General features: G+C 51.7%; 6 protein-coding genes across 12 annotated transcripts; 3 read left to right on the top strand and 3 right to left on the bottom strand.

The window, feature by feature from the left end:
* The first annotated feature begins 19,530 nt into the window (after positions 1-19,530).
* Positions 19,531-43,842, top strand: SHMT1 (serine hydroxymethyltransferase 1). Its single transcript, XM_004612834.2, has 12 exons — positions 19,531-19,649; positions 29,448-29,549; positions 32,484-32,629; positions 35,402-35,517; positions 35,890-36,050; positions 37,547-37,628; positions 37,996-38,208; positions 38,997-39,113; positions 40,031-40,153; positions 42,050-42,166; positions 43,120-43,230; positions 43,655-43,842. The coding sequence occupies exons 2-12, from the start codon at positions 29,454-29,456 to the stop codon at positions 43,825-43,827; spliced, it is 1,455 nt and encodes a 484-aa protein (XP_004612891.1). The 5' UTR covers positions 19,531-19,649; positions 29,448-29,453; the 3' UTR covers positions 43,828-43,842.
* A 4,934-nt stretch (positions 43,843-48,776) lies between these two features.
* SMCR8 (SMCR8-C9orf72 complex subunit) lies at positions 48,777-56,962 on the bottom strand. The gene is made up of 2 exons (XM_004612833.2): positions 54,100-56,962; positions 48,777-49,238 (listed from the first exon to the last, which is right to left on the bottom strand). The coding sequence occupies exons 1-2, from the start codon at positions 56,454-56,456 to the stop codon at positions 48,785-48,787; spliced, it is 2,811 nt and encodes a 936-aa protein (XP_004612890.2). The 5' UTR covers positions 56,457-56,962; the 3' UTR covers positions 48,777-48,784.
* Positions 56,963-57,151: 189 nt separating this feature from the next.
* Positions 57,152-89,263, top strand: TOP3A (DNA topoisomerase III alpha). 2 transcript variants are annotated; one of them, XM_055134105.1, is made up of 19 exons: positions 57,152-57,636; positions 60,388-60,447; positions 63,022-63,095; positions 67,299-67,374; positions 69,134-69,242; positions 71,760-71,903; positions 72,044-72,214; positions 72,678-72,778; positions 75,933-76,007; positions 77,435-77,517; positions 79,482-79,689; positions 81,918-82,103; positions 82,288-82,417; positions 83,870-83,983; positions 84,083-84,248; positions 85,256-85,399; positions 86,430-86,552; positions 86,707-87,392; positions 88,617-89,263. In XM_055134105.1, exons 1-19 carry the CDS (start codon positions 57,460-57,462, stop codon positions 88,793-88,795), a joined length of 3,006 nt encoding a protein of 1,001 aa, XP_054990080.1. In that variant the 5' UTR covers positions 57,152-57,459; the 3' UTR covers positions 88,796-89,263. The 2 variants fall into 2 exon arrangements, with proteins under 2 accessions (XP_054990080.1, XP_054990081.1); XM_055134106.1 differs by lacking the exon at positions 85,256-85,399.
* Positions 89,264-98,475: 9,212 nt separating this feature from the next.
* Positions 98,476-103,536, bottom strand: MIEF2 (mitochondrial elongation factor 2). 4 transcript variants are annotated; one of them, XM_055136858.1, is made up of 5 exons: positions 103,392-103,536; positions 101,639-101,719; positions 101,150-101,300; positions 100,811-100,991; positions 98,476-100,364 (listed from the first exon to the last, which is right to left on the bottom strand). In XM_055136858.1, the coding sequence occupies exons 3-5, from the start codon at positions 101,291-101,293 to the stop codon at positions 99,310-99,312; spliced, it is 1,380 nt and encodes a 459-aa protein (XP_054992833.1). In that variant the 5' UTR covers positions 101,294-101,300; positions 101,639-101,719; positions 103,392-103,536; the 3' UTR covers positions 98,476-99,309. The 4 variants fall into 4 exon arrangements, with proteins under 4 accessions (XP_054992833.1, XP_054992834.1, XP_054992832.1 ...); XM_055136859.1 differs by lacking the exon at positions 101,639-101,719 and adding an exon at positions 102,479-102,539 and having other exon boundaries at positions 103,392-103,522; XM_055136857.1 differs by lacking the exon at positions 101,639-101,719.
* Positions 103,537-104,357: 821 nt separating this feature from the next.
* FLII (FLII actin remodeling protein) lies at positions 104,358-115,821 on the top strand. 2 transcript variants are annotated; one of them, XM_055136659.1, is made up of 30 exons: positions 104,358-104,515; positions 105,731-105,841; positions 106,068-106,139; positions 107,559-107,639; positions 107,882-107,967; positions 108,053-108,214; positions 108,314-108,417; positions 108,732-108,907; positions 108,997-109,154; positions 109,662-109,746; positions 110,049-110,196; positions 110,286-110,419; positions 110,506-110,718; positions 110,812-110,991; positions 112,070-112,152; positions 112,259-112,333; positions 112,509-112,592; positions 112,679-112,850; positions 113,234-113,338; positions 113,422-113,613; positions 113,778-113,966; positions 114,059-114,198; positions 114,271-114,505; positions 114,577-114,731; positions 114,816-114,876; positions 114,960-115,088; positions 115,160-115,266; positions 115,348-115,453; positions 115,537-115,602; positions 115,679-115,821. In XM_055136659.1, exons 1-30 carry the CDS (start codon positions 104,453-104,455, stop codon positions 115,811-115,813), a joined length of 3,807 nt encoding a protein of 1,268 aa, XP_054992634.1. In that variant the 5' UTR covers positions 104,358-104,452; the 3' UTR covers positions 115,814-115,821. The 2 variants fall into 2 exon arrangements, with proteins under 2 accessions (XP_054992634.1, XP_054992635.1); XM_055136660.1 differs by lacking the exons at positions 104,358-104,515; positions 105,731-105,841; positions 106,068-106,139 and adding an exon at positions 106,337-106,378.
* Positions 115,822-116,386: 565 nt separating this feature from the next.
* LLGL1 (LLGL scribble cell polarity complex component 1) lies at positions 116,387-131,844 on the bottom strand. Of its 2 annotated transcripts, none has more exons than XM_055136662.1 (23): positions 131,660-131,844; positions 128,234-128,331; positions 126,438-126,519; positions 126,226-126,356; positions 124,966-125,124; positions 124,725-124,887; positions 124,517-124,646; positions 124,147-124,201; positions 123,843-123,997; positions 123,546-123,769; positions 123,287-123,354; positions 121,998-122,151; positions 121,821-121,925; positions 121,069-121,361; positions 120,694-120,841; positions 120,346-120,499; positions 118,739-119,034; positions 118,047-118,311; positions 117,834-117,948; positions 117,622-117,716; positions 117,180-117,300; positions 116,976-117,055; positions 116,387-116,524 (listed from the first exon to the last, which is right to left on the bottom strand). In XM_055136662.1, the coding sequence occupies exons 1-22, from the start codon at positions 131,738-131,740 to the stop codon at positions 116,977-116,979; spliced, it is 3,171 nt and encodes a 1,056-aa protein (XP_054992637.1). In that variant the 5' UTR covers positions 131,741-131,844; the 3' UTR covers positions 116,387-116,524; position 116,976. The 2 variants fall into 2 exon arrangements, with proteins under 2 accessions (XP_054992637.1, XP_054992636.1); XM_055136661.1 differs by having other exon boundaries at positions 124,517-124,649; positions 131,660-131,843.
* Between the last annotated feature and the right edge of the window lie 6,303 nt (positions 131,845-138,147).

Genomic DNA, 138,147 nt, shown 5'->3' with positions numbered 1-138,147 from the left:
GTGGTGTTTTGATAAATGCACAATCCACATCGCAGTACCACAAAGAACAACAAAAAATATTTTTTGTTGTTGGGGAGCCACATCTGGGGATGCTCAGAGGTGACTCTTGACTCTGCACTCAGTAATCACTCCTAGCAGTGCTCAGGTCCATTCAAACCCAGGTTGGCTGCATGCAAGGCAAGTACCCTACCCACTACTCTCTGGCCCCCTCAACTGTATTTTAAATCCCTTTTTCAGTAAGCTACATAAGTACAATTTTAATTTAATTTTTTTTTTGTTTTTAGGGTCATGCCTGGTGGTGTTCCAGACTTACTTCTGGCTCTGTGCTCAGGGATCACTCCTGGTGGGACTCAAGGGATAATGCATTTTTTATTTTTTATAAAGTTGTTCGTAATTGAGTTGCTTCAGGCATACAATGTTTCAACACCAATCCCACCATCAATGTGCCCTTCCTCCACCAACATTTCCGGGTTCCCTCCCACACCCCAGCCTGTTCCTTGGCAGACATATAACAATCCTATTTCATATTATTTGCTCCAACAGAAGTCAAATCCATCGCAAATGGAAAACAAATCAAGATAAGTCAAGTTGTGATTAATTGCTATGTATTTTTAACCTTGCTTTATCTAGGGGAGAACAACTATCTGCACCATTAATGAGTGCCATACTCAACACCACATGATGGAAGTTTCACCTGTCCTGTAAAGGGGCTCTTTTCATGCCTCTTGCAAAACTGATGTTATGAATTTCCTGAGCTGTTGCCTGTCCATGAACAGTTCTGTAAAGTTCCTTCAAATCTGAATGATAATCTGGATGGATAGTGTATTCTTGATGAAGTGTGCATATTTTTGAGGTTTTGAGTTCAATCCTACCGTACTCTTCCAGCTCACAGTCTCATTTGATAGATCTGCTGTAAATCTTATGGGCTTCCTTTTGTATATAAGTTCCTTTTTGATCTTGCTGCTTTTAATATTCTGTAGTCATCTTTAGCCTTTATCATCTTAAGAGTATAAAGTGTCTTGGAGTTTTCTCAGTTGGGTCTGTTTTCTCTGGGATGCTTTGAGCTTCTTGGATCTCAGTGCCTATACTTCTCAACTGTGGGAAATCATTATTGATGAATTTCTTTAACTATTGTTTCTCGTCACTTTTGTCTTCCTCTTCTTCAGGGATTCTGATAATTCTTACACTGTTTTTCTTGAACTCATCCCGCAGTTCTCTAGTATGCTGTTTTCTTGGCACACTATTTTCCACGTTCTTCTTTTTCCAGGCAGTTTTCGCCTTCTCATCTTGGAGTCCCTTGATCTTTCACTCAGCGACTGTTATTCTGCTATTTAGAACTTCTGCTTAGTGTTTTTATATCACCTGCCATGCTCTTTTCTTGCATGCATTTTCATGCATTTCTGTCATTTCTGATTGTGATAGTTTCATTCATTTCAACACTCATAGTTTCTTGTGCTTTGCTGACCACCTGTGCCATCATTTCTTTGAGCTCATTGATTCTCCTCATTATGGTATCACTAAAGACTTTGTCTAGGATATCCTGAGCTGGCTAGCATTGTTTGTCCTCACTGATATTGCTCTTTTCTCCTTGAACTCAGTGACTTCTGCATGGCTTCCCCATTGGTATCTGTGTTATTGCTGTGCTGAGGGTGAGTCTGCAGTTACCCCCACTGGAAGAGGCCGAGGGATTAGGCCTGTCTGCTCCGACCCTCCTCACTGAATGACAGGAAGCATAACTGTGAGCTGCCTACAATTCATTGTGGACAGTTATCACTTCAGGAGCCGTGGTGTGGGCCCTTACTATGGTGCAGGTCAAGTGTGGAGGCTGCTGGGAGCCACCAGAGAGGGTGGGCTCTGGCACTGCCCCCCACACACACACCAGCAGGCCGATGATGTCAGCCTGAGGCAGCCTCACCTGGGATGGTCAGCCCCAGAATGGAATTTTTAATGTATCACATTTTGCATCTGGCTTTTTGTACACAGTAAAGTGTATTTGAAATGCATCTGTGAGCCGGGAAGATAGCTCTTGTGAAGAGCACACAACGAGTATATCTTCTGAAATTAGGGGCATCACTCACAGAGGAGAATACTGTTCATGATTTGGAGACACCAGACTCAAAGATAGGCAATAGGAAGAAAACATGCTTTCTCTGAAGGAACTGACTTATTTTGCACCAGAGTGGAGAGACATCAAAGCCTTCAAGTACTCTGAAAAATTGTGGATATTCCATGAAAGTCAGTTAGGAGGAGGCTGATAGACTCACTGGAAGAAGACTCACTCACCCCATTGTTAGCCTGGTTAGGAGCCTGGTTAGGAGGAGCCTGGTTAGTGGGGGAAGTAGGAGGAGCCTGCCTTGAAGGACTGTAAGGAAGGCTGGATGCTGGAGGCCCTGGTTCCCCCAGCACTGTAGTTAAGTTCCTCCTTCCCTTCCCCTTCCGCCAAAAAAAAAAGTAACTTGATTGGATCCTTTGGGAAATATCTATGTTCCGGGCCATTGTTCAAAACAAAACAAAACAAAATCAGGGGATAATTGTCTTTTTTGTGGGGCCATGGATGAACCCAGAGGTGAAGCTCCATGGTAGCTAAACCTACAGACAGCTCCAGTTTATCTCTCTGTTTGGGGATTTGTGCGCGTGAGTGTGGGGGGGTGCGGTGGGGGTACTCTGGATCTGCTTAGGGCTTAAACCTGGCTCTGCACTCAGGGATCACTTCTGGCGGGATCAGAGGAACATACCAGGTGCCGGGGCTTGGGCCTGGGTCAGCTGTGTGCAAGGCAAGCACACTACCAGCTGTAGCCATGTGTGTGTTGTTGTTATGTGTGTGTGTTTGTGTGCACCAGAAACGATGATATTCAGTGCTCCAGTGCTCCGTTCTGTGCTTGGGGTCACTCCAAGTGGCTCCCTGGTGATGCTATGTTGCCAGGGATCAAGCCCAGACCTCCCACATATAAACAGTGGTCCCTCAAACCTGGCTGGCCTCTTCAGGTTATCGTTTGATGTGTGTGTAGGTGGGGAGTGTTGGGCCACTGAAGGAGCCATAAGAAACGACTTACGCAGAAAACCACGGCCTGGCAGGAAAACCACCAGGTGGTTAAGCAGAAAGCAGCTTGGGCTGAAAACCACCCATCAGCAGAATGCTGGTCAAGGACTATCTGGCGACCTCTTGGGAGCTATGAGAACCAGCAAACAGACACGTTTCCGGAATGCATGGACCTTTATCTTGTCATAACATTGCAGATTAATGCTTGCTTGCGTATGTCTTTGATGCCATGTGCCTTAAAGGAGCCCTGCTTTCAATAAACCAGCTTTCAATAATCCACTCCTGTGAAGGATCTAAGGCTCCTTGCGCATGTGCTTCATTCCCTTCATCACAAGGTCTGGGTGAGAACCCCCCCCCAGGCCACGCCCAGGGGCTCCCTGGCTTGGTGCTCTGGGATTTCTCCTGATGGTACTTGGAAGACCATAAGCTGTTCTGGGTGCAAGGCAAGCACCCTGCCCATGTACTAACTTTCTGCCCACCACCCCCCTTCAACTTATATTTTAAAACAAATTTAAAATGGGCTGTAACTTAGGAGGTGAGACTAGAATATTGTTAATCTAGTCAGTCAAAATAAACAATAAGCCCCAGAAGAGTTAAGGAGACCAGAAAACCAGAATTGCTACCGTATAGTTTTTAAAATGTTCAATTTTTACCAAATAAATTACAAGGTATGCAAAGTCAAAAAATTACAAGCTAGGCAAAGAAGCAGAAAAAAATAACTTAAATACCAGGGAAAAGGGTCCAGCAACAGAAATCACTTCAAAGGAGCCAGGTCAGAGCCAGAAGGCTAGTTACAGCAGGCAGGTGCTGGCCTCGTGTGCACAACCCAAACTCAATCCCTGGCACCGCACATGGTCTTCTGAGCACCGCCAGGAGAGAGCCCTAGACACAAGGCAAAGAGTAAGTCCTGAAAACCACCATATGTTGCCCCTAAACCAAATCAAAACCAACTAAACCCAAAGTAGGCAATATCCATATGAGTGAGGAACCAAAGAAAACCATTAAGAAATGAATGTGTGGGGCCGGAGCGATAGCACAGCGGGTAGGGCGTTTGCCTTGCACGCGGCCGACCTGGGTTCGATCCCCGGCATCCCATATGGTCCCCCAAGCACCGCCAGGAGTAGTTCCTGAGTGCAAAGCCAGGAGTAACCCCTGAGCATCGCTGGGTGTGACCCAAAAAGCAAAAAAAAAAAAAAAAAAAAAAAAAGAAATGAATGTGTGATGACAATGTCAATGTTACATACAGAAGTTAATTTTAAAAGGTGAGAAATAAGATGGCACGGTGGGGTTGGAATAAAAAAAAAGAGAGAGATGAAGGAGCTAGAGTGATAATACAGTGGGAGGGCGTGTGCTTTTTATGTGACTGACCGGGGTTCAATCCCCGGCATCCCATATGGTCCCCCGAGCACTGCCAAGAGTAATTCCTGAGTGCAGAGCCAGGAGTAGTCCCTGAGCATCACCAGATGTGACCCAAAAATCGAGAGAGAGAGAGAGAGAGAGAGAGAGAGAGAGAGAGAGAGAGAGAGATGAAAATCATGTAAGAATCAGCTAGAAGTTCTGGAGTTTAAAAATACAAAGACAAGGGCAGGGGCTGGAATGATAGCACAGTGGGTAGGGTGTTTGCCTTGCACGGCACGTAGCCGACCTGAGTTGGAATCCCAGCATCCCATATGGTCCCCTGAGCACTGCCAGGAGTAATTCCTGAGTGCAGAGCCAGGAGTAATCCCTGTGCATTGCTGGGTGTGGCCCAAAAAGAAAAAAAAAGGGGGGCTGGAGTGATAGCACAGCGGGCATTTGCCTTGCACGTGGCCCACCCAGGTTCGATTCCCAGCATTCCATATGGTCCCCCAGCACTGGTGTGACCCAAAAAGAAAAAAAAACACAAAGACTGATGAGAAATTCACTGTTATACAAATGGAGGAAGAAATAAAAACACAATGAGTGTGAACTTAGGTTAACTTGAACAGAAACATCTAGTAATGCAAAGAACAGTTTGGGGAAATTTTAAGAAAAATGAAAAAGCCTCAGAGAAATTTTGGGGTGCCATTTCGTGAAAGGCATAATGAGAAGGAGAGGAGAAAGAGAAAGAAAACATGTGAAGCGATAATAGCCCAAATAAATGTATCCGATAACTTAGATGAAGCAGAGGAATTCCCAGAAACTCAACAAGAAATAGAGAGAGACAGACACTCTGTAACACTTGGCGGGTGCTAAGGTTTAACGTGAGAGCGCCAGGACTGGGGCTGCAGAGACAGCGCAGGGCATGGGGTGCATACTCTGCATGCCAGGAGCCCAGACCAGTTCCTAGCACCAGACGGTGAGACACCCTCTTTGTGTGTTCAATAAGTGTGTTGATTCTCTCGCCACGTGCGTTTGCTGCCCATGAGCCGCTTCCTCACCCTGGCCTCATCTGCTGCCAACAGACACATGAAGGAGGGAACCGTGTCCCCTTTGGATTTTGAACAACATCAAGTGGTGCTCAGGCTTAGTTCTGACTCTGTAATCAGGGGTCACTCCCATAGGTGTCAGGAAGCAACCCAGGGTCAGACAGCTGCATGCAAGGCGTGTGCCTTAACCTCTGTCCTATCTCTAGCTCTGCAATACGGTTAATGATCAGGTTTCACACAGACAATATTCCAGTTCCACACCCTCCTACCCCATCTCAACACGGTAAACTCATATTGTAGAGCAGTTCTCAGGTGAAAATAAAATGTTAGGCCAATATCTCTTATGAATATAGAAACAGAGATCCTCAAGAAAACTCTGACAAAAAGTATACCAACAGATAAAAGAGTTAGAGACTGGGCAAGAGAAACAGTACAGCAGGTAAGGTGCTCGCTTTGCACAAGTCCAACCCAGGTTCCATCCCTGACAGCCCAAGCCCCACCAGAAGAGATCCCTGAGCATAGACAGATGTGCTCTCCACGCCTCCTCAAAGAAACAAACAAACAAACAAACAAACTATAATCCTCAACAAAGTGGAATTTATCCCAGGAATGCAAAGTTGGTTCACCATTCAAAAATAAATTAATGTACAGTATAATGATTATAAAACCCCTACATAATCATCTCAGGCTCAAAAAAAAGAAAACAACTGACAAAATCTAATGTGACATCACACTAGTGGCTCAATCTAGAGAAGTTAGACAAGAAAATAAAAGGTCCTGAGTTTCGGCACCAAAAAAAAAAAAAGAAAGAAAAGAAAAGGCATTCAGGTTAAGTAACAAGAGAGAGTGGGGCTGGAGCAATAGCACAGCGGATAGGACGTTTGCCTTGCACGCGGCCGACCAGGGTTCGATTCCCAGCATTCCATATGGTCCTCCGAGCACCACCAGGGGTGATTCCTGAGTGCAGAGCCAGGAGTAACCCATGTGCATCGCCAGTGTGACCCAAAAAGCAAAAAAAGAAAAAAAAAGTAACAAGAGAGATAGTACAGGGAGTAAGTCACTTGCCTTGCACGCGACTGACCCCCGTTTGTTCCCAGCACTACATATACTACTTCACAGCCACTGAGCATGACTAAGAGCGATCCCTAAGCACAGAGGCAGCAGTAAACCTGGAGCATTGTCAGGGGTGATCCCAAAACAAGACAAGTAAAACAGCAACAAGAAAAATGACTTCCATTCATTAATGACATCCTCTTGAATATAGAAAACCCTAAGGTAACCACCAAATGCAAGTCAACTAGTTAGTTCAACAAGGAAACAGAATACAAGTATTGATCAATATACAAAACCCAATGATAATTCTGTGACTTGCTGTGAACAGCCCAAAAGTGAAAAGAATTCTATCACATTTAAGAACATAAAATATTTAGGGGCCGGAGAGATAGTACAGAGGGTAAAACATCTCCTTACATGTGGCTGACCCAGCTTTGATCCCCACATCTCAGATGGTCTCCAGAGCACACGAGAGAAATCCCCAAGCACAGAGCTAGTAGTAACCCTGAACATCACTGGGCATAACCCCAAACCGAAAATAAATAAAAATAAAAACATAAATGATTTAGAGTGATATTTAATAGAAGAAGAACAAAATTTATACCCCAGAAATTACAAAATGTTGAAGTAAATGGAAACTGGTTCATTGGCCTCACTCAGAGGTTTCTGGAACTTCATGTGTATGAAAGAAATGAAAAGCAATTGAGCCATATGTTTACTAAGCTTTCTATAATTACATCAGTGACAAAAAAAATCCAGAAAACTAGCAAAAAAAGTCAGAAAGATAGTACAGGGGTTAAGGCACTTGGCTTGCATGGGCCAACCTTGGCTCGCACATCATATAGTCCCTCAAGCACAGCCAGGGGTCCCTCCTGAGCACAGAGCCAGGAATAGCCCCTGAGCCCCACAGGCCCTAGCTCAAACCTCCCACTGTCCCCCTAGTCTACTCTTGTCCATCTGAACTCAATGCAGCTTTCAGAGTGGTCAGCACAGCTGCGGCCACAAGCAAGTGCTTGGTAAGTGTTTGCTGGATTGCTGACGCTGTGCGGCTATCCTGTCTGTTTTTCCGTGTTAGTTTCTGTCAGTAGTCTCTTTTCTTCCTTGCTCTGTGAGTGTCATTTGGTTCCTAAGCATTTGAAGCTCTTCCTGTGCGTGTGTGGTGGGGGGGTTACCCCCGGCAGTGCTCAGGACTTAATCCTGAATCTGTGCTCAGGAATCACTCCAGGTGATGCTCAGGGAATTGTATGGGATGCGGGGAGGGGGGCGTTAAACCCAGGTCAGCCTCCTGCAAGGCAAGAGCCCTACCCACTGTACTGTCACTCCAGCCCCTGAAACTATTCTTATCATATCAAATCATACTTTATACTGCTTTCTAGCTTGATTCCACTATGGTCAGAGAATATACTCTGTCTGATTTTATTACTTTAAGTCTATTGAGATTTGTTTTCAGGCCCAGGATATGGCCATTTGGCATCTGTCCTGGTTTCTGGGTGACTGTTCTCCACTGCTACTGACCACAGGTGCTATGTGTCAGTTAGGTCCAGCTGGTTGATGGTGGTGTTGGATTTTGCAGTATCCTTGCAGATTTCTGTCTGAGGCTTGTTTCAAAGTTTTGTTGGAGCAGAGGTAGATAGTGTAGGCTGATTCCAGATGCAGGTCCTTTGGCCTTCCCACCACGCACCACAGTCCTATCTGAGGAATCGACCTGAGCTGTGAGAGCTTGAACATCTTCCCCTGTGAACTCTGGAATTTTCTTTCCCTTCCCTCCCCTCCCCTCCCCTCCCCTCCCCTTCCCTCCCCTCCTCTCCCTTTCCTTCCCTCCCCTCCTCTCCCTTCCCTTCCCTTCCCTTCCCTTCCCTTCCCTTCCCTTCCCTTCCCTTCCCTTCCCTTCCCTTCCCTTTCCTTCCCTTCCTTCCCTTCCCTTCCCTTCCCTTCCATCCTCCGCCCTCCTTTTCCTTTCTTTTCTTTTCATGTTTTGGTTTTGAGACCTACCCAACATTGCTCAGGAGCTATTTGTGACTGTGCTCTGAGATCATTCCTGGTGGTGCTTGAGGGGATTCCAAATGGGGTCAGCAGGATGCAAAGGAAGATGATATTTAGTTTGAAATCAGCATTATCCCTCCAGGCCCAATTCTGTGAATTTTATTTTATAATCCCCAGATTGTTCTTCATTTTCGGAGAAGTTAGTCACCTCTTCACTTGGACCACAGCTGTCAGTGCTCAGGGGTTGGTCTCAGCAGCACTGGTGGCGGGGGTGGGGGTAGGAGATGGGAGGGGAGGCATTCTCACATGCAAAGCACATGCTCCAGCCGGCCCTTGAGCTACTACTCTGACTCCTTTTGGTGGGCAAGTGCTTGTTTTGGGTCACACCTATTTCGGAGGCTATTTCTGGCTCTATTTCAGGGAATCACCTCTGGTAGTATTCAGGGAGGGAACCATATGCAGGGCAGAAAATGAAAACCAGGATCCCCTGCTCTCAGGCCCCTTCTTGAGAGTTTTTCAGTCTACACATGCATCATATTCTTGGCAAAGGAATTTGTTCCAATTTCTAGAAGTCTTCGACAGTCCCTTTCCAGAGGCAGATCATTTGACTTCCAGCTATCACTGATGCCCCAGTTCTGATATCTCCTTCACCAGGGTGTGCGGGCACCAGAGTCCACAGATACTGCGTTGCATCGGACCAAGAAAGTTCAAGGACTCACGGCTTCAATTACCTTTCCTTACAAGTTGTAGCTCTCTGTCACCTATCCAAAGTCTGCAAAGAACCATTTTCTAGCTCTTGGGCTACAGAGATAGTATAGTGTGGAAGGCACTTGCCTCATATGCAGCTGACAGGAGTTTGATCTATAGTATAAGGTCCCTGAGCACAGAACCAGGAGTAAGCCTTGAGCACCACCACCAGATGTGGTCCAAGCAACAACAACAAGAGCTATTTTATAGGTTTTTTCCTAGTCTTCTAGATGTTTGTCAATGAAGGTTAAGTCTAGTTCTTTCTAGTATATTGCTACAGGAAGTTGAGGTATATTTTCTATTTTTCTCTTTCTGTGAAGAACATTTATGTGTAATAACATGGAAAGTTGATGACAGTGAAGTGTTTTTTTTTTAAGAGGGGGCTATTCCTAGCAATTTCCAGTTTAGTGCTCAGGGGTCACTTCCACCAACACTTGGGGAACCATTAGGTAACAGAATCCAGGGCTCATACATGCAACTCCTGTGCTCTAGCCCTTTGAATTACCTCCTCAAAGCAGAATTTTATAATTTGTTTTGCTTGTTTGGTAGTGCTGGGGCTGAGGGGATAGAACCCAGAGTTTCACATGTGCAAGTCTAGTATTCTGCTGTTGAGCTACCTCCTTGGTCCCAACAATGAAATTTTAAGGGGGTTTTATTTCTTTTTTAAAGTTTTTCAAAGTAGTAGACACATCCTAGCATCAGAAATGAGCCCTTGCACAGAAAGAACTCCAACCACACTGCCTTTTCCTGCCCCCTCCCGTTCAATTTCATTTTTCTTCTTGTTCTGGAGAAAAAAGACCTTTGATTTACTGCCCGACTCACATGATCTTGACTTCATGCAGGAACCCTGCACCCGTGAGTCTCTTCTCTGCTCCCACTTCTTCCATCTTTTCTCTGCACCCCCATCCATCCCCACCCCAGAACAAACCCAGAGCTTTCTCTAGCCCTTGGGGCTATCTCCCTGGACCACTTATTCTAGACACTTTAATCATTTGGGTATCTCTTCACCAAGCATATGGATTGAGAGTAAAAAGATTCTGAGTTACAAAAGTGGAGGTATTTAGTGTTACGAAGACCTCGTCCTCAGGACATCAGGGTAGAGAGGCTGATGAGTCAGGTGACTTCCCACCCAAACTCAGTCTCCACACCAAGAGAGAAGGAACCCCATCCTTTCGGGTGTAACTTCTCAAATCCAATCCCTGGTGCTGCCATATGTGCTATGCGTGACCCTGGCAGCTCTACCACCCACAATCCCCAATACCACAAGTGATTTCTGGCCACACCACAGCGAGGTATGTGTGCGGCTCCTAGTTGGGAGCACTACAAATAAAGGAGTGTGTTCCGCAGGGAGCACCACCAAAAGATGTGTGCATATCACAGCCAGGAAGTGAACCCCTGATGAGTACCTGTGTGAGCACCACAACCAGAATGTATGTGAGCTCCAAATTAGGAGTGTAGCCCCCAACAAGAACGTGTGCAAGTGCCAGAATGAAGGGAGTGCAGCCCTTGCAAACACTGTGATCAACTGTAGGTGCAGTACTAATGGGCAACCCCCTGCTGAACCCACAGCTAAATGTGGGAGCACCACAGCCAGGCCTGTGTGTGATCCTGGTCTTCCTAACAAAGGGAAGGGAAGGGCATGACATTCATTAATTTTGTTTTATTTTGTTTTTTGGGTCACACCTGGTGATGCTCAGGCATTATTCCTGGCTCTGCACTCAGGAGTTACTCCTGGCAGTCCTCAAGGGACCATATAGGACACCAGGATCAAACCCAGCTTGGCCATGTGCAAGGTAAGCACCCTATCTTCTGTGCTATCACCCTCATCCCCAGTTATTAAATTTTAAAAAATCAATTGGGCCAACTCTTTATTTTTTTTCTTTCTTTCTTTATTTTTTTAATTTTAATTTTTTAAAAAATTTTATCACAATGTGGAAAGTTAGAGTTCTCAGGTTTATGTCTCAGTTATACCATATTCAAACACCATCCCTTCACCAGTGCCCATATTCCACCACCAAAATCCCCGGTATACCCCCCACCCCACCCCAACTGTATAACTGATGAATTTCACTTTATTTTCTCTTCACCTTGATTACGTTTCATATTTCAACACAAAACTCACTATTGTTGTGGGAGTTATATCCCCAAACAAGATAACCCTAATAAGGAGGCATTTGATAATTAGTTTTCCATTAAAAGATTGTATGTTTTCAGGTTTTAGAAAAGGTCGGCTTGGATGTGTCCCAGTCCCGAATCCTGGAGCCGTGTTAGTTGCTGCTCAGTGTCGCCAGGGTTCCATCTGGAGAAGGTGTGCTGGCGGCACCTCCTCCTTCTGGCCCCCCGGTGTTGCTGGCCCCGATTCGGGTCCGGAGCATTGTCCGGGCCGCGTTGCTCACCAGAACGCCTGCCGCTTCTCTGTGGATTGTGGCAGCAAGATGGCGCCGAGGGTGGGTCGAGGGCGTGACTTCCGGCGGCCGGGACCACTTAGAGTTTTGGGCTGGCGCCGCCCCACTCCAGTGCCCCCCCCCCCCGCCCCCCGCGGCTTGGATGTGTCCCAGTCCCAAATCCTGGAGCCGTGTTAGTTGCTGCTCAGTGTCGCCAGGGTTCCATCTGGAGAAGGTGTGCTGGCGGCACCTCCTCCTTCTGCCCCCACCCCCCACCCCGGTGTTGCTGGGCCAACTCTTTAAACAGGAGGAACATCTTAGGCAATCGCGATGTTAACTAATGTAATTCAGTTAGTAAATCTCTGAAACTATTAGTTTTTTTTTCTTTTTGGGTCACACCCAGCAATGCACAGGGGTCATTCTTGGCTCATGCACTCAGGAATTACTCCTGGCGGTGCTCAGAGGACCGTATGGGATTCTGGGATTCAAACCCGGGTCGACCTCATGCAAGGCAAACACCATACTCACTGTGCTATTGCTCCAACCCCATGAAACTATTAGTTTACTAGCATCATACAGAACTCTGATATTCAGTATTTCTCCTGAAATCACATAAACAAATGCAATGGAAAGAATCCAAGTCAAATTTTTATAAAAAGAAAAAACACTGTCGGGGCTGGAGCGATAGCACAGCGGGTAGGGCGTTTGCCTTGCATGAGGTCGACCCGGGTTCGATTCCCAGCATCCCATATGGTCCCCTGAGCACTGCCAGGGGTGATTCCTGAGTGCAGAGCCAGGAGTAACCCCTGTGCATCGCCACGTGTGATCCAAAAAAGCAAAAAAAAAAAAAAACACTCTCACAAAAGCGTGTAAAATTACCAGAATGCTTTCTTAAAATACTGGCACTTTCAGAGAACTCTAATTTTAAAAACTACAATTATCAAATCGTTCCTGAAACTTTAAAGCAGATAAACATATAATCCTAGTGGATGATTTTTGTGTTTTACGAAGAAAGATCAAGCTACACTGAATGAGTCACATTAAGTTTAAATATCTTCTTTTCTCAAATCTACTTGATAATAAAGAGGCAAACCATAATATAAGAAATATATACCTGATTTATTTATTCCATTTGTTTATTGTTTGGGGGCTACCCCCAGCAGTTCTCAGGAGTTACTCCTGGCTCTGCACTCAGAAATTACTCCTGGTGGTGCTCAGGGAATCAAATCTGGTTTGGCCACATTCAAGGAAGGCACCCTACCCGCTGTACCATCTCTCAGCCCCCAAATATACCTGACTTAAAAGGTGGCTTCACAATTTTTGGAGTTGGCCCAATTGATTGAAAATCCCAATGGAGACTCATGTGTTCAATTAAACAGAAGACATTTACAGCCGGCACTTTCAGAGCCTTTGCTCAGACTAAAACTTCAAAAATAAAATGTGGCAATCTTATGTTTGCATCTCACATTTTTGAGGTAAATTCAAGTATTCTTTCACATGGGGTTTGTAAATATAACTGCCATTACATGGTAATTGGAATTAGAGAATGTAGAGTCCTCATGTAAAGAGTGGAACATTATTTTCTGGGCTGGAACGATAGTACAACAGGCACAGTGCTTGTCTTGCATATGGTCAACTCAACTTTGATTCCTGACTCCCTATCTGGTCCCCAGAGCCCTGTCAGGAGAGATACTTGAGCATAAAGCCAGGAGCAAGCCCTGAGCACTGCTGGGTGTTACGGAATTTCTATTGCTACGTTGCATGCATTATTTCCAACATTGCTTTTATCTTATTTTTGAAGAACAGTTTGTGTGTATTTAAATTCGCTCAATTTTGTTTTCCACTCGACAAATTTCAATACATTTTTTCAACTGTGTGACACTCCCACCAAATAGAACAAGTCCATGATTCCAAAATTCTCCAAGACCCCTTTCATTTTAAGTGTTTATTTGGAGGGGGATTCTTTTCCCCCCCTTTTATTTAAACACCATAGTTTACAAATTTTCTCATGATTAATTTGTTACGGGTATTCAAATTTCCATGCCAGTACCACCACCCATGTGATCTTCCCTTCACCATTGTCCCCATTTTCCTAACTATCCCCAAGCCTGCCCCCTTAGCTGGCACAAAATAATTTATTTTATATTGCTTATTACAACTAAATGACTAATAGAATTATTTAAAAAAATATTCCAGTTAAAAAAAACTTGTAAAAATTGTTATATCTCACTGTGGGGTCATTACATTCTTGTCTGGAGGTTTACTAAGCTGTTATTGCTAGTTGAGCCTTCTGTGTTAATTTTTTTAAATTGAGCTTACTTGGCTTCTGTGTTATTTTCCCATCGAATATGGTGTGTTCCTAATGGGTTGTCAGAAATTGTAGGATTTGGAGGTGTCGAACAAATATGGCCATGTACACAGTCATGTGCTCCAGTAACTTTAGGATCTGTAGAACAGGGTCAAGGAGTTTACACAGTGGGTGGTGGTTGTGGGATGTGGGAGGTCTTCCTGGGGTTCTGGAAGTACTGGGTCAGGGAAGGTTGCCTGCTCCCACTCAGAGAAGACCTCAGAATTCTAGCCTGAAAACTGGTGTACCTGGAATTTTTGGCAGTTTGGTGTCTCTACTGACCTTACTCATGAGACACTGGAGTTGGGCAGTTGGCATGGCATAGGGCTATAAATACAGCTGCCAAACCCAGAGCCCCTTTTAGTCTCACTCCCAGTCTTAGTTTCTAGAAATCTCTGATAAATTTTTGGCCTCTATGGATTTTGTTCTTTGCAGAATGTCACATTAAGATATTTAGTCTTGGGGCCGGAGCGATAGCACAGAGGGTAGGGTGTTTGCCTTGCACGCGGCCGACCCGGGTTCGATCCCCGGCATCCCATATGGTCCCCCAAGCACTGCCAGGCGTAATTCCTGAGTGCAAAGCCAGGCGTAACCCCTGAGCATTGCCGGGTGTGACCCAAAAAGCAAAAAAAAAAAAAGATATTTAGTCTTTACTTCTGACTTCTTTCACCTACCACACTACATTTGAGATTAAACCATATTGCTATATCATTAATTTGTTCCTTTTTTGTTGCTGGGGTCTTATTCCATTGTGATTGTACCATTGGTTCTTTATCTGTTTCATGTTTGAAAACCATTTAGTTGTTTTCAATCTTGCAGGAAAGTAATTATTTACAAAACTGTTATATATATACACATATATACATATATTCATGTACAGATTTTATATGAACTCTAGTTTTCACATATCAAGGTAGAGATCCAAATTTATTATAGCTGCATCATACAACATGTGTATTTTCAATTTATTTATTTTTTTTTGCTTTTTGGGTCACACCTGGAGATGCACAAGGGTTACTCCTGGCTCTGCACTCAGGAATTACCCTTGGCCGTGCTCAGGGGACCATATGAGATGCTGGGATTTGAACCCGGGTCGGCCGCGTGCAAGGCAAACGCCCTACCCGCTGTGCTATCTCTCCAGCCCCATATTTTCAATTTATTATACATTGACAAATCAATTTTTCCATTCCTCCAGCTATGCATTCCTTGTTCCACTTGTTTTCAGCAATTGGTATTAAGAGAATATTCACTTTTGCACAAACAAATAGGTGTGTAATTATGCTATTAACTTACATTTTCTAATGACTAATAATATCGAACATCACTTCTCTGTTAGTCATCTGTTTGTTTAAATCCTTTTTCTCACTAAACATGGATGTGTTGGGGCTGAAGAGATAGTACATCACATAGGGTGCTTCCCTGCATGTGTTTGACCCAGGTCCAATCTGCATGGTCCACAGAATCTTGCCAGAAGTGGTTCCTGAGTGCAGAACCAGGAGTAAATCCTGAGAACCTCTAGGTGTGGCCCTAAAGCACACACCACATGGTCCACCAAAGCACCACTGGGAGTAGTGCACTGAGTCAGGAGTAGCCCCTGGCATGCGCGTGCACACACACATACAGACACACACATGTACACACACAAAAGACAAAAACAAACCACAGACTTTATTATTAAAAATATGCTAACCGGGGCTGGAGAGATAGCACAGCGGGTAGGGCATTTGCCTTGCACGCGGCCGACCCGGGTTCAAATCCCAGCATCCCATATGGTCCCCTGAGCACCGCCAGGAATAATTCCTGAGTGCAGAGCCAGGACTAACCCCTGTGCATCGCCAGGTGTGACCCAAAAAGAAAAAAAAAATATGCTAACCATTGGGGCCTTAGAGACTGCTTAAAGAGCTAGTGTGCACACTTTGCGTGAGGGAGTCCCAAGTTCAATTTCCCAAGCAACTCATCATTCTAGTTGCTGACCACCACTGGTGTGGACTAAAAGATAGTGTGGACTGCTATCAGCTGAGTTTTTAGTATGTTTAATTTTTTTTGTTGGTGTAATCTTGTAAAAGAAAACAGTAAAATGAGGCATAATAAAACAAAGTGTGTCCGTATTTATATTATATTTCTTCTACCTTTTACCCCAGGGTGGCCTCCTCTGCCATTGTACATGAACACAGTCTAGCTGCAGAAACAGATCTCAGTTTGAGTCCAGTTTCCATTACACAAGTTAAGTGTACGTGAGTTGTCAGAAATTCATTTTTCTCATCTGAAAATAGAGTTAATGATCTATCTTAGTGGGAATTTATTAACTGAAAACAAAACCTACCAGCATAGGAATCCCCACACAGGTAGCAGAGAAAGAAAACACTTTTGTTATGGAGCATGCATTACCCCAGAGTGTGATATCCATCTGAGGCATACACTAAGACTCTGCACAGTCAGAAGGTGTTCTCAAGGCTTTCCACAGCCAAGCAGTTTGAACCATTACAGAGATGTTCTCCAGGAACTAGTAAAGGAACTTGTAGCTTCATTATCATATGCAATTCATCCTAATTTTATCTGTGTAATGCTGTGTTAGCTAATTGGATTTACTTAGAAGAAAATCTGGAGGTAGTTTCACAACATTAAAATGAGGTACCTCAGGGCTGGAGTGATAGCACGGCGGGTAGGGCGTTTGCCTTGCACGCAGCTGACCCGGGTTCGATTCCCAGCATCCCATGTGTTCCTCCGAGCACCTCCAGGAGTAATTTCTGAGTGCATGAGCCAGGAGTAACCCCTGTGTATCACCAGGTGTGACCCAAAAACCAATAAATAAACAAATAAATAAAAATGAGGTAACTCCAGGGGCCAGAGACATAGTTTATAGCCGATAGGGCATTTGCCTTGCACACAACTGACCCAGCTTTGATTCCTGGCATCTCATCTGGTCTCCCGAGCACCACCATGAGTAATTCTTGAGTGGAGGGTCAGGAGTCGACCCTTAGCATCACTGGGTATGCCCCATACCTAAAAAAGGAGACACCTCCAAGACTCCCACAGAAGTAGGAACATAGTATGTGAGCTCCCTTGTTGTGTACATCCCAAAAAAAGGGCCCCAGGGTCCTTGAAAAGAAGTTCCTGGGTCAGAAAGTTAACCAGATACCAAAAGAATCATTTACAAGAAGTGAAAATATGTACAAGTTTCCACTAAGCAGAATGAAGAGAAATACTGTAGTTTGCTATTATTCCCCCTGCCTGTCCCTTTTCGTTGCTGTTGTTACTCTTGGCTTCACACCTGTGCAGATACTCTAACACTAAACTATCCCTGAGCCCCAAAATAACTTATATTGTTTTTTGTTTGTCTGTTTGGGGGCCACACCTGACCATCCTCAGGGGTTACGCCTGTTTTTGAACTCAGGAATCACTCCTGGTAGGCTCAGGGGACTTTGTGGGATGCCAAGGATTGACCCGGGCCAGTCATGTACAAGGCTAATGCCCTATCTGTGGTACTCTCGCTTCATCTCCTAAAATTTTTTTTGCAGGGGAGGCCAAACCTCACTTACTCCTCCCTCTGAGCTCAGGGACCACATCCAGTGCAGCTTTGGTGGCTGGCAATCTGTGGCCCTGGGGGTGGAACTCAGGGATAGAACCCAGGGAAGCCACATGCAAAGTAAGTGCCCTATCCATTGTCCCTTGACTTTTTTAACTGTCCTACTAATTTTTTTTTAAAATTTTTAACTGTCAGACTAGTCAAAGTTGTCACATTTTGGAAACAGCTTGATATTGTGATAGCTTCCTGTAGTCTGAGACTCCAAGATTAAGGTTGTTAAGTAAAATATTCATCTGAAGAGAAAACACCAAGGTTAAGGTGCTTTCCTGGAACATACAGTGACCTGGACCTTGGTTTGGACCAGGAACCTGATGCAAAATCACTGCACTGCTTATGGTCCCCAGAGATCTGCCAGCTATGGCTCCTGAGTAGAGTAAGAAGTGATGCATGAACATCACTGGGTGTGGCCCAAAAGGGAAGAAAGGAGAAAGAAAGAAGAAAGAAAGAAAGAAAGAAAGAAAGAAAGAAAGAAAGAAAGAAAGAAAGAAAGAAAGAAAGAAAGAAAGAAAGAAAGAAAGAGAGAGAGAGAAAGAGAGAAAGAAAGAAAGAAAGAAAGAAAGAGAAAGAGAGAAGAAATAAAAGAAAGAAAGGAAGGAAAGAGAAAGAGAGAAAGAGAAAGAAAAGAGAATGAGAAAAAGAAAGAAAGAAAGAAAGAAAAAAGAGAAAGAGAGAAAGAAAGAGAGAGAGAGAGAAAGAAAGAAAGAAAGAAAGAAAGAAAGAAAGAAAGAAAGAAAGAAAGAAAGAAAGAAAGAAAGAAAGAGAAAAGATTATTTAACGAAACAATATTTCACTTCATCCAAGGGGGGGAGTGACTATTTCTTTCCTTATAAGCAAAAGATTGGGTTCAATTTCAAATACTTCACTGGCAACTGGGAATTTGTAGCCAAGGAGCAGGGTGAAGGTTAGAGGTCAGAAAATCATCAGATTCCTGAACAGAGCCAGGAGTAAGCCCTGAGCACCAAAACAAAAATAAAACAAAACAAAAGGAGTCATCAGGAATGAAAGGAGAGTCTAGTTAAATAGACCTGGTCAGAGTGATTAGACATTTGAGCTGAACTGTGAGGAATTCAGTTAGTTCTGGAGGTTGGGAGGTTCTGATTAAATTGACATGGCTGTTTGATTACTAAAACTGGAAAATGCAGAAACAAAGTCCAAAAGTCAATCTGGTTGGAAGAGTTCAGGGCAGCCTGAATAGGTCAGTGAGAGAACCTTTGTCAGTTTTCTTCTCTATTGCTCAGTCCCTTTGTTTTCATTAGCAACTGTGAATATTCTCTGAGCTCTTGTTACATGCAAGGCACACAATGTTATGTATTTTAGACTATCTAATATCCTTTCAACAGCCGTGCCGGGCAGACCTGATTTTCTCCAATTCAAAGATGATGTACACTGGTGAAGGATGGATATTGGAACATTGTATGACTGAAACCCAGTCATGAACAACCTTGTAACTATATCTCATGGTGATTCAATTTAAAAAAGAACTTTCAAAAATAATTAAAAATTAAAAAACAAAAATATGAGAAACATTAAAAACAAAAACTGAAATGAAGCCTAGGAGTTACATATGCCCAGAGAAATCGCATCAGAGTTCAAAACCACGTTTTTTGGATTTAAATGCTCACTCTGTTCAACTCTAAACAGGGCAACAAAAGACAACGCTGTGCCCCAAAACCTACACAAGTTTAGGCATGCTTTCAGCCATCTTCTCAATACCCGCCAGACGACCAGGGCCCGCCCCTCCCTCACCCTCCCCCGCCCCAGACCCAGTGCCCAGGTGAGCCCCAGCTCTGGCAGTCTGCCCCTCCTTCCCCTCGCTCCTCCAGTGAGGCAGCTCCGCCCAACGCTCAGCAGTAACCAATAGGGGAGCTTCTTGCGCGCTAGTTCCGCCCACCACGCCCCGCTCCGCCTGCTGATTGGGAGCCCCGGGGGGCGGGACCCGGGGCGGAGCACGCGGGGCTCCGGAGAGTAGAGCCGCGTCCGCGCGCCAACAGCTGGGTTCCGGGCGCTCTGGCGCGTCACGTGGCGGCGGGCTGTAAGGCGCGGGTCCGCTAGTGCGCGTGGGTCTGCGGGCTGCAGCCGGGCGCTGAGCTGTAAGTCGACTGGTGCTCCGGACCACATTCCGGTAGGTGCGAGGTCCCAGGCTCTCGGTCCCCCGCGGCGCAGAAGCTCTTCGTTAGTGCCTGGGGTGGGGGTTCGGAGGTCGTGGCCTCCGTCTTTGGCGCAGATGCAGGGCTTATTGCAGCTGTCTCCTGAGCATTTTTTGAAAAATGACTGAGCCCTTAAAATTGAGTGCAGCCTTTCACCCTTTCACCTTCCTATACTATCCTCACAACGAAGTGCAGTTATATGCCTCCTTCCCATTTCACAGCTGCGGGTAAGGCGCCGGGAGAAGAGCCAATTTAGGTATTCGTGACCCAGCAGCCAGCAAAGCGGGGTGGAACTCAGACCCGGAAGCCTCCGGAGCCTGTAACCTCTAAGACCCGGTCGTTCAGCTTTTGGAGAGTAGCACCGGCGTCCTGCAGGGGGAGGGAGTAGGGGGAGGAGGCTGAGACTGTCATCTGCCCACCCGCGCTTCCAAAAACAGACATTGCACTGTACGGTTCTTGGCTTAGTGCCCTTGTTTCAAGGTCCTGGAAATTGTGGCCCCAGCATAAACGCGTCTTCAGACAGGCGCCTGGACCGGAAACGGCAGTTTCCGTGCTTATGTGAGTGGCCTTGCTGGGGAGGGGGGCGATTGCTTCTATTAGGTGCTTTGGAATGAGAGCTAAGTGAGAGTTCAGATTCTGACTTCTCTGACCCTCGATGACCCTCCGCCACTGAGCTCTGGGTCCCCTCCCCCTCTGCAGAGCAGAGGACACAGGATCTGTGTGTGTGGCACCCATGGTGTTCACTGGGGTAGTTCCCTTGCAGACTTCAGACGGGTTCCACTTGTGTGACCAGGGTCCAGGCAAGATGTGGAGGTCCCGGAGGATGGGGTGCTGACAACTTGTGTAAATGGATTCACCCTCCAGACTTCGTTGCTTGGGGTCGGGATAAGGATCATGCCACACATGGGTTACTGATGTGACCAGCAGTGAGCTGTGGCTCTTTCAGCACCTGTGGTGGGTGCAGCAGACACCCTGAGGTGCCCAGCAGTATTTACAGAGTACCATAGTTAAGATAATCTTAAGGCCTCTGTTTTTTTTTTAAAATAATAATAGTAGCTGATAATTTTTTAAAATAACTTTATTAGTTTAGTTTCAGTCATTCAGGATTCCAGCAGCCTGCCACCATCATTATTTCCAATTTTCCTAACTACCGTTGAGCCTGCCCCCATAGCAAACCTTTAATAATTTATTTTGCATTGTTGGAGCGATAGCACAGCGGTAGAACGTTTCCTTGCACGTGGCCAACCCGGGTTCGATTCCTCCGCCCCTCTCAGAGAGCCCAGCAAGCTACCGAGAGTATCTCGCCCGCACGGCAGAGCCTGACAAGCTACCCGTAGTGTATTCGATATACCAAAACCAGTAACAGCAAGTCTCACAATGGAGACGTTACTGGTGCCCGCTCGAGCAAAATCGATGCGCAATGGGATGGCAGTGATAGTGACTGACCAGTCTAGATGCGATGTTGTGAATGCGAGGCATTGCTTGTTATAATTTGCTAAAAGAATGATCAAAAATAAAATACAAACAACGGCAGGTAGGAGTAGGCATTCAGAAAGTTGTCAGCTACTTAGAAGGTTTTTGTGCAGTTACCACTATGCTGAGGGGCAGGGGCGGGGACAGAGCCACTCCCAGTGGAGGGTTCGGGGTCTCCTGCATACGAAGCATGTAATCCAGCCCTTGACTGTGATGGGCTCTGCTCTTTCCTCTTGGTGATGCTGGGGGCCCAGCTCAGGGCCACACTCGTGCAGAGTTCTCTGCCCAGCAGCACTGCCTGGCGATGCTCTTCGGGGCACTCTGGCAGCTCGCTCCCCACACAGTCAGCTTTGGGACTGTTGTCATCCTGTTTACTCGTGAGGGGCCTGCGACACAGCAGTGTCAGTATGTCAGTGGCTGGACCACAATACTCTGCCTCTCTCTGAAGGGCCTCAGGCCTGGCCTTCACTCTTGGGAAGGAAGCAGGGGTTCCGACTCTTAGTTATCACAGAGCTGGCAGCCACGAGTTTCCTCCTCCACAGAGAACACAAATCAGATACCCAGCTGCTCGCTTTTTACAAAAGAAACCCTTGTCTTCTCCCTTTGGGTTTCTCTGATTTTGAGTTTCAGGTTTCGCAGGTGGATTGAGAAAACCTTTGCTCAAAGCCAAGGCTTCTGGGAAACAACTTGGAGTTCCACACGTGTAAGCTTCAAACTTTCCTGGTCAGGGCTGGAGCGATAGTGCAGCGGGGAGGGTGCTTGGCTTTCACGCAGCTGACCTGGGTTTGATCTCCAGCATCCTACATAGCCCCCTGGGCCCGCCAGGAGGAAGCCCTAAGACAAATGGCTCTGACCCCAAACAAAACAAACCCGAGAAACTGTTTAGTTTTGGTGCCTGGATTCAAACCTTATTATAGCCTCAGATGTGCAAGTCAAACTAAAGCTGAGTTACAAGTCACTGGGCCCCGTCTCTGGTGGGCCTGGTTTCTTCAAATGGCAAACTTTCTTTCACTTTTGAACCTTTGCACCTGGGCTGTATTCTGCCTGGAACACTTGTACATGTCACAACCTTGCTGCCTTTCCCACTGTTCACAGCTCAGCTCAGAAACCTTCCACGGCCTGGTCTAGATACTCCCTCCCTCCACCCCCCAACCCTTATATTGGCCTCATAGCAATTATCACTGATTTTGTGTCTTTGCTTACTGGCCAGTGGTAAGCTGAGAGCCTCTGTCCTGTTGACCCTTGGTTCTTACTGTCTACCTCAGCGCTGGGACACAGCTCAGTATTTGTTGAAAGAATTAATGTTTCCATTGCAGATTAATAGCAGTGGATTACAGGTATTGAATATCCGAAGTTTCTTTTGAATTAAATAGAGAATCCTTATGATTTCGCACTTCTACTTCTGGATCTATTCCAAAAAAGATAGAAAACAAGGGCTTGATGCTTGCACATCCAAGTTCATGGTTGTGCTTTGTTCACAAGAGCCAAAAAGTCAGAAGAACCTGAACATATGCAGATAGGTGAATGAATCAACAAAACGCGGTTGATGCACATATTGAAATGTCATTCAGTCTTTTATTTATTTATTTATTTTTATTTTTTTGCTTTTTGGGTCACACCCGGCGATGCACAGGGTTACTCCTGGCTCTGCACTCAGGAATTACTCCTGGCAGTGCTCGGGGAACCATATGGGATGCTGGGAATCAAACCCGGGTTGGTCGCATGCAAGGCAAATGCCCTACCTGCTGTACTATCACTCCAGCCCCATATCATTCAGTCTTAAAAGGAAAACAGTCCTGCATAGAAAGATTGCACTCATCTATGGTATATAGAATAACAGAGTGGGAGACTAACACCCAAGAACTGTAGAAATAAGTACCAGGAGGTTGACTCCATGGCTTCGAGGCTGGCCTCACGTTCCGGGGAAAGGTCAACTCAGAGAAGCGATCACCAACTACATTGTAGTCGAAGGCCATGTGGGGGAAGGGAGTTGCGGGCTGAATGAGGGCTAGAGACTGAGCACAGCGGCCACTCAACACCTTTATTGCAAACCACAACAGCTAATTAGAGAGAGAAAACAGAAGGGAATGCCTTGCCACAGTGGCAGGGTGGGGTGGGGGGGAGATGGGATTGGGGAGGGTGGGAGGGACACTGGGTTTACGGGTGGTGGAGAACGGGCACTGGTGAAGGGATGGGTTCCAAACTTTGTATGAGGGAAGTATAAGCACAAAAGTGTATAAATCTGTAACTGTACCCTCACGGTGATTCTCTAATTAAAAATAAATAAATTAAAAAAAAAAAGAAAAAAAAAGAATAAATGGCACAATAAACAAATAAATAAATAAAATAAGACAAAAAAAAAAAAAAAGGAAAACAGTCCTGGCACCTGTACCAGCATAGTGAATTTTGAAAGCATTGTGCTGAGAGAAATTAGCCCGACATAAAAGGACAATTTTTTTTCTTTTTTGGCTCTAAACTCAGGAATCACTCCTGGCAGTGCCGGGGAACCATATGGGATGCTGGGAATCAAACCCAGGTCGGCTGTGTGCGAGGCAAAAACCCTACCCACTGTACTATTGCTCTGGCCCCTAAGGGACAATTATTGAACGAATTCTTTCCCATGGTGTCGAGGTAATCTAATTTTCAGAAATAGAATGTAGAATCTTTTTCCATGGACTTACAGAGAAGGGAATGGAGAGTTTATTAGCTGTATAGTTCCAGTTTGGAATGGTGGGAAACTTCTGAAGCTGGATAGGAGATTGTTGTACAACTGTGTGAATGTATCTAATGCCAATTTAAAAAATGGCTAAATGGGGCTCAAGAGATAGTACAGTGGGTAAGGTGCCTGCTCTGTGGGTAGCTGACTCTGGATCAGTCCCTGGCATGGCATATGGTCCCCCAGGCACTGTCAAGTGTGATCCCTGAGCACAGTGCCAGGAGTAAGTTGGGTGTACCAAAACTCAAAATAGGTAAATTGTTAAAGGGTAAGGGATGTAGGTCAGTGGCAGAGCATGTGCCTCGCATGTGTGAGGCCCTGATTTCCATCCCTGGCACAGCAAAAAACAAAGACAAATGGTAATTTTTTTTTCTTTTTGGGTCACACCCAGAGATGCTCAGGGGTTACTCCTGGCTTTGCACTCAGGAATCACTCCTGGTGGTGCTCAGGGGACCATATGGGATGCCGGGGATCGAACCCGGGTCCACCGAGTGCAAGGCAAACGCCCTACCCGTTGTGCTATCGCTCCAGCCCCACAAATGGTAATTTTTTAATGATGTCTATTATGGTGTTAGGAAAAAGAGAAAAGGTCAAGGTATGTTATTTTTTCATACATATTTCTCCTGAGAAGATGCTGTGGAGCCAGAGAGACAGTAGCCAGAATAGGATCGGGCCCAGACGTGACCAGCTCAGCGCTGGCGGCCCACCGGCACCACAGAACCCAGCCACTTCACATCCTCCAGGCCTAGCTGGGCGAGGGTCACCAGGAGGGGCCCTGGCTCCTGACACTGCTTGGGAGACCCCACATCTTCCCTGTCCCCCAGAAGAGTAAAGCTGCTGTGTATGTGTTCCCTAAATGTAGCATAATATTATCATAGTGCCTATTGTAAGTGTGGTTTCTTCCTTTGGTGTATAAGAAGGTATAGGAAGTTTTGGGTTTTTAATCAACTACTAAGCATCCCTAGGCCTGGTCAGGTTGGCACAGAATGAGCTGAAGTACTTCAGATGTAATGGAAAAAGACAGAAAATTTTGTTTGAGTTTGGCACCGAACCAAGCAGTGCTCAGGGACCACTCTGGCTTCGCTCAGGGAAACTTTCAGTGTCTTGATCAAGTCTCAGCTTCCCGCCTGTTGACCTGTCTCTCTGGGCGGGACAGGAATCTTGAATGCTTTGTTTGCATGGGGAGGGGCGGCAGGGGAAGCTCTAACAGTGTGATGGATTGGATTGGATACGACTACAGCTCCGAGCTCTTGCTTTGTCCCAAATATTCCAATATTTTCATGATTAAAAAAAAAAAAAGTTGGGGCTGGAGGACAGTACAGTTGATAGGGTGCTTGCCTTGCATGTGGCTGACCCGGATTCAATCCCTGGTATCCTATATAGTCCCCTGAGCACCACCAGGAGTAATTTCTAAGTGCAGAGCCAGGAGTAACCTCTAAGAATGGCCAAGTGTGGCCCAACAACTAGAAACAAAAGAAGAAAAAGCATCTTTTGGGTTCAAGTTGTAATTTAATAAGGGCAGGATGAAGCGTTTGGGGTGACATGGATCCTAAATGTTCAAGGATACCGGGTAGAAAACCCCAGTGAGCGAGCAGGATGACAGTGCTGGTCTGAGGTGGGGAAGGTGCAGGGGTGAGGAGATACCTGCCTGGCATCTTGGATACGCTGTGCTGGGGCTGGAGTGATAGTTCACTGAGTAGGATGCTTGCAGCTGACCTGGGTTTGATTCCTGGCACCACATATGGTCCCCCAGACCCCACTTGGAGTGATCCCTGAGCACAGAGCCAGGCTTAAGCCCAGGTCTGGGATACACACACACACACACAAAAACGGCTGTGCCGGGGTGAGGTGAGGGAAGGAGCCTAGTAGAACTGAGATGATTTCTACTTGTCTCACTGTTCTTGGAGAAGGAGGGTATTTTGCATTAAAGAATGTCTTCTCTGCAAGACTTGTTACCTTTGAGTTCCTGTTACCATTGATTAGTCAATGTTTAAAAGAAACTTTTCTCTTCACAGTCTAGAAGCAGAGGGTTTAGTTTGACTCCACTTGTGGGGAAACGGGTGGTGGGGGGGGTCGGGAATGTGTTTGCTGCCTGGAGGGTTGCCTTGGGTTGCACTGGCTGTTCCGGAATGTGGACATTGGTGCAGAGCTGCTAGTGGTGTTGCACCCCAGCAGTTGGCTTAACCACCACATTCCTGTCTGCTTGCCCTCCACATGTGGTACAAAAGTTGCCGCAGAAGTGGCTTTTAAGTCCACATGCCTCCTTACTGCTTTACATTTTGTAAACATGGCTATTTCTCCCTTCCTTCCTTCCTTCCTCCCTTCCTTCCTTCCTTCCTTCCTTCCTTCCTTCCTTCCTTCCTTCCTTCCTTCCTTCCTTCCTTCCTTCCTTCCTTCCTTCCTTCCTTCCTCCCTCCCTCCCTCCCTCCCTCCCTCCTTTCCTTCCTTACTTCCTTGTCTTGCGGGGGTGGGGTATTCACATTCCTTTAGTTGTGGTAGGGAGCTTGCCTTGCATACATCTGAACCTGGCTTGATCTCTAGCACCCCATATGGTCTTCCTCAAGCACTGACAGATGTAAGCCCAGAGCACTGCTGGGTGTGATCCCAAAACAGAAAACAGATGCCACAATCACCGGGAGTAGGTCCCTAGGTACTTCACAGCTTCTGTTCAAGTTGGCCACAAGCAGGAGATTCCCGTGACCTTGGGCACCTTCTTCCCCTTGGGTTTGACTCTTTGCTGGAGTGGCTCACAGACCTCAAGCCAGAACACTGGTTAACCAGGTCACCAAGGGATTAATCGAGGACACAGACAAGCAGACAGGAGATATGTGGGGTGTGACCTTTGAGATCCCCAGTACAGGGACTTCCCAAGTGAAATTGCCTGCAGTTTGTCCCCTTCTAGATACAGGGATTTCCTTCCCGGAGCCTGAGTGCCAGATACAGTGGAGACTGGTGAGGATTTGCGTGTGGCCGGGCCTGGGTGGCACTCCATTCCACAGATGGGGCTGTGACTGATGGCTTCTTGCCATGCTTTCGTCCTTCGGGTAACCAGGCCACAGCCTGGACCCAGCAAGTGACCCCTGTCAGAATAGAAGACGCTGCTGTCCCCTGGAAATCTCTCAGGGCTCTAGGACCCCTGTGTCAGAGACAGGGTAGGGCGGCCCGTGTTTGAACACAGCTGTCCCCCGGTGCTCGTCCTGCTCAGGAGTGATAAGCGTTTTCAGCACAGAGACCAGTGCTGGAGAATGGACTCGCCCCGCGTGGTTGTGAGTCCAGTCCTCCATGGCACTTTCTTTACTTTATTTTCGTATTTTTCACTAATGCTGGGAATTCGGCCCAGGGCCTTGCAAACGCATGGTGTGTGCCCTCTGCCTCGCAGCCCGGCCCCTCTCACCTGTTCTTCTGTTTGGACCCCTCTGTCTTCCCAGCACCAACTCCATGGCTGCCATGGGAAGGGCCTCGATAAATAATTTTGAAATTCTTGTGATGCCCTAGGATTCAATCACTGGCACCTCAAAAACAGAAACAAGTCCCCCTCATCCCCCAAAAATCAATGAATAGTTGCAGAATTTTGAATGAAAGCTTACCAAGTTGGGGGACCAGAGAACCAGCTCAGGGGTTAAGGCGTGTGCCTTGCATTGATGCCTGCACTCTCCACTGCACGGCCTGGTGCCCCAGACACTGTCGCTTGCAGCCCTGAGAGGGCCCCCAGTACCCTCAGGGTCTCCTCGGCACTGTTAGCCCTGAGCAGAACCACACTGTTGACCCTTGCCCCAGTTGGCCAAGAATTAATGTGGGGGCCCCTGGCCCCCTAAGCACCTCCTGGGGTAAGAGCCTTAAACACCTACTTTATTACACTTGCATTTCTGCACCACATCTGTCCGGCTCGTGCCGTGGAGCAGAGCATCTTTGGGACGGACCCCCGCCCTTCCCCCCAGCTCATCTTCTGCCAGTGCTGGGCATACCCCTTTGAAAACTCGAGGCATATATTTTGCAGACAGCTGTTTATTTATTTATTTATTTATTTTTTATTAATAGTTTATTTTTAATTAGTGAGTCAACGTGAGGGTACAGTTACAGATTTATACATTTTTGTGCTCATGTTTCTCCCTTACAAAGTTTGATAACCCATCCCTTCACCAGTGCCCATGCAGACAGCTGTTTAGTGGGATTGGGTTTCCGGATGAACCGAGCCTGGCAGGCACATCCTGTCATTCTCACTGCGGGGCTATGTTCCAGCACGAACACGCTTTAGCACACGGCATGGAAGGAAACACGAGTGTTCTTAGAAGGAGCTAAGACACTTTCTTTTTCTGAATATTTAAATTTTTGTTTTGAAGGGGGGGCCTGGGCACACCCGCCAGTGCTCAGGGATTATTCCTGGCTCTGTGCTCAGGAATCATTCCTGGCCATGCTTGGGGGACCATATGGGATGCTGGGGATTGAACCCGGGTCGGCTGCAAGGCAAACACCCTGCTGGCTCTACTATCCAGCCTCTCGTTTTGATTTTTATCCTGATTGAGATTCTGTGATTGACAATATTGTTAATAGTTTCTCATGCATATAATTCTGACACTGCATCCCATCACCAGTGTACCCACCACCTTCAACCAAGACCCCAGCAATCCTCCCTCTCAAGACCCTCCCCCCAGCAACCCACTTGTGTGGGGTCAGTTTCCCCATTATGTTGCCTTTGGCCCCTTGTTGCTCCCTTCTCTGTCACTTTAAGTCCCACTTACGAGAGAGATTGTTCTGTATCTACCGCTTTCCTTATGACTGACTTCACGCAGCGTGATAGCCTCTAGTTTTGTCCATGTTGCCGCGAATTGCATGATTTTGTTCTTTCTTAGAGCTGCATAGTATTCCATTGTCTATCTATGCCCCAGTGTCTTGACCCATTCACCCTTAACTGGGCATTTGGGTTGTTTCTATATCTTGGCAGTTGTGTAGAAGTACAGTGATGAGCACAGGCCTGCATAGATCCTTTAGAATTAATGGTTTTGTGTTTGGGGGATATATTGAATCTTCGTTTATATTGTTTGGAAGAATGAAAAGAGAATTTTGATCAGTTCATTTGTTCAGTCACTTGGCAAATATCACTCCTATAAACAAACTAAAGCAGTTTGGGTTTGGCCTTGAGTGGTGGTGCTCGGGGGCTCCTCTAGCTCTGTGCCAGGTGTTGAACCCAGGCTTTCTGCATAAAAGTCACATGCTCCAACCCACTGAGCAGTTGCTGCAGCCATGTAGGAGGTTTGTAAAGGAAGGGAGCGTGCAGTCCTTGGTCCCAGGGAGTTAGTGCAGGTGGGGGGATGGGCTGTGACCAGGAGAGTTCAGCTGAGAGGAGATGGCGCAGGGTTTGGGCCTGATGGGGGCCTCACAGCAGGAGGGAGGTTCTCCCTCCTCCCTAAGCAGCCCCCCTCTGAGGTCAGAAAGGAACCCGAGGTTCCACATAACAGTTTTGCAAGAGAATGTCATCATGTTTACCAAACAGGTCTGAGAGAACGTCGAAAGCCAGTGTCAGTACTTTAGCAGCTCAGGACATAAGCTCTGCCTGGCAGTTAACAGAAAATTTTCCCATTTTCAGGCAACGATGGCGACCCCAGTCAATGGAGCGCCCAGAGATGCTGAGCTGTGGGCCTCACACGAGCGAATGCTGGCCCAGCCCCTGAGAGACAATGATGCTGAGGTGAGGTCTGCTGGGTCTCCCCAGGGTCACCGAGCAGAGGGTGCTGCCTAACTCTGCAGGCTTAGTCCCAAGGCAGCGTCACCGCGTCAAGAACAGGAGTAGGGGCCTGGAGCGATAGCACAGTGGGTAGGACGTTTGCCTGGCACTCGGCCGACTCAGGTTCGAATCCCAGCATCCCATATGGTCCCCTGAGCACCGCCAGGGGTAATTCCTGAGTGCATGAGCCACGAGTGACCTCTGTGCATCGCCGGGTGTGACCCAAAAGGCAAAAAAAAAAACAGGAGTAGGAGCAGTATGGGCACAGGGCTGCCATGTCCTCAGGGACAGAGCCGGGCCACTGTTCAGGGGCTCTGGAAGGGGGTCGCTGAAATTTGACCCTTCCTTACCATTCCTGAAGGCTATTCCAGACACTGAGAGCACTTTTTCTTTATTTTTAAACTTCGGCCCCTCCCAGCTGTGCTTGGAGGCCGTGCGGTGCCGAGCATTGGCCCAGGGCCTCAAATATACCTTTGAGCTCTCACAGCTCTGTGTATTTTTTCCCCTACCTTATTCTAAAACCGGCGTTTACGAAGTTGTTCATGATGATCTGTTCCAGGCATTCAGTATTCCAACCTCCATCCCTCCACCACTGTCACCTTCCCTCCACCATTGTCTCCATTTTCCCAACCACCCCTCAAGCCTGCCCCCGTAGCAGGCCCACAATAATTTATTTTATATTGCTTATTATTAAATAGAATGATCAAAAAATATTTCCGTAGAAGAAAACTTGTGAAAATTGTTGAATCTCACCATGGGGACTTTTAAGTCCTTCTCTGAAGTTTTCTAAACTGTTGCAGGTTAAGCTTCTGTGTTCATGTTTTTGTTAGTCGATATTGGTTGGCTTCTGCCTTACATCCCATCTAGTTTGGTGTGCTACTCATGGAATGTCAGTGGTGTAGAGTTCAGATATGCCGTGCTGCCTTAGGCCATACCACCCGGAATGCTCCTGATCTCGTCTGGACATGTTGTGCCGTGGCAGATGCGGCAGTGTGCTCCCATCCCATATCTAACTGGGCTTAGCTGTTGCGTCTTCTGGAATACGGGGAGGGAGGGAGAAGTCTCCCACCCCAACTCTGAGGAGGGCTGGAGTTTCCAGCCACAAAGACCTGTGTACCTGGGCTTTCCACCAGATCAGATTCTCTATGGCCCTCAGTCCCAGACCTGGTGGGATCTGGAGGCACGACAGTGGCCTTGGGGTATAAGAGCAGCCGCCAGGGCTTTGTTTGGGAGGAGCTGACCCTCCCTGCTCCAGAGATCTCAGCGGGAAATGGGTGAGAAATTTTTGCAGCTAGTTATCTCTATCTCTCTCAAGATTTATTTATGAGTCTGGAACAAGGCTGGTAGGTAAGCTTACATGGAGGTGGTGATGGTTCATCTTTGCGCATTTCTTTATCAGCCTTATACATCAGATATTACTTGTCATGCAGGCCACCATTTAAAATGCACAATTAAGAATTTTATTGTTGTGGGGCTGGAGCGATAGCACAGCGGGTAGGGCGTTTGCCTTGCACGCGGCCGACCCAGGTTCTAATCCCAGCATCCCATATGGTCCCCTGAGCACCGCCAGGGGTAATTCCTGAGTGAAGAGCCAGGAGTAACTCCTGTGCATCGCCGGGTGTGACCCAAAAACCAAAAAAAAAAAAAGAATTTTATTGTTGTATATTCAGTCAACTATAACATGTTTATGTTTCCTCTTAGAAACATACATTTTAGATCTTGGACCCATTACCAGTCACCCCCAAGCTTCCAAACTATTCTGTCTTAGGCAACCACTTTCCTACCTTCTGTCTCTGATTACTTGAGCATCTTTTATGTTAAGGAGGAAGCAGAAAGACAAGGATCCAGGCAGGAGAAACTTGGTAAAGTTTAGGGAAAGAAATAACAGGAAAGTGAAGAATTAAAAATTAGACTGGGTGGGCCTGAGCGAGAGCACAGCAGGTAGGGCATTTGCCTTGCAAGAGGCCAACCCGGGTTTGATTCCCAGCATCCCATATGGTTCCCTGAGCACTGCCAGGAGTAAGAGTGTACAGCTAGGAGTAACCCCTGTGAATTGCCGGGTGTGACCCGAAAAGAAAAAAAAATTTAGACTGGGTACTGTTAGGTAAATATTTTAAATTTTGGTTTATTTCTTTATTCTTTAGCCATGGCCAGCTGTGCTCGGGCCTCCTTTTGGCTCTGCTCTCCAGGGTCACTCCAAGTGATGCTGGGGATGGGGAACCATATGTGCCAGGGATCCAGCTGGTGTCAGCTGTGTACAGGTTATGCACCGTTACACCTGCACTATCTCTCCGGTCCTTGTTATTTATTTATCTACTTTCTAAGTTTTATTTTAGAGCCACACCTGGCAGCACTCGGGCTCTTCTAGACTCAGTGCTCCACGGTCACCACAGGTGGTGCCTGGGGACATTTGCCATGTGGTATTGGGATCAGACTCAAGCCTCCTCCATGCAGAGCATGTGCCTGGCCTCTTGAGATTCTCTCTGGCCCACGAGACTACTTTTAAAGATCATTTTCTTTCAGTCATGTCATTTTCTATAATTCATTGTCTTCTACCAATTCCTTCCCTGGTTCCCTCTAGTCTTTGTGTGCTCTGAGTTTCTTAATTTGAGTATGGGGGGCGAGAGTGATGAGGTGGGTAGGGCACTCATCTGCACTTACATGCAGCTGACTCCGGTTCCATCCCTGGCATTCCATATGGTCCCCTGAGCACAGCCAGGTGTGACCCCAAAAACACAAACAAAAAGCATGAGTATTGGGATTATGATATCATGATCCTTGGCCAAGGCAAAATGTGAATCTATATTAGTGGCTTTTCTTCTTACTAGATTATCGTTAACAAAGTCCAAATGCAAATGTTAAGTATTTTGTGGTTTTTTTTTTTTTTCTTCTCATCAGGTTTACAACATAATCAAGAAGGAGAGTCACCGGCAGAGGGTGGGGTTGGAGCTCATCGCCTCAGAGAATTTCGCCAGCCGAGCAGTCTTGGAGGCTCTAGGCTCTTGCTTAAATAACAAATACTCTGAAGGGTACCCAGGCCAGAGGTACGTGGGTGTTGCCAAAGCCTGCTGCTGAGCCTCTGGCATGAGCTGTGGATGAATGTGGGACTGAAACAGTGGCCACTTAAACAGCAGCATTCTCCTCAGGGCGGATTCTGTCCAGAGGCCATCTCGCCCCTAACAGCCCATTTACAGTCCCAGCATGTGACACCAGTGTCCTTGGACCAGACCAGGGCTACCTGGGCTTTCTAGATGAATGGGCCAGTCCACAGGGGGCCTGGTGTTGTTCAGCCTCTAGAAAGGAACTCAGGGTTCCTGACCGACCCATGGAAGGTGGTTTTGGCTTTGTGAGCAATGACCTGGAAGTAAAACTTGAATCTGTGGTGCTTGACCCCAGTGTCACATTTATGTTGTGCAGAGATTTCTGTCAGCTGCTTCACCCTGAGAACCATATGAAGTTCTGTTCTAAGTTCAACAGGGAAGAGCCTCCCTGTTGTGCAGACGAAGTCGATTTGAAGAGCGTGGCTAGGGTCCCAGGTCAAAGCTAGGTGGTTTTTTGTTGTTGTTTTTGGTTTAAGGGCCATACCTGGCAGTGCTCAGGGGTTACTTCTGGCTCTGCACTCAGAAACTCCTGGCAGTGCTTGGGGACCATATGAGATGTGAGTCTGCAAAGTGATCTTCTGGAGCTTTTAAGTGAAGAGCTTCTAGATTGCTTGATTTGTAATTTTTTGTTAATTAATTTTTTTTTTTTTTTTAGCTCATGGGTCAGGCGTAAACTCTGAGCAAAAAAAAAAACTGACAAAAATGTCAAGTAAAAGTTATACTTCTGTATGCCATGATGACTTTATAGCATAAACTTTATAGCATAACGTTTACTGTATTTTTTTTTTCTTTTTTGGAGCATACCCAGTGGTACTCAGGGCTTATTCCTGGCTCTGTGCTCAGAGGTTTCTCCTATCAATGCTCAGGGGGCCATATAGGATGCCAGAGATCAAACTGGGTCAGCCTCATGCAAGAGAAGTGCCCTTCCCACTGTGCTACTGCTCTGGCCCCAGAGTACACTGTTTGAAATGTCCTGCAGCACAGTGATACCAGCCCACTTACAGTGTTTCTTAGTTGTCAGCATTTTCCCTCTCCAGAGCTTTCTTGGTTTGTTTTGGGGGCCACACCCAGGGTGCTAAGGGCTTATTCCTGGCAGTGCTGGGGATTACATGTGGTGGCAGGGATTGAACCCAGGTAAGCTGCATGCAAGGCAAGCACCCTACCCACTATGCTGTCTCTCTGGCCCCCAGAAGCTTTTCACATAGCAGAAGCAGAGATCCATCTGTCATCCCCAGCACAAGCTCACAAGAAGATGCTCATCTCACAAGTCATTAGGGAAATTCAGGTCCAGACCAGGACCTTCCACCCCTGATGGTGAGCTCTTTTAGGAGAAACAGAAAATAATAAGTGTCGACAGGGTTGGGGAGACTTCAGAGCCCTAGTCGGTGGGAGGGTTAATGGTGTCAGTGCCAGAAAGTAGAATCAGAGGCTCTTCCCAAGGCTAGAATTAGAATTACTATCTGATGAATGCAGTGAGTGATCCAACTTCTGGGTAAGATTGTCAGCAGAACTTAACCATCAGGCTCTGAAGCAAAATTTGCTCATCTCTGTTGGTTGCTACCATCGTTCCACAATAGCCAAGATCGAGGGGCCAATTGCTCATGAATGGAAAAGCAAAACAGGGCAGACACATAGAATAGACTGTCTTCCAACTTTGAAGCAAGGACAGGGGCCAGAGCAGTGGGACAGCTAGGAGAGGAGGGTGCTTGTCCGCACGCAGCTGATGCAGGTTTTATTCCCAGTGCAAAATAAAGTTCCATAGATCTGTGGCACAACGGTGTGTATATAAGTAACTAACACTGCTGAAGAGTGTGTTTAATGAACATGACTAAATAGTGCTGCTTTGAAGCAGTTGAGATGGTGCATTTTGTTAGGTGTGGATTTGCTTGTGGGTGTGTCATTCTGGGGATGGAACCCGAGCCCTTACATATCTAGTGCTTGTGCTTTACTACAGTTACATCCTCCCCACCTGATACATATTTCTTTACTGTAATAAGAAAGCATTATACATTTAATTAAGAAATTGAAAGTTGTGACCACAGGCCTTAGTGTTAAAAATTTCTAGATTGAGTTATTACGTTGATCAGTTTACAAATAATTCAAAACATAAATATGTTATATGTGATTATTAAGTGTCAAGCAAAATTTGACTAGCAATACACGAAAAGCAGTAATTCTCCTATCTGGGGGCCGGAGTGTTAGTACAGTGGGTAAAGTGTTTGCCTTACATGCAGCTGACCTGGGTTCAATCCCCAGCATTATGGATGTTCCCCCGAGCACTTCGAGGAGTGATTCCTGAGTGCAGAGCCAGGAGTAGCCCTTGAGCATTGCTGGGTGTTACTCAAAAAAATTGTTTAAAAAAAGTTCTCCATCTGTCTCTTCCTGGAGTTCCAGCAACCCCATTCTAATTTGTCTCCATGTACCTGACGTGGTGTTGTATAAGGGGAATGAGACAGTTGTAACTGGCTTGTTTTATGCCATGTCCCTTCCTCACAGTCCCTCCCCATAGCTTGTGTCAGAATTTCTGTGAGACAGACCTGGCTCACTCACAGCCGCGTGGTCTCCTGACTGTACGTGCCAGGGGCTGATGGGCGATTGGGTTCAGGGTGCACCTTCTAACCCTTCTCTGTTCTCTGGTGCTGAGCTGCTTTTTCATCTCTGAACTAGAACAGAAGCCCAGGTCACCATGGGCTCAGCCTCCTGCTTTCTCCCCAGGTACTATGGTGGCACCGAGTTCGTCGATGAGCTGGAGATCCTTTGTCAGAAGCGAGCGTTGCAGGTCTATTGTCTGGACCCCCAGTGCTGGGGGGTCAACGTCCAGCCCTACTCTGGTAACTGCCAAAGGCAGACAACCCTGTGTCTGTGTGACCTCTGCCCCCGCCCCTCCGAGAGGAGACTTAGAACGCCATCCCCAAAGTAGCTTCAAGGCCTGAAGCGGCCTCCTTACTCCACCTTCCTGCATTGCCCTTCCAGGGCAGTGCCCTGCCTCCCTGCCTCTAACTGTCCCTCTCTTGCTTTCTTTCAAAGGGGGTGACCACCTGGGGACTCAGGGAGTCCCTTATTCCTATCATGCCTGGCTAGGTGGCACAGTGAGGAGCACATTCGACTTTGAGGCATGATGATGGCCAAGTCTGCTCTGGTCACCCCTGAGTGGCTGCGCTCTGGGTTGAGGTGCATGCACCCCTTTCATCTGCCCTTTCCAGGCTCCCCTGCAAACTTCGCTGTGTACACGGCGCTGGTGGAACCTCACGGGCGCATCATGGGCTTGGACTTGCCCGACGGGGGTCATCTCACCCACGGCTTCATGACGGACAAGAAGAAAATCTCTGCCACATCCATCTTCTTCGAATCCATGCCCTATAAGGTGCGGATGCGTTTCTCTGAGCGCACACCCCGCCCTCCCCCCCCCCCCCCCCGGTGTCCTCAGGCCTCCATGGACCTGTGTGGTGGTGCCATTGTGGTTTTTGCCCTCTGCACGGGGCTCGTCCAGCTTTTCCTGGGCATCACTGTCCTGTGACGGGGCTTCTGGGTAAAGAGCAGCAGGGCCGAGCGGAGGCGCCGTGGGCGTCTGGGAGACTCCCCTGCAGTGGGAGAGCAAGGTGGCCAATCTAGCACTGGGGCAGTACCTGCTGGGGTGTCGAGCCCCAGTCCTGGCACCATCTGGGGACACACACCCCTCTACCACCTTAGTCACAGCCTGTTCCTCTGCTCCAGGAGGGGCCCCTCCCTGGCACAGACCTGTTTGCTGACAGCAGCCTGCACAAGCCAAACCTTCAGCGTGGACCAGGCGGGCACCCACAAGCTTCAGGCGGGGCCGGTCCCAGCCAGGCCACACATTGGCTGCTCTGGGCCAGTTTCTCCATCATTGGCTTTCCCCCCTGACGGGTAACCCGGAGCAGACTGAGGGGTGTCTTGGCCTTGCAAGACTGGTGCTGCACCCCTTTCTCCCCATCATCCTGTTTCTGGTTTTGGTTATTTTTTGTGTTTTTGGGGGGCTATACCTGGCGGTGCTCAGGGGTTACTCCAGGCTCTGCACTCAGGAATCATTCCTGGTAGTGCACAGGGAACCATATGGGATGCTGGAGATTGAACTTGAGTCAGCCACATGCAAGGTAGAGAGACGCCCTACCCGCTGTACTATCGCTCCAGCCCCAGCACCCCCTTTTTGACGCACTTGCAGGCCATAACCCTGTGGCCCAGTGGTGGCCTGAGGGTGGGAGAGTGGGGCCCAGGACTTTGGCACTGTGAGCAGCAGGGGGCAGCTCAGCCCCTGGACGGGCATCTCTGGACATCTGATTGGGCAGGGAGAGGGGCCAGACCTGACTGCCTTCCACCTGTCTTCAGGTGCTTGGGGAGCCATGTGGTAGAGGGGATGGACGCCAGGCCTCCCGTATGCAGATCTGGGCTCATCCCCTTGAGCCGTCTTGGCACCCGAAGCCTGAGTTTCTGTCTGCTGCACTGTACCTGGACTAGATGTGTGTTAGCAGGGTGGCAGTATCGCAGCACCTGCATGGTGGGTTGCCTTTATCCTCACTCTCGTCATTCTGGGCTGGCTCTGGTTCCTCTCATTGGGGAGTTGAGCCCTGAAGCAGCTCTCAGAGCAGCCCTCGGCATCCAACTGAGACCAGTTGGTCATCTACTAACCCATTTGAGCTAGCCAGAGGCTTTGACCCGTGCCTGCGCCCAGCAACCCCTTCCCCTCGCCACCCCCCCACCAAATCTTGCTCTGTTTCCCAGCCTGGGATGCACTCCTTGTGTGCATGTGGAGCAATGCCAGGTGGGACGGCAGGGGCTGGCGGGAGCTGGGCGGGGGCAGGTGTGGCATGGCCGGAGTGAGCCATTCCTGACGTCACTCTGCAGGTGAACCCAGATAACGGCTACATCGACTACGACCAGCTGGAGCAGAATGCCCGCCTCTTCCACCCGAAGCTGATCATCGCAGGTGATGACCCTGGGCCTCCTGTGACATGTGTACCCCTGCCCGATCGTACTATTTCTGCCCCATATTGCTGAGCTGCTGGGGTCCAAGTATGATCAAATATCCTTGTTTGCTGCCAGGTGGAGTAGAGCTGCAGGGCTTGCTCCTGAGTCTGGAGGTGTGCGTGAGGGCCGCCACGACACCTCCCTGGGGGCAGGTTGACACGGTGGCCTCTGATCCAAGGATGTTTGTGGGGGCGTCTGTTGTGTGGAGGAAGCTGAACGCAGGCTTGCTCTCGGCTCTGCATCCCAGGGACCCTTGTGGGCTGGTGTTGCGGCCAGCTCCACATTGGCTCTGGACATTTCCCCAATTGTGTCCCCTACTGCCTTAGGTACTAGCTGCTATTCCCGGAACCTGGACTACGCTCGGCTGCGGAAGATTGCAGATGAGAATGGGGCGTATCTCATGGCCGACATGGCCCACATCAGCGGGCTGGTAGCGGCGGGCGTGGTGCCCTCACCCTTCGAACACTGCCATGTGGTGTCCACCACCACCCACAAAACTCTGAGAGGCTGCCGCGCTGGCATGGTCTTCTACAGGAGAGGTGAGATTCCAGGGGCCCGACCTGGCCTTTCTCTTTTGCTGGGTCACACACATTTCAGGGAGCTGGAAAACACTGATCTGGGACCCTTTTAAAGAAATTCAGGTTATTTTGAGAGCTGCTTAGGAGAGGGCAGAGACAAGTTTTCTAGAAGACTCTGGATGGAGCTGGAGAGATAGTATGGGTTAAGGTGCTGGCCTTTTGTGCCGCCAACCCCAGTGCGATCCCTGGCACCACAGTGATCCCCTGAGCACTGTTGGATGTAGACCTCAAATAAAAACAAGAACAAAAAAAAAATTAACTCTAGAAGGATGCCCTGGCCCTGAAGTTCTTGTTTCATTGCTTGTCCCTCCAGGTCCTGAGAGAGGAGGAGGCATTGGTGGGTGTCGGCATTCCTTACCTCAGCTCAGCCCCCCACACGCGGCAGGTGCTGGAGCACTCACAGCACCTCTGACCCACGTGAGGCCCTGCAGAGACAGTAATGGTTACTCCCACTGCCAGTTAGCTACATTGGGTACTCTAGCCATCTGAGTCCCGTCTCCCTCCAAGGAGTTACCTTGTAAGACTGCTCTTTTAGTGGGGAGGAAATATGGGCAGTCTTGGTTCAGATCTTGGCTTTTCTTCCAACGAAAAGTTGCTTTGACCTCAGCTGAAGCCAGACCCCTCTGCTCCTGACATTCCTGACCAGGTCTTCCCCCAGGCCCAGGGCTCCGGTTGTGGTTCGTGTGCGGTAGCCAGTATGGGTTTGAGTCAGCCTGTCTGGTTTCCATTCCCATCTTTCCTTCTTCTAGGTGTGCGCAGTGTGGATCCTAAGACCGGCAAAGAGATTCTATACAACCTCGAGTCACTCATCAACTCTGCTGTGTTCCCAGGCCTGCAAGGAGGGCCCCACAACCACGCCATTGCTGGTGAGATGTCCCTAAACGTGACCTAGAGCCTTAGGGGTGGAGACCGACCAGCCTCCAGGGTGCCTTATGAACTTCCAGTTGACACATCCAGTGACCACTAGTTCCCATCCTCCCTGTCCACCTCCCATCTTCCCTGTGCTAGAAGCTCCAAAGAGAGTATGAGTCCAGGAGATGCTGACAGAGAAGAAAAGGGATGTGATAGGTGAGAATGAACTCAGGCTTGCTCTGAGCCAGGCCAGGTTCTGTGTGCAGCCTTTGATGAGAAGCAGCAAGGGCGCTGGTGGGATAGTTCAGGGTTAAGGTACATGCTGTTGCATGCTGCTGATCCTGGTTCTGTTCCACATAGTCCCCTGAGTATCACCACGGAAGCCCTGGAGGCCCTTACGCCCTGTCCAGTTGGCTTGAGTCTTCCTGGCACCATGGGACTGCATCAGTGCAAGGATGCAGCACCATGTCCTTGGGCCCTTGCATTGAACTATCGGCCCCATTAGCTGAGAATCACTGGAGCGAACATTACTTGGGAGGCCAAAGAAAACAAAGAAATAGCAAGGGGTGGAGTGGGGGCTGAGAGTGAGAGACCATCTTTACTTTTATTCTTTAGCATAATTGTTGTCTGATCATTCTTGTGGTTAATCTCTTACCATGCCTGATTTATAGTGGATATTTATCATGGGTGTGGACATATATGAAAGCGCATCATGTCTCCAGAGCCTCATGTTTTTTGCACATCCAGGCATTAACTAGGGGTCCTGGGATGTGTTCCCCAATAAAGAGGGATGATGCTGTATCATTGCGGGGGGGATGTAATTCTCTCCATGAACAACATTGAAGAGCGTGGAGCTTGAGTGGGAACAGGGAATGTGTTTGGCCCCAACTCTCTTCTCATTCCCTTTGCACGCGCTTATCTCTTTGCCCAGGGATCGCTGTGGCCCTGAAGCAGGCCCTGACGCCAGAGTTCACACTGTATCAGCGCCAGGTGGTGGCCAACTGCAGGGCTCTGGCTGCCACCCTGATGGGGCTGGGCTACCAGGTGGTGACAGGTATGACCCGACGGGTGTGCTGTGCTCTGCTCTTTCCCTGTGATTTCCTGAGCCCCTCAGTTCCTCCCGTGGGTGGGATGGGGATGGCCCTGGAAGGTGTTCCTGCAGGACAGCACAGGGCCACCGCCAATCTGATTGGTGTGTCCCTATCATCTCCCTCCCCATGCACTCCTGAGGCCAGCTGCCTCCCGCTCTGGCTCCCCTAGACCAGTGTAGGGAGGGTTGTGGAGGTGGAGGGTGCCAACTTCCATGGTAGAGCCCAAATCCCACTAGAACTTTGTTACTCTAAGACCAGAAGCCTCGCCAGGACATAGTTGGGTGGCACGAGTTTCCTAGTGTTGTGTATGAATGACCGTGTTAACACAGCAAAGCACACTAGAAAAAGGATGTTATGGCGTGAATTATGAGAAAGAAAAAGTGCACTGATATTATCACCTTTTGATACAGAGGTGTTGAGCCCTTAAGTAGTGAAGCTGCCTCCTGAGTGCCTCCCACCTCCTGGGGCTCCAGGCCTACCTCACCTCAGTCATGTTGCCGCACACATGACTCAAGCAGGTGATGGTCGGTGACGGAGAGCCATCCCCACGTTTGTGGATGTCTGTCGTGCCATTATGAATCAAGACAGCATTGGGTCTCCTGCATTTACAGATGAGCAGCTGAGACTCCCCAGTGTTGCACTGCCTGACCCCCATGGGCAGTGAAGGGGCCGTGACTTCAGCTCTCCACAGTGGGGCCCCAGGGCTCAGCATGGACCTGGGTCACCTGCATCTCCAAAGTCATTGCTAGTGCCCAGGTCAAGGGCTCAGGATTAATAAGAGTTCAAGGTGGAACGCTGTGTTCATGAAAGACTCATTGGTGATCCTCTTCCAGTTCCACAAAGTTCTTGTAGGCTCTGTATCCTCATCTGCACCACTTTGATAATGCTGCCAGTCTCACTGGACTAGGAGTAAAACACATGCTGAGACCATGGTGTCTGCCGTCCAGCTTGTGAACTTACTAACATAACAGTAAACCACTTCCTGGAGGCCAGAGAGATAGTACAGAGATTAAAGCGCTTGCCTCGCATGAGGCTGGCCCAGATTTGATTCCTGACACCCCATAGGGTCCCTTGAGCACCTTCAGGGGTGATCCCTGAGAACCACTAGGTGTAGCCTCAAAAAAAAAAAAAAAAAAAAGAGAACCATTTCTGCTACTCCCATCTGCCTCAGTGGGAGCCTTGAAGATTGGTTTCAGACACATGGAAAGTTCCCAGAATCTCAGAGTAGACAAGCTGTCACTGTTGCAGTGCATTATGGGAGTGGAAAGTCTGGGATACAGAAGCTGCTGGTCATGTTCTCCTCTGTGTCCTCAGGACTTTTTGGGATACTCTGCCCTGGGCCCAGAGATGTAGAGCATTTGCTCTGCATGTGAGAGGCCCTGTGCTTGATCCCAAACACTGCCCTCATTGCTGACTCGATCCTCAGTGCCACAAGAGCAACCTCTGGCATACTGGAACCAAGTCTGTGATCACAAAGTCACCACTGTCATCAGTTAAAAATGCCCTGGGCCAGAGAGATTGTACAGTGGGTAAGGCGCTTGCCTTGCATGCAGCTGTGTGGGTTCAGTCCCTCATATCCCATACGGGTCCCTGAGCATCACCAGGAATGATTCTGAGTGCAGAGCCTGGGGAAGCCCTTGAGCATTACCAAGTGTGGTCCAAAAACAAAAAGCAAAACAAAGCACTTTCTTGAACTCAGGCCCTGAGCTTGTAGGGAGGTGGGGGAGGGGTGTGACTGAAAGGTGCATCTCTGCCCAACCTCAGCTGCTCTAGCCCTTTGCCCCCCCTTTTCGGTTGATATTTCTTCACTGGAATGGAATCAGTGTTCTGTATTCCTGCATGTCCAACTTTATTTCCAGGTGGTTCTGACAACCATTTGATCCTTGTGGATCTCCGTTCTAAAGGCACAGACGGTGGCAGGGCTGAAAAGGTGCTAGAAGCCTGTTCAATTGCTTGCAACAAGAACACCTGCCCCGGTGAGATTCCTCCTTGGCCTTCTCTTCTATACCTCTTGTTGGGAATTTGGCTGCAGGGGAGGGCATTAGATACACTGGGGAATAGATGGAGCATTCGAACAGGGAATGCTCTTTCTGACCCATGCCATCTGACACAGCTCTAACATGCCAGGGACAAGAAGGACCCAAGCAGATGCTGGAGGTGGTGTAAGCATTTACACTAGGGACCTTTGGAAACAAGCTAAATTTCTCTATGAGGGGGTGGGGGTGGGGGTGAGGGGTGCAGTGCAGCTCAAATCCAGACTAGGTACTGGCTCGCTTCACTTTAGGAGCAAGGGCCACCCTACGGCAGATTGTCTTACTGCTTAAAATAGAGCGACCAAGGACAGGATGTGGTTCGATTGGGAGAGCACAGGCCTGGAATGTGGGGGCCCTGAATTTGATCCCCTGGAGACCCTCCTAACACCAGTGGGTGGAGTTGGGTGGCATCCATGTACTACTGCATGTGTGCAATAAATGAGCTAACAGAGCAGCCGGAATGTGCTGCCACCTCCAGTGCTGAAAGCAGCTGTGTCTCCTGGATGCACCTAGGCCTGTCCTGTTGCTGAAGTGTCACTTTAAAATTTTTTAAATTAAGTTTTATTTGGGGAGTTGAAAGGTGGGAGTCCTCCCAGTCTTCACTGAGGGTTCCAGGGGCCACATGCCGAGTGGTCCAAAGCCAGAACTGACAATCGGATGCTGAGAGCCAGCAGAACCACCTGGTAGTATTTTGGGGTCACCAGAGGCCCCCCCCCTGTGGTTCTGGTGTGGGGAATGGGGGGCAAGGGGGACTTGCCATGCTGATTGAACTCAGCTCTTGCTTATGCAGAGCAGGTGCCCTAGACCCCTGAGCCATCATCCTTTTTAAATGCATCCAACTGTCCCTTTTTAAATGCATCTTGTGGCCAAAGAACATAAGCCTCTTTATCTTGTAGGTGACAAAAGTGCACTGCGGCCTAGTGGACTGCGGCTAGGAACGCCAGCACTGACATCCCGAGGGCTCCTAGAGAAAGAGTTCCAGGAAGTGGCACACTTTATTCACAGAGGTAAGGCTGAAGGCCCTGAGCTGGCCACTGTGGGGGCTGAGGCGGCAAGAATCTCCTCAAGCAGACCACCCTGAGGACTGCCCACAGTTCTACAAGGGCAGGGTACCCCCCACGCCATTTTATTTTTTCAGCTAGTGAAAGGGCTGGGGGAGACACCTCTGGCCATGCTAGGGGTTTACTCCTGGTTCTGTGCTCATGAATTCACTCCTGGGGGTACTTAAAGGACCATATGGGATACTAGGGCCTGAACCTGGGTGAGCCACATGCAAGGCAAGGCAAGCGCCCCACCAGCTGTACTGTCTCTCCTGCCCCCAAGTCACTCCTAAGAGGTGCACTAATACCCTCTTGCCGTTATTGCCCACCTGGGACTTCGGGGAGCTGGCGTGCTCTGTGGACTGAGGGCCCTGTCTTCCTGCACACACAGGGATAGAACTGACTCTGCAGATTCAGAACGACATGGGTGCAAAGGCCACCCTGAAGGAGTTCAAGGAGAAACTTGAAGGCGATGAGAAGCACCAGAGGGCTGTCAAGACTCTGAGGGAAGAGGTGGAGCGCTTTGCCTCTGGCTTTCCTCTGCCTGGCGTGCCTGACTTCTAAAGGAGCCAGGGGCTGCCCCACCTTAGTGCCACTTGGCCAATAACTGCCCAAAGTCACTTGCTTAAGGCCAGAGGGGCACCAGTCAGCTTCTTTGTGCCCCAAGGTGGCATAAAGGGTTTTGAACTTTTTTTCCCTACAAACCAAAGTTCAAGGTTCTAATGTAATTCGCCAACAAATTATTCAAATCTGAACCTGCCTCACAGCTATAATTGTTCTGGAAAAACCAATTATTGCAGAGCCTTCATTCTTGCAGACAGTGGTGTTAAGGCCTAGCTTCTAGAAAGGCCCCAGCAGCTATTCGCACCCTTCAAGTTCCTGGGCCTCCCTGGCCCACTGCAGCAGGTAGAAGCTTAAGTGCCCAGCTAGTCAGAGTGCCCCAGTTTTAGTTATCCTGGTGCTCAGAGACTTACCAAAGACCTGAAGACTCACAGAGGACCATTAGGATGGAGGAGGGAGTTTTTTGTGCCTGGGAGCTCTGTGCTGTAAATGGGAATTAGGAGTTAGACTGTGTCGGGTACCATCTGGCAGGGAGTGCAGGTGTGGAAACGGCCGCCTTCATCCTCCCCATGGAGCGGACAGGGCTGAGGGCCGCTGAGCCCTTCTCTGCAGGAAAGTGTGTGCTTGGCTGCTCTGCAGGAAAGGGAACCCACACCCTCCACCAGTCAGGAAACCAAGTGTACCTTCCCGAAGAAACTTTATTTTTCACAAAGCTAAAGTGCAAAACATAGATGACCGTTTTTTTTTTTTTTTTTTTTTTTTTTTTTTTTTTTTTTTTTTGGTTTTTGGGTCACACCTGGCGATGCACAGGGGTTACTCCTGGCTCTTCACTCAGGAATTACCCCTGGCGGTGCTCAGGGGACCATATGGGATGCTGGGATTCGAACCCGGGTCGGCCGCGTGCAAGGCAAACGCCCTACCCGCTGTGCTATCGCTCCAGCCCCCAGATGACCGTTTTTTAATCAGCACAATCAAGTCTTTAACCACAGAATGTCTACAAGAATTATAGCTTTAAAAAATACAACCAGTTTTTATATTTCAAAAATATCTGAACTCAAATAAATTAATTTCTTAAAAAGTACACTTCTACTGCGTGTTTGACCTTTACCCTAGAGGAACGCTTGTGCAGCTCCATCTGGGAGCCGCTGTCATGTGGTGTCTGTCATACCCCTGCCCTTGGCCACTGACTGCAGCACGCACAGTGGGTGGAGTCAGCGTTTACAAACATGAAGATGGAAACATGCAATAATATAGTAGTTTTTCCCAAAATAACCAATGCAAATTCCTCACACCTTTTTTCATTGTGACTTCAGCTCACACGCTACAGGCAGCTAGCCAGGGTTGCAGCAAGGACCCAGGGCCCTGCATGTTGCTGGCATTCACTATTTTGGGTGGGGAGTAGGCAGTGCACAGGGCCATCTCTACCTTCAGCTGTAGGGCTCTTAAGGGTTAACTCATGGCAAAGCACCTGGTTTATTGCCTCAGTTCTGCTCCTTCCTGCCCTGGTCCATAACAGACCTTCATGGATGAAGCCAGATTAGATCAATTTTCAAAGGTGAAAGGGCTTGGAGACCCAAACCTTACCTTACCAGGTGAGAATGTTTTGTTTTCAACTTAAGTAGAAGGTCAGTGCTTTTTTCCCTTTTGTGACTTAATATACCTCATGTCTCTTTTGAAGACTCCAGTTTTATCACTTTCAATCACAGTACTGGTGGAGAAAACCAAGAAGCTGACTGGGGGGCTTCAAAGCACATGCCATGTCCCTTTCTGCTGGCACAAGGGAGAGTTCTGCAGGCCATCTGCACAGCCGGCGGGCTCCCATCGACAGAAGTTGGCTTGCCATGCATGTAGGTTGAAGGTGGGGGCATGCATTGGGCACTGACTGAAGTGGTGGTCACCAACCATGCAGGATCCTCAGGACCAGAGAGACCTCCAGCGAGTCTCGGAGCTAGAGCCTATGGGCCTGCCTAGGATTCTGAAATAGGGTTTCTTAATGGGGGTGGAAATCATCTAGACTCTGGGCATAGCAGCTAGTGTGGGAAAAGTTAAAAGCTGAGTGAGAAAGGAGCGGGGAGCCAGTGGGACCCATTTTCAAATTCTGGTGCAATATTGGAACTTCAGCCGTTAGGGAAGTTTAGGAAACATCAGTTTCTGAAATGCAAAGATTCCACTCAAGTGAGGAGGCAGTGAGCTGGCAGCTCAGGAAGTGTCCCGAGGGCCAGGGTGTTCAAAAAGCACTGAGTTCTAAACTCAAGCTTCTGGAAATCACTACTACATGATTTCTAGCCTGATCATTTTTCTTACTCTAGACTGTATTTCTTTAAAAGGGATGAGGGTGTGGGGTAGTGATTAGAGATTAAAACCAACCTCCCAGTTTCAGTGCCTGGGCCTTCAGAGTTAGTCAGGACTGAAGAAGTACCAGAGGACAGATGTCCTATTTTTTGGGAAGTGTTTTAAATGCTTTATAATAAACTTTCAGGTGTATTTCTAGAGGAAAAGCTCAAATGGCTGAAGAGGTTAGTGCCAGTGGACAGGTGCATGCCACTGTAAGATTCCTCAGGACTTCTACTAGGTTCCAGCTCTCTGCTGTGGAGGGCAGCTTCACATACGCCTGCCTCTGCCCTTCCCGTCCTACTGTCACTCGAATCCACTAGAAAATAAACATACTTGGTACTAAGCAAACATGTGAGACTGTCACACTGGAAAGTTAGAATTTAACTAAAATTTAAATCCTGGGGTCTGATCACTTCAGTGAAGCCAATTTTAGTGAAGAAACAACTTCAGTGAGATGTTCCTTTTTGCTCCTTCTGTGACTGCCCCTAGACCCAGCTGTCTGTCCTCACTGGACCTTTAAAGTCCTCAGGGCTTCGGAATCATCCTCGGTGGGGCTTCCAAGCAAACACACTCCAAAGTGACTTTTACTTCAGAACCATTGTAGTGCATGGTTCTAATTTCTAGAAGGCCAAGTATGGCTGACCTCCAGTTTACATCAATTTCCCAGGTGAGAACAGAGTTAGTAGTGAAGTTCACAGTAATGGGAAACATATGTAGCACTGGTGGTGCCAACAGTCACTTTCCACCTTGTCATTTTACTCCACAGGATTTTCCCTCCTTGGAGATGAAAATGTCACAAGATCATGTCCTGGAAGCCTAAGTAGACAGCAGTCAGCCATCCAATTAGCAAGCACAGCAACATGGAGACCACGGAGACAGGGCAGTAAGAGACAGGAGGGCGGAGGGCAGAGCAGTAGGGTTCTCATGCAGCCTTTCCTGGGCACAAACACACACTTCACATTTAAGCACTGCCAAGCTGTTCCTGGTGACTTCTGGGTGCAAAGCAACATAACAAGCATAGTACAAAGAAACTGATGACACTTAGCAGTATCTGCCACAAAGGGAACTGGGTTACAGCCTCTGCAAAACCATAGCCCCTCTGACAGGATTGGGGGCCCGGACCCACAAGCTGACAGCATCCCACCCGGTGCTGGGGACTAGGATGCATGCTGGACTACAGCAGTGACATGCCACTGGAGGCCTCTGCCTCTCAGATCTGTGACCTCACCGGTGTGCCACAAGGCTGACAAGCCCACTGGGGTCAAGTGCAGGGAACACAATGCCCAGAGATGCTCACGTGTGTGCTCTGGATAAACCACCTGTGGCTGGGTCGGGTTTTTTGTTTTTTTTTTTAAGTCACAATTTTCTGGGAATAAATTAAGAGGCAGTACTACCAAGAGTTCTTCCTACTTAGGGAAGTAACAGCTTTTGAGGGGGAAAAAAAAAAAAAAAAATATATATATATATATATATATAATGTTCCAAGTTGCAAGAAACCCTCCCCCTCCAATCAGCTGCAGTCCTGGAAGGCTTGTCCGGGACGCGGTGACTAGAAGGAAAGACTCAAAGCAGGTAGCGGGGAGCAGTGGTGAGGGACACGCTAGTACTTCAGAGGGGCCTCGCATGGGTGGAAGCTTGGGCGAGGGGCACATACTTTAGGCCTGCAGCCTCCTGAAGGCTGGTCCAGTCAGCAGAGGCCTCCTTCCGAAGAAAATCCCGCCATGAGTGATTACAAGCTGGGCTGCCCACCAGACCCTGTGCGAGGTAGTGACATGGTTGTATGTTTGCTATGGGTGGGGAAGGGCGGATGGCTCCTAGTTCCGGCATGTCTGCAACCTTCCAAGGACGCCAGTGCTTTCGTGAGTACTCGAGGGTTCCCCATGGTATACAGAGGCACTGGCCTCTGGACACAGGCCATCTCCTGCCCTATGCCCCAGGCTCTGCGCTTCCAGACAGGTCTCATTGCCAGACACCAGAATGTTCCGGTCCCTCCTGCTGGCCCCAAGGAGAACTCCAAGGCACAACAGCATGTCAGCACCTGGGGAAGAAGTGAGCCCAGGGACCGGCGCTGCCTTCTCTCCGCAGGGGCCCAGGAGGCAGTTCCTCTCCCCCACCCACTGGGTGCTGAGCCACTTTCCTCTCTCACTGTCTGGGGCCTCCCTGGGGGTGATATGTTCTGGGAGGCAAAAAGGGGTCGGAAGGAGCCAATATTCCTTTGTCTTGTTTTTTCATCAGATTATTCTAGTTGACAGGCTGCTCTGGATTCTGCCACTCAAGTGGCTGGCATAGCTGAACACGGCAGTGTGTTCCCCCAGTCCAGGCTTCGCTTCTTGCCCCTTGTCCCACCTACCGAAGCTTTCTTTCATCCTGGCTTCCACAGCTCTGGGAGCTGGCACAGGATCATTCCCCACCAGGGAGCTAAGAATGCTCTTCTGGCCAGGTGAGACGCCCGCAGAGAGCACCAGGTTCTTGACTGCCCTCCCCCACCCGCAAGTCCTGGAGTCACCGTGGTCTCTTTCCCCTTACATTGGGAGTCTACGCAGTTCAGAGCACTACTTGGGCACACCACCCTTTCCCCTCCAAGTACCCTGAGTCACAGGTCTTGGTCAAATGGCTGGAACTGGCCTCAGATTTTGTACAAAAAGCTGGGGACATAGTCAAACCTGAGCGTGGGGTGGCTGATTCCAGGAGCCTCCTGCATATAGTACAGCTTCAGCAACTCAGCCAGGTACTGGACCACTTTGACATCTTCGTTCACCAGACCCAGGTTCAGCTTCAGGAAGCTCGCTTGGCGGCTAGCGACCAGGTCCTCAGTCTCCTTGTCATGGGCAGGCAGGTGCAGGTGGTGGCAAAATGTGTAGAGGAAAGCCTTGGAGCAGAGTTGAGTGAGCATGCTCTGGACGTGCAGGTAGTAGGTGCTGCCTCGCTTGATCTGGGTACGGTGGTCTGCCAGCCGGGGCACAAGCGTGCCTCTGTAGAGTGGGCAGCGCAGGGTTTTGTTGTCCAGGTCCAGAATGCTTGTGTAGCGGCAGTAGCGGCTCAGTGTGTGCAGCATGCTGGCACTGGCAGGGGATGCCACTCTGAAACACACAGGCCCCAGTCAGGAGGAAGGGCAAGCACAGGAGGACAGAGGCAGGAGCTCAGGACTGGAATCCTGTTTCCAGGCCAGCACTCACTGTCTCTTTCTAGAAGGCAGATCTGAGCTGATCCCTACACTCTGAGCGCCTCACAACTGAGGAACAAGCTCAAGTGACCCGTAAGCCCTTCACAACCTGCTGGTTTCAAAAATAGGGCCTGCGGGTAGGGCTCTTGCTGTGCAAGCAGCTGACCTGTGTTCAATCTCCGGTACTCTATATGATCCCCTGATCCCCACAAGGAGTGATTCCTGAATGCACAGCCAGGTGTGCCCACAAAAAAACCAACAAAAATACACGGGCTGCAGGCCAGAGAGCACAGAGCCAGAGCAGAATGGTCAAAGCCAAAAAAACAGCTGGGCCAGAGAACATATAAACACAATGGTTAGGGCCGGAGCAATAGCACAGCGCGTAGGGCATTTGCCTTGCACACGGCCAACCCGGGTTCGATCCCCGGCATCCCATATGGTCCCCCAAGCACTGCCAGGAGCAATTCCTGAGTGCAAAGTCAGGAGTAACCCCTGAGCATCGCTGGGTGTGACCCAAAAAGCAAAAAAAAAAAAAATCACAATGGTTAAAGCACTTGCTATGTACACCCATGATCCCAGTGTAACTCCTGTGCTGCATATGGTCCTCTGTGCGCTGCCAAAAGTGACCTCTGAGCACAGAGCCACAAGTCAGCCTTGAGCACCACAAGACATAACACAAAAATCAAAATCAGCTTATTGGCTTTGTCTGGAAGGCCTTCATCCTTTTCGTTATTGAATTACGCCAGTGTAATCCCTACTCAGCCTTCCCTCAGCCCCTCCTCAGCTTTCTCGTTGGTCAGGTTCCTTAACCTCCCTGAGCCTCATCGGTAGGTAAGCCAGAGATAACAACTCCTGATTCACATACCTCGGAAGAGTGCCTGGCACTGAGTCACCAGACACAGCTTCTGCAGCCAGGCCTGTAAGTGACTGGCTTCCTGCCCAATGCCCAGTATGGTGCTGCCATCTCAGGCAGGTAGCAGGTAGATTGTGAGGGGAGGAGTCCAGAGAGGCAGGCAAAACTTAGCGGAGTTCTACCTTCCGTCCAGTGGAGTTTCCCAGAGCAGTCTTCCAGAAGCTGGCAAATGGCTGCCTGACCAGATTTCACAAACTGACCTCCCCTGGAGTTCAGGGCTGGGGAGGTTGAAGGGACTGTAACGAGGGAAAACACTTGGGGCCAAGGACATCCTGGGTTATTTCTGTCATTCTGGATACTGTTATCTCCTGCACAGTTAACAGCGTAGGAGCTAGCAGGCAAGGAAGTGGGAGCTGAGCAAGAAAGAGAACAAGCCTGGCTGGGTGGAGAAGCCAAAGCTTCAAAGCCTCACCCTTTGCCCACATCCTGAGGCATTTCCAAAGGCCAGGCACGGCTTCCTGTGTAGCCCAGAGCTCCACAGGGTGGCTACTGCAGTCCCCGCCACACTAGGTTTAACCAGACTTTGTGATGGAGCCAGAGGCATGGCTGGTGGGAAAGCAGAGCTGAAAGGCACTGCCACCACCCTCACTCCTCAGGCTTATCTCATCTTCTCTCGCTATGTCTGCGGCCAGCCTCTGGAACTCTCTGGGGGAGCTGCAGCCAATCCACTCCCGCTGCACAGCTGGTTCCAGCTGACCCTTCAACAGTTGGCATACTCCAAAGGCAGCAAGGCCTCTGGCCCCTGTCTACTAGACTTGGGCTCTGACCTCCAGGAGGCAGATGCTGCCAGTGCCAAATATCCTTGTCCATCACACATACACTCAAATTTGAGAGCAAGGGTAAGAGTGCTGACACTTCCCCACTTGGGCTTCTTTATTTGGGGTGGGGGATTGGAGCCACTCGGGGGCTACTCCTGATTCCCTCCTGAGTTTGGGGACTGGGACCATGTGGGGCTGGGGATCAAACCCATGTACACACTCTAGCCCCTAGAGTTAGCTTCACAGCCTGGGATTCTTGAGAATAGGTCTGAACTTTGGCTTCTGACAAGTATCCAGCTTTCATGAGCTTTCATGGGCAATATATGTACACAAGCTCCTAAGTCTGATCAGCAAGGGCCACAGTCAGCCTGCCACCTGGGCCTGTCTGGAACATCCGAGGCCCTGCTAGGACACAGCACTTAGGCTTGTATCAGGTGTGACAGGCCCTCTGACACCTGCTCCAACAAGGCAGGTCTCATCAGATCTGTCTGAGGGAAACAGCCTTGGCTGGGTAGGCTGAGAGTGGTGAGGGCTAGGGTGACGGCTAGCCACAGGGCCACATCTACCCATCAGGTAGCATATCATGGTGATTCGCCTTCTAATGCTGGCGCAGGGCCTGGTGGCTGGCATTTAACAGCCCTGAATAAATTTGTGGCAAATGACCATTCAGAGATCCCACTCTGATTCTTCTCAGAAGGGAATTAAGGCTGCGTGGTGACTTGTCCAGGGCCGCTGGGGATGGTGAGTGGAGGGCCAGTACGGGCCTCAGACCAGCTCACCACTTCCACTCCAGGTGCCATGCCCCCTCTCCCTCAGCTAGCTGGCTTTCCCACACTCAGAAAAGTTATTCATAGATCATAACAGTCTTTCCAAGAAAAGCCATTCATCGATTCCAACAGTCTTTCCACGACAGTCCATGCAGAATCCTGTTTGGGAGTCACTCCAGCAATGTTTGGGGGACTGTGTGGTGCCGGAGAGGAAACTTCTGGGCCACCTGCCCTGCCCCTCAGAATGCTTTTCAATGCAGGACTCCAGTCAGTTGCCCAGAAGGGTGGGAATAGTTTAAGAAATGAACCTCATACTATTCTGGTACATTCTAAGGGATATTTGGAGAAAACACCATCCAGAGCTACGTGGTGGATAAACTGGTCAATGGTGATAGACAGCTGTGATTTAGACTCTACCTTTTAAAGTTAAAAAAAAAAAAGGCAAAAGTCTGTGGCCAAAGCACTAGTACAGCAAGTATTTGCTTTGCATGCTGCCAACCCGAATTTAATTCCTTATACCCCATATGGTTCCCCCAAGAATCACCAGAAGTAATTCCCAAGTGCAGAGCCAGGGAGCCAGAAGTAACCCCTGAACATCGCTGGACGTGACCCCAAAATTAAAAAAAAGTCAAGGGGCCAAGTGTATATGGAAGTAGTGTATGTATAAGGGATTACAACCCATCATTAAAGACTAAAAACCATTCCTTGGAGGCTCTTCCCTCTGCTTACCCTCTTAGGTAAGCCCAAGAGCAGACATGTAGCATGGCAAAGAGAGTGTAGCCTACAGGGAGGAAGCAGCAATGCTGTCCCTCCCACCCACACCACGGGTTTCCAACAAAGACCAAGGAACTGGCTAGTCCAAGTGTCATACTTCAGGAACGGCATACTGAGTCCCAGGTCATCACTCTTTTCCCCACACTGGCAGCCCCAACCTCCCTGTCCTTCAAGTCAAAGACCCCAGACCTCCTTCAGGCACCTGTCTCCCTCACTTCTGAGGCATCACCACAGTGTTCCCTTTGCTTTCTTATTATTCTTGGTTATTTTGGGGGAGCACACCCAGCTGGCTGTGCTCAGGGCTTATTCCTGGATCTGAGCTCCGAGATCACCCCTGGTAGTGCCAGGGACTGGATCCAGGTTGGCTGTGTGCAAGGCAAGCACCCTAGCCACTGTACTATTGCTCCTGCCCTTGTTGTATTTTTTATTTTGTTTAAGATTTGGGGCCAACCTGATGGTGCTCATGATTTACTCTTGGCTCTATGCTCAGGGATCACTATTGGTAGAGGTCAGGGAAACATGAGGTGCCAGGGCCTAAACTGAGGCAAGCACCTGACCCCCCTGTACTGTTTCTTTAGAACAAGAAAAACAAATTCTCCTCTCTCCTCAAGGCATGGCTTTGGTCACCTGTTTATGCTCTTAGGATTGATAATTTTCTTCCAGAGCAATAGCCTTGTCACAACATTGAATAGATGCTCAATAAGAGCATGACCTGGCAGGGTTTGGCTCCCACAAGACCCTGGAGGAAGGCCTGTTGCAAGGGCTATCAGAGTGGCAAACGAAGCAGATGCCACTGTTTGGCGAGAACACCTGCTTTACAAATGAGCAAAGTGGACTGCAGAGAAGGAAATGATAAAACTAAATACAAGACATACCCTGATGGAATGAGTCACAACACTAGCCAAGCAGTATTTAGGGGGAGAAAGGGAGAGCTACTAAAACACAAATAACTGGGGGAAATGAAATAGAAAATTTTCAAAGAGAAGTTGAAGCTGTCTCCCACATTTCCTTATTAAGAGCCTTCTCCAGTAAACAGGGCAGTGGGTGAAAACCATCAGAACTCTCTGAGGGTCTCCGATTACGCCCACCTTTTCTTAGGAGCAGACCTCTCTTCAGTCATACAAGCCACAGGATTCACTTGAAATCAGCACAAACTCAAGATCTCTACAACTCTAGTTGGGTCCAAACCTCACAGCACATGCCACACCGAGTCAGAGTCCTGGGGTGTGGGGCGGGGTGGTAGGAACCTGTGATTTGATAAATCCTGCCAATAACTCTGACCCAGCTAGGTGGAAACCAGCGCTGGCAACCACTTAGGAACTGCAACTCCCGCATGTCATGAACAAGGAAACGAAAGTTAGGTAAAATGACTTGCTAAACAATACTGTGAATGAATGTGGCGCCCCATCCAGAAGCCAGACCTCCTGACTCTGGGCCCAACTCTACACTGGCTGACACAGGGTGACCAAACAACCACACCAACTTGTTAACCTTATCCTCAGTGATAAAGGTTAAAGCCTCCCTTCATAACTGAACAGGGTCCTTCCCCACCTCCTGGAGCCTTACCTCTGTAGGCCAATAAGCTTCCACTTCTGGAAATCAGTAATGTGCAGAGGGGAGGACACCCAGTGCTTCACGGGTTTGGCACAACGGCTGTAGTTGGGAACAAAGATGGACAGCGCCGACACGAGCTTCCTGACTATGGTTTCATCTTCCCCCAGGACCACGAGTGTCCTCCCGCTGAGTAGGGAGTAGATAGCTGGGTGGGCAAAAGGGTACTGGCGGATAAATTTTAAGGCATTCTGGCCAGCTCTCTTTTTATGTCTCTCGGAAGAGGGAGCAGTGAAATGAGCAGTGGGAGTCCTGTCCGAGCCAGTGGAGGCTACACTGCCCACACAGCTGGTGGAGTCGGAGTAGTTGTCCAGGCTGGTCTTACTAACATCCCGGCTAGCTAGCAGATGGCTCGGGTCCAGCTCATAGGCAGTGAAGCTCTCAGAACTGTGGTCTTGAGAAGGGCTGGCGTTTTCAATGGCCAAGTCCGCGTGGAAGCCCTGGTCATTTTGCCAGTAGCGCTGTGGGGGGATGCTCACCACTCCATCGTCATCTATGAGCGTGTGGGTTGCAGCAGGAAGTGGCCGCTGCAGACTGTCACTCTCCTTCCCAATGCAGCAGGAAGAGTCCATCTCTGATAGGGGATTTTCCAAGCTGCCCTCCTCTGCGCCATCCAGCTCTGGAGGGCTGATGTTTGCCTGGAAGAGGATGGCTCCCTCACTATCATCTGGGTAGGATTCTTCTTCGTTAATGGCACTTGGGTAGCTGGCCTTAAGGTCCTCGGGGATGAGAGCCTCGGACGGGCAGGTGCTGAGGATTTCAATACTGTCCTCACTGATGGTTCTGTTGCTGACCGCTTTGCTGCGAACTACCTGGGGACTCAGTGGCACCGTAAGGCTGGCCTGACTGTCAGACTTGGAGAGCACAGAGGTGGACTTTTCCGTGCCCAGAACCTCGATGCTTTCACCACTGCTGATACTCCCTTTCATTTCCATATCCAGGTAGTCCAAGTTCTCCTGGGGGTCAAAACTGCTCAATTCTGCCACCTCTGCTTCTTTGTACTCCTCATCTCCCAGTTCCTGCTCCATCTTGATCAGCACAGACTCCACACTGGATTTGTAAGAGCCAACACTAATTAACACTTGAGGAATTGGATATTCTTCCAGAGTTCTGGAAGGTGGTCTATCTTGAACAGGTTTAGGGGCTATACTCTCTTGTTTCTCTACCAGCCTATCATCAACCTCCACAAAGTCCTCGAAGAGAAAGTTGGTTATATGCTGTTGTTTTAGCAGTGCCCTGTCAATCTGGCTGGTCAGGAGATAGCACAGGTCTCCGCGGAACATGTGCTCAATGTGGCTGAGCTGAGCCAAGGTCTGGGTAAAATACTCGGTGTCACAGAGCTCTTCCAAGGTCTTTAACTTCTTATCAAAACACTTGGTGGACTTGGCTTTGATGAGTTTTGGGGTATAGGCTGGTCTGCAGGAGTAAAGGTCTGCGTCAGCAAACTCATCAGGGTTAGAGGTAGTGGCTGCCTGGCAGGCTTGATCCTGGGAGCGCTCTACCTCTCCAGAATACAAATCAGCCCCCCTCAACTTCCGATGAGGATATGAACGGATCTGCTTTAGCAGGTCTTGATGCTCGATGATGGATTTCTCTACGCTAGCCAGTTCATTGGCTTTCTCAATTGCCTGAGATGAATAAAAACCTTTATCGTTGGCTTTCTTCTGGATTTCTGTTTCAGTATGTAGCACAGTCCTGGTATAATCCAAGTCTTTCAGCTTTTTTTCAAGTTCCCCAGCAAATGCCTTCCTGTTGCCTGTCTTCAAGCACTCAGACGCTTTGGAAAATTCTGCTGAAAGTTCCTGAAATTGCTGCATGATTTTGTGCTGGTCTGCTGAGATATAAGCCATGCAAAAGGGCCTCACAAAACCACGGGCCTCCAGGTCATACAGGGTCAGATGGTGCACATAAGCAAAGGCTCCCTCCTTGGAGTCTCCCAGCACCACCTTGGAGTCCTCCACGAAGTTTAGCTTGGGGTAGGCAGAGCCGGGGGGATGGCCTACGAAGGAGGCCTGGTAATCGACAGACATGATCCTTAAGGAGAAGTAATTAAGATCAAAGGTACCAAAAACTTTGGTGTCATTGGGGATGGTTAGCAATGGTTGGGGGCCCACCTGTTCGGAGAACTCGGAAATGAGGATGAAGTCCCGCGAGAACTTGGCTCCGGACAGTTTGGACCAAGGGTTGGCTCCTTGGCTGGCGAAGGGAAAAAGGGGCACCGAGTACTCCTCGGGCAGGGCCGGCTCATTGTAAGGCTCCTCCTCGTACTCATTCTCTTTGGTGAAGGCCACCACGTCAGGGGCGCTGATCATATTTCCAGATATACGGAGAGAACATTGAGAGGAAGTGGCCAGGAATGCGGGGGTAATCGGCGCGGGGAAACCAGACCTCTGGGGGAGGAAGCCAAGTCCCTGCGGTCTTCTTGGCGCCCTCGGGTATGCCGTATGTGGGCTGCTTTCCACGCACCCGAGGACTTGGACTCCCGCGGCCACTTCAAAGGTGTAGCTCCTTCGGAGTCCTCGGAGGCCGCGGGAACTCTGTAGGCCTCGAGGGCCGGGAAGCCGGTTGTCCTCTTCCTCTTTTCTTTTTGGTGACCCGGTCGCTGCAAGGCACCTGTCGCGAGGTCACGGTCGCTTCCCCGAAGCCAGCGCGATAGCAACAGCCCCAGTTACCGAACGGGTGCCTGACGCAGGGCTACGGGCCGCAGCTGGGGCCAGCCACGCGTTGTCACCCTCACGGGTCGAGGGCAAAACCGTCGCGGCTCCGCGGACGCCACAACCCGGAGCCAGCTAGCGCGGCGCCGCCATCTTGCTGTCACATGACTGCATCAACGCCCCGTGACCCGGAAGCATCCTCGGGGATTTCCGCGGAGGAGCGAAAACGAGTGTGGGGAAGGGAGCTGGGGAAAGGCCTGGCGGGACTATCGAGAGGCCGCTCCCAAGGGCGAATGGCTTGCCCAATCACTTCCGGAAGAAAAAGACGTGGGGCGGGGAGCGAAAAACCGTGCCGAGACGACAGGTCTTGGGGCGCGGGGCAGCCTGGGATTTGTAGTTCGTGATCCTGCGGGTCTCGCTCCGAGCGGAAGCGGCTGCGGAAGGCGGGCGGAAGGCGCGCTCGCGAGGAGCGGGATCTCTTACCCGGGCGGCAGCTGTGGGAAGGTGTTCGCGGTGCCGGAGTGCAGGACCCCTGCCGGGCGCGGGAGCGGGCGGCGCCGGGAGACTAGTTCCTTCAGGGTCGGCGACTGGCGAATCTCCCCGCCGGCTTCCTTAGCATGCGCGGGTGCCCGGGGAGCGGCGGCGGGCTCGGGTCCTAGGAATGATCCTGTTGGCCCGCTGCGTGCTCCGGTGGCAGCGCCGCCCGGGATACCGGGCCTTGTCGCGCGCCGCCATGGAGGTGGCCTTCCGTGGCGTGCGCAGAATTCTCTGTGTCGCCGAGAAAAACGACGCGGCCAAGGGCATCGCCGACCTCCTGTCTGGCGGAAGCATGCGGCGGGTGAGGAGCGCCTTCCCGCGCGCGTTAGTGTCGGCGCGCTCGGCGCTTGTCCCCGTAGATGTTCTTCCTCTCGCACAGCGGCCAGCCCTCAGTTCTCGGCGCACCGGCGGGCCTTTTTATTAACACTTCCTCCCCCGAGTCTGAAACTTAGCTCCTGTGGCTTGGCGTTCACGTCCTGGCCGGTTCTGTGCCCAGCAGTCGGCTCGCGGGCAGCGCCCCGCCGAGCGGCAGGTCTGAGCGCCACTGTGCCGCTTGTCAGGCAGCCTGGCTTCTGCTTGTCCAGACCAATGTCTAGAAACAGTTGGCTGAAGGCATAAAAATGTGCTCGAGCCACAAAGGGGAAAGAGGCAGAAAGATTTTCCAAGGAGATGACCCAGAGCTGCTGGAAAAAATCCCCAGTAACAAAAGTGGATCCTGAAATGGTTTGCCGGACACCATTTCTAAAAGCACAAGATAGAGGTTCCCTGCCCTAGTTTTTCATGAAGACCCCAAGACCCCTGGACTCCTGGTTTTTTTTTTGTTTGTTTGTTTTTTAATGTGTGGCCAGTGGGAGCAGGAGCTGAGGTTGTCTTTACCTCTTTCCAGGGTTTGTATTCCGGTGACCAGCCCCAGCGAAGCTGGGGCCCTGGACCTCCTAAGACTCTCCCCTCTGCACCTATTCCTTACATTTCAGGACTTTTAAAAAAATATCTCTTCAAGGATCCTTTGCTGCTCCTCCAGGCTCAGGGACACTTTGTGATATGCTTTCACGGTGACCTGCTTCTCTTGGAGGGCATCTGCCAGTTGCTGTTGAATAATGCTTTGCCATTTCTGTTTCTTATTTGCTGTCATTCCATTCTTGGACTCTTGGATGCTAAGGAAAGGGGCTCTGTATGTTGTTCATTCTAATATCTCGAGTGTGTAATACAGTGTTAGAATATAGGAATCTCAGTAATTTTAAGTTTTGGTGACTTTTTTTTTTTCTTTCTGTTTTTGGGCCACAACTGGCAATGCTCGGGGTTTTCTCCTTGCTCTGTACTCAGGGATCACTCTTTGCCATGCTTAGGGGACCATGTGTGCAAGGCAAGCGCTATACTATTATTCCAGCCTAGAATCTCAGTAAACATTTACTAGATGAATGTTGAAGCTGAGTCTTGACATTTTTACCAGATAGTGGAAACAGTATGTATAAAGATGGAACAAGTGGTTTGAAGTGGCTTAGTGTGTTCAAAAATTGAGAAGTGTTAGGAATGGGGGATGAGGGAGAGCCAGTGAGTTAAGCAAACAGCAGTTGAAGTGTGCAAACAGCATTTAGTACTTTTGCTATATCTTGGTTAGTTTCAGCATTTTTCCTCCCTTTGGTTTTTGAGCCACGTTCAGCAGTGCTTGGGATTACTCCTGGCTCTGTGCTCAGGATTCACTCCTGGCGATGCTTAAGGCATCATATATAGGACCAGGGATCAAATCCAGATTGACTGCATGCAAGACAAGTGCCTTAACTTCTGTACTATCTCTCCAGTACTTCCTGATTTTATTTATGGGGCCATACTTGGGGAGGAGTAGGATAACTGTAGGGCCAGGGATTAAACTCAGGCTACTTGTGCTTTTTCCCCAGCCATGTTTGTTTATTTTTAAAAATTTTTTGAGAGGAGGTTTGGGGGTCACATCTAGTGGTGTTCAGGGATTACTCTAGGCGCAGTGCTTATATGTGGTACCAGAGGGTCAAACCTATATTCAGCCACATGCAATGCAGCGCCTTATCCTCTATACCAGCTCTCAGGCCCTGTGTGTTGATTTTAACATTGTTTTTCCCTTCAGTTCATGGTAGTGTGAGTGTGGTGATTGCGGGCTGCATACTTGATTACAGATGTATAAACATTTTGCCAGGAGCCTCACATTTTTGTTGTGTCTTGGGGATATACTTGTCATATAGGGTGGTACTGGAGCACTCTCAGCTGCAAGGCAGGTGCTCTACCTGAGACATCCCTGGGCACATGTGTGTTGATTTTGTATTCTGGAATTTTACTGAATTTGTTTATGAACATGAATAGGTTTTTTTATTTGTTTGTTGTTGTGGTTTGTATGTTCTTTTTTTTTTTCTTTCTTTTTGGGTCACACCCGGCATTGCACAGGGGTTACTCCTGGCTCTGCACTCAGGAATCATTCCTGGCGGTGCTCAGGGGACCATATGGGATGCTGGGAATCGAACCCGGGTCGGCCGCGTGCAAGGCAAACGCCCTACCCGCTGTGCTATCACTCCAGTCCCTGTATGTTCTATCTATGCGTTTTTGGGTCACACCCAGCAATGCACAGGGTTTACTCTTGGCTTATGCACTCAGGAATTACTCCTGGCGGTGCTCAGGGGACCATATGGGATGCTGGGAATTGAACCTGGGTCAGCCACATGCAAGGCAAATACCTTACCTGCTGTGCTATCGCTCAGCCCCTGAGGGATCACTTTTGGTGGGGTTCAGAGACTATATGGGATGCCAGGGATTGAACCCACATTGGCCATGTGCAAAGCAAATGCCCTTCCTGCTGTACTATCATCCTTGCCTCACAATAATTGTTGAAAAATTCACACAACTCATGCTAGTTTATAACTCTTTTGAGGGACTTCTTAGTAAATGGTCTTAGTAATTTAGCTTTCATCTCAGGAAATGCAGTTGCATTCTCAACATTCTCATTTAAAGGATTTGGGTTGGTTCTTATGCTGAGGAATCATTTGGTATTTTGTATAATAATATAATCTTTTGTTTGCTTTTGTTTCAGAGGGAAGGTCTTTCTAAATTCAACAAAATCTATGAATTTGACTATCATCTCTATGGCCAGGTAAGGCACTTCAGTGCTTTTATCATTCAGCTGATAGATACTTTCAGATCCAGTTTCCATTTTGTTGTACTTTCTGTTTTTGTTTTGGGGCGACAGCTAGTGTTTGGGGACAGAGTGCAGGGGTTGCTCCTGAAAGTGTTGGTGGCCATGCAGTGCCAGGGATTAGCCTGAGGCTCCCGCATGCAAAGCATGTGCTCCAGTCCTTTGGATCATTGTCCAGGTCCTCATTTGGGTGTGCTGTCCTTGAACTTTTAGTTTTGGCTAAAACGAATGTTTACAAGTCCTTTCTAAATTGCTAGTATTTTATAGTTATTTAATCTAGAAGAATTAGTCAAGACTGGGATGTACCTCAGAGGTCCTGCATACTCATGTGTGGTGGTAGTTTTGATTACTGCACCACTGAAAGTTAGGCTAGCCATTATAGAATATGTATTTGACTTAAAAAAAAAAGGGATTGGAGGGATAGCACAGCGGGTAGGGCGTTTGCCTTGCATGCGGCCGACCGGGGTTCAAATCCTAGCGTCCTATATGGTCCCCTGAGCACTGCCAGGGGTGATTCCTGAGTGCATGAGCCAGGAGTGACCCCTGTGCATTGCTGGGTGTGATCCAAAAAGAAAAAAAAAAACCAAAAAAATTTTTTTTATTAAATTACTGTGAGTGGGGCTGGAGCAATAGCACAGCGTGTTTGCCTTGCACGCGGCCGACCCCGGTTTGATTCCCAGCATCCCATATGGTCCCCTGAGCACCACCAGGAGTAATTCCTGAGTGCAGAGCCAGGAGTAACCCCTGAGCATCGCCGGGTGTGACCCAAAAAGCAAAAACAAACAAACAAACAAACAAAAGGAAAAAAATAACAAATTTACTGTGAATTATAAAGTTATTCATGATTGGTGTATAGAGTTCCAACATGTTGATTTTTGAGAGTAACTGTTGTTGCAACCTAAAGATCTGTTTATAGGTTGTGACCATTCATAATTTATATGGATGTCTCTCTTTTACTTGAAAAATAATTTCCCCCTTCTCTGTTCTCATGCACATCATTGATCTTGGTGTATTGAGGATAACTCATTTCTTATGTATGGATTACACTTGCTGTTATACCAGGAATTGAACTTAATTTTTCATCTCAGTATTTTATAACAAGAAAGAAGCCAATATGCAGTGGTTTGGGGAAATTTAAAATGAGGGCTGGGATGATGTCTCAGAGGTTTAGAGGCTATTCTTTTCATTTGGGAACCCCAGCTTCAACCCCCCAGTACTACGTGGTCCCCTGCACTGAGCCAGAAGTAGCTCCAAAACACTGCCAAATCTAGCCCCAGATCCAAAAGATTGAAAATTATACAAAAAGCATCTTCTAGAACTTGGATAATCATTGTATTATGATGATCTTTTGCTCCTAAGAGTTGTTTGTTTTTTTTTTTGGGGGGGGGTCACACCTGGCGATGCACAGGGGTTACTCCTGGCTCTGCACTCAGGAATTACCCTTGGTGGTGCTCAGGGGACCATATGGGATGCTGGGAATCGAACCTGGGTCGGTCGTGTGCAGGGCAAACGCCCTACCCACTGTGCTATCGCTCCAGCCCCTAAGAGTTGTTTGTTTTTTCCCAATCAGCTGGTTTGTTTTAATAGGCTTTTTTAGGGGGTTAGGGTGGGGATGGAGGTGTTAGGCCACACCCAGTGATACTGTGGGGTTATTCCTGGTTCTTCCACTCAGAAATTGCTCCTGGCAGTGCTTGGGAGCTACGGGTAGGATAAATCACTTGTATGCTACAAGGCAAATGCCCTACCTGCTGTACTGTAGTCTAGGTCCCTAGTTGGTTGGTTTGTTTTTGGGCCACACCCAATGATTCTTAGGGCTTACACATGGCTCTCCACTTAGGAGTTACTCCTGGTGATGCTGGGGGACCATATGGGATGCTAGACTTCAAACCCGGATCATCTACATGAAAGACACACATCTTATCCACTGTTTTGTCTCTCTGGCCCCTAATTTATTTATTTATTGAAGGTCAAACTTAAGTTTACAATAAAATTGAGAGGAAGATCCAGAGTCTCCAACTGCTCCCTGCCCTCACACACTGTTCCTCTTTAGGATTATTCCTCACTGGAACAATGTCTTGCTTCACTTAATGAGCCTGTAGCAACACACAATTTCTACAAGTCCATAGTTGATACTAGCTTCCACTCTTGGTAGTGATGTTCTTAATAGGTTTGGATAAATGTGTAATGACATCCATTACGATATTATACAGTTTTACACTGCCCTAAAAACCCTCTGTGTTGGACTGAAGAGAGTCCAGAGGTTAAGATGCTTTCCTTGCCCAGGGTTGCCCCAAATTGATCTCTGGCACTGCATATGGTCCTTAGCATTGCCAGGAATCCCTGAGTATTGCTGGGTGTGGCCCCAGCCTCTGGCCCTACTCCAGAGTCTCGGTGTTCCTTCTAAATATTTCTCCCTCCCCTTCCCATACCCCAACAGCCATTTTATTTTGTATTAATCTAAGTCCCTCCCTTTTACTTGATTTTTCAAAATATAATTGCTAAAAGACTAACTTGGGTTTTGTTATCATTCAGAATGTTACCATGATAATGACGTCTGTTTCTGGACATTTGCTGGCTCATGATTTCCAGATGCAGTATCGCAAATGGTCAGTATAATTCTTCGGGAAAGAACTTTCTTTTTTTTTCTTATTTTAATTTTATTGAATCACTGTGAGATAGTTACAAGCTTTCATGTTTGGGTTACAATCACACAATGATCAAACACCCATCCCTCCACCAGTGCACATTCCCCACCACCAATATCCCCGGTATACCCTCCCGTTCCCACCCTCCCCCTGCCTCCATGGCAGACAATATTCCCCATACTCTCTCTCTGCTTTTCGGTATTATGGCTTGCAACACAGACACTGAGAGGTCATCATGTTTGGTCCATTACCTACTTTTTTTTTTTTTTTTTTTGCTTTTTTTTGTGTCACACCCGGCAATGCACAGGGGTCACTCCTGGCTCATGCACTCAGGAATCACCCCTGGCGGTGCTCAGGGGACCATATGGGATGCTGGGATTCGAACCCGGGTTGGCCGCGTGCAAGGCAAACGCCCTACCCGCTGTGCTATCACTCCAGCCCCAACCATTACCTACTTTTGGCACACATTTCCCATCCCAACTGATTCCTCCAGCCATCATTTTCTTAGTGACCCCTTCTCTATTCCATCTGCCTTCTCCCCTCCGCTCATGAAGCAGGCTTCCAGCTATGGGACAATCCTCCTAGCCCTTGTATCTACTTGTCCTTGGGTGTCAGCCTCATGTGATGTTATTCTATACTCCACAAATGAGTGCAGTCCTTCTGTGTCTCTCTCTTTCTAACTCATTTCATTTACCACAATACTCTCATGTCTATCCATTTATAATCAAATTGCATGACTTCATCTCTCCTAACAGCTGCGTGGTATTCCATTGTGTAGATGTACCAAAGTTTCTTTAACCAGTCATCTGTTCTAGGGCATTTGGGTTGTTTCCAGATTTTGGCTATTGTGAACAGTGCTGCAATGAACATATAGGTACAGATGTCATTTCTACTGTGCTTTTTTGCATCCTCGGGATATATTCCCAAAAGTGGTGTTTCGGGGTCTATATGGAAACTCAATTTCTAGTTTTTGAAGGACAGTTCATATTGTGGAAAGAGCTTTCTGATACAGTAAATTGTGAGATGTTACAGGAATTTAATTTTTGTTTCCTTTTGGGGCTGGAGGAGGTTGTTGTTCTTGTTTTTGTTTTGTTTTGTTTTGTTTGGCTTTTTTGGTCACACCTGGTGAGCTCAGGGGTTACTCCTGGCTCTGCCTGCACTCAGAAATTACTCACTTTGGCCACATGCAAGGCAAGTACCCTGCCCACTGTATTATTGCTCTAGGCAAGTTGTAAGAATTTGAGGCATTGGGCTGGAGTGATAGCACAGTGGGTAGGGTGTTTGCCTTGCACGCAGCCAACCCACCAACCTGGGTTTGATTCCCAGCATCCCATATGGTCCCTGAGCACCACCAGGGGTGATTCCTGAGTGCATGAGCCAGGAGTAACCCCTGTGCATTGCCAGGTGTGACCCAAAAAGAAAAAAAAAAAAAAGAATTTGAGGCATATTGGGGCTAGAGTGATAACACAGCAGGTAGGGCATTTGCCTTGCACACGGCTGACCCTGATTCGATTCCCTGCATCCCATATGGTCCCCTGAGCACCGCCAGGAGTAATTCCTGAGTGCAGAGCCAGGAGTGATCCCTGTACATCGCCGGGTGTGACTAAAAAGCAAAAAAAAAAAAAAAAAAAAGAATTTGAGGCATGTTGATGTTACTTTGTTAATTTTCAATTCTGACTGGTTCATTCTGTTCAGACTACTATAACAAAATACCATTGACTCCTACAACAGTTTCTTGCAGTAAGGAGACTTGATTCAAAAATGGGGTGCCAGCCTGGTCCTCTTCCAGTTACACCTGTGGACCTCCCACTGTTTCCTACAGGGGCTCAGTTCTGGGGGCTCAGTGGATCCTCTTTTATAGAATCAAATATCAATTAGGACATCACCTTCATTACCTAATGACCCCATCACATTGGCTTTAGGATTCCACAGGATTCCAGCTTGTCTGGTGGGTGGGTGCATTAATAACTATAGCAGTGCCCTGGGAAAATTCACCGCGAATATTTACCATGTTTAGAAGAATAGTCACTTTTATAGTGGGGGGTCACCAAGGAGAATACATTTGAGTGTTTCCCCCAAATTTTCTGGGTATTTTTCATGCTCTCATTGGGCTGCATTTATCCTATTTCAGATATGCATGAAAGAGTTTTGGATTTCTTTTTTGTTTGTTTGGTTTTGTTTGTTTTGCTTTTGGGGTCACACCCAATAATCCCATGCACAGGGATTATTCCTGGCGCGTTCACTCAGGAATTACTCCTGGCAGTGCTGGGGGACCATATGGGATGCTGGGAATCGAACCTGGGTCGGCCTCTGCCTCGTTCAAGGCAAACGCCCTACCCACTGTGCTATGCTCCAGCCACTTGTTTATTTGTTTTTAGTTTTGGCTTTTGGGCCAGTCTGGCAGTGCTCGGGCTTATGTCTGGCTCTGCTCACAGGGATCACCTGGCGGGCTCAGGGGAGCAAATGGGGTTCCAGGGATTGATCCAGGTCAGCTGCATGCAAAGTAAGCGCCCCACCTATAGTACTCCTGAGCCCACCCGGAATTTATTCTTTTTTTTTGCTTTTTGGGTCACACCCAGCGATGCTCAGGGGTTACTCCTGGCTTGGCACTCAGGAATTACTCCTGGCAGTGCTTGGGGGACCATATGGGATGCCGGGGATCGAACCCGGGTCGGCCGCGTGCAAGGCAAACACCCTAGCCGCTGTGCTATTGCTCCAGCCCAGGAATTTCTTCTTATTGCCTATGAATTGTCACAGGAAATAGAAAGTGCATTTTATAGGAGTCATATTATTGGTTTTATGTTTATTTTTTAGGGGGGTATTTATTAAGACACCATGATTTGCAAAGCTGTTTATAATAGAATTGTGTTAGGCATACAATGTTACAACATCAGTCCCACCACCAGTGTCCCCAGGGTCTCTGCCATCTCACAGCCTACCCCCTTGCGGAGGCATATAATAAACTTATATTGCTTGCTCCAACAAAATTTAAAGAAATGGCAAATGGAATTATCAGAAGGTAAATCAACAAAAGTCAATCTGTAATGATTGCTCTGTGATTTTAATCTATGTAAATAAGAAAGTTAAAATTATTTAATTCTTGGGGCCGGAGCGATAGTACAGCAGATAGGGCATTTGCCTTGCACACAGCCAACCCTGGTTCGATCCCCAGCGTCCCATATTGTCCCCCAAGCACCACCAGGAGTAATTCCTGAGTGCAGAAACCCCTGAGTATCACTGGGTGTAACCCAAAGAGAAAAAAAAAAATCTAAAACTGGTTTCAAGGCTATGAATTCCCTGAGCTGTTGCCTGTCCATGAAGGTCTGTATAGTTACTTTAAATCTGATGATGATCTAGCTGGTTAGAGTGTTCTTGGTGAGGTGTTCAGTTCACTGAGTTTTTGTACTATATCTTTCCATATTCTTTGGGCTAGCAGGGTTTCATTTGATAGATCTGCTGTACATCTTACAGGTTTTCCTTTAAGTTCCTTTTTTTATCTTGCTGCATTCAGTATTCTCTATCTTTGGATTTTGTCATTTTGAATATAATGTGTTATGGAGTTGTCCAAATTAGGTCTATTTTCACTGGGGCCCTTTGGGCTTCTTGATTTTCAGTGCCTGTAATCCTCAACTCTGGGAAATTCTTACTGATTTATTTTCTATTGTTTCTTCACATTTGCCTTCCTGTTCTTCAGGGACTTGTTTTTAATATTCCAGCCTTTTCTGTTTATAACCCATCCATGGTGTACTGCAAAAATCTTTCTCATTAAAATAGAAGACTTGGGGATGAACCCCTGTGCATTGTCTGCAGGAGGCTGGATTCAGCCCAGAGTGCCAGGAGAGACTCCTAAGCATAGTAGGAGTGACCTCTGAGCCCCACCACATATAACCATAAAAAAACCACATATATATAGAAAATGGGTGGCATTAGCTGGAAAATGCCACCGGCAGAGAGTTAGAGTACATGTTCCCCATTCAGGACACTTTGTCCCTAGTATTGCATGATTCCTTGAGCAAAGCCAGAAGCAACTCCTGTGCACTGAGCTAGGAGTAGTCCCCAATCACAACCAGGTGTGGGCTCCCTCACTCCCCAAAAAATAATAATGAAGGACTTTACATCACATGCTGAGGCATCTTTTTTTTGTTTGTTTTGTTTCTTCTCTAGGCAGAGCTGCAATCCTCTCTTTCTCTTTGAAGCAGAAATTGAAAAGTATTGTCCAGAGAATTTTGTAGACATCAAGGTAGGCTTTTTGGGAAGATATCTGACTCTAGACATAACCACAAAATAATTGCACTAAGTAATTCTTATTTTTAGTCCATTAGAATTTAGAGGTAAGGCTTTCCACAACCTTAGTTCCATGATTTAAAAAATCATTCCTGAGTTTGGGGAGATGACTCAGGGCTGGAGTGTACACTTCGTCTGCTGGAGTGCCAGTTTTGTTTTCTTCCCTTTCTGGTCCCTTGAGTACCAATGGGTATGGCCCAGGAGGCAAGCAAATTATTTCCCCTAGAACCAGAGAGACACGAAGTCTCTCAGTGAGAGACTTACTGGTACCCGCTCGAACAAATCGATGAGCAATGGGATGACAGTGACAGTGACAGAATCAGAGAGATAGTACAGATTTAAGGTGCTTGCCTTGCATGCACCAATCCCACTTTGATCCCTGCACTGATAGTCCCCCCAAGCACCACCAGGAGTGACCCCTGAGCACAGAAATAAGAGTGGATTTTGAGTACTGCTGGTGTGATCCCCAAACCAACAGATAAATATTCTTTTCATCTTTTCCATAAATGGACTATTTAAATGAATACAGCAACTGGAAAAGGATTAAAGTGAGCCTTTTCATGAGTGATAGTTATTTAAATAAATGCTAGGACTGAGTTTTGGGGTTTGGTTTTTTTAGTTTGTTTGTTTGTTTTGGTAAGAGAAGGGAGAAAAGAGAAACAATGAATCAATGTCATTTTTCTCAGGTCACATAGCAAATACAGTTGTAGGGCCAGGATCAGAACTTCCTGTCTTAAGCATGTGCTGATAGGAATTTTTTTTTTCTATAAATCCACCCTTTCCTGCAGGTATATAATAGGGTAATGTAGTTATTAGGCTATTTCTATTTTCATATAAACACTATCACTACCTCTTCTTTGTTATTCTGAGGGTGAATTTGTTTTTACTTGGAAGCAGGACATGCAATTCCAATTGTCCTGAGGAATAATAGCTAAGAACCAACATTCCTGAGTTTTTACTGGCCACTGATGGTGACTGCTAGAGAAACAGTATCCCTTTTGTGTGAAGTGTTTTGATAAGAAGCAGAGTCAAGAACATGGGCTTGGCTTTGGTTCTTGTCTTAGCTTCACTAGTATGCCAGCAATCACTGAGTTTTTAAATTTTAATTCTGTTTCTTCTCTTGTCCCTAGTTTATGTAAAGAGACTAAAAGTGTAAAGGTCATTTAACAGTAAAATAACTGGGACTTACCAACCACTAATTTTAAGTGCTTGTCAGAGCTGAGTTTTAGATTTTATCACATCGGTGATTTTATGAAATCTTGATTCTTCTAAAGGGTTATTAATGAGTCTAGTTCTTAGCTAGAAGATTGAAATAATGACCTCGCCATCCTCATTGTCAAGCCTACTCCCAGAGGCTTTTTCCACTCTGGAGAAGCCCATCTTCTCTCTTAAACATGTATATCTCTCTCTCTTTCTCTCCCCTCACATTTCTCTAGATTTCTTTGAATAAAACTACAAAGAAGGGAGGGAGGGACGGAGGGAGGGAGGGAGGAGGGAGGGGGAAGGAAGGAAGGAAGGAAGGAAGGAAGGAAGGAAGGAAGGAAGGAAGGAAGGAAGGAAGGAAGGAAGGAAGGAAGGAAGGAAGAAGGAAGGAAGGAGAAAGATACTTTCAGAACAGCAGTGATGTTTAGTCAGATAGTCTGTAGTGTAGAGGTCTCAAGTAGTTTCCCTATGGATTGTGGTCTCACTATTTTTTTCCCCATTGGGAATTTTAGAAAACTCTAGAACGAGAGACGCGGCAGTGCCAGGCCTTGATCATCTGGACTGACTGTGACAGAGAAGGGGAAAATATTGGTTTTGAGATTATCCATGTGTGCAAGGCTGGTAAGTGATGCCACTTGGAGTTTTCTTTTTTCTTTTTTTTTTTTTTTTTTGGTTTCTGGGTCATACCCAGCGAAGCACAGGGGTTACTCCTGGCTCATGCACTCAGGAATCACTCCTGGCGATGCTTGGGGGACCATATGGGATGCTGGGAAATGAACCCGGGTCAGCCACGTGCAAGGCAAATGCCCTACCCGCTGTGCTATCACTCCAGCCCCCACTTGGGAGTTATCTTCCTTTGGAGCCCCATAAGTAGATGTTTCTGTGTGTATATGGGCAGGGGAGGGGGAAAGATGAGGCTGCATAATCTCCTCCATGTGTACACCCTCCTAAATTCTTCTGGGTCTTATCAGCATTGAGTCCTGGAGCAAAGCACTAAACCCTTGGGAGCCTCAACTTCCTCATTTGAAGGACCCGTTTGATACACTTTCTAGAGCTGCATGAAGACTGAGGTAGCAAATGGCATAGGGCCTGTGTCCCATGGCTTCCAATGTGTCAGACCCAAGTAGGTTGCCAGCACCTTAAATAAAAGGACTCATACCTCCTTTTGTTTAAATTTTATATCTACAAAATAGTGTATATGCTATACATAAAATATTAGAGTCAGTTTAGAATTCGTGGGTTTATTTCCTTTTCCTTTTATTGCTGCAATGACTAGCTGTCATGCTTGGCGATGGTGCTTGCTTATATTGCTTGTTGGGGTCACATCTTTAGCTGTGCTCACACACATTCTGGTTGTAGAGCTTGCTGGGGACTATTGGTGCTCACTTGCTCTCTACAGGTCACACCCCTTGGCTACTACTTTGTTTTGTGATACATCTTTGTTTTGTGATTGCGAGATTGCACTCTGTTAATTATGCTGCTGACAAACCCCTGGCTTTCATGCGACTGGAAATTGCATGTATCACTGGGGAGGATGCAGATAGGGCTGCTAAAACCAAGTACACTCAATGATGTGGTGGCACCAGAGGTTGAATTCAGCACTCCTCCATAAGGCAAGGCATCTTAAGCCATTCTTCCTAGACTAGTCTGTTTTAATCTGCTATGTTCTTTGCAAAGTGCTTAAACATTAGTAAATAATGGTTGGGGTAAATTTTAATGGCTTGAACAGGACTAATGTTTTCAGGTAACTTAGAGAAAGTGTGCACAGCCTAGTCTGAACCTTCAGAAAGTTGAAATGGGGACTGGAGAGATAGTACAGCAGATAAGGTGCTTACCTCCCATGTAGCCAACCCAATTTGATCCCTGGACTCCAAATGGTCCTCTGAACCCACTGCGAATGATCTCTGAGTTCAGAGCCAAGAATAAGATGTAGCACTGCTGGGTGTGGCCCCCAAACCCCCCAAAAATGAAGAAATAGGAAGAATTTGATAGGAATGTTTCCTTGCTCCCTATGTGTCTTCATGTGTAAAGCCAAAATAATTCCTGAAATCTAGGTTTTAGTACATTGACTTCCAGGGACAGTATGTTACTGTCTTGTGTTACTTCTGGGACAGGATATGAAATTTACCTCTAGACAACATTGTGTTTCTCCCTAGAGTTCTAAGACAGAGGTTTCCAAATGTATTTGGTTTGTCACTTGAGGCTGCTCTGCTCACCCTCCCCACTGGTCCAGCACACCATCCCCAGTGCCTTCAGGGACTCTGTCACCCTCTTTGGAAAATCCTAGTCTGAGAGAACGAGAGAGACTAAAATCTTAGAAGGTACATCAAGAGAATTTTAATCAACAGGATAAAATTCGCTCTATTGTTACTTAGGAAAACATTCAATTTAGTGATGATGGCTAAGTTTCCCTTGTAGATGAGTGTCTTAATTTAACCCAGGGGTAAATTTGGGCACCTTGTGGATTCCTGAGCTGGTTTGTTTTTTCTTTGGGGTGACTTAAATCAGGGCTTCAATGTAGCTCAGCTGTAGAGTGAGAGACCCTGGCACCCTTCAAAAGCAAAAAAAAAAAAAAAAGACAACTCTGTTTAGACTTCTTTCACTGTCCCTTTCATCCAAGAAATGTAGCACAGGCAGGTGCTGCCAGAAACAACTCAGATTTGTCATGCTGTTGATTTTGAATTAAATTTTGATTGTTCTGCTTTCAGCACACTTTACTGTGTTTTGCTCGGTTTTTGTTTGGGGGCCATAACCTGCTGTGTACAGGACTTATTCTTGGCGCTTGTGCTCAGGGATGATTCATGATGGACTCAGGTCACCATATGGGATGCCAGGCATCTACCAGATCAGCTACGTGCAAGGCGCAGCCCTACTCGCTGAACTCTCTACAGCCCTACAGAACCCTTTACTCTTGCCAGATTTTTTTGCCACCCAGTGTTCAGTTATGTGATCATTCCCCACAGTGTAAGAAGCTAGAATTATGAAGAACAAGCCCCTGCATCCGGGATTTGGCTCAATGGTAAAGTGATGCCTTGCATAGGACCTGGGTTCTATCCTGATCATCCCAAAGCAGAGCCAGGCAAACCTTCTGTCCTGAAAGGCAAAGTGATGTTACTGATGCACAGCTCTGTTCCACAGTGAAGCCCAGCCTGCATGTGTTGAGAGCTCGTTTCTCTGAGATCACTCTCCGAGCTGTCCAGGCGGCCTGTGAAAACCTCACTGAGCCTGATCAGCGAGTGAGTGATGCTGTGGAAGTGAGGCAGGAGCTGGACCTGCGGATCGGTGAGACCCAGGCTGACTCCCTTGACAGCTTATGTGACACGGGGGGTGTTGAGTTGGGGAGCCAAAAGTGAGGTAGCCCTAAGCTTTGACTTCCAATTCATAGTTTTTCCTCTTTCTTTCCCCACAACCTCACTTTGCAGGTGCTGCCTTCACTCGGTTCCAGACCTTGAGGCTGCAGAGGATTTTTCCCGAGGTGTTGGCAGAGCAGTTGATTAGTTACGGCAGCTGCCAATTCCCAACTCTTGGGTTTGTGGTGGAGCGGTTCAAAGCCATTCAGGCCTTTGTGCCAGAAGTCTTTCACAGAATTAAAGGTAGGGCTGCTAGGGCTGTTATGGCATGGAACCCAGGGCTCGGGAATAACCAGGGGCACCACTGCGTGGCATCAGTCAGTGGGGCTCTTTTGTGCTTTAAGTTAGTCTTGCCACCTTTCAGCCCATCTTGTTTTTTAGAAACTTTATTTGTTGTTTATTTATTTAGGGTGAGTTAGGGTCACCAGCAGTGCTCAGTGGTTACTCCTGGTGGTACTTGGGAGGCTGTATAGTGTGCTAGGGATCGAACCCAGGTTGGCTACATTTAGGGCGATGACCCTACTTGTTGTGCTCTCTCTCCAGCCTGAGCCCATCTCATTTTGATTCTCTGAATTCTGTTATGTTTAGTTTTCTTTTTTCAAATTTCACTGTAATGTGTTTTTTCTATTTGTCTTATCCTGTGCTCTGATTCTCATCAGAGAATTCTCTTATCCTGTTCTCTGATTCTCATCTTTCCTCAATATAGTAACTCATGACCACACAGATGGCACTATAGAATTCAACTGGAAAAGACATCGCCTCTTTAACCATACAGCTTGTCTTGTCCTCTATCAGCTGTGTATGGAGGTAAGAAATACTTTGGAACTTGTTGTGGGGGCCACACACGCAATGATGCTGAGTGCTTTGTCAGAGTCACATCCAGTGGTACTTGGGAGCCATATGGTGCTGCGTATCAAACCCAGGTTCTCCCATGAATGCCATGTGCTCATCTGCTTGAGTTGCATCTTTGTCCATACATTTCGAACTTTTTTTCTTTTCTTTTCTTTTCTTTTCTTTTTTTTTGGTTTTTGGGTCACACCTGGCGATGCACAGGGGTTACTCCTGGCTCTTCACTCAGGAATTACCCCTGGCGGTGCTCAGGGGACCATATGGGATGCTGGGATTAGAACCTGGGTCGGCCACGTGCAAGGCAAACGCCCTACCCGCTGTGCTATCGCTCCAGCCCCTATTTGGAACCTTTAATGATGCAAGTTAAAAAGTTCAGCATTATTTTTGAGCGTTTCTCTGTTGGAAGAGGTGAGCCTCTCCCATTTCTTCTCTGAACTGCAGCAATAAGATTGCATGGGTGAGCCTCACTTTGGGGGAATTGGTAAAGCAAGAACCTCATAAAAATAGCACTAAAAATGTGGAGGGAAAGGATTTGTGGAAGTTGTAGATAAAATCAGAAACAAATAGGTTAATTTAGGTAAAATTAGAAATCGAGTCAAGGAACTGGAGAGATGCTCGCTTACAGGCAACCGACTGAAGTTCAGTTCCCAGCATCCTATATGGTACCCAGAGTTCTGCCAGGAGTGATCCCTGAGTGCAGAGCCAGAAGTAAGGCCTAAGCACTGCGGTGTGTTGTCACCAACAAATAAAAAGAAATAGAGTTGACAGCAGTGTACCATCAGCCCTAACAGTTTATATCACAGACTCTTGAGCAGGCAGTTCAGACAGTGTCTGGTTTAGTTCTCTCTTCGTTTAGTCAGGTGAGGAAATTTAGAGAGATAGAAGTAACAAACTAAACATAAATGGACTTCAGTCAGCAGTAAATGACTGAAAATAAAATGAAGGTGAAAGAATAGTGAATAGCCTAGGAGGCAGGAGTGCGGATTAAGGCTCTGGTGGACATAAAAGGCCTTTCCATGGTGGACACCAGTGTGACTAGACAGGAGGGGCCACAGTGGAGCTGGGGACATATTCCATTACAAGTGGTAGCACATTCCATTACAAACCTATGTAAATGGAACAGGCCATGCAGAGCACTGTGACTGACTCAGGCCATAGTCCAGTCACTGTCTGAGTTTCTACCTTCCAGTTGTCCATCCTGTGATGCCACTTCCTGTCAGTCAGCACATGACTTTACTGGGGGCTACACACATTGTATAAGTAAACCCTAAGTTCTGTGTTTGGTGAGTCCAGTTTGGGGGCTACACTGGCTCTTGTGCTTAGGAGTTTCTCTTAGTGGTACCTGAGGGGACTGTGCTGCAGTGCCAGGGGTTAATGTAGCCAGACTATCTGCATGCAGAGTGTGTGCCCATCTCATTCTGTTGTTTTTCTGACCCAAAAGGTTTTTGGGGTTTTTTTGGATTTGAGTTCTCAGCTTGGGTTTTTGTTTGTTTGTTTGGCTGTATGCTGTTTGGCTGTAGCCCAATGGCGAGTTTATGATTGATTAGCTAAGGGGGAATACTGATCACAGACTTTGTGCTATGCACTCTATTTTGTGTTATTTTATTTAGTTCTAACAGTGCTGGTGAGAGTAGTAATTCCCCGATAGAGCTGCAGTTTGTCTAGGAGGAAGCTTGAGAGAGTAAAGGAACTTGTGCCCAGACATACTGCACTCTAAGGGGCAGAATGGACCCTGGATCAGCAAATTTGACACTTCCTACTTCTGCAGACTGCACTGCCTCCCAGGGTCACCCCCATCTGTCTGCAGCACCACCCTTTGCCTGTGAAGATCAAACAACCCCTTAGCATATCTAACATGCCACATCTGCTTTACTTGGTATCTGGTACAGGAAAATTCACAAGATCACAAAAACACACTCTTGAACTGCTTGTAAAGAGTAACTGGTTCCCAGTCTGTTTGGAAGAAGACATTGGAATTTTGAATATAAATATCCTCATTAACAAGCTACTTAAGCTGAGTTCTTGGCCCACACACAATCTTTCCAAAGTGAAAAGTTGGTTTGTTTTTATGTCAAATGTGATGATGCTTGGGGTCACTCCTGCATTGATGGCTGGGGCACCAGGCAGTGCAGGGGTTCAGACTCTGTTCCCCCACATGCAAAGTCTGTTTTCTAGCCCAGTGATTGCTCTCTGGCCTAAAGTTGCTGTTTGTCTTGTTTTGTGTTTTGTTGGGGGTTCTGGGGCCACACCTGGCATATTCAGGGATCACTCCTGGTGGAGGCTCAGAAAATCATATGCAGTCCTGGGAATCATCAACCCCCAGGTCAGCTGCATGTGAGGCAAGTGCTTTAACCCCTGCACTAGCTCTATCTAGCCCCTGTTTATTTGAGTTTTGGGGGCTACACTGGCTCTTGTGCTTAGGAGTTTCTCTTAGTGGTACCTGAGGGGACTGTGGTGCAGTGCCAGGGGTTAATGTAGCCAGACTATCTGCATGCAGAGTGTGTGCCCATCTCATTCTGTTGTTTTTCTGACCCAAAAGGTTTTTGGGGTTTTTTTGGATTTGAGTTCTCAGCTTGGGTTTTTGTTTGTTTGTTTGTTTGTTTGTTTGGGGTTTTTTTGCTTTTTTGGGTCACGCCGGGTGATGCTCAGGGGTTACTCCTGGCTCTCTAATCAGGAATTATTCCTGGTGGTGCTCGGGAGACCATATGGGATGCTGGGAATTGAACCAGGGTCAGCCACGTGCAAGGCAAATGTCCCACCCTCTATGCTATTGCTCCAGCCCCTCTCAGCTTGTTTAATACCTGTTTCTAACTCTATTATTCTGAGCTTAAAAAAAAAAAAAGGCTAGTGCCATACACACGTAGGTGGGAAACTACTTAGGAAATATCCAGGTGGTTGTATTGATTTACAGGATCTGAAGGAGTCACCTTAGACATGTAAAATTGTCCCACTAAGGCTCAGTGTGAGGGGTAGGAAGGAGGCTGCCAGTCCTGAGGCCTATGTCCTGGCTGGACAGAACCTCTGCTGCCAGTGAAGAACCAGGGCCGTCCCCGAGAAGCCCACAAGGATGCACCGACAGGTTAATGTGACCTCTGCTCTTCCTGACTTGTAGGATCCCAGGGCAACTGTGGTGGACGTGAGATCCAAGCCCAAGAGCAAGTGGAGGCCTCAAGCTTTGGACACTGTGGTAGGTTCCTTCCAGATAGCAGATGGCAACAGTCCTCAGCAACTCTGACTGCCCATTGTTGCAGACTGTGGTGGCCAGAGGTCTCAGCATCCCAGGCCCCACCCAGGAAAGAGCTTGGGAAAAGCAAAAACTCCCCAATACAAGCCTTCGCCTCCTGTTCATGCTTTGTTGCTGATTTTCAGTGCTAGGGACTGATCCCTAAACCTCACACTTGACCACTGAGCCGTATCCCTTGCCTGCTTTTTTGGTGGATTTCAGTTTTGTGTTTGGGCCACCCCAAGCCTTACTCAGGTCACTCCTGGTGTGCTTGGCGGGCCATTTGGAGTGCCAGCATCGAACCCGTGTTGGCCATATGCAAGGCAGGCACCCTACTCACTAAACATCGCTCAGGCCCCTGCCTTACCCCCTCCCCCCCACAAATCCAATTTTGGGATTTGGGAGGAAGGGGAAGATAAATCATCTGTCCTCTTGCTAACCAGCATAACCAATGCAGTCTTGATGTCTTCCCATTTTTTTAGGTATATTTTTCAATAAACTAATGGCTACTCCCACTTTGGTGCATGGAGATTGCTCCAGTTGTTGCCCAGGGGACCATACAGTGCTGCGGATCAAATGGGCTGGTTGCGTGAAAAAGCAAATGCCTTAATCCTTGTACTATCTCTCTAGCCCATGTCAACATCATTTTAATACCTGCTTTATCAGCTTATCATAGGATGAGGCTTCTTCAATTATTTTGACCCCATGGGAAACAAATCTGAGTAGGAGTGCCCACTCATAGTCACCACTTTGCAGGACAATTCAGGGTATAAATGCTACTGGAGTTACCATACACTTGATGAACATTTGATGAAAATATGGAGGAACACTATATCAGATACTGTACGTGTGGGTGTGTCTCTGTTCATATGTGTATGTGAGTGAAGGGGCAATGAGAAGGAACTATGGATTGACTTCAGTAGTAGATTAGTATTCTGTTTGCTCCCCATCATTCAGTTACTTTGATGTCAGCAGCACTGTGGGGAGTGTCAGCAAAGGGATGGACAGCCATCAGTCTCCCAGGAGGCCTCTTAGCAACTAACATATCAAGCATTAAACATTCAGGGGAATTTACTGGGACACGGATGGTGTTCCCAAAATACAGTTTCCAGGTTGCCTGTGTTAGAATGAGTATACTGACTGCTCATGAGAATAATGCAGTTTTCTGGGCTGTTTTCTACCCTAAACCCTGGAACTTGGAGTAGTGAATCTGCTTACTTTCCCAGGTGAGCCTTGCTTCTGCATGTTATTCTAAATACCAGTGGGCTGGGAGCTAATTTCCTGGCAGACCCAGGTAACTCAGGCTCCACAGTGGCTGTGAAGATGCATTGTGTGGTTGTGTTTTGCCCATGCATTCTGCACTCTGACATGCTTATTGGCTCATTTTCCAGGAACTTGAGAAGCTGGCTTCTCGAAAGCTGAGAATAAATGCCAAAGAAACCATGAAGATTGCTGAGAAGCTCTACACTCAAGGGTAAGTATTCCATATTGGGTCATAGAATTTTAGACACTTTCACCAGAATGAAATACCGGAGAAATAGATCTTGGGGAAAACATGCTCTCTAGCTATCACCAGAGTTCTGAAATAGAATTTTGGTCTTGGCTTCTCTTCCCTGATAAGAAAAAGGTATTTCAAAGTCACCTATTCTCCTTAAAACACAAGCCCTGGGGCCAGAGCAATAGTACCACAGGTACTATTGTTTGTTTGCATGTGACCAAACATCCCATATGGTCCCCCAAGCATTACCAGGAGTAATTCCTTGAGTACAGAGCCAGGAGTAACCCAATGAGCATCACCAAGTGTGCCCCACCCCCCCACCAAAAGTACAGAGAAAAATTCAGATCTTTCCTCTTTACCCCTCCGAAGCCCACCAGAGCCCTGGGAGGTGGCAGGTAGCAGCTTTGGGAATGTTGGTCTGTCATCAGTTTTTCCTGTGCCGTCCAGTGACCTTGTGGTTCTGTGCTGACCAGTGTGGGAGCTACTTTCCATATGCAACAATTGAGCTCTTAAATTTAGGATTTTTAGGGGTTGGGGAGTTAGTTCAGTGGGTAAGGCATTTGCCTTCCACACAGCCTACCCAGGTTTGATTCTCTAGAACCCATGTGGTTCCCTAATCCTTACCAGGAGCAGTCCTTAAGTGCAGAATCAGGAATAAGCCTAAGCACCACTGGGTGTAAAAACTAAAATATTTTCTTCCTTCTAAGAATTAAAATTAAAAAGAAGAGTGAGATACTGAAAGAAATATTTATTTGATCCATGCTATGACAAAGTCCTGTAAAAATGCAATGTAATAATGACATCTTTTATGAACTGGAATAAAAAAGTAGCATATACAAATTGAATAAATTTTAGTTTGATAATATTTATCCTTCAATGATTTTTTTAAAAGATACTAGAATAGGGCGCTGGAGCGATAGCACAGCGGGTAGGGCGTTTGCCTTGCACGCGGCCGACCCGGGTTCGAATCCCAGCATCCCATATGGTCCCCTGAGCACCGCCAGGGGTAGTTCCTGAGTGCAGAGCCAGGAGTGACCCCTGTGCATCGCCAGGTGTGACCCAAAAAGCAAAAAAAAAAAATAAAATAAAATAAAATAAAATAAAATAAAAGATACTAGAATAAATATTAGCAAAACAACCGAGATACAGTAAAGGAGAAGTAATAAAAAATAATAGGAGGAATGGGATCAATCGTTCTATGAAAATAAATCTGTCAAAATTATGTCTTTCAAAAGAAGAAAAACCTAAAATAAATCTGGGTGATTCAGATTGGGATGTGCTGTATGTGTAAAATATGCTGTTTTTTGAGACATCTATTAAAAAAATGTAAGCGAACCTGTAGTTTTCAAGTAATTAGCGGAACACTTAAAACTATATGTCGGGGGCTAGAGTGATAGCACAGCGGGTAGGGCATTTGCCTCGCACATGGCTGATCCAGGTTCTATTCCCAGCATCCCATAGGGTCCCCTGTGCATCGCCAGGAGTAATTCCTGAGTGCATGAGCCAGGAGTAAGCCCTGTGCATCTCTGGGTGTGGCCCAAAAACAAACAAAAAACCTGTATGTGGGATCCACATTATTGATTTTTTTTTGTCCTTTCTATAAGGGTGACCCTTGAAGCCCGTAGTGCTGGAGTTGTTGGGGCCATGAGGCTCCTCTCTGCCCCAGGGATGTTCTCTCCCACTGGCAGGGCGAGGACTGGGAGCTTGCCTAGGGCCCACAACCTGCAGGCAGCGCTGAGCCCATGGCATGCATGTCCTCTCCCCCCGCCCACTCATCTGTGCTTTGAGTGCCCTTGCAGGACACCCTGATGCTCTTTATGCCATTTGGGGCTACACCTAACATCTTTTCTGAATTGTGTAGGTCAGATGTGTCACTTCCGCTGGCATAAGGTAAAGACTAAGTCGAATAATTTCCCTTTTATTTTTTGCATTTGCTTTAGGTACATCAGTTATCCCCGAACTGAAACGAACATTTTCCCCAAAGACTTGAACCTGGCAGTGCTGGTGGAGCAGCAGACCCCAGATCCACGCTGGGGGGCCTTTGCCCAGAGTATTCTAGAGCAGGGTGGCCCCACCCCACGCAATGGGAACAAGTCTGACCAAGCGCACCCTCCTATCCACCCCACCAAGTATGCCAGCAACTTGCAGGTTGGTTTCCGGCCGAACCAAGAGGGAGAGGCGAGTTCAGGAAGCGCGTTTGACTGTTCTTCTTGGGCTCTTCTTTTCTTTTCTTTTCTTTTATTTTTTTTTTGCTTTTTGGGTCACACCCAGTGATGCTCAGGGGTTACTCCTGGCTTTGCACTCAAGAATTACTCCTGGCAGTGCTTGGGGGACCATATGGGATGCCGGGGATCGAACCCGGGTCGGCCGCGTGCAAGGCAAATGCCCTACCCGCTGTGCTATCGCTCCGGCCCCTTGGGTTCTTCTTTTAGGTAGTGAGTCAGTTAGAAATTGCTTCCAGTTTAGGGAAGTCATTGTCAGAGTTGCACGTAACAATCTGTTACGATCTAATGCCTAGCTTCGATCTAATGCTCAGTTTCGGTGAAAAAGGTCTGGGAGCTCTTAGTTTGTTTTACATTAGTAGCTTGTTACAGAGCAAAGAAGATTTGTGATTTTTTTTTTTTTAACTTTTAATGTTCTGCATTCCTTTTTTTTTTTTTTTTTTTCAGGGGTAAACTGGGCAGATGATGATCAGGGCTTCCTCCTGGGGTTACTCTTAGTGGTAATTAGGACCCATAGCAGTTTCAGGGGTCTTACTGGGGTCAGCCATATGCATCACAACCACCTTAGCCTCTGTACTATCTCTCTGGTGCTCTTTTAAAGCGTTACATGTTCAGGACTGGAGTGGTAGTACTGTTGGTTAGGTGCTTACTTTGCTCACAGCTGACATATATTCTGTGTCCCACATACCATATGATCTCCTGAGCCCACCAGGAGTAAGCCCTGAGCATAGCTAGTGTGTCTGTCCCAGCACCCCCCATCCAAAGAAAAAGAGCATTACATGTTCAGGGACACGGAGAGAGAGTACAGTAGGTAAGGTCTACTTATACACACCCAACCCAAGCTCGCCAGGAGTGATTCCTGAGCACAGAGCCAGGTCGCCCTGAGCATAGCTAGGTAGAGCCCCAAAACAAAACCAAACGAGAAAGCAGTCTAGGTGCTGGAGCAATAGTACAGTAGGTAAGGCCCTTGCCTTGCATTCAGCCAACCACCCTCTATCCTTGGCATCACATACGGTCCCCTGAATACTGCTGGGTATGGCCTCTGAGCAAAAACAAACAAAGCATTACTTGCTCATTTTAGGCAATGTGGAAAATACTAAATTTTATATAGGAGGAAAAAAATTGCCTGTACTCTCATCTGTACAAGAGCATGTATATGACTCTTAAATAAAATTACAACCCTCACTTTGTAATCTACTTTTTTCCCATTTTATATCATAAGCATTTCACCGTATGCTAAAATACTTTAAAGCATAGATTATATTATGTTAACTGTAATATGTTCATTACATACCATAAACTACTGTGCCAGATCTGATAATAAGATTGTTTGCAACTTCCTTGAGTGCAATGTAGTTTGGTTGATGTTTGTATACATAGAGGCGGGGATGTGGCTCAGCAGCGGAGCTCTTGCCTTCTACCTGTGAGTTCCTGGCTTTAATCCCTGGCACTCCCAAAAGATTAAATACAGCAGTGTTTGTACAGATCTCTAACTGAATGCATTTTAGGAGAATTATTGCAAGTGAGAGTGTACAATAGATCGAGTCCTACTATTTACTTAAAATGGCAGAGAATTCTATTTTGTTTATTTGGGGGTCACACCTGCTGTGCTCAGGAGTTGCTCCTAGCTCTGCTGGAGTCACTCCTGGCAGGTTTGGGGGACTGTATGTGATGCCGTGGACAAGCCCAGGTCCACCACCTGCAAGATAAAGCACCTTATCTCTGTACTATCACTTGGCAGAAAACTCTTATAATCCAATCTATGTTCATAAAGTTGTCTGCAGCTTATATATATATTGTATTTCTAGTTAACTTGCTTTTCTACATAAAAGGGATCTCTTGATAGCTTTAACTGTTTCTCATGTTCTTTCCCGTTTGAGTTGATGTCCAAAGAACCACTTACCTACCATTCTTGAGGACAGAATAGCTCCCTTGCTTCTCTTGGATTAGGATTGTGAATGTCATCAAGCCTCACCCAAAAAAAAGCACAGAAGATTAGCCTGTTGGTGTAAGTGAGTGGAGGCAGCCATGGCAGCAGTGTACCTTATCTTTGGAGAATGTTAGACTGAACATTGGCACAAAACAGATTATAACTCTGAACAGTGAATGCTGAATGATTCTTGAGAGGGAGTCAGTCTTTTTTTTTCTTCACAGGGTGATGAACAACGACTTTATGAATTTATTGTCCGCCATTTCCTGGCTTGCTGCTCCCAGGATGCTCAGGGGCAGGAGACCACCGTGGAGATAGACATTGCCCAGGAACGCTTCGTAGCCCATGGCCTCATGATCCTGGCCCGAAACTATCTAGATGTGTATCCATATGATCACTGGAGTGACAAGGTAATGAATTTTAGGCCCTCTGGGGCTGGGGTTCATGTCTCACCCATGAGTCTCAGGGAAAGGAGGAGCTGGTAGTGTTCCTGGGCTTTGTGCCTTCTTGAGGCAGAGCCTTGTTCTGAAAGGGAGGTTGGGTTTTGCTGGGTGTCATGGCAGAGTGTTTTCACCAGTGCTTTTGCTACTCTAGACGCTGCCTGTCTATGAGAAAGACTCCTGCTTTCAGCCCAGCACTGTGGAGATGGTGGATGGGGAGACCAGTCCCCCGCAGCTGCTCACTGAGGCGGACCTCATTGCCCTCATGGAAAAGCATGGCATCGGTCAGTGGCCCATCGTCATGGTAACTAGCAGCTCTTGAGCATTCAGTATGTACCAGGCACTGTTTCCCTGCTCTCCACCACTCAAGTCCAGTGTTACATTCTCCTGGGACCTTCATAGCTGAGGTGAGACTTGAGAAGTTAAAAACCTACTCTCTGGGGGGCCGGAGCGATAGCACAGCGGGTAGGGCGTTCGCCTTGCACGAGGCTGACCCGGGTTCGATCCCCGGCATCCCATATGGTCCCCCAAGCACTGCCAGGAGTAATTCCTGAGTGCAAAGCCAGGAGTAACCCCTGAGCATCGCTGGGTGTGACCCAAAAAGCAAAAAAATAAAAAAAATATAAACCTACTCTCTGGGACCAGAGAGATTGTGCAATGGGTAGGGTGCTTGCCTTGGATGTAGCTGACCCAGGCTCGATCCCGGCACCCCATAAAGTTCTTTGAGCCTCACCAAGAGTGATCCCTGAGCACAGAGTCAGGAATTAGCCCTGAGCTCTTTTGGATATGGCCCAGAAACCAAAAAAAAATGAAGAATAACAATCTACAATCTAAGGTTACAAAATGGAGAGGGCGGTGGGGGGGTGTTGTTGTTTGTTTATTGGACAATGCCAAGGATTGAATTGAGTCTCAAACCTGCAAGAAAAGTACTCTGCCATTGAGTCATATCCCCCAGCCCTGGTGTATGCATTAATAACTCCACAGTTGATGTTCATACTAGCATTGTGCCCTGGAGTTAGTCTTCCTGGCTATGCTCAGGACCTTACATGTTTCTGGGGATCACACTGGGGTCAACCACAACTGACCAAGTGCCTTAGCCCTGTACTCTCTCCAGCCCTTGAGTTTTAAAAAAGCTCGAATAATGAAAACCTGAGCGGTTCTTCGTAAATACCAATGTCCTCACCTTTTGGAAATTCAGGAGGTCTAAACTCGTTGACGTGACATTGCTGCCTTACTCTGAGTGGCTTCAGTTTCCTGTTGGCGCATTCTCATGGCTCACACTCAGCACTCACCTGCTACGTGTCAGTCCCCTGCTGGGGTCAGAATCTGTTACCCCTGCTGTGAGCCAGGGCCAGCAGACTTTTAGCTTTGTTTTTTCTTTTATGTTTTGTTTTTTGATTTTGGTCCATACCGGGCAATGCTCAGGACTTACTCCTGGCAGTGCTTAGGGGATCCTATGGGATGCCAGGGATTGAACCCGGGTCAGCCACATGTAAGGGAAGCGCCTTACCTGCTGTATTATCGCTCCTGCCCAAGGAGAAAGACTTCGGGCAAGAATTTGAGAATGTAACTGGCAGCGCAAGTGGGAGTGGTTGGGAGCATGGTGAGGACACACTGAGGGTTCTGCCTGGCTCCTGCAGGCGCCTCACCTGTAATAGGAGGTGACCGTGGAGGCAGTGCAGGGACACCAGGGGGATCGTTCTGAGTTGGCCTCACTAACCTGAGGTGGCTTCTAGGTACCGATGCCACTCATGCTGAGCACATTGAAACCATCAAGGCCCGGATGTACGTGGGACTCACCCCAGACAAGCGCTTTCTCCCAGGGCACCTGGGCATGGGGCTCGTGGAAGGTAAGGGTGAGGGTGCCCATCACCGGGCAGTCGGGAAGTGGAGGGCCATGCTTTGAGGGTATCTTCCTGACCAGCAGAGCTCTGCTCTTGGCCCTGCAGGTTACGATTCTATGGGCTATGAGATGTCCAAGCCTGACCTCCGAGCTGAGCTGGAAGCTGATCTGAAGCTCATCTGTGAGGGGAAGAAGGACAAATTTGTGGTTCTAAGGCAGCAGGTCCAGAAATACAAGCAGGTTTTTATTGAAGCAGTGGCAAAAGCGAAGAAGTAAGTGCCAGGCCCCACTCTCCTGTGCACCTAGTTGGTCCTGAGCTTTTGACCATAGCACGTCCCTAACGGGGAGAGACTCGCCACGAGGTGATACTTACTCAGCATCACTCATGTGGTCTCTGCTCCGAGCCTGTGGGATGGGGTCGGCTTCCTCACCTGGCAGGACTTCCTCACCTCCCCCTACAGGTGCGCCTCCTGGGCCTTGTGGGTTCCTTTTCATTGAGCTGTTGGGCTCGGAATTAGAATGATCTGCTATGGGGCTTGGGAAGTGGCTCAGTGGTTTGGGGCTCCTATGAGCTCAGAGCCCTGGTGCTGCAACATTGCCCTTCACTCGGAAAGCCCCAGGGCAAGCATGAGAGCTGTGCACAAGCCACTGTGATCCTCTCTGACCCATGGGGATCCCCAGCCAAAAGAGGAAAGAGCCCTTAGGCTTTTCTCTGAGTGTTCCCCGGGAAGTTAGGAGGCAGCAGGGTCTTGACCTCAGGTGCTGGTGTCTGCTCATATTCTCTTGAGTACTTTGAAGTGACCGTTTAACATGAAGCACATACATGTTAGGCAAAACAGGTTTCCTACCCATGCCTGTTTGAAAAATAAATGCTAGTGGATTTATTTTTTGCATTTTGGGGCCACACCTATTGGTGCTCAGAGCTTACTTTTCTGGTGGGGTTCAAAGCTAATATGTGGTACTGGCATCAAACCTGGGTTGACTCCATACAAGGCAAGTGCTTTAACCCCTGTACTGTCTCTCCATCCCCCAAAAGTAAGTACTAGCTTTCTTATAAATCCAGACACTTCAGGAGTGTGTACATGGTTTTCGTTCATTGGGGTGCAGTGACCTCAAATGAACAGCAACGAGACCTACCTGGTGCTGCAGAGAATCAGGTCTTGGCCAACTCACCTCTGTCTCTTTTTTGGTACCAGGTATAAGCCAGCACCTGCCTCCCCAGTTCACATCTGTGTGGAGGGCAGGGAAGAACCTTTCCAATATGTTGTTGTTTATTCAGATTGGATGAAGCTCTGTCTCAGTACTTCGGGGATGGGGTAGAAGTGACTCCGCAAGAAACCTTCTACCCGGCCATGCCAGAGCCCATAAGGAAGTGCCCACAGTGTGGCAAGGACATGGTCCTCAAGACCAAGAAGAACGGCGGGTCAGTTCCTGGCTCCTGTGACCCCTGCCAAGCCCCTTGGCAGAACATGTCCTTCACTTCTGTGTCACTCTTGTCTCCTTCCCTGGTCTTTGGTTTGTTAGGGTGGCTGGGAGCTGCACACACTTGCCAGGCCTGCGACCGGGCAGTACTACTTTCCGGCTGCTTGGGGGTGGGGGCGGGGGACATGAGATGTCAGCTGCGGCTCCAGTGAGCACCCGCTCTGGTGGTACTGGAGGTCCAGTGGTGCTGGGGCTTGGGTCTCCACCTCTGGCTCGTGGGGCAGCCATCCCTGGGCTGTGTGTGTTTATGGGGAGCCTGCTGCGCCCGCCCAGGACTCAGTGTTGGAGATAGGCAGGGCCTGGTTTGGGGTGTGAGGCACTCAGGGAGTTTAGATGTCACAAGGAGCCATGTCTCCTGTGGATCGGCTGCCGACCAGTGTGTGATAAAGGGCGAGAAGGCCAGCACTCTAGATTCAGGCAGTTTGTCCATCTCTCCTCGGGCAAATTTCTGAGTTCTCCAAGCCTGCAGTGTAGATTTTGGACAGTTGTGGCCTCCGTCAGGGTTGGCGTGAGGTAGATGAGAGAAGAACCGGGAGCCTGAGCAGAGTCCTTGGCTGGGTAGTGGTTGGAAACTAAAAGCAGCCTCGGTAGCAGCTCCTTCAGTGTTAGGGACAGAGACTGTTCCCCTGTAGTCATTCAAAACCAGCGACTGTAAGCATGTGACTGTCCTCCCCCACATGAAGGCTTGTTTGAGCAGTCACTGCAGTCTCCTTAGCCTGCGAGCCGGCCTAGGATTTCCTTCCTTTTTTTTTTTTTCTTTTCCTTCTTGGGTCACATCCGGCATTGCTTCTGGGTCTGCACTCGGGAATTACTCCTATCAGTGCTCGGGGGATCATGTGGGATGCCAGGGATCAAGCCCTGGTCAGTTGCGTGCAAGACAAATGCCCTCCCTGCTGTACTGTTGCTCCAGATCCTTCCTGTATCTTCTGTGCCCTGGTGACTTCCACCTGACCTAGCCCCATGCCCCCCAGGTTCTATGTCGGCTGCGTGGGTTTCCCAGAATGCCGTTCGGCCTTGTGGTTCCCAGACTCTGTGCTGGAGGTTAGCCGGGATGAGAGTGTGTGTCCAGTCTGTCAGCCGGCCCCTGTGCACAGGTGAGCTGGGCCTGAGGTGGTGGTGAGCTGGGTCTTGGCATTCGAAGGGGCTGGTGTCTGGTGCTTTTTGAGGGCTTCCTAGGAAATGAGGGTATCTCAGCCCCAGAGAAAAATGCTAGCACCTGGTAATGTCTTTTTCTCACTTTCTCATTAGGCTGAAGTTCAAGTTCAAACGCGGCAGCCTTCCTCCAACCATACCTCTGGAGTTTGTTGGCTGCATTGGTGGATGTGACGAGAACCTGCGGGAGATCTTGGATCTAAGATTTTTTCGGCCCCCGCTCCCAGCTAGCCAGGCGGCTGGCCAGTCCACTGGCTACCTGCAGGCTAGCCAGGCCCTGAACAGGATGGACAGCGGCCAGTGCGGCCCACCACAGCCTACTAACACTGGCCGTGCCAGGGCCTCGAAGACTCTGGCGCAGACACTCACACTGCCCAGTGAGAGCAACGCTGTGACATGCAACTGTGGCCAGGAGGCCCTGCTGCTCACTGTGCGCAAGGAGGGGCCCAACCAGGGCCGCCAGTTCTTTAAGTGCCACAGTGGCGGCTGCAGCTTCTTCCTGTGGGCCGACAGCAGCCAGCCAGGAGCCAGTGGGCCTCCTCCCTCCGCAGCAAGACCCCCAGGGGGTTCCCTGGCACATTTGCCAGGCTCAGGAAACCCCCAGCGGGGGGCTGGTGGCCCCGGTGGTAACAGCAGCACGTCCTGCCTGTGCAGTCAACCGGCTGTCACTCGGACTGTCCAGAAGGAGGGGCCCAATAAGGGACGCCAGTTCCACACCTGTGCCAAGCCACGGGAGCAGCAGTGTGGCTTCTTCCAGTGGGTGGACGAGAATGTAGCCCCAGGTAAGGCAGTGCCCTGCTGGGGAGCAGCTCCAGAGTCATGGGAGCCAGGGCCACACCTGCCTCTCCTGAGGCCATCACAGCCAGGACACAAGGAACATGGCCCTGGCCACTGGGGGCAGGGAGGCAGCTCTGTTAGTGGAGTCACTTGCTGTGCAGCCAGTGCTGTGCAGTCAGGAGTCAATAGTCAATAGTCGATGCAGTCAATAGTCACTGCTATTCCAGTCAGGAATAGCTGTCAGGAGAGCATTGATGGTATAAATTGAGGCGGAGGAGAGGGCGTGCTCCGGAGCTCCCAAGCTTCCTGGGCTTACGGCCCATTTTCAGAAATAAATTGTATATATATATAATCTCACAGCACCCCCCTGGAAATCTACTTCAGTGCAGCATAAAGTGTCCCTAATTGCACCCCTCTGGGGGTGTCACCCACTTTGCCAGACAACAACAGTGACTTACAGTGTGACACAGCCCAAGAGGGTTTGAAGGTGGGTTTGCCTGGTCTGCACAGTCCTCAAGAACCTGACCAGACTGGTAGTGTTGGCCTCTTTCCTTCAGATGAAACTAGCCCAGTGATGTCTCCAATTATCCAAGCCACAGAACTTGGGCCATGTGTCCTTGGATGGATACGGTGGGAACTGGCAGCTGGACATCAGGTCTCGTTGGGTGTGTAGTGGAAGGCACTGGGAAGCAGAAGCCCGACTGACTGTCTGAGGAGACTGAGAGGCCCAGCAGGAGTGCACTATAGTACAGAGCTGGTACCAGGGCCTCACCATAGCAAATGCCTCAGCCATGACAGGGTACCTGCCTGTCTTCCCAGGGTTTCTGTTTCATGAAGGAGCTTAGTTTTTAACTGTTCTGCACACATCACCATCCCACGTGCAGGAAGAACCAGGAGGTTTGGCAAAGGCCCGGGACTTAGGTGCTGTCTGCTATTGCTGAGGAGCCTAGGGACAGCCCTGACCAGACCCACTGAAGTCTGCTCAGACTGTCCCTGCCTTTGCCTCTTCTCCATTCAGTCATTCCTTGCTTGGTTTCCACTCTGTTAATTTTTTTGTGACGTGACAGCACAGAGAGTGGGAGGCCTTTAGAGCCCAGGATTGTCGAGGGAAAAAGGCCACAGAGTCAAGGACGTGGCATGGAGGAACCTAGCCACAAGGGGGTCCCTACCCACCTCTCCCTGTGACCTTACTCTTGTCCTCCGTTTGCTCATTCTAATCCTGCCCACAGGAACTCTGGGAACCCTGCCCTGGCCAGGAGGCAGAAGAAAGATCCAGGAGTCAGATGCCAGAAACAAAAGACCGCGCATCTGTTCTTCAGAAATGGGGTCCGAGGCCAGGAGACCTCGAAAATGCAGCCTGTGCCACCAGCCTGGACACACCCGTCCCAACTGTCCTCAGAACCGATGATGAGGGGAGTACCCAGAGAGCAAGCTGCTTTTCAGGCCTGTCTGTCGTCTGAGAGGAGAGGCTTCTGCAGGACCCAGTGACCATTCACAGGGCTTTGAGAAACGTGGCCTCTCTGGAGCTGCTTCTGTGTGCTTAGGAATCAGGCTGCCAGTCACCCCTGACAAGGGTGCTCCTGCCCGGCTCGGGGTCATGTGATCGCCCACTGCTCCCTGGGAACGGCGGGGCCTGTCACTCAGCCTCCAGCCAAGGCCAGGAGCTGGTGCTTCCTGTGGTCCTGGCTACCAGGGCTCTCTGCACCTCCAGCAAAGCTCTAGACAGCCTGGACACGGCCTGTCGCTGGCTGTGAGGCAGGAGGACTGATGGCCCCGCTCCAAAGTCCCATCCACAGACGCAGCTTTATTCTGCTGGACTCAGAGTCTGCCATGCGACAGACAGTTCACGAGCCTTATTAAAGCTTGCTCCAAAAGATTGGAGTAGTGGGTAGTGTGTTTGCCTTGCATGCAGCCGACCAGGGTTCAATTCCGAATATCTGTATGGTCCCCTGAGCACTGCCAGGAGTAATTCCTGAGCGCAGAGCAGGAGTAACCCCTGAGCATCACCAGCTGTGACCTGAAGAACGAAAAAAAAGTCAAATTTGTTCCCCTTTTACTTAGGCACTGTGTGCCATGTGTGGGAACACTGGCAGGAGCCATGGATGCAGGCACCAGCGGGACCCGTCAGCCCGGCCATCCACCTGCACGGAGAGTGGGCAGTCTGGCCCACACACACCTTGTCCTCCGCCACACTTCAGGCTGCCACAGCCTGTTTACCTGCAGGGAAAACTTGTGATCACAGGAACTGTCCCGGCAGAAATGGGGCATGTGTTACTCATCACCAGTTGATGAAGACATGATCTGTCCTCACATAGTGGGGCTGCTGCTGCCCCCGCCGTCCTCCACACACATACACCCCCCTTCAGTCAGGGTAGCCCTGCCCAGGCTTGATGATGGGATGCTCTGGGGCATCTGGGCAGTGGGTGTGATGAGAGCCTTTGTGCTCTATGAGCCTTAGTAGCCACTGCCCAGTTTTGTTTTGGGGGAGCACACCTGGCGATGGTCAGGGCTTCCTCCTGACCCTGCACTTGGATTATTCCGAGCAGGCCTGGGACCATAGGGGATGATGGGGATCAAGTTCAGGTTGATGTCAGTGGGCCCCACGGGTGGCTCACATGAGCCATGAGGAGAGAAAGACGGTCACCTTTTCCCACTCCGCCTCTGCCCCCCTGGGACCTGCTAGGAAGACTAGGCCTAGTAAAGTCTGTGATGAGCCCCTTCTCGGCACGGGCCTCAGCCCTGCCAGCCCCACCAGGTGGCCATTAGGTCACACCTTAGGTCTACTTGCTCTGCCAGGCATGGGAGTCAATCCCACCACCCAATTTCTCAGGGAGCCACGGACCCAGGCTGGAGTGAGGATTTGTTCTTTGCAGGAAAGGAGAAACCAGTCCCAGGCCTTACCCAGGGTTTTCGGAGTTCTTATCTAACCTCGCAGAAAAGAATTTCAGGAGTAGACAAGCAGTGAAATAAAACATTTTATTTGGAGGGTTTTTGAAGGTGTGGAAAGGAAGAGAGAGAGATGGTAGAGAGAGAGTAACGTGCTCAAGAGAGAACGGGGGCTTCTCCAAGGGCGGAGAGAGCCCCTACACACATCCTAGCTTTAGACACGAAAGCATGAAAGTACACATCTCAAGAGGGGAGATGTGGGCGACACGTGCTCGGACGACACGTGTGCTCGGGCATGTGGGCACAAGCAGCACATGGGCTTGGCAGCATATGCCCGCTCTTCCTTTGTTCAAGGTGGCTCTTATAGGCTCTTCTTGGGTTGTCTTGATCCAGAATGTTCTGGAGTCTTCTTGGGGCTGAATCACTAAAGTTAATGGGATTAAAGAAGAGGTCGAGGGTTTGAGGAACTTCATGGGGAGGGGTCAAATCTCAGGGTCCACTGCTCTGGAGGCCTTATCAGGTCTGTTTTCCAGTATCCACAGGGTGGATTACTGGATCACTGTCATCCCATTGTTCATCAATTTGCTCGAGCAGGCACAAGTAACGTCTCCATTCATCCCAGCCCTGAGATTTTAGCAGCCTCTTCTTACTCGTTTTCCCCAACGATTGGAGGCTCTTTCAGGGTCAGGGGAATGAGACCTGTTACTTGTTACTGTATTTGGCATATTGAATACCTCATGGGTAGCTTGCCAGGCTCTTCTGTGCGGGCGGGATACTCTTGGTAGCTTGCCAGGCTCTCTGAGAAGCATATAGAGAACATGTATTTTATTTATTAGTTTATTAGTAGTTTTGGAGGCTCCACTCCGCTCTGCAGTACTCTGGGGCCGCTCCTGGCTCAAGGATCATTCCCACAGTGCCTAGGAGCTCAAGAGGCAAGACAGGATGGATCACCTGAATTTTTGTTGACCTAAGTTTCATTGCTGAGGGCCTTTTCCTGTCTACCTGCCTACATCAAGGTCAGCTACTTGTGAAGCAAACACCCTGCCTCTGTGCTATCTCTCTGGCCCCCATGAGCCAGTTTTCTTTGGGATTTTTTTTTTTCTTCATACCCAATTGTGCTCAGGGTTAACTCCCAACTCTGTTCAGGAATCACTCCTGGTGGGGATCCAGGGCCAAATGCGGTGCCAGGAATCAAACCAGGGTCAACTGAATGTAAGGATAAGGGCCTTATCAACTGCACTATCTCTGCCCTCCAAAGAAATCAGAATTCCATATTTAAAAGTACGTTTACATTTTGTGCATTCAAAAAACGATTACAAAAGGCATGGCGGCTCTCTCCCACTGCCCCCTACCTTTGGTGGTCTCGTACTGCTTCCCACACCCCAAGCGGCTGATGGCAATGGTGGACAAGAGGGAACGAGGGTCAGGCTGGTTGGTATCAATTGCAGTTTATTCCAATCTCATCTCTGTTCTCTTCCTCCTTCCCCGATCCCTTCATTCTCCTTGGATCCTGCTCCTTCATACTGCTGGAGTCTCCTTGATTCTCCCTCATTCCCCTTGATTCTCCCTCTACATTCTACTTCATTCTCCTCCCGATTCTCCTCAATTCTACTTTTACAGCTTTAGTTCCCCAAATTATGAGGGGTCGGGGATTACACATAGGTGTGGTCATACAATCAACAGAGGTAAAATCCTTCCCTCGGGAAGCTTCTTCTAGGTCAAACTCTCATCCAGCAGGACGACCCACTCAAGAGTGAAATTCCATCTCTGAGTGTGTTTCTCCTTTCCTTAGTCCAACAAACATATAAACATTCATAATATTAGTCATTTTGTATGGACATGGTAAGAGATACATTAAGCTTATAGTATTGCTCTCCTGGGGCCATCTCGCTATAGATCTTAGACTACAGTGCTCAGGCCAGATTAGTCTCCTAACCCTAGCAGGGTCCTAATTCAGTTATTACTTTTTGGACCATGACAGAATTTTTCCATGACCATGCTCTTAATTTTTAGTTAAGTATTGTGGTGCTTTGGCCCAGCCCATTTCAATGCTAGGGTAACTTACACCTTACCCTGGGTCCATCCATTCCCTCATCAGGACCCTGCTTTTGGGGTTCTAGAAGCTAAGGGCAACTGAGGCTTAAGTTAAGAGAACAGATGCCAAGGAGTGAATATCATTCAGAGTCAATTAACTCCCAAGTTAGAAAAGCATAGCATAACCATCTTTCTGTGTCTATATAAAAAGGAAATTGCTCTGAAGCAAACTATGCAAAGGGGCATAAGAGAAAGAGAAAAGCAATATTTCCTTATGAATACAGGTCAAGTGTCCTTTGAAGGATCTGACCTTACAAGTTAACAGAGTCTGATTAGGGGGGAAAGGTAATAGGCCAGTTGGGGAAGCAGAGAACAAAGAAAGAGGTTACAGATAAGCAAAGAAATGGGAGTGACTTGGGAGCACTGTGATGGGGGTAACCCAATAAACTAAGGCTCCCTGTAGCCAGGGAGAAAGGACAAACTAATGTTATCCTATACATTTGTCTGTGCTTCCCCCCTACCTCCAGCAGTGAGGCGGGGTACAACCAATGGTGCTCAGGGGCTATTATGTCTCTGGTCAGGCGTCATCTTAGCATACTCAGGGGACCATATTCAGTGCCAAAGACAGAATGAGGGTTAGCCACCTGCAAAACAAGTGCCTGCATCCCCTGTACTCTGGCCTTTTCTCTGGTTTTCCTGGTGCCTAGAAATTGCATTCTGGGGTGTTGACCTCCTGTGTCCAATACCCTTCACTCAGCCTAGTGTTCACTGGATTCATTTATGTTACATGATGAGGGAGACTTGCCCCAGGCTCCGCAGATGCCTCAACCACAGCCTATACCAAGTGGTGTATCTATTGGGTGTTGATGGAGTTTTATTTAGTAATTGGGCACAGTAAATATTGTTAGCCAGAGCGATAGTACAGTGGGCAGGGTGCTACCTTGCATGTGATTTATATGGACCCCTTAGCCCACCTGGAGTGATCCCTGAGTTTAAAGCAAGGAGAAATCCCTGAGCACTGCCTGGTGTGGGCCCCATCCCACCACCCCCCAAATGTATGCCTGTGGTCTTAAAAACTTTGTACATGAAAAAAAATAACATCATGAAAAAACAAACAAACAACTTTGTACATGAGGGACTAGAGTAATAGTATGGCGCATAAGGCATTTGCGTTGCATGCAGCCACTCAAGTTTGATCCCCAGCACCTCACATGGTCTCCTGAGCCTGCTAGGAGTGAGTCCTGAGTAAGGAGTAAATTCTGAGCACTGCCAGGAGTGATTCTCAAACAGAAACTTCGTATGCAACATTTTTGGTAACTGACCGTAGGCTCTGACACAAGAGGAAGTGAAACAGCAGACTGGGGACAGCGGGACTACCTGGACTAGCGCTGTTTCATTCTGGAGCCAGATCCTCTGGCTTTTGGGAACACAGTGCTGGCGATCGGACCAGGGGCTCCTGCATGCACCGCACAAGCTCAGCCCTTCAGAAGACTCCCCGAGTTGGTCTTCTGGTCCAACTGTATTTTGGATGGCTGATTATCCCCTGGATGGCCGCACTGTGTCACATTTCTCGTCAGTGGGTAGATCATGGGCACGTTCCCCCTCTGGTGATTGTGAGCACAGCTGCTCTGAATATTCACATGTAGGTATTGGAGCATCTGCTTTGCTTTTGTTTTCTCTGTGGTGCCAGAGAGTTAGCCCTCATGTGAGGCTCTACTATTGAACCACATTCCAGATTCCATGTGAGCACTTCCAGGCCTGTTCACCTAGCTGTAGAGTTGTGTCACGTGGTGGTGGTTCTGTGTTTAACTTTCAGAGGAATCACTCAAAGCGCACTGCCCTGGGGGCACTCCACACTCACACCAGCACAAGGATTTCTATAGTTTAGCTGCACTAGGCTCATCCTGACAGGTGTGAGACAGCTTCTCACAGTGGTTTTGATAGGCATTTCTCTGGTGTCCACGACGAAGAGCATTTTTGTGTGCTGACAGGCTGTTTGTGTATCAGAGCAATGTCTAATCCAGGACATTGCTCATTTTTTCCAGTTGTGTTGTCTTTTTGTTGTTGAAGTATAGGAGATCTTCGTAGATTCTGCCTACTAGACACGTAGGTGGGTTTTATTTATTTTCTTGGTTTCTGCATCACACCCGACAATATTCAAGGTTTATTCCTGGCTTTGTGCTCAGGGATCACTCCTAGTGGGGTCAGGGGACCACATGGGATGCTTGGAATGAACTAACTCGGGTCAGCTGCATGCAAGGCCCTACCCACTGTACTACCTCTCCAGCTCCACATTGGCAGACTTTAATCTTCCACCAGTCTGTGCATGCGGAGACAGAGTATGCAGAGAGATTGGTGCTGAGGACAAACCTGACTCGGGCCTGATTTGACCGTGCTGGGTCTCCCCGGGCCAGGCCTTCACCTCTGAGCCCGTGTGCCCTCTCTGATGGCCTGTCACTTCTCTGCCAGTGCTCTTGAGTGGAGGTTTAGCACTGCACTAGGCCCAACAGAAGTGAGAAGTTCAAACCTCTGAGGGAATCCCCAGATTCTTGTGTTGAATGCCACCTGCATTGTGAGCAGTGCAATGACACTGCTGTGTCATTGTGGGGCAATGATACTCTCATGAAACCTAGGCTACTGACACAGGCCTGCAGCCTCTCAGTTATGATGCCAGAAAAAGGAACTGGTGGCAAATGCCTTCCCCAAGCAGGGATCTCTGCAGTCACATCCTCACCTCAGCACTTGGATTCCGCTCTGTGCCCGCGTGCCTGCTGTCCCCACACACCCTGCCACACAGTGGTGAAAGCTCTACCTGATCTTTGGGTCTTAGAGTGTTTAAAGCTAAAAATAGGGTGGCTGGCAATGGCCGCTGTCCCGGCACCAGGCTTGTGCGCAGCAGTGGCAGCAGGACCCTGGGCACAGCCGTGCCTGGTCAGGGCAAGTTCCCGGCTTTGGCTGCAGCCCAGAGACCATCCTCAGGTTGTCCCTGCCGCGGGTCAATGGAGTTGGTTCGGGGAGTGAAACTCAGGATCTTGGGAAAGTTGGTTGTGAGATAACAAGCAAATGAGCTTGTGACTCCGACAGTCCTGCCAGGCCCCACCCAGCAGCTCAGTTCTCAGGAAGGCTCACTCCGGGCTCTGCTCAGGGCTCACTCCCGGGGGCTCAGGGAACCTAGACGGTGCTGGAGAGATAGCACAGCAGGTAAGAATCTCCCTTCGCACACAGCTGGCCTCGTTCAGTCCCCAGCACGGCCCACCAGCAGTAAGCCCTGAGCACCATTGGATGTGATCTCTAAACCCCTCAAATAAATATCTTTTTAAAATCATCATGGAATGTGGCTGATCCGGGTTCAATTCCTGCTTTCCCATATGGTTCCCTAAGCCCTGCCAGGAGTAACCCCTGAGCATTGAGCATTTTTGAGTATGACCCAAAAATGAAAAAACTAAACTTTAAAAAATTAAAAAAACTTTGGAAATGTCCAAATATGTGATAGATCAGTTGACAACTCTAATTGGAAATAAAAGGGCAGAGCTAGGCAGTGCCGAGCCCCCGATTGTGGGTGAGCAGTTCAGGCCTGTGGACATGAGTTGGAGGCAGGCCCGGGGGGCTCTGCCAGGAGGCAGCCCAGGGGACAGGATCCGTGTGAGGCCTAGAGGCAAGGAGTGCTCCTGGGTGCCTGTACATGAGCTCAGGGACCATTTTCCAGCACAGTTCCAGCCTCAAATCAGGACACTGCACTGACACTGAGCCTTTGTTCCCTCTGTCTCAGGCCACCTGTGGGGAACCACGGGCCTGGGTGTGGGTACACGAGTACATGAAACACGTTTTCCACTGCTGAGTCCTATTGTGGAGTGCACACGCAGTACGTGGCAGCGAAGGCTGCTGGCTAGAAGGCTGCACTCACAACAGGCCAGCCATGGCGGCGCCTTCTTAGAGCCCCACTGGCCACGGCTCCATGCTGGAGCTGGGTCTCAGGCCACTGCCAGGTCTTTAAAGTGTGGTTTTGTGGGGCTGGAGAGAGTTCAGTGGGTAGGGCCTTGCATATGATCAGCCTGGGTTCAATCCCCAGTATCCCATGTGGTCGTGAGTCCTGCAGGAATGATCCCTGAGCACAGCTGGGTGTGGCTCCTTACCCCCAAATACACTTAACATGTGTGGCTTGAAAAAAGTCTTGAGACCTGAACACTTGGACGCTTCCCACCCTGAGGAACTTCCTCACGGAGGTTTGTGTACACACTTTCTTCAGGACCAGGCCTCACATAGGAATGTGTGCACTTTTACTTAAAATAGCAAGGAGACAACCAGACACCAACTCTGAGAGATAATTGATAAGACTTGATAAGACTGGGCCCAAGAGATAGCACAGTGAGGAGGTGCTTGCCTTGCAGGCACTGATTGGGGTTCCCTGGCATCCATGTCGTCCAGAAGTCCCACCAGGAGTGATCCCTGAGCAGAGCCAGGAAAAGGCCCTGGGCATGGCCGGCTGTGGTCCCCGGGAAACGGCAGCAAAAGCACTCCCACAGCTGGGTATCTACCCAAAAGGAAATTTTCTAAGTGTTAAGATCCACTTATGGAGGTGAAGCTTGTCCCTGCCACCCAACAATCTTGGCCAACAGGGCTGTTTGGTTATGCTAGTCCCAGAGCACGTGGAGCTGACAGGGACCCCCAGTGCTGGGAACTGCGACTCACCCCCATGTGCTCAGGGGCATTCAGGACTTTAGCCAGCTGTTCCCGGGGGCGGTCTGGTCCCTGGGTTCAAACCTGCTCTATGAGGATAGAGGATCTATGAGTGATCACTTAGCAATATTGTTTGCCATTCTGCAATATTCTTCGGTGCCAGCATTGAATGCTAAGCCAGCATTCCTCTAGTCGTCAGCTCAGTTTTCACATGAACCGGGAGCCAGGGCAGAGGGTGCCAAAAAATAAAAATGGGGTGAGTGAGGTCATAGTCCCCAGGTGGCTCTTTGGCTCAAGCTGAGGGGCAGTCCTGGCTTTTTGCTGGACCTGCAGAAGGGTGGTTACTTCGTTTTGCCTGCCAGCCAAGGCAAAGGAATCTGCGTGCCAGTCTCACAAATAGCTCTGGGCCACCTGATAAAGCAAAACCCAGGCCACGATGGGGTCAAGCAGGATCTGAGTCTAGACCAAACCATACCTGGAACCAACCTGTACCCAAAGGAGCATCAGAGGCAACTTCCTATGCTGTGGGTACAGCCCTGCACCCCGAAAAGGCTCCCGGTGGAACATCCACACTCAGTTTGGATGGGTGATCAAGCACACCTCTTTTTTTTTTTAAAGCCACAGCAAGCTCTTCTCAGGGCTAGTTCTTGGCTCTGCTCTCAAGGATTACGCCTGGCAGTGTTCGGGGAACCCTATGTGGGATGGGTCAGTTCCATGCCAGATGAGTGCTCTACCAGTGGTAATATCTCTTGGGTCCTTCTCTTTCCCTTACAATGCATCTAGTCTTCCTGCCATGTCCTGGAGGCCAGCCCTTTGCCAGCGGGTTCAGCCGAGCATGCTGCTGTTCACAGCCTGCCTGGCAGCAGAGCCCCTCTCGTTCTGGGACTGGAGGGGTCTGTTCTGTTCCAGCCCCAGGAGGACTGTGCCCCTCGGTCATCCCCACAACGGTCTCTGAGCTAGGCTATCCCAATCTGTTTTGTAGGTGAGAATGCCAAGGCAGACCTCTGCTTCCAGCTGGTCCCCAGCCACCTTGGCTGCCACTGGGACCCTCAGAGGCAGCCCTGGGCCATCTTGTCCTGCACCCCCATCTGGGAGGGGTGTGGGGCCCCCTCAGGGAGCACCAGCAGTGACCTCACCTGTTATTTGTGGCAGCAGAGACTTAAGCCTCTGCCATGACTATCCGCGCTGAGGGGCTGGGAGCTGCCCCCATCTTGCAGGCCAAAGGCAGGGAGGAGAAATCACATTTCTTCCAAACTCACAAAACCAGCCACAGGGTTTAGGGCAGCCCAGCCCCCCAGAAAGCATGGAGGAGTTCAGGTGCTCAGGAAATACCAAACCTGAGCTAACTGGCACTCACTCTTACACCAGCCAGCCCACAGGGAAGCCTGTCACATGTCACCACCACTGACTTCCCAGTTCAGTCCTCCAGCCCAGACATACACAGGCTTCCCGAGTGTTCCAAACAGCTGCCTCAGAAGTGAGCACTTATCGCATGCTTGAATTTTTCCTTTATTCTTGCTCACATTCTTTGGGGCATAGCTTTGCTTCAGCAGGAGGGGCCCCTGGGAGGGGGAGCAGGACCACCCCAGTCCCGCAGGCTTCGGTGAGGACACAGGCGGCGGCTGAGAGCTAGTGCTGGCACTGTGGTGGTGGCGTCCCTGGCTTCTGCGGGCACGGCCTCTGCTCTGCCCTGGCCAGCAGAAGCCCAGGGTCACCCTCAGCTCTGGGCAATGGATTCTCCCAGGAAACACTGTTGATCAGAGCAAACTCACCCCGTGGGAGGGAGAAGAGCTTTCCGCTGAGGTAGAAAGTGGGAAGCTCATCAGGCAGAGAGCCCGTCCAGGTGCTGGGAGTGAGCTCAGCAAGCTAGCGGATCCCAAGACACCAAACCCCACAGACTGAGTGGGCCAGAACGCTACATGCTATGGGTGCCAGGCGACTCCGGCCCTGGGCCTGGGTTCCATGTAGTGTTTCCCACCCAGCACCAGTCTCAGGATGCCAAGAACCAGCACCCAAGGAAGGCACTAACTCCTCTTCACAGAGACCTGGGCTGGCCTTCCCCAAGCTGTGTCCTGTCGGTCGCTCCCGGGCCTGATGCCCAGGGCACCGAGGGGCATGTGTGAGTGGCTAGCCCTTCGAGCTGCCCAAGAGGCGGCCCGGGTCTGCCCAGGGGACAGCAACACAGCCTCTCCAAGCTCAGGCCCCGCAGCTGGGCTCAAGCATATGCTAACCCCATGGGCTTCTAAGACACGCTGCCCTTACTTCTGGCTAAAAGCAGGAGAGCGGGAGCTCCCGGACCCCTCAGCGGCACTGTGTGCCTCTCCACTACAGCAGCTCCTCGGGCGCCTGCAGGCCCCGGTACAGTGCGTAGCCGACGTTGTCGATCTCCTCCTCGCAGAGGCTGCCCAGGAGGTTGATGCTGGGGTTGAAGTGGCAGGGCAGGCTGGCCTGCTCCAAGCTGCTGATGAGCAGCTCCAGGGCCTGCAGGAAGCGCTCACCCAGGGCCTCCTCTGCCCAGTTCACCTTCTCCTCCCCCAGGTGCAGGACCACCTGGATCAGGTGGCCACGGCCCAGTCTCCCCAGGGAAGGGTGACGGCGGCAGATGGCACACAAGAGCAGCAGCAGCCGCCGCCGGCTGCCACTGTCGAGATCATCCAGCGCACGCAGCCTGGCGGCCTCTGCTGGGTACAAGTCCTGGAGCCAGAGGTTCCCGGCCAGCCCCTCCAGAGGCCAGGCCAGAAGCAGGCGGTCCTCCACGTCAGGGCTGGTGACTGCCAGGAGGACCGCGACAGTGAGCTCCAGGTACTCGTGCTGTACCTCAAGCAGCAGCTCCTCCGAGGCCACGCTGGGCAGGATCAGGCACCCGAGGAGGCCCCCAATGGCGGGCCAGTTGACGGAGGCGACCAAGGCCTTGCGAAGCAGCTCCAGCAGAACGCGGGAGGAGAGGTAGCCGCCCACCAGGAAGCGGTCCCAGGGGCTACTGCCCCGTGGGCTGAACTCCAGCTGAGTCCTGCGGACCGCCCAGCAGCGAGGGTCCCGGGCGACAGTGTCCAGGCCGGGCACCAGCTTCCACAACTCTGGCTCCAGCACCAGAGGCACCAGGACACGCACGTCATCGGCAGCTCCTGCCTGCAGCCCGTCATAGAGTGGCCCGCTGGGCACGAGCGCCCCGAAAGGCAGCTCTGGGAACTTGGTCTTGAAGAAGGTTTGTAGCTCCAGGGCAATGTCACCAGTCAGCTGCTTGGCCAGAGCCCCGTGGGCCGCAGGGATGCAGGCATGGCCCCTCTCGAACACTAGCAGCTTCTCCTGCAGGGTCAGGCACGGAGGTGCTGGGGAGCTCCAGGGAGTGGCGCTCTGAGTGTCCGCATTTCGGGACTTCGCTGCAGAGCAGGGGCAGAACTGTCATGAGGAGCCAGGAGAACCCACCTGCCCTCTAGCTGTGTGCTGTCCTGTCTCTGTCCCCTCGCCTGTGGAACGGCTCCCTAAGGGTCCAACTCCTCCATAGTAAGCAATGGAGGACAAATTCTGTTCCAGACTGCTGCCCTCTGGGGGGAAACAGCTCCATTCAGAGGGAGTCTGAGCCTCAGCCACCCCACCCCCACCTAATGCTCTATGGTGGTCTGATCTCTCTGCTCCGCCTGCCGGTCTCCACGTCTGCACGTCTGGGTGGCGTTAGCCTCAACACCAGCAGGAAGAGGGGAGGTGGGGGTGGGGGTGAACGTGTTGCCCCTCAACATGCAGTGTCCAGGAGGGGCTGGGCAGGGCCTGGGCTGCCCACAAACGTGCCCACTGCAGGGGTCCCTCCCAGGTCAGAGGTGCCACTCACCTGGGGCTGGGGGCAGGGGTGCTGGGCTCGGCCGGGACTGGCTGAGGGCAGCGGGAGGCGACCGGAGCTGTATGCGTGGTGTGGCCTTGAGTAGGCTCAGCTCCTTCCAGCTCTCCTCCAGGCACGTAGTGTCCCCCTTGGCATCCTCCTGGTCCCTTGGGCTGGTGGCCCTATCGATGAGCTGTGGGCACAGTGAGGGATCAGAGTGCTAGGAGCCTGGGCCACCAGGCTTCTGGGGTGCAGAAGCAGGTGTCAGCAGCCTCGGGCTTCCCCGCTCCCACCCTGAGCCCTGCTGTGGCCCCTGAGAGCCCCAGGTACCAGTGGCATAGCCTGGCTTACCCGCTTCACGGCTAGGGTGGCGATGCCCAGCACGGCAGCACCACCCACACCCAGCACCAGGCGTGCGTTGGCCAGGAGGAAGTCCACAGCACTGCCTAGCACCTCGTCATCGCGCTGCTTCCTCTTCTGGAAGAACTCTGCCATGATCCGCCTGTAACAGAGTGAGGGTGCAAGGACCATCAGGGTGGGGCGCCAGGCTGGCATCAGAGTGGGAGCGGGCAGGCAATCCAGCTACATTTTGTTGGGCCCATGGTAGGTGGGGGTGGGGAGGGTCCCTCACAGGGTTTCTTGGGGAGTGGAGAAACATTCCCCCTCCCCTTGGAGAAGGGAGCCCACAGAAAGCTCCTGAGATCTATGGCAGGTGAGAGAAGAGTATCGTCACCCCAGTGCCACCCTCCAGGAACCCTGACACCAACCCCGTCATGCAGAGACAGACCACAAGCTACCCCCCTTGCACCCACACCCACTTGCAAAGCCTCCAGCTCTCACCCTTCTCCCCCAGCCTTGGTCTGATCAGTCCTGCAGAGCCAGGTCAAGTGAGGACCCTTCACTCACTTCCTGAATGGGACCCTGAAAAGACCACAATCTGCAGCCCAGATGGCCAGCTCAGAGGCAGTGCCAGCAAGTCAGGCAAGAGAGCAAGGGAGGGGCCAGAGAGAGTCTAGTGAGTAGGGTGCTTGCCTTGCACACGGCCACCTGGGGTTTGTTCCCAGCACCCCATGTAGTCCCTGAGCCACGCCAGGAGTTATCCCTGAGCTCAGAATCAGAAGCACTGCCAGGTGTGGCCCAAAACCAAAAAAAAAAAAAGAAAGAAAGAAAAGAAAAGGAAGGAAGAAAGAAAGAAAGAAAGAAAGGAAGGAAGGAAGGAAGGAAGGAAGGAAGGAAGGAAGGAAGGAAGGAAGAAAGGGCCGGAGAGATAGCACAGCGGGAAGGGCGTTTGCCTTGCACGTGGCCGACCCGGGTTCAAATCCCAGCATCCCATATGGTCCCCTGAGCACGGCCAGGGGTAATTCCTGAGTGCAGAGCCAGGAGTAACCCCTGTGCATCGCCAGGTGTAACCCCCCCAAAAAAAGCAAATAAATAAATAAATAAATAAATAAATAAAGTTCTTTAAAAAAAAGAAAGAAGGAAGGAAGGAAGGAAGGAAGGAAGGAAGGAAGGAAGGAAGGAAGGAAGGAAGGAAGGAAGGAAGGAAGGAAAGAAGGAAGGAAGAGATGGGTCAGGCTTCTTGGAGTGGAGAGGGTGGGTGTGTGTGTGTGGGAGAGCCGCCTGTGCCCAGGTAGTGGTCAAGACTGCATGACTGGCTGCAGAGGCAGTGAGGAGACTCACCCGAAGTGACTGGGTAGCCCTCCAGTTTGGGCCAGAGGCAGCTGGGAGGAGCTGTGCTCAGCTGCCAGGAAGGAATCCAAGCCACACAGGTGAGTCGAAGGCCGAACACCCCCAAACATGCACTCAACTGTGCTGTGACACAGCGGGGCGTAGAGGGGAGGTTAGAAGTGAAGCGCCCCAAATGTGGGCTGGGAAGAGTCCAGGCAGAGCTCTCTCCTGGGCCTGGCGCTTCCGGGGGATGATTTCGGAGGCCCAGCAGTATCAGGCAGCGCTGGCCTGAGCTTCTGCCCTCCCTACGCGGCTGTGGGTGGCACAGCTCAGCTGCCAGGTGACAGACAACATGCCGGCAGCAGCTGAAACCCGAGGCACGGGGCACAGTCGCGACCTCTCCCCGCCCCCCTCATTCACCCGTTCTAAAAATGACTCTCAGGGCTTGGCACCCGCCCGGGCCGCCAGCGATGACCCACCACCACCCGACGGCCCGTGTCCGTCTCCGCAAAGGGGACCGAGAGGGCCAGCAGGAGCAGAAACATCCTGAAAACAGTCAAAGCGTTTTATTTCAGCTAAAGCAATTTTAATCCCCTCCTATCCCGCCTCCTCCTGGGGCTTTGCCGAGTCGCGGGCGGCGCTCACGGGCCCAGCCGTGGCTTCAGGGCAGCGGTGCCGCCGAGCGCGCTCCAGGCTCAAGCAACCGCCTCCGCGCCGCCGCGCCCCCGACGGCCGGAGGGAGACCGCCCGGCACTGCCCGCCCCGCCGGGAGGACCCCGAGGGCCCGGGACCCGATATGGAGAAGGGTCAGGCCAGGGTTCGAACTCCGCCGACCCCCCAAGCCTCCGCGCGACCCCGGCTGGAGGCCACGCCCCTGACCCGCGGCCGGGCCGGCGACCCGCATCCCCGACGGGTCTGCCCTTACCTGCTTCGCGCTTTCAGCGCCAACTACCGCAGGGTTGGTTCCTTCGGGGCCCGAAGCCCGGAGCGGCCCGGCACAGAACGCAGAGGCCCGGGACCCGAACTGCCAGGCGCCGGGGCGGCCGCGGCCCCGAGCGCGGAGAGGAGCAGGCCCGCGTGCCAATCGGAGCGCAGGAGGCCTGGGCTCCTGTTCCTAATAGCCAGCAGCCAGCCAATGGCAGGAGGGCCACGCCCCCCGGCAGCCTCTGCGTTCCCCTCGGGGGTGGGACTCCACGACGCTCTCCAGATTTAAAGGCACAGAGCTCCATTCTGACCCGGCTCTACCCTGCGGGTTCCTGGATGCCGGACGCCCAGGGCTCTACGAGACGTGCATGCGTTTGTAATGTGAAGAATGTTTCCTGGGCTCACAATCAGTCCGGGAGTCTGGCAGGTAGCAGGAACCAGACTCAAAAGACCTGTAGGTCTGCCCTTTGGTCCATCCTGGGAGAGTTCCTGATGGCCCCCTGGACACAGAATCTTGCTCCTTGCCCTCTGCCCCGTTTGACCTTGTGCGGGTCGTAGTTCACTCGGTTCTTAGTTTTCTCTGTCGTGGAATGAGGACACCATACGCCTCGCTATCCCTGCGTATGACGCCCTTGCCTTTTATTCATCGAGTGTCTCTTATTTGCTGGTGAAGGCTGAGGTACTGTTTATTAAGCACCTGTTGTATGCCGCAAGCTACACATGTGGTTGCTCATTTGTTTCTGAACCTGAAGAGACAACCTGAAGGGACGTTTCTGAGACGCCAACCTACGAGGGGCATGTGTGGGGTTTGCAGAGTTCTAGGGTCACAGAACCTTGAACCCCTCGCGTTCCGGGGCTCGCGTTCCGGGGCTGGGTGCAGAGACAGCCTCAAGGTCATGAAGCCGCTTACGGGAGCCGAAGGGGCGCCCCGAGTCCCTGGGCCCGGGCCAGCAGCCGAGGGGCGGGGGCGCGGGCTTGGCCGCCGCCCGTGCGGGGCGGGTTAAAGGGGCGGAGCCCGTGCCGGCCCCGCCCGGGCCTCCCCGCGGCAGCGAGCGCGGCGCCATGGAGGCCACCGGGGTGCTGCCGTTCGTGCGCGGCGTGGACCTCAGCGGGAACGACTTTAAGGTGCGCGGCGGGCGGCGGGCGGCGGGCGGCGGGCGGCGGGCGGCGGGCGGCGGGCGGCGGGCGGCTCCGGCCCGACCAGACTCTGCGCCCGGGCGCGCGGGCTTTGCTTCCGGCCCGTCCGCCTCCGGCCCGGCCGGGGTGGGGCTGCCCTGGGCCCGCACCCTCTCGGCGGGGCGGCCCGACCGGGCAGGGGCTGCGGGGCTGCGGGGCTGCGGGGCGGCCTGCCGTGGGCGCCCGCCAGCTCCCCTGCCCGCGGCTGACTCATGCCGCCCTGCCCCCGCCCCGGCGGGCTCGGCGAGTCACTTCCCCTCTGCGCCTCGCCTTTCTTCCCGGCTGCGCGGGCCTGGACGCAGAGCAGCCCCGGGGCGGCCCGAGCGGCTGGAGGCGGGCAGCGAGCCGGCCGCGGCGACGTTGCGCGGGCTCGACACGGTGCCCGGCCCAGCTGGGGGAGGCGGGCCTAGAGAGGCAGGAGCCAGTGCTCACGCTCGCCCCGGGAAGGAACTGGTGCAGGGAACAGACCTCGCTGCAGGGGCGGGGGATCAGGCCAGGCAGGGGCTCTGGGCTTTGGCCAGGTCAGGGGTGGGCCGGGCAAGGCCGGTTGTTGATGCAGATGCGCCCCGCGTACACCTACTACAGCCACACCCCCTTCCTCCCCTTCTTGTACTCCCCCATCCTCACTGTGACCTCGGGGGCCAGACTGGCCACTGGGGAAGGGGCCATCAGCCAGTGGCCTGAAGGCGAGCACTGGGAGCAGACTGAGGTGGGCCGGAGGTAGAATAACAGAGGCCGTGACTGAGGGGGCGGGGCAGAAGCCCAGCGCGGGGTTGGGTCTTACCACAAATGGCCTATAGGCGGCTGTCAGCGCGAGGCTTCGGGCAAGGGGTCAGAGGATTCTCCCCCCAGCACCCTTGATGCCCACACAGGCTCTCTAAGCCGAGCTGATCACATGGTTGCCGGCAGGACCCCTCGGAACCAGGCAGTGTGGAGCCCCCTTCCAGGGCTCATTCCAGCAGGAGGCACAGACCTGGGGCCTGCAGTGCCCCCTCTATTCCTCACCTTCCCTGGCAAGAGGCTGTCACTGCCCTGTTTTCTGTGTGAGATGAGGCAGTGACAGAGCTGGTGCGAGGGCTCTCTGTTGCCCCCGAAGCTCCCTTGGCAGTGGCAGACACAGGGTCGTAGAGCAGGAAGCCCCTATGCCTACCCATCCCCCCACAGGGCGGCTACTTCCCTGAGAATGTCAAGGCCATGACAAGTCTCCGATGGCTGAAGCTGAATCGCACCGGCCTCTGCTACCTGCCAGAGGAGCTGGGTGCCCTCCAGAAGCTGGTAAGGAATTTGGGTGGGCTGGGCCCGGTGGGCGGAGCCTGCCTGAGACAGATACTAGAGAAAGGCAGGGACAGCCCTGAGCAGAGCTGACAGGTTGGGAGTGAACAGCCCGTCCAGGGAGGTATGCAAGGGGAAGAAGGTCAGGTCTGGGAGGTAGAAATTCCATGGAGGGGACTGCACTCCAGACAGTGCAGTCCTGGTGAGCCTCTCTCCTGTCCTGGCGTAGGAGCACTTGTCTGTGAGCCACAACCACCTGACCACACTTCACGGGGAGCTGTCCAGCCTGCCATCTCTGCGGGTGAGCGTCGTGCTGCGGGACTGAGGAGGGAGCCCAGCAGGTGCCGTTGGTGGGACCACCAGGGTCCCAGGCGTGGGGGGAGGTTCAAAGGATGGTAAGAGCAGCAGCTCCATTTTGAACTGTCTAGACTTGTTGGTTTGTTTGTGGGCCACCCCCTGGGGTGCTCAGAGTGACTTCTGTCTCTGTGCTCAGGAATTCTAGTGTGTCCAGGGAACCATGTGGGATTGACCATGTGCCAGGCAAGTGCCCTCTCCTCTGCACTACCCCTCCGGCACCAGCCGCGCCCTGTGGGATGGTAGCAACTGCGGGAATGAATGATCCCAACAGAACCCGGCCTGTCTGCTCCACGGCACCTGTGTGTTTATTTCCTGGGGTCCTGACTCCCACCTGGTCACCCTGAGAATCTATCTGACCCAGAGCCCAAGCAGTGGCAGTGCTGGGCTGGGGCCGAATGTGCGGGGCTGAGCCGACTGTTTGCTCTTCTGTTCTCCTTGAGACGCTGGCATCCTCTGAGCGTCCCCGTGCTGAGGAGGGGTCCTGCATCGCATTCTGTGATGTTAAGGGCATAGCTCCATCCAGATGAGTGCACATCCGGCCCTGTCACTTCCTGGTGGTGTGACCTTGGGCATGTCACCCCTTTCTGGGAGGGCTCCCGAGTGAGGCTGAGCCAGTAGCGCAGCGGCATGAGGGCTGACGGACAGGCCGTGGGCTAGCCTGCCCTTGGCTGCCTCTCCTCGTCATGTAGCACAGGGGCTTGAGAGTGGGCGTTCTCACCCATGCTCTGATGGCTCTTTGATACAACCCATTCCCCCCATCCTGGAAACCCTGATCTTGCCCTGTTGGAGTTGGCTTTAGGAATTCTTTGGTGAAAAAGGTTCCCTGAGTGGGTGGGGCACAGGCCGTGTGAGCAGAACCCCTGGCACCATGGTCCCCCAAGCATTGCTAGGAGTGATCCTCAAGTACCAACCCAGGCATAATCCCAAAACCTATTTGTTTAATTTTGGCATGGGGGTCACACCTGGCTCTACACTCAGCAACCACACCTGGAACAGCTCAGAGGACTATATGAAATGCCAGGAATCAAACCTGGATCGTCCATGTACATGGCAAGCACCTTATGTGTTGTACTATCTCTCCAGCTCCCATCAGAAACTAATTTTAAAAAGCAGGGGATGGGAGTGTTCTCTGAAGACTCTGTGCTGAACTCTGGGCACATTTGAGTGGGCTTTGAGGTATGAATAGGAGTTCATCACCAGCATAGAAATGGCTGCCAGATGGAGGGACTATGAACAAAGGACATGGTGAGAGGATGTTCAGCCAGGCCTCCAGTGGCCTTCCTGAGGTGCAGTTCTTCCCCGATTTATGCCTCTTCCTGGGAGTAGAAGTTGCAAATCATGGATTTTCCTGGTATATCCCCAGGCCATTGTTGCCCGAGCCAACAGCCTGAAGAATTCTGGAGTCCCGGATGACATCTTCAAGCTAGATGACCTCTCGGTTCTGGTCAGTGATTACCCATCCACCCGTTCCGTGTACCAATCTGTAATTTAGACCCTTTCTATGACACTGCTCATTGGAACTGTTGTTAGCCCATTTCATAGACAGAGCATGGCTTAGAATGAGCAGTGTCCTAGGTAGAGTCAGATACTGAGTGAGGTTGGGCTTTCAAATCCCCCATCGGCTCCCTCTGGTCCCTGAGCCTGGTGGAGGCTGACCCCTCCCTGGCCCTTGGCTGTCCTGCCTAGGATCTGAGCTACAACCAGCTGACCGAGTGCCCACGGGAGCTGGAGAATGCCAAGAACATGTTGGTACTGAATCTCAGTCACAACAGGTGCCTGCTGAGCTGGGGGTGGGTGTGGGCGGGCGCGGGTGGGCTGGGCTCCCAGCTCTGACCAGGCCTCGCCGCCCACCTGCAGCATTGACACCATCCCCAACCAGCTGTTCATCAACCTCACCGACCTGCTGTACCTGGACCTCAGCGAGAACCAGCTGGAGAGCCTGCCCCCCCAGATGCGCCGCCTCGTGCACCTGCAGACGCTAGTGCTCAACGGGAACCCCCTGCTGCACGCTCAGCTCCGGTGAGTGCCCCTGGGGGCCGCCATGCCTCAACCCCGTCCCGTCCCCACACTCAGAGCCGCCTCAGGCCTGCCCCGCTCTGAGATCTCCGCTCCCTGCAGGCAGCTCCCGGCGCTGCTGGCCCTACAGACCCTGCACCTGCGGAACACCCAGCGCACACAGAGCAACCTGCCCACCAGCCTGGAGGGCCTGAGCAACCTGGCTGGTAAGTGCCCCGAGACCGCCCCGCCCCACCCGGCCCTGTCCAGGTCCTTGCTTCCCTGCAGAGGGGGACTGACCCTGCCTTCCCGCCCACACCCCCGTGGGGAGGAGGTGGTGTTGGTAGGGATCATCGGGGTTGGGGTCACCCGTATTGCCCCTGGGGTCCTCCGCCTGGCATGAGAGGAAGCGGCAACTTTGGCTGAGGAAGGAGGCTCCAAGTCGGTCCATTCTCTCACCTGTCCACGGAGGCGGGAGGTGTCAGGGCTCTGGTTCCCACAGGACTCACCGCCCCCACTAACGTGCCCGCTCCGTCCCCAGACGTGGACCTGTCATGCAATGACCTGACAAGGGTGCCTGAGTGCCTGTACACCCTCCCCAGCCTGCGTCGCCTCAACCTTAGCAGCAACCAGATCACGGAGCTGTCGCTGTGCATCGACCAGTGGGTGCACGTGGAGACCTTGAACCTGTCCCGCAACCAGCTCACCTCCTTGCCTGTGCGCCTGGCCCAGGCAGGGTTGGGGGAGAGGGGTCCTCCCACTGTGGGGGCTGGGCCCCTGACCCTCCACCCCTCTGTCCTCCCCAGTCGGCCATTTGCAAGCTGGCCAAGCTGAAGAAGCTGTACTTGAACTCCAACAAGCTGGACTTTGATGGACTGCCCTCAGGCATCGGCAAGCTGGCCAGCCTGGAGGAGTTCATGGCCGCCAACAACAACCTGGAGCTCATCCCGGAGAGCCTCTGCAGGTGTGGGGGCCGGGGACCTAGCTCAGGGTGCCCTTGCTGTAGCCACGACCCGTCTTACAGTCTTCAGGTGGCACAGGAGATGGATGCGTGGACCTGGTGCCATGGACCAGGTCCACATGGGCTTCCCTGAGCACCGTTTGGGAAGGCCACTGGTAGGGAAGGGCAGTGCCAGCTGAGTCTGACACCTCGAGGTGGGCACCGTGCCTACCAGCCCCACACTGAGAAACCTTCAGGCCAAGGGCCGAATCTCAGGGCATAGCGTTTTTCCTTCTGTTCCCAAGCATCCATCCTCAGGGGCCCATCATTCCACGAGAGGCTACTGTGAAAACTGCTGCCCTACAAGTCACAGAGAACTTTCTAGAGAGACTGAGGCAGCTGTCTTCCTCATGCTAATAACCCCCTGACTTCTCCCTCAGTCCCTCCGGCCCTGCCTACCTCCCTGCTCCAGGACCGGAAGCTTCTTTCCCCTCACACCACCTCCCTGAGGTCCCAGCTCTGTCCTCACAGGTGCACAAAGCTGAGGAAACTTGTCTTGACCAAGAACCGCCTGGTGACACTCCCCGAGGCCATCCACTTCCTGACTGAGATTCAGGTAGGGCTGAGCCCAGACTGTCAGGAATGGGCATGCAAGGGAGTGTGACCAGGGCGAGGAGGACCCCGCAGGGCCTTCCTGCAGTGATGGGCCCCTCTGGGAGGAGGGCACATTCCTAGGGAAGTCTCCTGCTCTGCCTCGTTTCTGAAGCCCCAGGCCAGGCTGCCGGGTGCTGTGTCCACGCATGAGGCTAGATCCTGGCCCCTGCCCAGCCCTTTTTTTTTTCCAGGCTGTGGGGTGGGGGGCGGGACTGGCAGTGGGGGCTCAGTCCTCAGCAACAGTTCTGCTCACCCTATGAGCAGATCCTGGACGTGAGGGAGAACCCGAACTTGGTCATGCCGCCCAAGCCTGCCGACCACGCCGCTGAGTGGTACAACATCGACTTCTCCCTGCAGAACCAACTGCGGCTGGCAGGGGCCTCACCCGCCACCGTGGCCGCTGCAGCAGCGGGTAAGGGGGCTGCTCTTGAGCCTCGAGTTCCCCAGCCCGCTCCGTGCAGCCCTCACCCACACTCAGCTGTTGGCCTCCCCGTCTACCAGGCAGTGGGCCCAAGGACCCTCTGGCGCGGAAAATGCGCCTGCGGAGGCGCAAGGACTCCGCCCAGGATGACCAGGCCAAACAAGTGCTGAAGGGCATGTCAGAAGTGGCCCAGGAGAAGAACAAACAGCAGGAGGTAAGCGGTCAGGGGTCTGGACACGGAGAAGGGCAGAGGCCTGAGGTGGGTGACACCATGTATCCAGACGTGGACTGTGACGGCAGGAGAGCACCGATGCCCGGGCCCCAGGGGGCAAAGCACGGCGCTGGGACCAGGGCCTGGAGAAGCCACGCCTCGACTACTCAGAGTTCTTCACGGAGGACGTGGGCCAGCTGCCCGGCCTGACCATCTGGCAGATCGAGAATTTTGTGCCAGTGCTGGTGGAGGAAGCTTTCCACGGCAAGTTCTACGAAGCCGACTGCTACATCGTGCTCAAGGTGAGGGCGGGACCTGGAGCCTGTGCCCGGTGGCATCCGTGGGGTTAGTTGGGGGGTCAGGACATGGGAACAGCAGCCATGCCTGTTCCGCAGACCTTCCTGGATGACAGCGGAGCTCTGAACTGGGAGATCTACTACTGGATCGGTGGGGAGGCCACGCTTGACAAGAAGGCTTGCTCGGCCATCCACGCCGTCAACCTGCGCAACTACCTGGGCGCCGAGTGCCGCACCGTGCGGGAGGAGATGGGGGACGAGAGCGAGGAGTTTCTGCAGGTGCAGTGGGGGGACAGCAGGGAGGGCAGGAGGGAGGGGGTTCCTGGACACCAGGGAGGCAGGACCAAGGATGGGACTCAGAGTTCAGCCTATACAATTAAGGGTGACAAAAGAACACAAAAACCGAAACAAAAATAGGGGCCAGAAAGAGAGTACAGCAGAGAGGGTGCTTCTTCGGGGTTCAGTCCCCTCCAGTCGTGATCCCCGAGCACAGAGTCAGGTGTGGACCCCAGACAAACAAGATTTCTGGTGATCCCTGGCAGTGCTACAAAACAAAACAAGAAGTTTGGGGCAGGCCAGAGAGACCGTCAGGGTGTGTGCCTTGCAGGTGCCTGTTCAGTTCCCGTGTGAATCCCCGAGTACCGCCATCCTGAGCACCTGGTGTGGCGCACGCACCCCAGAGATTATCGCAGAGAGCGAGCTGAGGCAGCTGCCCACTAGTGGGTTTGGTGTGGTCACTCACGCTGTGGGGTTCACTCAGGCGTCCCTGCTGGCCACGTTGCTGTGCCCTGCACTGTCCCATATACCTGCAGGCTCTCGCACAGCCCTGGGCTCCAGTGCTCATGTTTGTAGGTGGAGGTCTAGACTGGGTTTCACCTCTGCCACCACATGATCCCCCCGGCAATTCTGGAGAGTAACCCCTGGTCACTGCTGGGTGTAGCCCCCAAACCAAAACACAGTCTACATGGATCTCATGTTTTCTTATTGTGTGTTGGTGGGGCCGGTGCGGGGGATTGAGTGTCTCATGTGCTGGGCCTGCACTTAGCAGGAGCTGCATTCTCAACACCCCCCGTGTTCTGAGGCCTGGGGGTCACTCCCAGTAACTCAACCAGTCAGGCTGGTGGCTCAGTGCTGGGCCTGAGGATGTGGCGCTGCTCAGTGCCAGGGACCAGGGCACCCCCAGCAACTGAGTGTGTGCTGCTGTGGGTCAGACCTGGGTTGGGTGCACCTCTGTACTATCTCTTGGACCCTTCACCTGTCTTTAACATGGGCTTGTAGTGCCCGAGCCTGTGTGCAATGTGCCCTCCTGGTGAGTGGGACCTGGGCAGCTCCTGACCACAGCCCACCCCCCATACAGGTGTTTGACAACGACATCTCCTATATTGAGGGTGGAACCGCCAGCGGCTTTTACACTGTGGAGGACACACATTATGTCACCAGGTGAGGGTGCAATGGTGACAGTGCATCTGGTAACAGCAGCCGGAGGGGCTCGGGGAGGTGGTAGGGCGGGTGGGGGCCCATGCCAAACCCCTCCCTCTGGCTCCAGGATGTACCGCGTCTACGGGAAGAAGAACATCAAGTTGGAGCCTGTGCCTCTCAAGGGGGCCTCCCTAGACCCCAGGTGAGCCCCTGATTCGAGATGAAGTGCTCTAGTCTCACCTTGTGGGCAGGTCTGGGCACTAGAGCAGAGCAGGTGGGTGAGCTTTATGGAGCTAGAAATGGGGGCGTCCAGCCCTGGGGGTGGGGTCAGGCCTGGGGCCACCATTCGTGCCCTTCAAAGCACTTCCTCCTGGCAGGTTTGTTTTCCTGCTGGACCGAGGTCTGGACATCTTTGTGTGGCGAGGGCTCCAGGCCACGCTGAGCAGCACCACCAAGGCCAGGTATGAGATCGCGGTCCTGCTTTGTGCTGGGAGCATCGGTCCCTCGAAGGTTTGGCCTCAGTCAGGGCTCTGCACCCCTCCCTCAGGCTCTTTGCAGAGAAAATTAATAAGAATGAGCGGAAAGGGAAGGCAGAGATCACACTGCTGGTGCAAGGCCAGGAGCCCTCAGAGTTCTGGGAGGCGCTAGGCGGAGAGCCTGCCGAGATCAAGAAGCACGTGCCCGACGACTTCTGGCCACCCCAGCCCAAGCTGTACAAGGTGATCCTCGGTGTTGGGGAAGCCTGGAGTCGGGCGGCTGTGGGCTCCCTGTGGATGTCAGAGGGGAGATGGCGCCACCTGCTGGAGAAGAACAGCTTGTACAAAGTTCTGGGCTGGGCCTGGTGGGGTCAGAGGTGGGGAGAGGCTGAGAAAGGCCTGGGGATCAGGTGTGAGGACTCGGCCTTTCCTGTCAAAGCAGGAAAAGGACAAATTAGAGAAACCGGAACTACAATAAGGATATAGGTGGGCAGGGTGTTTGAGCCCTTCTGCTGTCAAGCAAGGGATGCCCCGTCGAGATGAGTCTGCACAGCAGGCCAGGGGCCAGACTCCTGCGCTGGGGCTCGGCTCCCAGACCTTGCCTGTCACATTATTTCTTTCTGCAGGTGGGCCTCGGCCTGGGCTACCTGGAGCTCCCCCAGATCAACTACAAGCTCTCTGTGGAGCATAAGCTGCGGCCCAAGGTGGACCTGATGCCGGGGATGCGGCTGGTGAGCCAGGGTGGAGGCTGTGGTGCTCGGCTGCTTCCTCTGTGGTCTATCCCCGCCTTGACCTCTGCCCTCTGGTCCCGCAGCTGCAGAGTCTGCTGGACACGCGCTGCGTGTATATCCTGGACTGCTGGTCCGATGTGTTCATCTGGCTTGGCCGCAAGTCCCCACGCCTGGTGCGCGCTGCTGCCCTCAAGCTGGGCCAGGAGCTGTGCGGGATGCTGCACCGGCCGCGCCACGCGACTGTCAGCCGCAGCCTTGAGGGCACAGAGGCACAGGTGCGTGGCGTGGTTCAGCCTGTGGCTGTGCCTGTCTGATACTTCCAAGGCATTCCCAAGCCACCCCACCCCTCTTTCCCACCCCACCTCCTGCATCTGCAGGACCTCTGAGCTCCCACTGGCCCCAGTCCCGCACTGTAGCACTTTGCGTGCCTCTCTGTCAGGTGTTCAAGGCCAAGTTCAAAAATTGGGATGACGTGTTGACTGTGGACTACACGCGAAACGCGGAAGCTGTGCTACAGGGTCCGGGACTCGCCGGGAAGGTGAAGCGTGATGCTGACAAGAAGGATCAGATGAAGGCTGACCTCACGGCGCTCTTCCTGCCCCGGCAGCCCCCTATGCCGCTGGCTGAGGTGCGAGTGGAGCTGGCAGGGAGTGCTGGGTGGGGTGGGGGCTGAGTGCGGAGCAGAGCTGCTCGCTGACTGTCAGCCATGGGCTCCGGCAGGCCGAGCAGCTCATGGAAGAGTGGAATGAGGATCTGGACGGCATGGAGGGCTTCGTGCTCGAGGGCAAGAAGTTTGCGCGGCTGCCCGAGGAGGAGTTCGGCCACTTCTACACGCAGGACTGCTACGTTTTCCTCTGCAGGTGCCAGGCCCCCTCCAGCCCCACCCCCAGGACTCAGCTCCTGCTCACTTGCTCACTGCCCCGACCCTGCAGGTACTGGGTTCCCGTGGAGTATGAGGAGGAGGAGAAGAAGGAAGAGGAGGAAGAGAAGGCCAGGGCTGAGGGCAAGGATGCGGAAGCGGCAGAGGCGGAAGAGAAGCAGCCCGAGGAGGATTTCCAATGCATCGTGTACTTCTGGCAGGGCCGCGAGGCCTCCAACATGGGCTGGCTCACCTTCACCTTCAGCCTGCAGAAGAAGTTCGAGAGTCTTTTCCCGGGCAAACTGGAGGTGCATATCTACGCCATGCTGGGGTGGGATGTGGCCCTGAGGGCTCCACCCCTGACACTTCCCGCCCCTAGGTGGTGCGCATGACGCAGCAGCAGGAGAACCCCAAGTTCCTGTCCCATTTCAAGAGGAAGTTCATCATCCACCGGGGCAAGAGGAAGGCAGCCCAGGGCACCCTGCAGCCAAGCCTCTACCAGATCCGCACCAACGGCAGTGCACTCTGCACCCGGTGCCCAGTGGAGAGGGGGCTGGGAGGGCAAGAGGGCGGGGCCCAAAGAAACCCAAGTCCTTGCTGACACCCCCTCCTCCCCAGGTGCATCCAGATCAGCACTGATTCCAGCTTCCTCAACTCCGAATTCTGCTTCATCCTCAAGGTGGGGGTGTGGGTGGACAAGGGCCTTGGGTGGGGACGGCAAGGTGGAGGCGGGCACTGATGTACAACCCTGCACCTGCCCAGGTGCCCTTTGAGAGCGAGGACAACCAGGGCATTGTGTATGCATGGGTGGGCCGGGCCTCGGACCCCGACGAGGCCAAGCTGGCAGAGGACATCCTGAACACCATGTTTGACGCCTCCTATAGCAAGCAGGTGCGCGGGGTGGGCGGCGGGCAGTGGGTGGGAGCTGGCAGGACCCCTGGCTGCACAGCATCTCGCTGCAGGTCATTAACGAAGGAGAGGAGCCCGAGAACTTCTTCTGGGTGGGCATCGGGGCCCAGAAGCCTTATGACGACGACGCTGAGTACATGAAGCATACACGGCTCTTCAGGTGAGGGGGGCCCTCCCCCTCCCCCGGCTCCCCCTGGCACTGCCACTTGGGCCTGGCCTCTCCCTGACCCTTGACCCTCAGGTGTTCCAATGAGAAGGGCTACTTCGCCGTGACAGAGAAGTGCTCCGACTTCTGCCAAGATGACCTAGCAGATGATGACATCATGTTGCTAGACAATGGCCAGGAGGTGAGGCCTGCTGACCTGTGCGCCCCAGGGGCCACCCGTCTGTGAGGGGCACCCACGAGAACACGTCCCCACTCTCATCGCAGGTGTACATGTGGGTGGGGACCCAGACAAGCCAGGTGGAGATCAAACTGAGTCTGAAAGCCTGCCAGGTGAGCGGACAAAGGGGCAGAGAGGGCAGCATGGGAGCACGCAGGGAGGGCCCAGGCTCATGCCCACCCTCGCCAGGTCTACATCCAGCACATGAGATCCAAAGAACATGAAAAGCCCCGCCGCCTGCGCCTGGTCCGCAAGGGCAACGAGCAACACGCCTTCACCCGCTGCTTCCATGCCTGGAGCACCTTCCGGAAGGCCCTGGCCTGAGGCGGGAGGGAGTGGAAGGGCCCCTCCCTGACACCCAGCACCACAGTCCCCAGCAGCACAGCCCCGCAGCCCGGTGCAGGTAACCCGGACTCCAGCCCACCCCCGGCCTTCCTGCCAGGGACAATGCAGATGTGGTTGACCTTTATGATATTAAATGCTTTTATTTTCAATATTAAAAAAATCAGTTTTTAATATTAAAACAGTACTAATTTTAATCAAAAAACCCCTAAGGTACAGTCTACTGAGAAACCCTTCCTAGCCCTACACCCCCCAGACACTGGACTCAGTACCAGTCCCAAGTGCCTGGTGGAGTGGAGAGCTCATGTCTCGCTCATGCTCCGCCTCTCATGTCTTACACTGCACTCACACACAGGGGGGTGGGGGGGCTGGCCTGAAGCAAGTACCAAAATAGTTTTAGAAATGACTGTGCAGCCAGCACAAGTGTTAGAAAAATACTCTCTGCAAAGGGGACAGAAGGGCTGTGGAGCGGGAGGCGCAGGGCTACTGGCCCTGCGGCCCTCGCCAGTGGCACCGGGCAGACAGCTGCTGTGGGAAGGATCTCAGACCCACCCTGAAAGCTTCGGGCCCACATCCTGGGCCGAAGTGGGCAGGTCCTGCTGGACCCGTAAGTCAAAAGGTGTGGGTCTCTGCTGGGCCAGGAGTCCGGAATTCCAGCTCCTAGCTGGTGGTAGTCTGGTAGTTCTGGCCTTCCTGGTAGGAGACAAGAGGGTCAGTAGGAGGCCAGGGGAGCCCTCCGGGGCAGGTGTCACCATCCAGCCTCTCCAGGGACACAAGCGCCACCCCACCCTATCACATCTAGCACTGGCCACGAGGTGGACTGAGGCCTGGGAAGGAGCAGTGGTGACCCCACAGCAGATCAAGACAACTGGGGCGTCTGTCACACAGGCTGAGGCTGGGAAGCTACGGCCCCAGATCCCGGTAAATCTGCCACGTCTAAGTGGTCACAGTCCAAACACAGCACACGAGGACCTACAGAGTCCTTTTGGGGCTTGGGGACGGGGTCTGGAAACCAAGCCAGGGTACTAATGCCAGGCAGCCAGGCTTTGGGGCCAGGGACCAGCAGGCATCTCCCTGAGACGTCAAAGCTATTGCGCCTGGGTGAGGGCAGGAGAAACCCAAGCCTGCCACCCCCCCACAGCACCTCATTTGATCAGGATGGCGCAAGCTCGAGCCTCATCTTCAGCCAGATTCCTCAGATTCTTCTCGGATTCCTCGGACGAGCTGGGTTAGGAGCACCAGTTAGAGGGTCCAGGGCCTCGGTCCCACACCCAGATGACATAAGGGGGTGCAGTAGGAGACTGGGGTGTGGGACAGCACCTCCCATGAGCCTACCCGCCCACCTCACCCCAGGAAATCGTTCACATCTTCTACTGTGACATCTCCTGTTGTGTCCAACGTAGTGTCTGCACTGGTGGCTGAGTCGATGGACATTGGCGAGAGGGTGGCCTCAGGTGGTGCAGATGTGCCTACAGGGATGGTGGGGTGGGGAGGGAGACCGCTGCTCAGTCATTTGGGCTGTCCTAGGGTCTGGGATCCGATATAAGCTCAGACCACAGTGTGACATGGAACCAATGGGCAACACCGCCACCCAACGCTCCAGGTTCCAGGCTCCTGCTTGGCCACCTCCTCTGCAGCCCAGGCCCTGTCTGCTGTGTGGGCGCCCTGTGGCTCTGCTGCATACCCACATCTGCTGGGTGGGCGCCCTGCAGCCCTGCCGTAGCCCACGGCTGCTGTGTGGGTGCCGGGTGGCCTTGCCACACCCCCAGCCCCTCCAACAGTTCTCTTACTTCGAGCAGGACCAGGACTCCCATCACACGTCTGTGGGGCTAAGATGATGCCCGGGGTTCCGTTAGCCTGGCTCAACTTGGGGGACTCGTGAAGCCTGTAGTTGCAGAGAGAGGACTGTTATGTGGCTCGTTCTATCCTGAAGGCTACCCTAATCCAGTCAGACGGGGCTGTCCTGGGACAAGACCCAGGTGAGGGACTATACCCCACACACCGGGTTTGGGCGGCATCGCAGTGCCAGCTGATGTCCAGACAGCAAAGCGGCTCTGTGATGTCTCGGGCACTTAGGGAGAAGCGTTCAAACTCCGAGGGGGAAATCAGGTAAAAACCTGGGGCAAGGAGGGAAAAGCAGGGATGTGGCTCCAGCCAGCATCTCAGCAGGAGCACTTCCCGTGCACTCCCGACTCAGGCCCACCAGACCCCTCACCCTGGCCGTGGCGCGTGAACACGCAGGAGGCGATACCGCTGATGTCCTCCTTGCGGATACAGGAGTAGTGCACCTGGGGCCGCAGGCCGGGCACCGAGAACACGTGCACGTCACCCAGGTTCGTGAGGCAGGCCAGGCAGGTCTCGGTATAGTCCTCGCAGGCCACGCTGGTGAATGTGGCCAGGGCCGCCTTGCGCACACGACAGCCCTCATGGGCTGTCAGCTTGAACTTGGTCTTGGCACTCACTTTGGGCAGCGTGAACACCTGGCAGCCAACAGGTGACAGATGAGCAGAGCCCAGCCGGCCGGCGCCTCCCCTGGGCCGTCCCTGTGGCTGCCAGTCCTGGGCCCACCCTAAGCACAGCCTATACTTAGGCCTGTACCATTGGCCACTCTGCCTGCTTAGCCGGGGACCTTCCTGCCCCGAGATGTTCCCTTCAGCTTTATCCTGCTCCCAGAAACTGCCCAGGGCAGTGGCAAAGCCAATCACTAGCTGGCAATTCAATGACCCGTCATACCAGGAGTTTCTGCCAGAGAGGCCCGGGACTGGTGAGGTCCTGGAAATGCAGCAGGCAGAGGGTCTTTTGCTGGCCAGCAGGGGCGCCACAAGTGGTAACAGTAAGCGGGGTACAGGCAGAGGGGCTTCCAGGAGGTGCCAGGGGGTCTGGCGGTGGCGTCAGGGAAGAGCTCACCTTGAACTGTTCCTCAGAGGCAATGAGCACAGAGTGGCCGCCCTGCATGTCTGGCGCCTGTGCCAGGTCCCGTGAGGCCTCATAGGGTTCGGGCAGTGGACGGCCACGCCCATCCAACACCGCAATGGCCACCACAGGGGCGCGGTGCATCAGCTGCACCTCCTTGCCCAGAACAGCCTCCACTGCCCGCTCAGGCCTCTTCTCACCACCTGTAGCAGCCGCAGGCACCTCCAGGGCGTAGGCAAACACAGAGCCTGAGTTGGTGCCCGCCCACATGGTGGGTCCATGGTGGGTGGCTGTAGGGACACAGGTCAGTGAGCATGAGGATCCATCCCATGTTTCTTTGGTGACTGACCTCCCCTTGTACCTCTCAGTGTTGTACCCAGCTCTGTCTGGCCAACAATAGGGCCTCCATGCAAGTCATCCCACTGGGCCCCTGGTGTCTTCAATTCCATCACCCTGCAGCCTTGGCCCCAGTTCAGTAATGTACCCCCATCACGAGGCCCCGACTGACCCCCCACTCTCTAAGCCCATCACAAATCCTTGTGACAGGCTCAGAATCAGCCCCCACCCCCAGCCTGCTTCCCTCCAGCCCCTCCATTCCCACCCAGTGCGGCTGGCCAAGGTGCAGTTCACCACAGTAGCTGCCACCTGCCCCATGCCTCCTTGGGAATAGTGTGCTGAGCCCCGGAGAGGTCAGTGAACAAGTCAAAACCCAAGAGATCCCAAGGAGATCCCAGCGCTCATGCCCTGGGAAACTGAGTCTCCCTGAGACATGGCAAAGACCTCCCTGAAGCTGCCCTGTCCAATGGGGGAAGGTGCACGCACACCTTGCATGTAGTCAACCTACGTTTGATCCCTGGCATCCCAGATAGTCTCCCAAGCCCCACAAGGAGTGATTCCTGAATGCAGAGCAGGAGTAAGATCTGAGAAGCAATGGGTGTGACCCCCAAAACACATAAAAACAAAACCTTGGACAAATAAATGTCTGGGGGAGAAGAGGGAGTTTGGAGGAAATCCCTTCTCAGAGATCCAATGTCAAGCATGACCCAAGGAAGAGCACACAGACCAGCTGACTCAATAATGAACACACACAAGCGTGAGACTAGGGAGACAGTTCAGGGTGCAGGAACTCTGCATGCCTGGCACCCATGGGCCCAAGCAACCCCCAACAAAAGGCAGTGTAAACTGAGACATGGGAGCATGAGTGACAGGGACTAGGGCTGCAAGGATATGGCCTCTTGGGTGTGGCCAGTACTTCCCTGGGCAGGACCCTCCTGGAACCCACAGGATTCCCGCAGCATCCCAGCACCTCACTCCTCACACCAGGCACTCAGTGTTCCAAATGCCAGCTCAGCCTCGTGACGGCAGGGCCTGCACCCCTGCCCTGCAGACTTCAGGCTCCCTGCTTACTTCAGATACTGCTTCCCTCACCGGCCCTTACCATTGGGACGCCAGAGGGGGTGGGGGTGGGGGTGAGGGTGAGGGTGAGGGAACACAGTGCACTGATTTCCAACCTCCTGGAAGGCTCGGCCCTCCCACTCCCCACCTCCACCTGATAGGTCCCTACCTAGCCCACCAAGTCCATCGCCCCAGCCAATCCTCACCGTCTCGAAGAAACGTGTCTGCAAAGTAGAGACAGCGTACAACCCCTGAGAGGGAGTCATCGGCCGAACGGGCCTCGATGCGGCGCTGCACGGGTGTCATCTCCACATCATGGGGACAAGTCTGCTCTGCCAGCTGTGCATTGGCCTCCTGCAACTGGAGGGCCATGGGGCTCTGCATGCTCTGCTCCCCCTGCACCCCAGCCAGCCCTGCTCAGCCCAAGGCATGAGGCTGCCGAGGGGCTGGGCAGGTGAAGAAAGGCACCAGACTCCAGGCCAGCATGGCGGGCCCAGTTCCACCCCCCAGCACAGCCCAGGGAGGTGGCTCCTGGCAGCCTGACCCCAGCTCACCTTGCTGTTGGCATTGGCTGCCCGCTTCTTGCCCGAGACTCGGCTCTTGCGGATGCGCCGGAAAGACTGACGCAGCGACTTCTTGAGCGACTTCACCCGCGAGAGGGGCCCCTCCATGGCCAGGGAGTCATTGGGGTGGAGGGTGCACCTGGGGGCAGACAGGTGCTGGCTGTGCCATGGAGCTGGCACCGCAGCCTCCCGGCGGGATGCCTGGCCAAAAGACCCCGAGGTGCTTCCCCGCGGCACCCAAGCTGCCCAAGGCCACAGCCTGCCTTACGGGATCTACGAGAAGGGACTCTGGCGCGCCCTCGGCAGGCTGGATCACACACCCAGGCAGGCCCCGTGTCCTGCACTCCGGGCCACTCCCCCACGCACCTGGCCAGCACAGAGCACTTGCGCTGGTAGTCAAAGAGGCCAAAGCCATGACTAGTGCCAAAGGCCACGAGGTTCCACTCTGCATGGAGGGTGACAGCGGTGACAGCGGCTGGCGGCAGGCACTGAATCAACACACGAGGCTGGAAGCCGGCTGGCCAGGGCAGTGGTCCCGTTCGCGGGCTCAGACGCTCGTGGCCTTTCCACGTGAAGCCCTCCCGGTCCTGGAGGAGATCCACACTGGCCACGCTCACTGCCTGCTCTGACGGTGCATCACTCAGTTCCAGCACCAGCACCTGCACCGCAGCCAGGTTGGTGGAGTCAGTGCACAAGAGTCCACGTGCGCACCCGGGCCTGCCATCTCCTCCATGGCTGAGGGGGGCCCAGCACTGTCCCCAGTTCATGGACTGAGTAAGCACCTACTCAACACCCAGGTACCAGGGCCCGCACTAAGCCCCCAGTGTGGATAAAGACCTGCTGACCTCTGCCCTTCTAGATTAAAATGCACCCCCCCCCAATAAAGACTGCCTCCCCGAGCACCTTCTGCACACACAGGAACAACCCTGCCCTCCCCAGGGCTCACCAAACACCTGCCCCCATGGTCCCAAGCAGAAACCTCAGTTCACTACCTGTCACAGCCGCTCTGCCAACCCCTCCTGGAGTCCCACTCCTGCTTCTGTGCTTTTGCTGTGCTAGTTCCTCAGTGCCTCCACCAACCCCATTCGGCCCCTCCTCCAGAAAGCCCTCAGGCCTACCTGGCCCGCAGTGCCAGCCACCACCATGTGGGCCGTGTACTTGCAGAGAGCCACCTTCTGCACACCGAGCCGAGGGTCATCGCTGTAGGGGTCAAAGCAGCCCACCTGGGGATGGGATGGAGTGATGACCCCGGGCAGAGCTGGGAGCAGCCTGTAAAAGCTGGGGGAGGGGCCCACCTTGCGGAAGGGTGGCCAGTCGTCCTCCGCAGCCTGGGCCAGACTGTCGCTGTGCTCGCAGTCTGTCTGGAAGAGGCCGGCTGTGCTCAGCTTGTACAGAGGCCGCAGCGCCACGCCAGAGGCATCCCAGAAACGCACGGTGCCATCTTCATGGCTGTAGGGAGGGGACCGTCAGGCCCTGCGCACCCTTCCCTGTACCCACTCAGCACCAGCTCTACCACCCGCTCCAAATGCCACCCTGATGCCCACTGCAGACAGCAGCCAGGACACATCCTCTGCAAAGGACACAAGTCGAGTGCCCCCTCCATGCCAGCCTCAGGGGCTATGTGTACCCAAGCCCTTCACACGAGATGGGAAAGTGTGGGAATGACCACCAGCGTGATGGGCAGACAGTGGGGGGAGGCACAGTGGACAGGGGGCCTCTGTAGCACCTGGAGCCCCGTGGGGCATACAGAGCAGAGGTTGTTCCTTTGTTCTGAAGCGGATTCGGTGGTGTTCAGGCCACTCCTGGCAGTGCTCAGGAGATCCTATTACATAGCACCCAGGTAGGCGAGGTGCAAGGCAAGGGCCTGACCCGTTATTTGATCTCTCCAGTCCCAGAACAAAAGATTCAGCTGGGTCATAAAGTGGTGATGTCAGCAGAGCAATGGGAAGACAGGGAAGCTGAGCGGCAGGGCAGGGATGTGAAGGGGAAACAGCAGGGAAATGCGGCTCCGCCATGGACAGGGCTGAGGGCCCAGGCCAATTGGGCTGTGGTAGGAGCCGGAGGCGGGAGGAGTGAAGAATGTATGTTTGTGGGGCTGGGTGGGACACCTCAAGGGCCAAAAAGGAGACAGGAGATAAAGAGCGAGTCAGAGGCCTGAGGGTCCCAGAGCTGGCAGGTATCGGGGCAGGGCAGGAAGTCAGGGCCTGAGTCACCGGGCACGTCAGCACCCGCCAGGCCCAGTCAGGCTCTCCAGCAGCTGCCCTGGGCAGCTCAGCGTGGGCCAGCCCAGATTTTCCGGTCCCAGCACAGGAAAGGTGGGCGGAGCCCAGTTCCAAGCCAAAAGGCAGGGCAGGATGGGGCAGGGCCTGGGACTCTTCATGGATCCACCCTGCAGGGCAGGCTACCTGGTCCCAGCAGAGCCCAGGTCAGAGGGCACAACAGTGTTTGCCAGGCCCAGGATGAGTTCTGCTGTCCACAAGGGTAGCACCAAGTCCTGCTTGTCCCCTCTCCCCTGCCCCCGCGCGCACACACACGTGTTCCCATCACAACTATGCCTGTCTATGAGACACACATGTCTGCCTACCCAGTCAGCAACAGCCCTCGCTGCAATGGCTCCTGGGCCAGGTTCCGGCCACCAGTGATGGGCCAGCTCTGGAAGAGAGAGGCAATGACGGAAGTGAGAGGTCAGGACGAATACCTTCTCCCTGGCACACTGGGTATGGCACCCTGAGCCCACCTGCCCCCAAGTCCCCCCAGACACCTGCTTGATTATCCTCCACAGTTTCTGCCCTGGCGGTGACCCCACTTTCCCACAAAGGCCACCGAATGTCTCAGACACACACCAAGGCACTGGAGGCAGGCGGAGGGCTCTGCTGCTCGCCCACACTCAGTATGCGGGCCCACAGCTTGGCGGGAACATTGGCAACATGGGCTGAGCAGGTAATAGCAGATGAGTGCAGAGGAGCCAGGTAGGGAGCGGGCACAGCTGGCCAGCCAGGGGTCTGCAGGTCCAATACTACCAGCTCCTCTTCGAGCAGCACGGCCAGGGCCTGGGGCTCATCAAATTCTGTGGGGTGAGAAGAGGCTAAGTGCCGTCACAGGTGGCACCAGGCACAGGGCGGGGAGGCCAGGACACGCACCATCCTCAGGCCGCGTGCTATGCACCGTGAAGAAGTCAATGACACGGGAGGTAAAGTCCAGTGTCACCAGAGTCTCGGCCCGGAGCACACTGACACAGTGGCGGTCGCCATAGCTGGCACGGGGCATGCCTCCACTGAAGATGATAAAGTGGCCCCTGCGTGAGGAAGGAATCACCTGAGCTTCGAGGGCGAGAGGAGACACTGCCCATGCCCAGAAACCACGTCCTGGGGACCCCAAGCTCATGCGTCTACCCTGCCCCGCCCACAGTCCTGCCCCACACGCCAGATTCAGCTTCCCACCTACCCCGATTCACAGCTTCGCCACAGAATCTTGTTGATGGCTTTACAGGGGAAAGGGCCTGGTGGGGCAGGGGGGTGGGGAGTGGAGGGTGGCAGCATCAGGCCCACTTGCCCATGGGCAACAAGAGAGCCCAGCCACATTTTTCACTGCTCTGCCACGCCCACCACGTTCATCAGTTTTCCCTTACAGGTGCTTCCTGCCTCCCTGAGGATCCACCACCCTGTAAGTCTCACCTTCTCGGGTCTATATGGCGCCGCTGCCTTCTGCAGTCCTCCTGGACAACCCCCCACCCCAAGGCCAGGCAGCCCCTGTATCCAGGCCAGGGCTCACCTGTCTACCCCATGTCCAGACAGTGGGGGCAGTCCCCACTCACCATAGGGCGTAGTGGCTGCGGCGGGCTGTGCAGTAGGGGAGCTGCCATCGGCCGACCAGATGGCGTAGCTGCCATCACTGTGTGAGCTGACCAGTGTGTGGCCACCACGCTCCCAGCACAGGCTCTCCAGCTGCTGTGGGGCAGGGGCACAAGAGTGAGAGAGGCAGCGGGGGTGAGCCTGACCTCAGCACTGGCCTCGTCCACATACCTGGTTCCCTAGGAAGACGCGCTCTGCACACTGTGCGGCCTGGTTCCAGATGACCAGCAGACCCCGACTGTAGCCTATGAGGATCTTATTGGGGTCCCGCAGGTGTCCCTGGAGCGATTCCACAGGGCCCAGTGCCTTCCCGCACCGGTAATCATCTGGTACACTGCAGACGGAACCCAGGTGAGCCAGCAAGACACTGCCGGGCAGGGGGTGGGTGCTAGGAAGTGGGCCTGCCTCTCACCTTCGCAGAACCTCGTCTGGGCTCAGTGTCCGCCCCTCCAACAGCATCAGGGTGGGAATATCCAGGAAGCAGACAGTGCCACCCTCGGTACCCAGGGCTGCCATGTTGCCTGCAGCCACCAGTAAGACCACTGTGACTCGGGCGAGACTCAGGGGGCCGCTGCAGGGGACAGGGAAAAGAGTGAAGAGTCCATCTAACCTGCTAAGAGGGGCGTGCAGGGGCTGGGTCAACTGGGAGCTCATTCCTGCTCCTCTGCGCTCACTGGGGCCTAATTATCAAGTGGGCTGGCATGCAGGGAAGGCGACAGTGGTGGCTACAGGCATCATAATTAGCTTGCTCAATTATTCATCAGGATGGCAGCAGGGAGAAGAATAAAAATAGGATCCCTGGGTCTTGGAAATGGGGTCCTGAACTCCTCCCACCCACCAGGAGGGGTAGCAGGAACCAGGCCACCTCTGAACAGGGCCAGAAGTAGTAGGACACACTCAGAAACCCTGCTGCCAGCCCACAGAATTCTCTGACTTGGCACGAGACTGCCCCTGCTAGAGCCAGGAGACCCTCAGAATCCAGCTCTGGTTCTGGGCTGGCTGGCTGGGGTCTCCCCCAAATACAGGCATAAGGGCCGGAGCAACAATGCAAAGGGCTAACATGTGCTCTGCATGTAGGAGGCTTGGGGTTCGATTCCTAGGACCACACTGGGTCCCCCGAGAGCGAGTCAGGAATAATCCCTGAGCACCACCAAGTGTCATGCCACAACGAACAAACAAAACACACAAAAGACACAGAACTAAGCCAGGCAGGAGCAGTACAAGCACCATGCTGAGCCCAGAGAAGCATCCGGGGACACACAGGACTCAGGTCTGGGGCCAGGGAGGGAGAGGCCCTTGACAGTTTAACGAGGGCTCCAGGCATTCTGCTGCTGCCAAGGTGGCGTGCTGAGCCCGCATCCATCACACTGCACTCCATAACCTGTGGCAGGTCACCCGCCCTCAGGGGAAGCATGGGGAGGAGTCTGCGACACAATGCCAGCTCTCCTGTCTTGCCTCTCCTAGTGCCCAAGCTCTGATGGACTCAGTGGTTCCTCGGTCCAAGTCCACAAAATCCACAGGAACATTTTAGCCAGGCAGGTACAAACGCAGCCTCTGAAACCTGGGCCCGGCTCCGTGAAGCAGCCCCTGTATGCAGTCCCTGGGGCAGCATCTGTTTCCCCCTCACCCCCCAGCCCCAGCCTCCTGTGCCCAGCAGCTGGTCCTCCAGTACCTGGTTCCATCAAAGCTGGGCCGGGCGGGTGGCTGGAAGCTGCACACCTGCTCCAGGCGGGCACAGCTGCTGTGGTGGGCAATCTCCCAGAGGTGCAGGCTGCTGTCATCCAGCAGTGTCAGGAGGCGGCCCTGCAAGGCGGGCAGAGGTAAGACGAGGCTGGCCTGGGGAACACGAGGACCAGGGGGACAGCTACAGCTGCAGAGGCTCACCTGGCCAGACAGGAAGTGAATCTGGGTGACCGTGGCTGTGTCTCGGTGCAGGCCAGCAAACTCCACACCAGGAGCACCGTAGCTGAGGGCAACGGGTCAAGGCAGAAACTAGCAGCACAACAGGAATCAGAGCGCAGGGCGTTGCAACGGCCCCGGTCTGCCCTGTCCTGCAGGAGCGCTCTGTGGCCACAGCCCTGTACATGCTCCTACACCCCCACCCTAGCCCAGGTTCCGTTCAGGTTCCGAAGGCAGAGCTACTGTCCACGGACGGGGCCAGCTGCAGGTGTCCGTGTGCTGGGGCCGTGCAGCACTTCAGTGTCCAGGCTGCTTCCTCCCACAGCAGGTCCGGGGCCTGCTCGGCTGCTTTACAGGCGAGTACAAAGAGGATGGTGACCGACACCAAGAGCCCAGTCAGTGTGAGAGGCCCGCGTCCCTGTCCCAATGGACAGCAAGCCAGCGAGGCCCAAGTGGCCCAAGGAGGAAGGGCTGGGGAGGGGTCAGCCATGTTGCCCAGCGACAATATCGGTTGCCTGGAGCTCGAGTTGAGATTCCCTGCAGGAGCTTTGGAAAATACAAGACAAGGGGGACAAAAGAGGGGGCAGGAGCGACTGGGCAGGAACCAGGGTCACCAAGGAGACACAGCCAGGCCTGAGGGGGAGGGGCAGACTCTTCCCTCTCAGCCAGGGACATATTCTCCAGCCTCAGTTTCCCAACCTTGGGGCCTGGGCTATGGTGGTCTAGGGGCTGGTGTTTCGAAGCTGCCTCAAGCTCAGGCCCCTCAGAACCAGTGTGTAAGCAAGCGTGCAGTTGACGGAGGTGTCCTCAGCTGCTGGACTATAACACACAGGTGGGCTGCAGGCCAGGAGGAGGGTGTCCCCCCAGTGCCTCTGGGACTCATGGCAAAGGAGGGGGGCACAGAGCCCACCCACCTACATGAGCAGAAAGCAGCTCAGCGACCACAGGCTGGATGCCATCTCCTCATGGCCAGTGGCCCCAATCCTGCGGGGTGAGAGGGTGGTGGGCGGAGGGTCTCCCGCCCCTTCTTTAGGCACCAGCTCACTTCCCCCAGACTGATGTCTCTGACGAGGGGGACACAAGGATGGGGTGGGCAACTCTCAGTGAGCAGCTACCAGCCAGACCCCGCACCTCTGTGTCCCCCTCCCAGGAACCTTGCCCTGAGCAGTGAGGGTGAGCTTCCCCCCAGAAAGCAAGAAGGCTTTCAGCTGCCTGCTCACCCCCACCCCACCCCCACCCCAGGCCGGAGGGGGGAGGGGGGTAATGCCCGCTTTGTGCTGTTCACATGGCCCATTGTGTAGCTGCCAGCATCCAGGTGGGGGCCGTGCTGCGCCTGCCACACTGAGCCTGGCACCAGTCCCACCACCAAAAGCATGTATCTTCACACTGGCACACATGCATGTGTCCTATATCCAGGGTAAGGTCTGCTCCCTAACTCAGCCCACCCACCTCCTCTGCACGCAAGCGTACCCAGGTCCCTAGCTGGCATCTTTAGTCAGACCAATGGAGGAAGGAGGGTCGCCTAGGTAATTGGCTCACTGAAGTGTAGTAAGGGACAGCTGTGGCCACAGTGAGACCTCTCTCTCCTCCCTGCCCCCCGGGCCACACACACTCCTATCCACCCCATCACCATCATCTCTGCCAGGACTTTCCCAGCAAAGAAGATGCATCCACCTCCACCAGACTCCTGGCACCTGTTGGGGCTTCCAAGGCCAGGCCCCAGTGCCCCAGGAACCTGACACACAGAGGGCCTTGTGACTTGGACAGGTGGTGAAGGATACATCTTGATGGCCCCAGACTTGGTGCCAATTGCCATGATTCGAAGCTCAGAGTCAAAAGCCAAGGCACTGGGCTGGTTGGGGAAGCCATGCTCCACAGTCTGCGGGAAAGGGGAAGGCACTCAAACAGGCACAGCTGCCCCGGCCCACCTTGAGGACCACGCCAAGGCAGTCTCCAGGCCCTGCCACTGCTTGTGCCCTCTCCCACCCCCACCCCCCCACACTCTGGGCATCAATCTTCTGGACTCTTGAAATGGGCAGTCAAGCCCCCAGGCAGCCCCTGCTCTGGCACAGAGGGCTTCCCCTCCTAAGAGCCCCTCCCTCAAAACACCCAGGTCCACCCACTGTGTCCAGAGCGGCAAACATGGAGAATAAGGCCCACTAAGGTACTGCCATGGTGGCACCACTCCAGAGGCCCACGCTGGAGCTGGGAGGCAGCACGGGGCCATGTGAAGCCAGTGGCTCTCCCTGAGGTCCCACACAATGGTCAGAGGCACACACCCAGATCAGAAGGCAGATAGGGACACTGAGGCCCAGACAGAGAAAGTTTCTGCCCAGTCCCTAAAGTTGTCCTCCACCACCAAGTCCTAGGACCCCCAACTGGGAGCCAGGCATCAGGAATCCCCCTGGACCTGGGTAGGGGGCTGATGTATGCACTGGGAGTGCTAATGACCAATTCCCACGGGGTCCCTGTACTAATGGGGCCAGTCCCAGCATGAGTCTGTCCACCCAGACTGCATTTATTCCTTCCTCCCGCCTGACTCCTGCTCTCCTCCGTTTGCCCACTCACCCCAGAAGTTCCTACTCGTCCCCCAGACCTGGCCGGGGCGGAGGGATCCTCCTAGGAGTCTGCACGGAACTTCAATATGGGACATGAGTGAGCCATCACCACCTCCTGTCCAAGCCTCAGAAAGACACTCACTCTGTCAGAAACACTGGTCCCCAGACCTGCTACATCAACCTCCCTCCTGCTTCAGTCCACTCCAGAAGGGATGGAGCCCTCAGGACAGCTGGCTTCTCCAAGCCAGTTTCCCAGCAGTTTCCTCAGGCATTGCGGGCAGAACAGCCGATCTGGCCGGGGGAGCAGGAGGCTGCCCTTTCCCAACAGCATGGCAATGCCCATGCTGGACCCAATATCTGGCCAGTTCCACCTCTACTCAGGACCTCCCGAAGCTCCCAGCTAACTCAGCAGCCAAGCCAAGTCCTCACCCATTCTCCACTGGGTAAGGAGAGTGGACTCCAGGCACAGTCCCTTGCATGCACTGTCCCTCTAGCTGGAAGCTTCACAGTACTTCCATTTGGGCTCCTTTTTACTGCTCAGGTTTCAGCTCAGTCAATTCCTCACAGGCTCCCAGAAGCTCTGGCTGTAGCGGTCATGCATGTCCCCTCACTCCATGATCTCAACCTACTTTATTCCCATCACACAGCCCCAGCCAAACTGCTGTACATCCTCCTCTCTTGTTTTGGCTTCATTCTCTGGCCCTTGCGGGAAGAGGTGCTTGTCCCTCTGAGCCACGGTGGTCTTCCACAGCCTAGAAGGAACCTCCCAGCCTCGAGGCAGGCGCTCAGTCGGTATCACCTGACACAGAGCAGGCACCCCACAAGCAGCCTGCAAGCAGGGTGTGAACCCAAACCTAAGCTCTCCAGGACTCTTCCCCTACTTGGAAATCCTGGGGTCCTAGTGTTTGGGGCTTTATTTTGGGAAGGGGAGGACACAACCTGTGTGCTCAGGAAGTCTGGGGGGAGGGCTGGGGGGGGGCAGAGATTAAACCCAGGTTTCTGCATGCTGAGCATGTGCTCCAGCCCGCACTATTCTTCAGGGATCACCAAGTTCTTGCCACTCAAAATGGGGTGTCATCCCCTCAGCAGTGCTTCTGCCACGCAGGGCCGGCCAGGGGAATCAAGCCTCTGCACCGTCTACCTCAGCTGTGCATGTCACAGCCCACTTAGCGGGTGAGGAATGACACCTTAGCCCAAAGCTGGCTCTGCGAGGCAGGGGCACCAATTCCCCCGTGGGACCCTCAGGCCCCTGCCAAGTTTATGGTTCCTGAGCCTGAAGGTCCAGGCAGTCCTCGGAAATATCGCCTGTCCCAGCACTGCAGGCCCAAAGTCCCGAGCTTCTCCCAGACAAGCCTCTTCTCTGGAACCAGAGCAGACGCTCCAAAACTCCTTGCCCTTCAAAGCAGCAAGTGAAGCGCCAGGGATGAGGCTCGATGGCAGAGCACTTGTCATGCACATGTGAGTCCTGGGTTCAACTCCCGGCACTGCAAAAACAGGGGCCAGCAGCTGGCACAGTGGTCAGGGCACATCCCTAGCATGTATCTAGCCCCGGTTCAATCCACATGGCCTTCTGAGTGCCACTTAGGGTAGTCTGGAAGCCGTGGGGTACAGCGGGGTTGGCTCAGTACAGCTGGGTGTAGAGCCCCTCCCCCCAGCACCACATGGGAGCCCGATTCCCCGCCTCCAACTCCACCCCACAAACAAGAATTTTAAAAAAGCTACAGTCGAATCCCACGGACAAAAGACACCACCAAAGCAAAGGTCCGTGGCTCACTGTGACTTTGGGCCAGCTGTCACAGCCCTCTGAGCCTTACTTTTCTCACCTGTTTGGGGGGCTAGTTGGGTGGGCAGGGTTGGACGGGCAGAAGTCTTGTGGGTGGAAGGCAGGCAGACCGCACAGGCGGCCGTGCAAGAGGCAGGCTCTCTGCTGGCACACGCCAACGGGGCTGAGCAGCCCTCGCCACCCCACAGTCAGAGGCAGTTCACCGACCCAGGTGACTCGGCAGCCAGAGACTAGGCCGGGGGTCACGTGGCCCCATTTCCTAGCCAGGGAAACTGAGGTCCCACGACTGGCAAGCAGTGGAGCCCGGAGCCTGACGTCGCCCCACAGTGAGGCAGGACCAGGCGAAGCCCGGGAGGTGGGGGCAGGGCGGAGGGGCGAGGAGAGTTCCCGGCCCCACCCCCAACATCTGCCTCCACTCCTCACCTCTGGGGCCGGCCGGGGTGCGAAAGCCGAACAAAGCAGGCCCTGGGGCAGGGCTGGGCAGGGGCGCCCAGAGGCCCGAGAGCGCGGCGGGGAGCGAGCGAGGGTCCCCGAGAAGGCGCACGGGGGGAGGCAGCGGCAGGGCGAGGGCGCAGGCGGAGGGGCGCGAGCGCCTGGACGCGCAGGTAGGCGGAGGCCGGCGGGGCCCGGGCCGGCGCGGCCCAGACACCCGGAGACGGACCCGGAAAGTCCGCGAGCGCAACCTGGACCCGCCCGGCGTCCGAGCGCCGCTGAGCGGAGGCGCGGCAAAGTGGGGCCCGCGCAGGGGCGCCCGGCCCGCGGCCCGCCCGGCCCGCGCCCCCTCCCCCTGCGCCCGACGTGGCTCGGGTCGACGGCCTCCGGCTGGCCCCTCGCACCCCCCGCGCCCTCCCGGGCCGCCGGCGCACCTTGTTGAAGGCGAAGAGGTCCTGTTTGAGCTTCTCGCGCTGCGGGTCTGCACCCTGCCGCCGGAACCGAAACTTCATCATCTTGCGTCCGGCCCAGGCGCCGCCGCCCTCAGGATGCGCCGCGCGGCCCCGCGGTCCTGAGGCGCGGGCGGGGCGCCAGGCGGCCCGGGCGCGGGCGTGCAGGGCGGGGCCTCCGCGGAGGGTGGGTGCGACTGACGCGCCGCCGGGCCAATGGGTGCACTCGGGCCCCCTCGCCCCACCCCTGCCGGTCAGACAATGGGGGAAACCGGGCCCCCGGGTTCGGCCGGGCTCGCCAAAGGACACCGCCGAGCATGCGCCCCCGCGCGGGGTCTGCCGGGATTTGTGGTCCACGAGCCGAGCTCCAGCGTGGGCGACGGGGAGCAAACTTCGGAGTGGGTCAGAGAGACTTTTCCCAACTTGGACGAAGCTTTTTCCTCTTCCAACCGGTAAGCGACGCGGCTCTGTCTCAAAAATCAAGGGTCTGTTTGGCTTCACTTTCCCCATCTATAATTTTCCACTTACCCGGTTATTGGCAACTAGTGTTTGGTCTACGTTTTTTTTTTTTTAGGGGGGAGGTACGGGGAGACGTGCAGGGGGAACACACCCTGCGATGCTCAGCGTTACTCCTGGCTCTGCACTCAGGAATCGTTCCTGGCAATGATCGGGGATGCCGAGGATCGAACCCGATCAGGTCAGCCGCGTGCAAGCGCCCCACCGGCCGTACTATCGCTCCGGCCCTTGCAAGATGGTGTTTTACCAGCTACCGGAGTCTACTTGGAAGCGTTCGCTAGCCAGAGATACGGCCACCTCCGTGCTTTAGCACTAGATGTGTGGTCAGTCAGGAATGCTTTCCTCAGCCCCCAGGGGAACTCCTACACATCCTTCAGGACCTGATGCAAAAAACTGCGTGATCACTGAAGTTTCACACAGAAATTTTTTCGCAGTTCCCATCAGCCCCAAAGAGGAACAAGTCCCCTCTGCAAAGAACGGGGCCGTCCACAGGAAGTGTGACAGCAAGTCCTGAGATTGGAGTTGGGCTTGTCCAGAGCTGGGGGATGGGCCTGGCCTGCAGGGAACAGTATATAAACAAAGCTGTGCCCGACCTCCACGCTCAGAGGGACTATCAGCCCGTGCTACAGTCCTCCCTTTCTCCTCTGCATAATGGCCTTGAAGCCAAACCTCTCCTTCCAGACCGCACAGGGCCGCCTGAACGCAGGGCAGGTCAGCGCTCCCACAAGTTCACACTGGGTTGGATGGGAAGAGAGGAATGTGGGTGGGGAGCGAGAGGTGAGAGGAGGGAAGAAGATGGCAACAATAGCAAAGCTTAAGAGTGCAGGCACTATTCAAACCGGGTTTCAACTGATTTAGTGTTCTCAGCAGTTCTATGAGGACAAACTACAACACTGTAACAATGATATCTAGGAGCAGAAGGGATAGGACAGGCACGCAGGCAACCCAGGCTTGACCCCAGCACCTTTCATGGTCCCCTGAGCTCTACCAGAAATGGTCCCTGAGTGCAAAGCCAGAGTAAGCCCTGAGTACTGGGTGTGCCCCCAAAAAAAACAATATTTAGCTTTACAGAGGAGGAGGCAAAACAGATGGGCAAAGAGCCAGGTCCTTTCTAACTTGAATTATAGACAGAGCTGGCCACCTCAGGTCCAGGTTTGGCAGCTAAGGCAACTCTATCGCCTCAGTTCTGGTTCATACTTTCCCACCTGGCAAGGTCTACGCCTGTTACGTTTTCCACAAAATGAGAGCCTCAAACAGAAAAGTATTAGAAAGTTTTTAGTTCACATTCCAGCTTCCCCACTTTTTTGGGGAGGGGGTCACACCTGGCTGTGCTCAGGGATTTCTCCTGACTCTGTGCTCAGGGAATCGTTGCGCTTGGGAGACCATATGGGTTGCAAGGGATCCAACCCAGATTGGCCATGGGTGGGCAAGGCAAACGTCCTACCCGATACACTATTTCCAGCCCCTCCCGCTTTTATTTTTAAAACTTGGGGGGAGGCCTGGTGAAGATGATATAGAGGTTAAGGCATATACTTTGCACAGGGCTTACCCTGTTCTGATCCCCAGGCTTTTGGCCCCCAAGCACTGACAGGTGTGATCCCTGAGCACAGAACCAGGGGTAAGCCCTGAGCATTGCTCAGTGTAGCCCAACACGTACTCCCCTCCCAAATACATTTTTGCGCCACACTAAGCAGTGCTCAGGGGCAAAGTATACACACCCCAGGTTTATTTGAGGGGAACGGATGGACTACACCTGGTGATACTCAGGGGTTACTCCTGGCTGTGCTCAGAGGACCCATATGGGATGCCATGGATGGAACCCGGCTCAGCTGTTTGCAAACACCTACCCACTGTACTATCACTCCTGCCCCTCACCCTTGTCTTGAGTCATCTCCCTGGCCCCTTACATTTTGTTGTTTTTGCTCACTTCATTGGTGCTCATGGATCATTCACAGTGGTATTTAGAGAATTATGCAGTGCTCCTGCATGCAAAGCATAGACCCTTTGAGCATAGTCATACCCATTGAGCCATATCTCCAGCCTCCTAATATTTTTTAAAGGTGATCCCATTTTTCTTGTTAAATTTAAGTAAATTTAAACAAAAATCGATTTTTCCTCCAGCACTCCCACTTCCCTGTGGGCAGGCCTGGCTGTCTGCTCATGCCTCTCCCACCTCGCAGTGCGCAGAGCCTAGTCCTTGCTCTGTGCTTGGGAATGTGCCCGGTGTGCTGTGGACCACATGCAGAGCCAGGGATGGCACCAGGGTTGGCCACATATGAGGCAAACGCCTTAATCCTGTACTCTTTTTGTAGTCCTGTTCACACATTTTTAGCTGTAGTGCTTGCCAGGGATTGCACCCCTTTTCCTGGTGTTTACATACACATAGCTGTGGTGTATCCAGAAATCCGTTGCAGTACCAGGGACCACAGATAGCAGAGCTGACTGGATTAAACTCAGCTTGTAGGGGACACCGGGGATTTGAATTCATTGACTATATACATGCAAGGCAGGTGCTCTAAGCCCCTGTACTATTCCTCTGGGCCCCAGACTCACCCATTTAGAAGTTGTGCAACATAAAGCAAGTTACTTAAGTTATCTGTGCCTGCTTCACAATCTGTAAAAATGGATACTAGTACCTACCTCAAAGGGTTTGTGTAAAGATGAAATTAGAACTTGTCAAGACTTCAGAAGGTGCCAGACACACAGGAAAAGTCATATGTTTGCTGTTATTATAGTTCCTGCTAATTGCTATTTGATCCCTTCTCTATCACCCTGGGCAAGTTTCTGCCCTTCCTGTCTCCATTTTTCTATGAAACAGGACTTAGTCATCAGGCAGTCATCAAGCCACCCCCAGCCATACTCTTGGGGGTAGGCGTGGGGCCGGAGGGTGAGTAGTGCTAAACATCTGGAGTTAACTGTCCTATGATGGAGTACACCTGGGCCTTTGAGAGCCCAGAAGAGGCATCTGACGCACAGCAAGTACCCTGGAGTGTCAGGGATACAATACAAGCTGTGCTGTAATGACAGCTGGAAAGGGATGTATAGGCACACAAGATTCCAGTGGCAAGCAGGGGTTCACAAAGTGTCAACCCCACAAACACTTGTTAACAATACAGATCCTAGGTCCCTTCAAAATGAATGCTTGTAAATTGGGGTCCCAGGATTTGAAGTTTTTTGTTTTTAGATTTCAGGTCAAACCCTGCAGTGCTCAAGCCTTACTACTAGCATGCAAAGGAGCTCCTGCACCAGTTCTTGCACCAGCTCTTTGGCCCCAGAATCTGAATTTCAAACCAGGCCTTTCCCAGGTGATTCTGAGGCCCAGAGCTGAAGGGAATTAAATGGGTACACTAGAATTCATGAGAAACTAAGACATGGATAGACAGGCCCGCCCTGTCCACACAGCCAGGCAGTTCAGAAATGGCACTGGTAAGAGTACCATTTTCCAGGCAGGGAGATAGTGGGGCAATAATGATTGTTTGTCTCTCCTCCCCTGAGGGAGGCAGTCCAGGCCTGTGATTACCACAGTAGCCCAAGGCAACAGGGCAAAGCTGAGTTTGTTGTGTGAAGCAGGACACTTGGGGTACAAGGAAACAAGGGAAGGGTGTGAATACAGGTTCTTTTACTATCAGGCAGCCTAGTTATTTGGGAAACTGGGGGAAACAGGAGGCACTCAAGTCAGCAGCACTGGAGGGAAAACTGGTTTTCCTTTCCTTTCTAGCCGAAAGCCCCTGCTGCTTACTTGGTATTTCCTGGGGGGTCTCCTTCCTTCCTCTTTCTCCTAGGTGACCCCAGTACTCTAGCCCAGTTCTGGGCACAGGGCCTAGATATGGCTTCAGATCCCAAGGACCCCTGTAGTCATCCAGTTACACATTCACCTTGGATCTCAGTTCCCGTATGTGATGAGTCCCGACAAGTTCAGCACAGGGCCAGATAGGACCAATGCCTAGTGAACTAGCACTTGTGTCATTTTGGAGGCAGTGCTGGAGATCAGACCAGGGGTCATCACACATGCAAGGCAAATACTCTCACAGGGAGCCACATCCCCAGCCTGTGAAGTAGCAAATTTTTAGGACTCACACCCCATGCTGGCAATTTTACCAGTCTTCAAATATACCTTTTCATCTGTCATTTTCAAACTTAAGCCACTTCTCAGCATGTTTTCACTCAATCACATCTTTTACCGTTTGATCTTGACTCAAATGACACCTCCTGGACTGTTGCCCCCACTCCTAAGGTTCTCCTGCAAGGTTCCCTGACTCCCTCTTCTCATCTGCCACCTACTGTATGTCTTTATTTGTGTGATATGACTCTCCCAGATTGAGAATGAACTCTCAAGGGCTGAGCTTTTGGGAGCATACTCAATGGCTTACTCCTGGCCCTGAACTCAGGGATAACTCTTGGGGGGCTTTGGGAACCGTATATGATTCTGGGGATTGAACCCAGTCAGCCAAGTGCAAGGTAAGAGCCCTATGGGCTATACTATGCTCTAGCCTAGTTAGCCTAGTGCCTGAGCTTTTTTTTTTTTTTTTTTTTTTTTTTTTGCTTTTTGGGTCACACCCAGTGATGCACAGGGGTCACTCCTGGCTCATGCATTCAGAAATTACTCCTGGTAGTGCTCAGGGGACATATGGGATGCTGGGAATTGAACCCGGGTCAGCTGTATGCAAGGCAAATACCCTACCCGCTGTGCTATCACTTAAGCCCGTGGCTGAGCTTTTAAGAGTGATTCTCCAAGGCTCTGTTCTCAGTGCCTAGAACAGTATAGGCACACCAAGTGTTAAATACACTTATCACTATCACTGTATCACTGTTATCCCGTTGCTCATCGATTTGCTCGAGCAGGCACCAGTAACGTCTCCATTGTGAAACCTGTTACTGTTTTTGGCATATCAAATACATCACGAGTAGCTTGCCAGGCTCTGCCGTGCGGGCAAGAGACTCTCGGTAGCTTGCTGGGCTCTCTGAGAGGGGCGGAGGAATAGAACCTGGGTCGGCCACGTGCAAGGCAAATGCCCTAGCCCTACTCACTGTGCTATCGCTCCAGCCCAAATACATATATATATATATATATATATATATATATAAATTAAATATCTGAAGCAGATATGCAAAATATTAGCATGTGGGTGGTGGGTGCTGTGACTTTTTTTGATATTTTAAGCATTTTAATACCTTTGAAATATTCCATTAAGGCTAGAGATGTAGCTTAGTGGCACAATGCATGCTTTATATGTAACAAGGCTTGGGTTCTAGCCCCAGCACCATGCAAAACAGTATTCATTATAAAGTAAACTGGGGCTGGAGAGAAAGTACAGGGATTAAGGTACTTGCCTTGTACCCCAGCACCCCCAGTTTGAACCTCTGGCATCACATATGGTTTCCCTGAACCAGTGCCAGGTATAACCCCCAAATACTGTTAGGTATGGTCTAAAAAACCAAAATAAAAAGGCACAAGAACTGGAGATAATACAGCAAGTAGGGCATTTGCCTTGCATGCAGCCAAAATCCACATTTGATCATTGGAGTCCATATGGTTCATCGAGCCCACCACCTGAGCACAGAGCCAAGAGTAAGCTCTGAACACTGCAGTAAGGTGTGGCCCATAAAACAAATAAAAGACACAAGGGCCAACGAGATAGTTCCAACAGATTGAAGTACATGCTTTACATACAAGTTTCAAGGATTAAACTTGCACAGTCCCCCAAAACATTGCTGAGTGTAGCTGTATGTAGCCTAAAAACCAGAAAGAATGAAAAACACAAAACAAGAATAAATACTAGTCCACGCGTTTAGGAGTTGTATCCAGAGAATGTTATGGTTCATGGGATATAGTGGGGTAGGAAGGTATATATGGATGTCCCCAAATCAGGGACATGATGACTCCATCATGGGAGTCATCAGAGGCAGGTGCTCCACCAAAATGCTGTATCTGTGTTTTTATTTCCATTATTTCTTAT

The sequence above is a fragment of the Sorex araneus genome, chromosome 4, assembly GCF_027595985.1.
Source record: "Sorex araneus isolate mSorAra2 chromosome 4, mSorAra2.pri, whole genome shotgun sequence".
Lineage (NCBI taxonomy): Eukaryota > Metazoa > Chordata > Mammalia > Eulipotyphla > Soricidae > Sorex > Sorex araneus.
This window is presented reverse-complemented; position numbering and strand designations above follow the sequence as displayed.

What these genes read in the sequence shown, in the direction of transcription:
- SHMT1 (XM_004612834.2), top strand. Translation starts at nt 29,454, where the DNA reads ATGGCGACCCCAGTCAATGGAGCGCCCAGAGATGCTGAGCTGTGGGCC. An exon ending in TCGAATCCATGCCCTATAAG is followed by an intron (nt 36,051 to 37,546) that starts GTGCGGATGCGT and finishes GTCACTCTGCAG; the next exon opens with GTGAACCCAGATAACGGCTA. An exon ending in CAACAAGAACACCTGCCCCG is followed by an intron (nt 42,167 to 43,119) that starts GTGAGATTCCTC and finishes TTTATCTTGTAG; the next exon opens with GTGACAAAAGTGCACTGCGG.
- SMCR8 (XM_004612833.2), bottom strand. Translation starts at nt 56,456, where the DNA reads ATGATCAGCGCCCCTGACGTGGTGGCCTTCACCAAAGAGAATGAGTAC. An exon ending in AAGCTTATTGGCCTACAGAG is followed by an intron (nt 49,239 to 54,099) that starts GTAAGGCTCCAG and finishes TGTGTGTTTCAG; the next exon opens with AGTGGCATCCCCTGCCAGTG.
- TOP3A (XM_055134105.1), top strand. Translation starts at nt 57,460, where the DNA reads ATGATCCTGTTGGCCCGCTGCGTGCTCCGGTGGCAGCGCCGCCCGGGA. An exon ending in CTGGCGGAAGCATGCGGCGG is followed by an intron (nt 57,637 to 60,387) that starts GTGAGGAGCGCC and finishes CTTTTGTTTCAG; the next exon opens with AGGGAAGGTCTTTCTAAATT. An exon ending in TCTATCAGCTGTGTATGGAG is followed by an intron (nt 72,779 to 75,932) that starts GTAAGAAATACT and finishes CCTGACTTGTAG; the next exon opens with GATCCCAGGGCAACTGTGGT.
- MIEF2 (XM_004612832.3), bottom strand. Translation starts at nt 101,329, where the DNA reads ATGGTCCTTGCACCCTCACTCTGTTACAGGCGGATCATGGCAGAGTTC. An exon ending in CCACCCTAGCCGTGAAGCGG is followed by an intron (nt 100,992 to 101,149) that starts GTAAGCCAGGCT and finishes CTGTGCCCACAG; the next exon opens with CTCATCGATAGGGCCACCAG. An exon ending in ACCCCTGCCCCCAGCCCCAG is followed by an intron (nt 100,365 to 100,810) that starts GTGAGTGGCACC and finishes CCTGCTCTGCAG; the next exon opens with CGAAGTCCCGAAATGCGGAC.
- FLII (XM_055136659.1), top strand. Translation starts at nt 104,453, where the DNA reads ATGGAGGCCACCGGGGTGCTGCCGTTCGTGCGCGGCGTGGACCTCAGC. An exon ending in GGGGCCTCCCTAGACCCCAG is followed by an intron (nt 112,334 to 112,508) that starts GTGAGCCCCTGA and finishes TCCTCCTGGCAG; the next exon opens with GTTTGTTTTCCTGCTGGACC. An exon ending in TGAGTCTGAAAGCCTGCCAG is followed by an intron (nt 115,603 to 115,678) that starts GTGAGCGGACAA and finishes CACCCTCGCCAG; the next exon opens with GTCTACATCCAGCACATGAG.
- LLGL1 (XM_055136661.1), bottom strand. Translation starts at nt 131,740, where the DNA reads ATGATGAAGTTTCGGTTCCGGCGGCAGGGTGCAGACCCGCAGCGCGAG. An exon ending in TGGCTGGCACTGCGGGCCAG is followed by an intron (nt 121,362 to 121,820) that starts GTAGGCCTGAGG and finishes GCTGCGGTGCAG; the next exon opens with GTGCTGGTGCTGGAACTGAG. An exon ending in TGCGATGCCGCCCAAACCCG is followed by an intron (nt 117,717 to 117,833) that starts GTGTGTGGGGTA and finishes CTGCAACTACAG; the next exon opens with GCTTCACGAGTCCCCCAAGT.